This window comes from Miniopterus natalensis, chromosome 14 (assembly GCF_054644295.1).
Source record: "Miniopterus natalensis isolate mMinNat1 chromosome 14, mMinNat1.hap1, whole genome shotgun sequence".
Classification (NCBI taxonomy): Eukaryota; Metazoa; Chordata; class Mammalia; order Chiroptera; family Miniopteridae; genus Miniopterus; species Miniopterus natalensis.
This window is the reverse complement of record NC_142094.1, coordinates 15,192,342-15,317,134: the sequence shown is the minus strand read 5'-3', so window position 1 is coordinate 15,317,134 and position 124,793 is coordinate 15,192,342. Positions and strand designations below refer to the sequence as shown.

Here is a 124,793-nt window from a genome sequence, read left to right as displayed (position 1 = left end):
AATTTCTTGCCATTGGGCCTAGCTCTTTTTTTTCTAGAGTCTCAGAGTGACAGACAGCTCACTGCTTCCTGGGCCAGTCCTTCAGAGAGGGAGGGCCAAATCATAACCTTCTTGGGGCTCATCTTCTGCAGAGCATACTTCCAGCTCCTCCCTTTACTCCTCGCACCAAGCAGGTTCCCTCCCTTCACCTTCCTGACCATGCTACCAAAGGGCAGTGCCTAATACTGTCCACAGATGCTAAGCCCATCTCTACTTTCGCAGTAGGCACTAGGCATGCAGATGGTATCATTTTCTTAAACTCTCAATCTTTGGAATAGCACTAGAACCAAATATAGAAAACAATTGCAATAATATCTCCTTTCGTTTAAAATGTCAGGTCTTAATATCTCATGAAATATGTACTGAAAGCCCAGTACCACCTTAGTATTGCAATCACAGCATAGCTGGAGCTGTGCTCAAGCCAGGTGCTCACACCGGCCTGCTCCCCAAACCCTGGCCCAAGGACACAGGCTGCTTTATGGTCAGTTTTTCATTTGTTTGCACAAAATAGAAAACTTGGGGGCAATATAATGAATGTTCCACAAAGTTAAATTTATTAACCTGGAAGATTTTTCTTGATTTGGACAGTCTGTTTCTCTTTCTTGTTTTGATATTAAAGTAAAAATATTGATATTAAAATCTGTGCCCAGCCAGAGTGGCTCAGTTGGTTGAGTGGTGTTCTGTGCACAGAAAGGCTGCTGGTTTGATTTCTGGTCAGGTCACGTACCTGGCTTGTGGGTTCAACTCCAGGTCGGGGCACTTATGGGAGGCAACTGATTGATGTTTCTCTCTTGCATTGATATTTCTCTCTCCTCTCTCTCTCTCTCTTCCTCCCTCTCTTTCTCTCTCTAAGCATGTCCTTGAGTGAAGATTTTAAAAAAATAATAAAACAAGTAAAAGGAATGTTTCTAAAATATTTAATAAAAAATAAAATCTGTCATAAAATTATTTTATAAAATGATGATTTATTCCCATTTTCCCATTCAAAGGCTCTAGGAACTACATTTTGGGGGGAAAAGATGTGCAGATCAGATAATATTTCAACGGGCTTCTTGGTAAAACTTAAAAGTTGGGAACTTGAGGCCGGCTGGTGTGGCTCAGTGGTTGAGTGCCGACCCCTGATCCAGGAGATCGTGGTTGGGAACTAAATTTGGCCCTACAAATCGAGAGTTACTTACAAGCCCTTGAAATCCAACAGCCTGGGGACCACAGGGCTAAATGGATGGAGTGCAGAAATCCAGCTGGTCTCTGACTTTAGTCTAGGCCTGCACATCTAGAGGGGAGTTAGGGGAGAGTTAGGGTGTGGTATAGAAGCAGCAAAGTGCATGATGTTGCAGAGACCGTGGAGAGGACAGCTGGTTAGGCCCGATGGCAGTCAGGGTGACCTTCTCAAGGTGTGCTGCATGTGATGCAACTATGTATTAAACACGGGAAAAGGGGTTCTCTGTCAATTAATTTGGAAAATGCTACGTTTGGCAAAGTCATACAGGCTTCTTTATTACAGGGCTTTTAACATGGTGGTATGAACTACGACTCTCCAGGAATCAAATATGCCATGTTCCCCCAAATGACAGGTACTTTACCTGGGAACTGCTATGGAAAAGGGGGGAGAAAGGGGCGAACAGGTTTGACTGGCGAAGATCACGGAAAGCCTTGAACCCGAGCTTCTGTCTCTCCTGTGTATGAGAGGGACGTGGGCTGAGTTCTAAACATGCAGATCCCTGGGCTCCAGAGGTCTGGAGCAGGGCCCAGGAACCTACGTGTCTACAAATTTATTCCCATACAAGGGGTCCAGGGACCACAGTTTGAGAACCTAGATGCAGATGAGTCAGTATCAACGGACAGAAGGCCAGGAAACTACAGTTTATACCATATTCGTGGATTCAAGCCTCTGTGTGGATAGAGGGCTGAGAGTTGGGACCCTAGTCAGCCCCCCCCAAAGGCCCGGTGGGAAAGCCCAATGGGCCTCCTTTCCAGCTGAGCGTGGGGGGCCCGGCAAAGCCACTTGTCTTCCCCCTGGTGTCCAGATGCGATAGCGCAGGTCAGGGCTGGCAGACCCAGCAGGCTGGCCAGCAGCGGCCCTGCCGAAAGTGGGTGAGCCTAGCGCAGACCCCGCCTCTTCCCCAAAACCTCTCCTAACTCCCTCCTCCTCTCAAGCGCCGCAGCACTCGTCTCTGACCCACGCCACCCCACCTTGCCATGCCTCCTGCTGATGTCTCTAAAGGGGTCTTTTTAGAGCTCATGGAGACCCCGAGAGCTTTAGCTCAGAAAGCGTGGAGCCCACGCGATACCGCCTACAGCTAAAGGTCGCACATATTAACCAGAGTTACAGAGAAAGCGACCAGGGAACAAATACCGGTGATCTAGCTGGACAAAGAGAAAGCTGGAGGGGAGATAGAGTCATCTCCCATCTCATATGGACAGACCTCAACAAAGCAGATAAATCAAGAGACAACAGAGAGGCTACACGCCGTAAGGTTCATTTATATGACCTTGTGGAAAAGGCTTTTAAGATCATGGAGACCACAGTTACATCAGTTATTGTCAAGGAAGATTTGGGGATGAGCTGAAGAAGGTAACTGCTTTGCAGTCAGGCTTGGAGGCAAGAGGAAAGGGAAATACATTGGGGAAGGGGCGGGTAGAGAAAGTCCCAGAAAGCACCTGCCTCTGTAGACCACGTGACAGTTGTGGGAAAAGCAGCCTGCTTGCCCAGTGCATAGGACTCTCCCAGCTCTGCTCTGGCCGCTAATGTCTTAGGGATGTGAGAGGCCCGGGAAGGGATGTGGCCAAGGATTCCGGGAGAGGAGATCACAGGATCTTGGGTAGGAATGAAAACAACAACTTGGTTAGAGCTTTCCGTGTGTTACATGTAGTATCTCATTTAATCCTTACAACAATCCTATGGAATTATTATTGCCCCCAACTAACAGAGGTGGAGACTAGAGCCCAGAGATGTTAGGTAATTCACACAAAGTAACAGCTGATAATAGAACGGGATTCTTTTTTTAAAATATATCTTTATTGATTTCAGAGAGAGGAAGGGAGAGAGAGATAGAAACATCAATGATAAGAGAGTCATCATTGATCGGCTGCCTCCTGCCCGAAACCCCGGCATGTGCCCTGACCGGGAACTGAACCGTGATCTCCTGGATCCTAGGTTGATGCTCAACCGCTGAGCCACGCCGGCCGGGCTAGAACAGGACTTGAAGGCAGGCACCTCTGGCTCCACAGTCCTTGCCCTTTACCACCACAGCCCTTTACTGCCCCACAGGCCATCCCCCATCACTCCAGTGGCGGCGGAGTCTCTTCCACCACCTTCCTGCGATACACCCATCCTGCCTCGGCTTTCACACCTCTGTTGGCAGGTACTCACTATTTCCCTGGGAAGCTCATGCTTAAATGGACTTAGAGTCAACTTTGTAACGCATTTACCCATAGCCCCAGCTACCCCCTTAGGGCCCTGAGACAATTATTAGTACGGCCCATCAAACAATTCCTTCTGCTTCTGGCACTAGATAGGATAGAGTTTCATGACCGCCTGAAGTTCAATATTTCCAAGTGACTTCCTTCAGCCAAGCTTCAGCCAAATGCGAAGCTTCAAAAGCCAGTGCACAGTTCCACTCTTTCTTACACTGCAGTGCAGGGAACTCATGTATGGAGGAAACCCCACTTGGATTGGATCCCTGAGTGACTAGAACAAACAGAGCTTTCTCCTGACCTGTGCTGAACATGTGATATGAGCAAGAAATAAGCCTAAATTGTGTAAGCCACTAAGATTTGGGGATTGTACATTATTGCAGCAGAACTTAAACTAATAGAACGAATCCATCCCACAGAAACCAGCCTCCCCTAAATCTTCTTTAAGCTAGATACCAAGGTTTCTCAGCTGAGCCTCCTGTCACGTGATTAATTGACATCTCACCTGATCCTTCCTTCTGGGCAGAATGCAATGTGAGAACTGGATGTGATAGTCCAGGAGCAATTTCAAAGCCTGTTGGCCTTCCCTCCCTCTCAGGGCTCTACCTCAGTGATGCAGCCAGTGACTGCCCTAAGCCTCGGGCGGGCCAGCCCTGCCCTAGCCTCCATCTGACCGGCCTGGTTCTAATTCTTTGGGGCCAGATAAGGAGAGGGCTCAGGATTTTGAATTAGATTGACCTGGGTTTTTATCTTGACCCTGCTACTAACTTACTAGGTCACTGTGGGTAAACTACTTAATCTCTGAGCCTGTTTTCTCAAGTAAAGGATGGAAATAATAAGCCCAATCTTGAGATAGGTACAAGTATCAGGTAAAGCAGCCATCGCCTCCCCGGGATCCAGTGGCCCTTCCCTTCTTGTCCCATGCCCTTCAAGCTCACAAAATGGGGGAGGGGGAAGGCATTTCTGGAATGAGGCCCCAGGCGGTTCCTGTGCCATTGCTGTGTCCTAATCCCTGAGTCTTAGGCCATTTGGGGCCCCTCCTGCCCCCCTCCAGGTGGCAGCTGTCTGCGTGCCCTTCCCCCATCACAGGGGAGAGAGGGGAGTGGACTCCAGCTGCAGAGGTTCAGAGCTCAGAGAAGGTTGCGGAGCTAATCCCGGGCTGCTGGGGAGGCTGGGCCAGCGCCTCAGAAGCCGGCTTCCAGGAGGCCCTCTCCGCCTGTAGCAGCCCAGGGCTCGGCTCGAGTTTCCGAGGCCCCCAGCCCAGCAACAGCTGCGCGCCTTCCCCTCCCGGCCCCCGCTTTCTCTCCTCTCTTCCCCAGCGTGAGTCAGAGAGATGTGAAGCGGGGCCAGGGGGGCCTGGACAGAATCCAGGAGGCTCCCCGTCTCGCAGCCCAGGTCTCTGAAGCCGCAGGGAGCCACAGACACACGCGGTTTCTTGGGCCTTTCAACTCCGGAGACACATTTCCTGCTGCTCTTCTTTTGGCTGAAACCTCAGGCCCGGCTTTGATGTTTGGATTTTTGTCCATCCCTTTGCGCCCTGGCTGGCGAGGCTTCCCCAAGACACCTCTTCCCAGTGCGGGGGCGGGACCAGACTTGGGGTGGGGCCTCTTGGTTCGGCAGCACCCCACCTACAAGCCTTCCAGCCTCTCCCCGCCCAGGTCCCTAAATGTCTTTCCCAGCTGCCAGCCTCATAAAGGTTCTGTTAAGTGTGTCCTTGCAGGTGTCAGACCTCTGTCCTCACTTTCCACGTTCCCACCCACACCTGCCACCTCGCAGAGGGGGGTGCGTGTGTGTGTGCCCACGTACATGCGCAATGCTTGTTACATGAAAACCTTGTTTCATTTTATTCCCAACTATCTTGCTTTTTCCTCTCTGACAAAGAAGGAAATACAGAACCAGAGAGGACAAGAAACTTGATTTACTCACAGGAATAGGATATAGCTAAGCCAGGATTTGAACCCAGTTCCCACGGTCTGATGGCTTTTGAGCCTGGGCTCTTCCTCCCCTCAGCCACCTGGCCTGGTAAAGACCAGAGCGACCCTATGTGCCCAGGAGCGCGCGGGGCAGCTGTGTGATTGCCTCTGCCTGGGCGCGCCATGGACCTGAGCCCAGGGGACACGGCTGGCCAGGAATGAGTGACAAAGCCCATGCTGGAGACCCCGTGATCCCGGATACGCTGGGAGGAAGTGTGCAGTCGGAGGACTGCATCTGTCGCCCTCGGCTGAATCCCCAGTCTCTGCCACAGTAGTCGTTCCTTTTTGTGATGGGAGTGATTCTGGGGGAGCATAAAGGTGCTGTTATGTGTGACCTTGAAACACAGGTCAACTACTTTACCTGGCACGCACCAAAGCAGCAGTGGATGGGCAGGGCCGGGGGTTACCTGCCCTCATGGGTTTGCTGAGGGACTGCATGGACCGGTCTGCCAGGTGTCTCTTAAGATGTCTTTAAGGATAATTTTTGACTCTACACAGTCTCTGCCTGTGCTTACAAACTAACCTCAAACATTGAATAGTTGTCCCTTACCACCAGAGAAATCACCTTTAATGGTGGGATTCCAGGCCTGGGGGAAAGTCTGGGGAGACCCTGGGGACGTGGGGCCTCGTGGGACCTTAACCTGGTGCTGTGAGTTCCCAGAAACTCCCTGTTGTCCCTCCCCATTTAGGTCTTCAGTGTGGTGCAACGAAGGAGTGTTGGATGGGGAAAGAGATCTGGGTCCCAACGCAGCTGTGTAGTGGGACCCTGAACAAGTCACTTCTACCCCCTCTGGGCTGGTTTCCTCATTTGTCAGAGGTGGCTGTTGCACAAGTGTCCTGATGAGATGCTAGAGGCCCCTGGGCACCCCATCTGGGCCAGGGAAGGCTCAGGCCCAGGCCCAGGGGCCCATGCTGGCTCCAGTACCAGCTATAGCTTGTCCGGGGCCCCATGAAACCTCTGCCCACCACTAATGTTACTTTTGGTCCAGGGTTGGCTGCTAGACCTACTTGCTAGGACGGTATCATCACCTCATTTTCTAGGTGAGAAAAGCAACTGTGTTGCCTGTGGGACATGTGCAGCCTTCCCCTGGCCTTCCCAACAACCCCACCCTCCCGCGGTGCCCCTGGTCTGAAGCCCCCCTGTTCTGGCATCATCCTACCCAGGCTCAGGTCCTCCAACATCATGCACTTTGCCACTTCTATCCCACGCCCTAACTCTCCCCCAGACGCGCAGGCCCCCAGAAACTAAACCCAGAGACCACCTGGATTCCTACGCTTCTTCCATTTAGCCCTGAGGTCCCCAGACACATGAAAAAACAGAGCAGATCCCTGCCCTCAAGGAGCTTACATTCTGGGGAAGGGGGGACAAATTAAAACCAGTGAAGTAAATGACACAGAAAGATAGTGCTATTTAAAAAGGAGGAAAGGGGGCCACCAAGAGGGGGTCAGGAGTGCAGGGGGGAGGGCTCTGCAATGGAAAGAGGGCGGTCTCCCGGACAGGATGACAGCTGAGGCCACCACCGGACTTAAGTGCTTAGAAGGCTGGCGTCAGGCACTCACTCTGACTTTTTTGGGGGGTGGGGAGAACAAAGAGGTTTGACATGGCTCTTCTGGGTCAGGCTGGCGAACGGCTTCTCCTGGTCCCGGGCAGGGGGCTCCTTTGTGGGTGGAGGGCCTGCTGGAGCTGGGGGCAGCGGGCACGGCCCAGACAGAGCCTGCAGTCAGGGCCGGGGCCGGTGTGAAATCGAGTCTGTGCCAAAAATCTGGCTGCGTTTAAAACAAAGGAACACACACTGGACACATGGAAACGGGCCTCGGCTGGGTATGCGGACCTAGTCAGCAGTGACGCCAGGGCGGGTGCCTCGGGGGCCGCGAGCCATGACACGCGCTGCAAGAGGCGCGGGGGCCCTGTCCTGGCCCCTCAGTTCCAGTCCTGCCCCCCCACTCACACACACACTTTCACACACACACTGCACAGGCTCATCCATGTAGCAATCACATGCCTGTCTACACTCAAGAGAACATATCTAACACACACACACACACACACACTGCACAGACTCATTCATGTTACACATCACACACTTGTCCGCACTCACGAGAACATATCCACCACACACACACACACTCACACACACACCCTAATTTGAACCTGCCCACATCTCTGCCTGTAGCCTCTTTATTACAGCATCTTCATGGGACCAACTGGGGTGATTCTGTTTCCTGTAGAGCCTTAATGGACACAGCCCTCAAGGGAAAATGACATAATCTCTGCTTGTATACTTGCAGTGGTGGGAAGCTCAGTGCTTCTCGAAGCAGTTCCTCCTACTTCTAAACAGTCTGTTTTAATAAGAACCAAAGCCTGTCTCCCTCTATTTTCACCACAGGACACAGCTGTGACCTTCACGCAAGTCTGTTCCTTCTTCCATACAACAGCCCTTCGAAGGCTTTTCCCCAGGCATTGCACGTCTCGCCCAGCCTCCCTGGCTTCCGTCTCTCCCGCCTTCTTACCTTGATATGAATCATTTGCAGAATGTTTCCTGGGGAGATGGAAGGAGAATTACATCTCACCTCACACAGAAACTTGACATTTCCCCTCGCACATTTCTGATTTCCCCTCCAAAGTCTCTTTAGCCCACTGCTGCTTAATTTTCTCCCCTCCCCTCCAGAATGACCCTGTCACCTGCCTGCTCAAAATTCCTGTTTTTTTCCCCTCTCTCGCTCTCCTTTCCTCTCTCTGAGAGAGAGATGCATTTTTTATCTTATCCCAAATCAAGTGACATATGATTGGAATGAACAAACAATTTAAAAGATTAGAGAGAAAACTGCAGATCTGAAAGACAGATGAAGAACATCCAATATAGGGAAAATATGTCCCAAGACATATAAAAATTTAAAGAACCTAAAGAAATATTTATAGATGCAATTGAAAGCTTCCAGGGCATGGCAGGTTGAAAGAGCTTCACTGTGTATGAACGCAATGAACACAGACCATCCGCACAAAGCCCAACCCAGCTCTGAACCATCTCAGACCCTGACTGGAGCAAGGCGACCTGTGCATGTTCTCACTGCAGGACAGAAGGAAACTGTGTCATCTCTTGTGGGAGGTAGCACCATCCTTAGTCTCTACAGTTCATGCACCTGGTCTGCCAGGAAGCAGGGCCACAGGATGGAAAACCAAGAGAAAAAAAAATAGCAAGAGACTCACAGATGATCCCACTTTATATCAGAAGTTACCAGACACAAATTTAAACATAACCATGATCAATAGTCATAAAGAACAGATGAAAATATGGAGAATTTCACCAAATATTTGGAATTTATTTTTTAAAGGAATTAAATAAAACTTGCAACTAGAAAATGAGTAAGTCTGGAGATGTGATGCACGGCATGGTGATTATAGTCAACAACACTGTAGTAGAAGTTGCTGAGAGACCAGGTCTTAAATGTGCTCACCACAAAAAAGAAATGATAATTATGTGACACAATAGAGGTGTTAGCTAAGCTCCAGTGGTAATCGTATGACAATACATAAACGTATCAAAGCAACACATTGTGTACCTTAAACTTACACAATATTAAATGTCAATTACATGTCAATTTTAAAAAGGAAAAAAGTGAGGAAGGGAACACTGGAAAACCTGTAGCGACTGCAAACAAACAAATAGAAATTATAGGATTGAAAAGAACAATTGAGGTTAAGAATCCAATAGATGGGTTTAACAGCAAGTTAGACAAAACAGAAGAGATTAGGGAAGTGGAAGCTGAGTCAGTAGAAAACACTGACATTGAAACTCAGGGAGAAAAAAAAGAATGGCAAATACAGAGAAGGGAGTGAGAGACAGGGGACAGGTTGCAAAGGTCTAACGTGAGTATGTCACAAATTTAGCAGCTTAAAACTGCACCCATTTGTCTGTCCACAGGCCAGAAGCCTAAGCGGGCCGTGCTGGTCCTCTGCTCAGGGGCTCGCTGGCCGGACTGGGGTCTCCTCCGAGCCCCTGGCTCCTCTCCCCAGCTCGTGGGGCTGTGGCAGACTCAGCTCCTCCCGGTCCTCGTCTGAGGATGTGGCTAGGGTCACTAATCAACTGAGCAGGAGTTCATCAAGGCGGAGGTTGTCCGGATGGGCCTGACCAAGTGACACGACCCCTCACACCGGGTCTAGAGAACAGAAACAAAAAGTCAGAGAGTCAAAGCACGAGAGAGAGCCGACCTGCCGTTGCCGGCTTTGGAGATGGAGGGGCCTCTGTGGCGACACAGGTTGTCTCCGGAGACTGAGAATAGATCCTGACTGACAGCCAAAAACATAACATGATCGTGAATGACACCTGTCATATTCACGGGCCTTGTCTGCTCTCGGGGGATGGGAGGCGGGACAACGTACCAGGGTGGGGGTCATGGGAGTCATCTTAGAACTGTGTCTACCACAATTATATTATAATAATTCCCATTCTTCAAGAGACACATAACAAAACAGAGACAGACTCATAGATAGAGAGCGGGCAGACAGCTCGGGGGGTGGGGGAGGCTTTGGGGGGGGGAGGGATTGAGCACAAAAGAAAAAAAGAGAGAGAGAACTCATGGACATGGACAATGGGGTAGTGATTGTGGTGGGGGAATGGCGTAGAGTGGGTAAATGGTGATGGAAAAAATAAAATAAAGAGACACATAAGAAAGTGGAAAACTAAGCTACAGAATGGGATAAAAATTTTACAATATACATAAATGATAGAGTTGTATATAGAATATATTTTTAAACTCTTACATACTAATAAGAAAAAAGACAAAACAATAGAAAAATAGACTAAAGAAATAAACAGGCATTTCACAGAAGGAACTCAAAACATCAGCAAACATGGAAACATGCTTACTATGAATTAGGGAAAGTAAATGAAACCCATTTTACCCTACCGAAGGATTAAAGCTGTAAAGTATCTGCCAGTAAGTGCTTGCAGTGGACTGGGAGTCATAAGGACTCACAGACACACCTTCGCTGTGAGTTTAAGCTGGCGCGACCCCTGGGGATAATAAACTGTAACCGTCTGCCAGGCTGACCCGCGCCCGGCCAGCATGTGCAGAAGCCGCAGTGCCCCCGGGCGCGCGGACAGGGGCGCATCGCCTGGGTCCCAAGGCAGCCCCGCGCTGGAAACGGTGGGAGCCACTCCCGCATCCATTCGCAGGAGAATGTGTAAAGAAATTTAATATATTCACATAACAGGATGATTTTAAGGTAACAATACGGTTCTATTTCTTAACGTTGGTGGAGACTCTATAGGTGCTTATTTCGTCTTTCCCTCCCGAAGCCTTTCAATGCCTCCGTCCCTTCCCTTGGACAGATGTCGGAAGAGGGCCGTTCGTAGAGATCTGGAGTCCAACCCTCAGCCCCAGGAACAGAGACAGGGGAAGGGGCACACGTCGGGCCCCTCCTTTTCGGCTGCCTAGCCCACCTTCCTCCTTGCCTCCTCAGTGCCCGCCTGCGACAGCCTCCCTCCGGATCCCTGCACCTCACGCTGGTCTGTCCCCGGGTCTTCCTCCTGCCTTCGTCAAGTGTAAGCAGGAGCTTTGCAGAGCTGTTAAATTTTGAAAGTGCTGCGCAGAAAATCACCGGTGGGGGGCAGCATTCAGCTTTCCCAGCCCCTGACTTCCCCGCCGCAGACCTGAGGGGAGAAAAGTTGGTTTTTCTTTTCTGTTCTCCACACTCTGCTGTCCTTGTCTCGGGATGCCCATCGCTCCCATTTGCAGCACTCATCCTGCTCCTTTGCTGAGAAAATGTGCTGACCATCTGCAGACGCCCCAGTTTTAGACGTGGGGGCAGGGGATACGCAGCAAGAACATGACCCCTCTGCTCTCTTCAGAGCCGGTGGAAGGCTGATTCCCACAGCAGCCTTGGGGCACAGCGAGCAGGGAAGGCATCCGAAGATTCCCACTTTCAGTTGGGAAACTGAGGCTCCGAGAGGCCAGGTCATATGCTCAAGGTCACACAGCAAGGTCAGATTTTCTGACTCCTAACCCAGGGCACTTTCTGCTTTACCCTGAAAGATCTCAAAGACAAAATCTACCCTGAAGGCATTTTCAGGCTATGTGTCCAGACAGGAGGCCTGAAAGTTTAAAAATAATCCAAAATGCTATGTTGGGACTAGTAAAGGAACAGCATAGAAAAGAGTGCTGGGCTCAGAGGAGCAGACCACACCGCTTCAAGGTGTGTGTGTGTGAAAGACCGTTTGGTCAGGGGAGGAAGAGTTCTGGAAAGAGAGGTGCTTTCACCCTTGGAAATAGTCAAGATGTGCAAAGGAAAAGGAGCCAGGGGCTTCGGTGGAAAGTCTTGGTCGGGATGACAAACCTTCGGCCTGGGCCCACTATTTCCTTTCACCACCCACCCCCTCCAGACCCATGCCCATGAAGTCAGCAGGAGTCATCTGTGGGACTCTTCCCCCGCCCGCCTCCCAGCTCAGGGCCTGCCCAGAGTCCATGTCGGCACGTGCTCCAGGAGACCTACCACCCAACAGGAGACGGCGTGCCAGGCACAGCTATTAGCTCCCCCTCACCCTGCTTGATGGCCTCGTTTATTGTGCACGTACTATGTGCCAGCAGTTGTGCTGAGCCCTTTACACTTACCTTCCATTTAGTCTACTGGACCACAAATTCCCAATTTTACAAACAAAGAAAACTGAGGCACAAACATGTTACAAACCCCATGGTAGCAGAGCCAGGATTAAACCTTCGCCCATCTCTAAAGCCCATGCTCTGTAATTGCTAGATCAGCGATTTTCACCCTTTCGCATCTCACAGCACACATAAACTAATTACTAAAATTCTGCAGCACCCCAAAAAATATATTATGTTTTTTGCTGATCTAACAAGAAAAAAGTAGATATAATTTTGGTTCATTCACACTGAATGGCTATTGTTGTGTTGGCTGTTGTCATTTTTTTATTTGACAATCTAAGGGAAAGGAGGTCAGTACCCCTGACTAATGTCAACGTAAGAGACAGCCAAACCTGTGAAGAATTTTTGTGAGTTTATTTGAGCCAAACCGTCGACAGTTTCCAGGAAGCAGAATCTCAATTCATTGAGATAATGCTCCAGAAAACGGCAGTTTTGTACCTGATTTTATACATTACAATCAAAAGAGCAGAACAAGTGGGTTACATGAAGGCCACTGGTGATCGATTAGGGAGGCGGGAGAAAGCAAAGTGGGGACACCTGAGGGATTGGATAAGTAAAATGAGAGACATACACATCTTTTCCCTAGGTGGGTGCAGGATAGTTAACAGTCAACAATTAACTCAGTAACAGCGAAGGGAGTTGTGGTCTCGGCAGAGCGGTGTCTGTGCTTTGAGGGGTCCGGAAAAAGGAAAACTACTTTAACATCCCAAAGATATGTTATCCTAGATGCAAAAAGACAATAGATAGGCTCAGTTAAGATAAAGAGTGACATTTTTTTAGGGAACATTGTCTGCCTAGGACATGACTATCTACCATAAACTACTTTTAGCTTAAAAGTTTTAATTTCAGACCATCCTTTGTGTGGTTCTCTTAGGTCTCTGAGTTTGCCAGGCCGCCACGCAGGCCTCCCCTGAGCTAGTGAGGTTAGCATGTGGCCTCTTTTCGTCCACACTGCACACGTCCTTGAGGTGTCTGCTAATTATTAACTTATATTCCTCAGCCCCAAGTTCACGCACCTGTCCTGTGAGAATGGTCAGAATTCCCCTAGCTTCTTTCCTTTGCAGTGAGCATAATGCTAAGCTTTCTCGGGAGAGGGTGCTAGAACACTGCAGGAGGAGGGGGCTTCTCTCACTGGTTTTGGCAGGGGTAGGACATCCTGTGGTGCCCCGCTTACATGCCCAGAAGGTCCCTCAGAGGTCTTGCAGTCCTGCCAGGCCTTCCCATGACTCACCCAACCAAGACACTGTGCTCTCTATGACGCCAACTCCCTCTACCTACCCACCCCACCCCCGGGGAGATCTGCCTGCTGCTCATCCAGCGACTGCAGACCAGCTCTGGCCTGGGCACCATCAAATGTCCTTGCCATCCAGGGCGCTGCCAAGATACCTTCTCCAGTGAGGTCTGAAACCCAGCCTGGGAAGGAGGCTTCCTTGGGTACCCCTCCTCAGCAGTAGGGAGAGTAGCCAGCCAATGAGGTTTTCCTTACTGTAAGGATTGTAGTTATTCTTTGTCATACCCTAATAAGTCTTTACATTGAACTTGATTGCTTAAACCCCTCGATGGTTTCTTTCTCCTGATTAGACCCAAACTGATTCAGTACTTGTGGTCCCCAAAATATTAAGATTCACCATACCTAGTCCCAGATAAAACAAAAACATGAAAACACTCAGCACATCACCCAGGACATAGAAAACAGTAAATCTAAGCAGCTATGTTACCGCCGTCTGTCGAGATGGAGATCAGTTTCCCTTACCACTCCCGAGAACCTCCCTCGGGCATCCCTCTTGCCCTGTCAGCATGAGCAGCCAACAAGCAATCAGAGCTGTCATTTATGGGGCACACACTTCACAGCAGGCAGTGTGCCAAGAGTTTTGTATGTATTATGAGCTCCATTTTGCAGATGGAAAAAGCTGAGGAATAAATAAGTTCCAAACATGCCCAATTTTTCCCAGGTGGCCAGGGAAGAGCTAGAACTGGAACCTAGGTACATCCAACTCCAAGGCCCAAACTCCTAAGCACCAGAATGTGTTTCTCCACAGCAAACAGCTCTCTGGGTCCAGCTCCGCGCTAGGTGGTTCACGGTGGTTAGATCACGCGTCTCCTGTAACAGCTGAGGTCGGCGAGCAGGGCTTTTGCTCCTGTCTTACGGATGGAGGGACTGGATGTCCTCCCCAAGGCCACTCAGCCAGCGCATGTGGAGGCAGGATTGGAGACTGGCCCTCTCACTCCAGAGCCCACACTTTTAATGTCTACAGTGTACCGCTTCCCTGGATTACCTGACAGAGGCGAACTTTGGGGACAGTGATGGTGAAACAGCAGAAAGCACATAGAGTAGTGCTTAACTTCCCAGACGGTGCCCACCGGGTTCCCGCAGCTCTGTGGGTGTAGGACCAGATATGCCTGTCTCCCCATGTAATCGCCCTGCCATGGCTGAGCCTAACTCTCACTCTGAGGGAGAGGGGTGCTCTGCAGGCACCACTATAAGACTTCTTGGAGGGACCTGGGTCCATCTCCAGTCCTTGTCCAGGGAGGGGAGTCCCTGACACTCAGCATGGCAGGCATGGCCCCTAGAGCATCTTTCCAGCACTCCTTGCTCTGATTCCATACTCACCGGTGGTGCCATCCTGAGTGATTTAGTCCCCTTTGTAACGTCTCATGGTTTTTCGCCACCTTAGCTCTAAGACCCTAGCAGCTGATGGGATGGGGGAAATATGACCCATTATAAGATCCAGAGTATTTTCAGGTTGCCAAGAAAAAGCAACTAATTATTCCAGATTGTGAGACCAAGGAGCAGATTCACTTCTATGAGTGGCCCTCAAAGAGAGACCCCGTGGACATAAGAAATGTGTCCTCAACATCTCCACAACAGATAGGGGGTCAATGTTACATATTGACATATTTTGTATGATGTCCCTCGGTGTAGGTTGATGGCCACCAACCAAAGCACAAAGCACTAACAGTAATTCTTCAAAAAGCCATGGGGGGCAGTCAGGGACACAAAATTCCCCTGCTCTAGCTAAAGTGGTAACATTTATTTATTTATTTTATTTACTATTTATTTATTTTTAAGTTATTTACTTTTACTTATATATTTATTTTTAAATATATCTTTATTGACTTCAGAGAGAGGAAAGGAGAGGGAGAGAGAAAAAAAAATCAATGACGAGAGTGTCATTGATTGGCTGCCTCCCACATGCCCTCCACTGGGGACTGAGCCTGCAACCCGGGCATGTGCCCTGACCAGGAATCAAACCTCGATCTCCTGGGTTATAGGTCAATGCTCAACCACTGAGCCACACCGCCGGGCTACAGTGGCAACATTTAAAAACTCCTGTCTAGAGAGTGAATCCAGTGTGCACTTTGCAGGCACTCGTCCACAAACAGCATTTCTCTTGGCCAAGCTCTTGAAAAGAGCTTGTGTCTCTGACGTTGAGATTCTACTTGGAGTGTTGGTACCTTCCACTGCCAATTAAGAAATGAGCCACATGCCTTAGTAATAAACTGAGCTGGGACTTCAGTTAGATCCTCTTATGAGAAGTCAGGCGCCAGCAAGAATCCGTTCCTCAAGAGAAGGCCAGCCCACATGCCCCCTACAGCACGCAGGGCAGCCTCTGCTGGCAGAGCCGAGATCTGTACCGAGGGGAGCTCTGAGGGCTCTCTAACAAAGCGTGAATGGGTAACTGAGGCCCCACAGCTCCACGGCAGGGAGTGCTGTGCCAGTGAAAATGAGCCTGGAGAAACTGTAAAGCCGGGTGTAACCATATACCCTACTTGGCCTCACACGCAAAATCTGCATCACGTCTCATTTTGTGAACCGGGCCCTGCTAGTTAAATTTCTTGTGAAATGGACTTCCAAGATAACTAAATAAGGTAACTTGTTATTTATAGTTATTTTCTATAAATCTCTATACAGTTGAAGGATATATATTAAAATGGTTATTTACAATCCAGAATTGGTAGCTTTTATTTTGGAGGTAATGAGGTAGCAGTATCAATTGTCTATTAAGAAAGACCGTGCCAGCCCTGGCTGGGTGGCACAGTTGGTTGGAGTGTCGTCCCCTACACCAAAAGGTTGCGGGTTTGATTCCCTGTCAAGGCACATACCTAGGTTGCAGGTTCAATCCCCAGTTGGGGAGCATACAGGAGGCAACAGAGCGATGTTTCTCTCTGACATCGATGTTTCTCTCTCTCTCTCTCTCCCTTTCTCTCTCTAAAACCAGTAAAAAACATATCCTCAAGTGAAGATTAAAAAAAAGACTGTTCGTAGTCTATGATATCAAAATCAGGTCACTCGCATCCAAAAGAACGCTTAGCTTTCTGTTCTCCAGCGCAGGGCAGGATGGCCTGGTGATCACAGGTAGCAGCCGGCATGGCACACACACTGGCCCTTCAGAACCGACGCTGGCTGGTGGTTGGCACTGAGTCCGGCAGGAAAGCATTTCTGCAGCCCACCCAAAAGTGGCGTCAAGTGACCAAGTTAAAAATACAAGGAGCCAACTGGGAATTCCTAACAGTGTTGTCATATTTTTCTCTCCATACTGTGGCAAAGGCGGGAACAGGATCAGCAAAGGTCCCAAACCATTTCATACGAGTTTTGCAGATTTGGCCACTAGATCCTATGAATTATAGCAGATGACTGTGCCCACAGCCTACAAGCTCTGCACATGGGATGTCAGGCTTGCAAATTATTAAGCAAAAGCCAAGCTCATGGATCTTGCTCATACATGCTGGAGCAGAGTGACCAACGTGTCCTGGTTGCCAGAGACTTTGCCTGCTTTAGTTCTGAATGGCCCATATCCTGGGAAACCCCTCGGTCACTGGCAAACCAGAACGCCAGTCACCCTACCTGAAGGCCTTCCTCACAAACCGGTGACCCCTGGTTGGACGTGCGCATTTCGAGATGAAGCACAAACTACTGACTAGAATCTGTGTGGGAGTGGGGTTTGTGCATTGACGGGGTTCACTGCAGGGTGTTTGCGGATCAATCAGCTTTTGCATTGATGAAACCAGCGAATGTCAGTTATTGGGGGACCCTTGTCTGGGAAGCTCATTTTCTCTATGGATGAATCCTCCAGGATCCTGCTTGTGGATTGTAAGTCAGGTTGCTCACGCCCTGGGGATGGGGGTCTCATCATTCAATACGCAGATTTTTGCTTAAACCTTGTACTTTACCTCCCCCTCCTAAATGTATTGCCTCACACCTCTCATTCTGCAGTTCCCACAGCTCAATTTCTAAGACAGATTAATACTCTTTTTCTTCCCATGGCCAGAGCAGACCTTCGCTGAAGGGGAATAGAGAGATGACCTAGGGTTTCCAAACCTAAGTCCCTGTGCCGGGTTCAGCCTCCCCCTGTATCTCACATCCTTAAGGCCAGACCTTTCTGAGACTCTGGGGGTACAGTGGGGAGAATCAGTTGGCTTCTCCTTATTTCCTCCCTCTGGGGGCACCCAGTTACAGCACCCTCTGTTCCCCCAAGTCAGTTACCACTCCTCCATATGCTTTCTGTCCTCAGAAAACATGTTGGGAATTCTTGTCCACGGTTTTCTTCCCTCTGGTTCCTCTTGCCTGTGCAGGTTTTTACCTGTGCTCTCCCTCTATGGTCTTTTTATTGGGATTTGGGGATAGAGAGGAGAGAAACTAGCACTGCTGCCAATAAGCACATTGGACTGGACACCCATTACTCTAGCCTCTTTTTCTACCCCCGATGGATGGATGTGGCACTCCTGGAACTATCTTCCATGTTTGTTATTTTTTCTTTTCTACTTTCTATTGACTTAACCCTTTCTCTTGTTTACAGGGAAAACTGCTTGGTCCAGTTTTGTAGCTCACTAGCTCTTCAGCTGCAGACATCCTACCTCTTAGCTCATTCACTGAGGTGGGGGTTTTTTAAATTATAAATATATCTTTCATTTTTTAAAAAAAAATTTTCACTTCTAACATCTCTAATTGAGTCTTCCTTATCTTTTATTTGAGAATATTAATTATATTTACTTCAAAGCTCAGTACTGGTTGTCTTATTTGTTCTGGTTTAACCTTGAAATCTGGAGGCAGACAGCCCAGGGTTGAACTGCGGCTTCACGCACTAAGCTGTATGACTTTGTGTCAAGTCACTTAATCATTTACACCTGAGTTCCCTCATGTGTAAAATAGGGATGAAAATAGTCCCACCTTAAAAGATGCCTGTTAGAGATGAAGGTTTTTTACATATGTAATGTGTTTAGAATAGTGCCTGACATATAAATGCTTAAGAAATATCAGCAATTACTATTCTGTATCCTCGGTTATAAGTTTCACTTTCGTGGTGCTGGTGCTTCTCCAATGATATTTAATTTTTTGACAGTGAACTCATGTTTTCCCATGAGATTTCCGGCAAAAAATGTGATTGTGTAGCTCACTATGGTAGAGGGGTAAAACCATTTCATGGATGTGTGCTCCATGTTGCTTACAGGGAGAGTACAGAGTGGGAAGGATCCACTATTGCGTATCCAGAAGTTGGCTTTTGGGGCTTAGCTGCTGCCCATTACTCCCTGGCTTTGCCATCCACGAGGGCCCTGCCCTGTCCCTCACTCTAACACAGCTCATGCCTGGAGACAGGTGCTTCTGTCCTGGCCATCTTGACTGCAAGGGTGCGGTTTAGGTGATGATCAGGAGTCAACTCATCTAGCTACCTCCATGGAAGCGCTTGTCTAACCCACCCATCAGTAACTGAGTCGGCCCCTCTTACTCCAGGCCTCCCCTACCTCTGAGCTTGAGTACCCTTGTTTCTGCTCCCACTATTGTAATATATATTGTAGTATATACATTCAAAAATATACATACTGTATTCTTTTATTTTTCAAATTATAAGGGAGTGTATTTAGAAAGTTACAGAGGTAGTAGAAGTGAGCCAGCTGGGCTGCATGGGCTCAGGAAACAAGTTATAGAGGCAGAAGAAGGGCCCTCGGAGCTTAGGAGAGAGAAAGGCAAAAGTAAGGCACCTGGGGGGTGGGAGAGGAGGGGGTTGGGAAAGGTACGGGTGTGCTCCTGAGAGGGAGGGCACAGCCATGCTGTATTCTTTGTCATTGCTCATAAGCTGGCTGCAGTGTTAAATACCATCCTGCCTGCTTTGGGCTTCTTGGAAATGCCTCAGCACTTCTGCTTATCTGAACACTCTTTGTTATCATTTTTGAGGATGCCACTTTTCCCCTTTCCTGTCATTTCTGGGGGGTGGAGCTGACTAGAGTGTGTGTTCAGTCCACTATTGTGAAAACAGATGTCAGAGAGTTTCTGTTCCATAAAAAAAATGACAATTAAGCAGGATTGTGGCGAATGAGAAGGAGCTGTCGAAATGAAAGAGGGAGAGAAGGGCACTACAGACAAGGAGAGAGCATGAGCCAAGGCGTGGGGACCTGACGCGGTGTGGCAAGGGAGGAGGGGAGGAGAGGTTACAAGCAATTTGATCTTTCCAGAGTCCAGAGGAACATGGGCTGCAGATAGAGACACATGGTCCTAGGTGCCAGGTTAAGAGGCTTAACCTTATCCTGAGAGCGCCTGGGGGTCCTTGAGGAATGACACAGTCACATGTACACTCTAGAGGACAGAGTTCAGGGGAATGAAACTTGAGCCAGGAAGACTGGTTAGAAAGATCCTGCAGAAACCCAGGCTAGAAATCACAAAGGCCTGGAAACTAGGACAGTGGTACCTAAGGTATGGAGAGTGAGGGTCTGATGCAAGAAAGAGTTAGGAAGAAAAATCCGTATACAGGGAGAATTTTCTAATAGTATTTGTTTTCTTTAGATGGAAAAAAAGAAACTCCAGTTCCTCAAATATGGTCAGATGTTTTTGTAAAATTTGCAAAAGTAAGCTATTTTAGTTAACACCACTGGTAATATCACACACATGTTTATAACTATTGTCAAAGTGGAAATACTTCTATCATGTTTCATGTGTGAACTATGAGATTTCAGGGCATTTTAGGTTTTCTTGAGAGGCATCTAATCTTAAATACTTCTTGAACTGATATAAAGTATCTTCCAGTTTGTCATGGATATTCTTCTTCAAGTGATGAGTTGAGCTTTGTGCTGTACTTTAGACGCATTCCACATCAAGTCATCCTTAAATTTAATCTTTCCTTAGTGTGTGCATCCAGAAATTACAGACTTCATAAGAATCAAATATGTCAGATGAGCTAAGATGTCATCTGATATGGTAGATGCATAAAACATTTAATTTCACACAGAGGAATACTTCTATTTGTAGTACTCTTGCTTATGTGCCTTATTACACATGATTTCTAATAAAATATATTTCCTGAATTGTTAAAAAAAAGTATTTATATACGTGTGTATGTTATAATTGTATATGTTGCCTTATCAAGCACATTCCCTACAGAAGAGAACTTCCATTTTAAATAGGCATGGATGAGAATAGACTTACACGCTTAAAATTTTACACATACGATGACTAAAAGAATTTCCCATAGACTGGTTTCTGGCTGTGTCAAATCTGGTTTCTCCTCCACTGTCTACATATTTCCTAAAACACGTGGGGTGGGACATGTTTATAACTGAGCTGGTTGAATCAGAATGGCAATCCTAGAAACCATTCCTATACTGGGAAGGCCATCAGGAATGTAACTACACATAGAAGTACCACAAATAACATAAACATGCCCTACTAAACCCAAACTAAACGTATCTCCAGCTCACCTTTCCCTAGCCAGATCCCCAAAGTGCCTATGGCCACTCCGACATGAGGGGCTTGAGGAGAACTGGGATGGAGGAAAAATCGGAGTAGGACGAGCCCTACATCTTCACTGTTTGCACTTAAAATAGTTTACTTTTGCAAATTCTACAAAAACATATGACCACATAAGACATTCCCAAGACTTTCCCATGAGGACCCCTTGCAAGAGAGGGGCTCTGCAGCTTCACGGCGAATCCTTCTCAATCTGTAGGACTTGAAAAGCGGGAAATGAAGTAGCTATCAGAACCCCAGCCCGGATGCCTTGGCAGAAAGTGGTACCCTACCTGGGATACAGAAAAAGCAAGCTGATGGGGAAAGGTGGTAGGTTCATTTTTTGTATTGTTTTGTTTTGTTTTTTAAATCCTCACCCGAGGATATTTTTTCCATTGCTTTTTCAGAGAGAGTGGAAGGGAGAGAGAGAAACATTGATGTGAGGCATATTGATTGGTTGGGTTTGAGCTTGCAACCGAGGCATGTGCCCTTGGCCAGAATCAAACCTGGAACCCTTCAGTCCGAAGGCCGACACTCTAACCACTCAGCCAAGCCAGCCAGGGTGATAGGTTTCATTTTTTGACATGATAAATTTGTGTGTGTGTTTTTTGAGGAATATTCTGGTAAAGATATTTAGTAGGCAGTTACTTATTGATACACTTGTAATTCTAGTACCATCTCCCCACCTCTGTTTAAATAAAGAAAATTCAAACAATCCAAAGGAAGGTAGAAAAAGTGAAAAAAAAGAAACAAAGAGAAAGCATATTTCACATAATATTCAAAATACTTTTTAAAAAAGAGAGAAAGAAAATACTAAGCACCTCTGTGGCCTATTTGCTGACCAATCAGACTTGGAAAAGGTCAGGGAAGGCCTCCCTGGACAAGCACTGCCCCTCTTGTTGCTACACAAAGGGGAGGTCAGGGGTGCGGGCACTGTGAGGTCTCAAAACAACCATCAGGATGGAAGAATTTCAATTTATCACAATTCACAGGGCTACCCAACTTGCTCTAGGTGAATATCAGCCCTGAGGGTATGTGAGTATATATACAAATGGCAGAAATAAGTCCAAATATTTCTGTAAGCATTATCAATATAAACTGGTTACACTCACCAACTGACAGCAGATACGTAGATACATTTTTTAAATATTGTAAAAAAATTGTATGTCATTTCTAAGAGACAAGCCTAAAGAACTATACAGAAAGAGTGAAAAAAAGAGAGAGAGATAATATATATTAGACAAATACTATCTTGGGTAGAATATTAATAGCAGGCATAATAATTTTTTAAGGAGAACAGTATTAAAGGAGATAAGTCACCAAAAGATAAAACAATTTTGAACTTGTATGAACCTAATAATTTGTTCTTAAAATTATGAGGCAAAATCACACCAAATTATGGGAGGAATTAACAAACTATGTTAACTTAAAATTAAAAATCCTGCCTGGCTAAGTGGCTTAGTGGCTGAGTGTCGACCTATGAACCAGAAGGTCATGGTGCAATTCCCTGTCAGGGCACATGCCCGTGTTGTGGGCTCAATCCCCAGTAGGGGGCGGGCAGGAGGCAGCCAATCAATGACTCTCATCATTGATGTTTCTATCTCTCTCTCCCTCTCCTTTCCTCTCTCTGAAATAATATATATATATATATGTATATATATAATAATACATATATATGTATATATTAAAAACCAAAATAATAAAAGTCCTTTCAAATTGAGAAGCAAACAGGCATTTATTTAAGACCAATAAGAATAGCTATTTGGGAATCATTAATTCAGGCAGAGCCCAAATAACACTCTGGTTAGGAGACAAAGGCAATGGGTATTTATGAGAAGGGGTAGGGGAACAATTGCATCAACAGAAGAAAGGCATTTCCGTAGTAGGTAGGTAGATAGGAACGAGCCGAGTAGAAATAATAGGCCAGGTGCAGAGGGTTGCCAGGGCAGAGAGCCCTGGGTGCCCAGCAACGGCAAAACTACAAGCCCTTGTGTGACCACACCCTGAAGCATTAACCCTTGGAGAGGGCATCTAGGCCTCAGCTGTGTTTCAGCTCCAGGCCCAGAGAAGCAGCAAAATCAGATGGAGCAATGGCGATAGCTGACAACAGGACCAGCTGCACTAATGACCCCCAGCCCCTGAGACCACCACCCTGAGGGGGCACACCTGGAAAGCTGATGAATATTCCATTGAGATCTTCCCCTGAGACCTCCAGATAAAAGCCCTTAAGACAGGGACACTGAGTTTTCTCTCTTTCAATGCAGCTGGTCCTCAGGCAGCCACCACATCACTTGTCTGGTTTTGCTGCTTTTCTGGGCCTGGAGCTGAAATACAACTGAGGCCTAGATGTTATCTTTAGGGAGGAAAAGGTCAGGGTGTCAAAGCCACATGACCAGTGATATGCTAGGGGAGGAAAGGTTACCCTGGGGGTGAGGTAATTGTTTTCCCAGTTTTGCCCCTTGCTATGCATCAGGGGCTTTCTGCCCCTGGGGAGCTTCTGTATCTGGCCCATTGTCCTTATCTGCTCACCTCTATCTAACCGAAATCTTAACAGGAAAAAACACACACACCATAATAGGACTGAGAGATAATGGCATATTAAAATTTGTGATATGCAGCTAAAGCAGAATTTAGAAGGACAATTATAGTCTTATATACATCTGCTAGAAAACAACAAATTAATTTGAAAATAAATGACCCTAATGTTCAACTCTAAAAACTTGAAAAAGTGCACCAGAACAAACCCAAAGAAAGCAGAACGAACAGAAACTGAAGCAATAGATAATTTTTTCAAAAAAGAATGAACAGAATTTTGAACATTAAGTCTGTTCTTTGCAAAGTCTGGCAGGCCTTTCTGGATCAGATCCTCTCACCTGCCCCTCACTCACACCAGGAATCCTTTGCAAGCCTCTGTTAGGTGGGGTATTTACTATTTGTTTCTCAATTAGACAAAGACCTTTATTTAGAGCAAGGGAGTTTTCTTTTGTGCCTCTGTCAGCGGCACTAAGCATAGGGCCAGTCCCAATGGCTGTGCTCAACCATTGCCTGCTGAAGGAATCAATGCAGGGAAGATTATAATACTGTCCAACTCAGAGCCCAAAAGCACGTGACCTTTTTATAAGGCACCTACCTTTCCTTGTCGCATTTGAGGTGTCGGGCCCAGGGCAGGCTGCCCCAACGTATTCCACAATGGCATATTATTTCAAAGTAAAATCAGCTAAGAAGCAGCAAGAGCAGAAAGAGCTGACTTTCTTCTGTCCCCCATAAAGCTGGAAATAAATCATCATGATAGGTGTACTTGTTCCTGAAGGACTGAAAGACAACCTTATCACAAGAAATATAAAATCAAGCCTTGGCCGGGTAGCTCAGTTGGTTAGGGCACCGTCCCAATACGCCAAGGGTTCAAGTTTGATCCCCAGTCAGGCACATATAAAAGTCAACCACTGAATGCATAAATAAGTGGAACAACCTCCCCCCCTTTTCTCTTTCTCTCAAGTCAATAAATAAAAAATTAAGCCCTGTCCAGTGTGGCTCAGTCGGGTGGAATGTCACCAGAAGGCTGCAGGTTCGATTCCCAGTCAGGGCACATACCCGGGTTTCGGGTTCGATCCCTGGTCAGAGCACATTCAGGAGGCAATTGATTGATGTTTCTGTCTCACATAGATGTTCTTCCCTCTCTCTGTCTCTCTCTCTCTCCCTTCCTCTCTCTAAAATCAATTAAAAAAATTTTTTTTTAATCCAGAGTCAAAAAAGCATGTATAAACAAATTTTTACTCCTTTACTACCCAAGGTCAAACTTTGTTTATATTCCTCACTAACAAATATCCAAACCTTGCTTAGATTCCTTTCTAATGAGCACTTTCTTTGTTCTGTCAGGTTCTCATAAATTTGTTTGTTTAAAAAAAATAAAAAGGGATCCTGTCCAATCATTTCTTTGAATCTCATTTTATGATCTAAGCATCATATTGTGATTCTCCCATGTTTTTGTTTTTGGTTTTTTTTGTTAATCTAGTTTTGTTCCAATTTTATCATAACTACTTCATCCATAAATGAAATAGAGGGTCCTTATGGCTTTGATTAAAATTAGTTTTAAATCCTAGCTTTAAAAAGCTCTCTCACTCTCTTTTCATATACAGGGTGTCCCCTCAAAATGTATACATACTTTGAATAATTATAAAGGCAGTGCTTATTAAAACACATTTCATTTTCAAAATGTAACAGCTAGGACACCACATATGTATATATCCCTCAGAGACCTAGCCTTTCCACAGAATAATCAGCAGCCCCCAGGGAGCAGAAGAGCCGTCCAGGCCTGACTAATGGTCACAAGGCCGGGACTCTGGCAGGCTAAAGACAACATGAAATTATGTTTCAGTTCCTGAGCCCTAAGGTGAAATGACCCCCCGGGTACATTTCTCACGAAATTAGACAGAGGGACCTGGAAAAGACCTCAGAACTTGAAGCCCTGAAGAAATGACTTATTACCCTTACCTCACCTCTGACCAATCGGCTTCCAGCACGACAAATCTCCTAACCCACCGGTGTCTTGCGATTTCACCCTATATAATCTGTAACCTATATGCCATCAAGGAGTTGGGTCTTCAGAATATAAGCTCCCCATCTTCGTATTGGCCAATATTAAACTATTTTTTTCTTTCTATACTGCAAGCTCCTGCTCATTTCTTTGGGACATTGCTCACAGGAAGGCGGACTCAAAACAAACAAAAACCCATTGGGGTCTCGGTAACACAAGAACTAGAGAGCGGTGGGAAGGGCATTCTCCCCTCCGCAGTAATGTTTGTATCAGCCCCAGAAGCAACGAAGCAAGGGCTATTTTACGGATTTTTATAAATTGTCTTGATTTTATAGGCCAGAGAACTGACGCTGGAAGAGCGTATCACAGCTTCAGGGCAGTGAAACGTTGGTCCCTTCAATAGCTACCACTGTGCTCACCGCTATGATTTTCAAACATTTATTTTCAACAAACGTGTGTTAACCCCTGACTCGAAGAGAACACCATGTGGAGGAAAAGACCCTACACGTAGTGTTCAGACATCTGGGATCCAGTTCTGATTCTGACCCATGGAAGTTGATGGAAATTAAAATTCTGCCACCCTGAAGCTGCTTTTTGGGATATTAGTTTTAGCTGTTTATTAAGGAACAAAGACTCAGAGAGAAGCTCTGACCCTCCCCCATTCCCCATTTCCTGCCCAAGAGATTCAGAGAGAGAAGCCTGTTTCAGGAAGGAGATCTTAGGATGGATGAGGGCTTGGCCTAATTTGAATTAAGTATGGTAAACAAGCGGGCTTCAGGCAGGTGCCTGTTAGCTGGATACCCTGGTCGCGCTGTTTCTGAGTTGCTGAGCAAGAATTTGCCTGCCATATATATTCCCTTCTTCCTCAACTACCTTTAAATCGCCCAGTCTCACTTCTGAAATCTAAATACCCTGTACCCCTGCTTTCTACTTTGTCCAAAATGTCTTACATACCCAAGGTTTCCTCACTGTCTGGAATTTCCATGCCCATGTGAATGCTCTGTGAGCATGTTTTAAAACTTTTTCTCCTGTGAATGTCTCTGTTAATTTGACCAGCCCAGCCAGGACATACAAAGTGGGAGGAAAAGTATTACCTTTTTTAGCCCCCACACTACTAACCCTTCTGAGGCAGGAAAGTGTGCTACATACAGAAGGAACTCCACTCTAAATGATTTATTATTTTTTAATGTGGTAGTTAAATAACCATTCACTCAGCCATGTAAAAATGGAGTCATTCAGAGAAGCTCGATTTTGTGGTTGCAGGGGCTGGGGTGGGGGATGGGGCAGGGGGAGGGCCCAGGGTGCCTAGGTAGAGGGGCTGGGTGGGTGCCAGGTGACCTTCACAGACCCAGCCTCCCCTTCCCCTCTCCGAGAGTTCAAGGGATGACAAATGCTCCCTTGGAATGCTGCTAGTTAGATGGGGGCTTCACAGAGGCTCTGCAAGTCGGTCCAGCTCCTGCACCTACCTGGCGCCCCCCACCAGAGTAGTGACCACCGTTTCCTCTAAGTTGTCCTGGGCCTGGCGGGTGTGGGTCAGTGGTTGAGCGTCAACCCATGGACCTGGAGATCATGGTTCGATTCCCAGCAGGGCACATGCCCAGGTTGCGGGCTCAATTCCCAGTAGGGGTGTGCAGGAGGCAGCTGATAGATGATCCTCTCATCATTGATATTTTTCTCTCTCTCTTCCTCTCTCTGAAATCAATAAAAAACATATTAAAAAAAAAGTTGTTTGGCCTCACTCACCCACTCATCTACAAAAAATGCAGTCCAGGCCAGAAAAGGAGCCACGCCTTGGGGGTGGGGGAGGAGGGGCTGTGGAAGATGACTGGGTCCCCAGGGCTCATGGAGAGGCTTCGCCTAGGCTGCCCAGTACCTGCTCCCCTGCCAGGGCAAAGTGGAGACCAGAGCCTTCCCCTTTGGTCACTGCACCCAATCTTTCCTGTTTTGCCAGCTGTGTAAGGGCAAACGGGACCTGCAGCACTGCTTGTAACAGCCCCAAATAGGCACCAACCTGAATTCCCTTCCATAAGGAAAGGAGCTAGGTGATAAGGTAACATGCAGGGTGGCACATACTGTGGTCATTAGGAAGAACCAAGTTGATCCAGCTCCGCTTGCATGGAAAGACACTCCAAGATATGGTGTAAAAAAGCACATTGCAGAAAAATACTGCAAGACTGTTTTGCAAGTAATGTATCTACATGAATATGCACACTCACATATACACACACATAGAATGTGCTGCAGAGAGAAAGGTCTCGAAGGGCACACCTAAAAAGTGCGTTGACTGAATAGTGAATCTCAGTTTTAAAAAAATATTTTATTATAGGATAAAATGTCCTTTTACCAGGAGAACATACCAGATACCACATTACATTTCGTGTTCATATCTCCTTAGGCTTCTTTTGGCTGAGACAGAGTATGTCTCAGACTTTCTTATTTTTGATGACTTCCACGGTTTTAAGGACTACTGATTAGGTATTTTGTAGAATATTCCTCAACTGGGAATTGTCTCATGTTTTTCTGATGATTAGACGGGGCTTATGTATTTTTGTGGGGAAGACCACACTGGTACATACTAGTCACTCATGCCTAGGTTGCACATGCCTGGGTTGCAGGCTCGATCCACAGCAGGGGACGTACAGAAGGCAGCTAATGGATGTTTCTCTCCCTCTCCCTTCCTCTCTCTAAAATCAATAAAAACATATTTTAAAAGATGGTACTTGCCTGGCTGGCATGGCTCAGCAGTTGAGTATCAACCTATGATCCAGGAGATTGAGGCTCGATTCCCTGTCAGGCCACATGCTCGGGTTGTGCGCTCAATCCCCGGTGGGTGTCATGCAGGAGGCAGCTGATCAATGACGACTCTCCCATCACTGATGTTTCTACCTCTCCCTCTCCCTCTCTCTCTCTGAAATCCATAAAGATATCTATTTCTTTTTAAAAAGATGGTACTTAATGAGGAAACATTATACACAGCTACTTTAAAGAGGCATCTATGTTTATAAGATGGGTGTCTCTAAAACAGAGAAAAGTTAAATCTTGCTTTTCTGATGTCTGATACACTCAACAAATTACTCTAATAAAGAACAGCTCTATAATAATTAGAAACATTACCAGAGACACTTTATTTTTAAAAAATATGTTTTGATTTTCTTTTAGAGAGGGAGAGAGAAACATCACTGATGGGCTGCCTCCAGCAGGACCCTGGCAACCCAGGCACGTGCCCTGACTGGGAACTGACCCAGAGACCTCTTGGTGCAGCCACCTGAGCCACACCGGCCAGGGCCACCGAGACACTTTAGAACCAAACCTCAGTAATCTTCAGGGAAGACAGTAAAACTCATTCCTGGATCATTGTCATTTTCAAGTTATCATTTTCTTCAGTAACACATTTGCCACGTGTTTTTTCTCGTTTTTGTTTTTTTACTTACGAAAATAGGAATTATTTTTCTCGTTGGGATGTAAGTTTCTCTTTCCAAAGCATGTTGTGGGCAGTTGTAAAACCTTTCAATTCTCTTCTCGTTTCCCTCCATTTTTTTATTTGCTATCTGTAATAGGAAGTCGATATATTCGTCACCGTCCGTTTTCCCTTTTGGCTTACTGGAACTGCTAGGCCGCCGGTGCTCGGGCAGCCAGCGTGCCCTTTCCTCGTTGCCGCTGCTCCGCCAGTTTCTGGAGCCAGGGTCTCCCGCCCCTGGAGGCACAATCTGTGCGCCCTGCAACTGTAGATGCTGCACACCAAGAGCAAGGCGTTCACATTTCAAAGTGGCATCGCCGTTCGCTTTTTCCAGAGCTGCCATCGCATCTTTCACACAAGGTTTGTAACTGGTAGGCAGCGAGTTTTCTGAATCTCAAAGCCATCCACGCTCCCACCTGGGAGGAGGGTGGATGGAGCCAGCGCGGGCACTGGCGGTAAAACCAGCCGCCCGGCCGCTCCCGGGCCGCGCGAGCTCGGCCACCCCGAGGACGCGCTCAGGGGCGCTGCGCCCGCACCCTGCGCCTGCCCGCGCCCGCACCCCGCGCTCCGCTCCCAGCCGGGAGGGCCTCAGGGTGCGGGCTTGCGCGTCGGCCCTCGCCTCCCCCCGGGGGCAGCCATATTGAAGCCCCGTTGGCTCCAGGTGCTGACCTTGGTCACCTGGCTGAGGTAACTGGTCAGATTTCTCCGCTATCAAGCTATTCTCCCCACACCCTTCCCATTTCCGTACGATAGTAAGACCTTAAGGATGTAGAAAGTTTCCTTTACCTTGAAGAGAGTCCCTAACAACGGTTACCCTGGCCTGGAGGCGATTTGGGGATTTGGGGAATCCCCGCCCCGGGAGTGCGGCGCGGGGCCGGGCCGATCTCCCGAGGGGGCGGGGGTTGTTTCCACGCAGACCTCGCCGGGCGGAGTCCTCCCAGGCCCCTGGGAGCCCGAAGGCCGTGGTCTCCTCCCCCAGGCTCCGCTCGGCCGCTCGGGCGGGCCCGCCAAGATGGCACACCCTGGGGGCGGGGCCCCCAGACCACGCCCCCACGCCCCTGGACCAGCGGCTCCGCCCCTGGACCTAGCGGCTCCGCCCCGGGGGCAAACCCGCAGCGCCCGCGGAGTTTTCCGCCCGCCTGGCTCCTCCTCCCGCCCCGCCCTGACGGCTGCGGTGCCCGCAGGTCCGAGTTCCCCGAGGGAAGGCGCGGGACACAGCTCCAGTCCGGCCCTAGGCGCGCGCCCGGGACGCCCGCCGAGAGAACCGCTCCCGTCCGCGTCCCCCTTCGCCCCTCGCGGCTCCTCGCCCCTGTGGCCGGGGACCAGGTGAGTGAGGTTCCCCGCCCGCCCGGCGGCTTCCTGGTTCCTCAGCGAGGGGGTGGGGGCGGTGTCCGGCTGGCCGCGGACGGGCCGCCTCTGCGGGCATCGGCTCGGTCGGCTGCGGGGACCTTCTCCCCATGGGACCCCCGTGGCCAGGGCCTCGTGACGGCGCTGAGCTGCCGGGGTCAGGGGCTAAACGGCCTGGGCCGACTTGGGACCGCGTGATCCGGCGACCAGAGGCGAGCGGCTGGCGTGGGGGTGGCGGTGGCCGCGTCCCCTCTGACCCAGCCGAGCCTCCGAGCGCGCGCCCTTCCGGGAAAGGTTCGCGCGGGGAGCCGGCGGAGGAGGCTGCGCTCCGGCACTTTCCGCCGCAACCGGGAGGGCGCAGAGTCCCGCGGGCGACCGCTGGAGTTTGTGTGTCAGGCGCTTTACCTGAAAGAATGCGGGGCTCAGCCCGGGGCTGCCTCCTCTGCCTTTCCACCTTCGCCAGCCTTGGCGACAGTTTCAGGGAGGGGTTCTTGGACTTGGATCCCCCCCGAATGCTTAACAAGGTGGGAACTGCATCCGCGTCTTCAAGGAGAGTCGTGGGGCTCCTCGCCTCGGGACTGGAGGGCAGAGGTAGGCGCGTCAGTACCGGCTCAAGCAGGAAACAGTCTGCCTGGGACATTTCTGTCCCCGCCCTGCTACTCGGTGACTTTTTTGTAGAGACGACTGTTTTAGGACAGACGCTGGGTGTTGAGGCGGCTGCTCTCTCTCCGGGCCCGTCACTTTGTTCCCTGCGGCCATGGCCCGGGCATGGAGTGGCACGGTGAGCGGCGAGCCTCTGCCCTGTCCACACAGCAGGAACAAAAGCTTGCAGGGCAGGGCCAGGCTGAGTCCAAGGCAGGGTCTGTTACCTTGCTTACCCCTAACTGGCTCTCACTAAGTTCCTTCATTCTCTCCTTGATTCAGTTAACTGTTGGGAATTCCAGGAGGATTAACGGGTGCCCTTCCCTGAGGCACTTTCTGTGGTGTGAGGTGTTCCCTGATAAGAGTGGCTAGGTGAGGTGCCAGGATAGTTTGTTGCGCTGGCATTGGGTCCTCAGCTTGGGCTCCTGCATCCCTCCCTAATCCTGTCTCTTAACTAGTCCCCATGCCTTGGTTTCCTCCTCTGTAAAATGGCGGTGATAGCCCTAGCCAGTGTGGCTCAATGGTTAGAGCGTCGGTGGGCCTGCAGACCGAAGGAAGGGTCTCAGGTTCGATTCCAGCCTCACTTGCAGGCTCCATCCCCGGTCTCGGTCGGGGAGCGTGCAGGAGGCAACCAATCAATGTGTCTCTCTCACATCGATGTTTCTCTCTCTCTCTTCCTCCTTCCACTCTCTCTGAAAAGCAATGGGAAAAAATAACCTCAGATGAGGATTTTTTAAAAAAATGGGAGTGATAGCAATACCTAACTCACAGGGTGATTGTGAGGATTAAATGAATTAATATATTTAACAGCCATACAGCTCAGGCACTGACCTGAATAGGTGGTGACTGTTGTACCCTACCTGTGTGTCTCAGGTGGATGTCACCCAGATTAGACATAAAGCTAACAGCAAGGCTTTGTACATAAGTAATCATCTGTAAGGGTCCATGATAATATAGTGGTAATAGCTATCACTGCCTTCATGCAGCTGAAGGTCCCGCCGAGCTGAACTGCTCTTCTCACCTGCCCCTCTCTCTTACCTCGTGCTTTATACCCTTCTGGAATGCCTTTCCCTCATTTCTGCCCATTTTTGACCCTCCTGGGTGCCATCCAGGTGCCTGCTCCCTGCAAGAAGGGACAAGATATGCTGTGAACCCACAAAGCTCTCCTCCTCCACTCCTTTGGCACTGACCCACTTCTCAGTACTGGCCTTTCATAGCATTTATATGGCCATGTATCTTACCTCTGCCCTGACCTTTTTCTCTAGAGGGTGAGGGCTGTTTCTTACTCATCTCTTAGTTTCACAGCACCAGGATGGGCCTTGCCTAATGTGGATGCTCAGTAGATGTTAGTTGAGTAAGAGAGGCAGGCCAGGGAACCAAGGTTTCCCTGTTGTTAAAATATTAGACCTTGAGATGGAAATGAGTACAGACTGAGTGGTGGGGATAGAAGCTGGCTGAGAGGCCAAGTAGAAGCCCTTTAAATACTCAGAAACCTAAGCATATATGTTCTTTTTTACAGGCAAAAGGAAAGAAACCATTATTTGTACAGATGATCCTGGAAAATATATGGAGTTTGTATGATGCTGTCTTTTAAATGCCGTCTTTTAAAGGTTAACTCCTTTATGTAGCCTTTATGTAGCCAGGGCAAGGGTGACAGACAGGGCTTATCCTGGATTGCTGTTCCTAGAAGGCCAAGATTGATTAGTGATACCTTCGTCATGTGCTTTGGAGGAGGATGGGTAGTGTGGGATGAAGGAGGGAAAACTAAGCCAGAATAGGTTAGTGTGGGTTCTTCTTTAGAATTAACTGCAGAATGGAGAGAGAAAGCCGGTGTGGGCAGGAGGTGAATGTAGAAATGAAATCTGTGCTGCATGCTGGTTGTTCAGAGGCCCTTGGGCCTTTCTGGAGCTCTTCCTCCTTCCTTCCTCTCTCTTCTTAGCTGCCATCTTCTCCCTGTAAGCCTGAAGCAGTTCCTGGCACTTGGTTCCCTGGGGCACTTGGTGGAGAATCTGTATATGGGTGTTCATCACAGTTATAGCCAAGCAAGTGGACCTAGGTTTCTCTGAATTTTTCTCTGCAACACCCTCTGATTTCAGGAATTTGAGTGATACCTAGATAGGAAATCTCTTAAGGGAAAGGAAGAAACTGAAGTTTCCTTGGTGGGAATTTGCATTTTAAAAAGGAGTTGCTGAAATTCAGTGGCATATCTGAAACCGGACAACAGTGGGTCCAGGCTGCCTGTCACCACTTGAGCCAATTAAACAGAGACAGGATTGAATCATATATGAGCATTTATTCCAATATTGCTGGCAGTGTGGGAGAGCAGGGGGTCATCCACAAAAATCTGCTCTACTGCTCCCCCCTCAGCCAGCTGTTTATTTTGGGTAGGAGGACACAGATTACATGGGAAAGTAGGAATTACAGGCGTGGGGAAGTAGGCAAGGAATAATCCCAACAGGTTACACGCAGTGTGGCCTGGACGGCCAAAAGGATGGACTCCAGGGCGGGTGCCTCCGGGATTCCACCCTTTCAGGAGCAAGGCTATTAATCTTCCTGTGATGATAAAAGAAGTATGGACCGCATTCCAGCGTTAACTCCCATGTCCGAGGGTGACTCCCAGCCAGGTTAGAATATGCTTTCTCAAATCAGAACAGAGCGATCACTGTTAACAGAGTGTGATTAATATTTCTTATAACTATAGCTAAAAATCATGGTTAACAGAGCATGATTAATATTCCTGCCCCTCACATATCTAATAACCACTGAAGCCATACATTCAGTCTACTGAAAATAGACTGAATAACCCGGAAATAAAGGTCGTATGACACATGATGGGAGGATCCTAACAGTACAGCCTGACCATGCTACACTGCTGTGAGAACTTAATGGCTGAGGGCCACCAAGGAGTCAGGAGACTGAGCTCATTTGTGCTAGGTAACCTGGGACAAGCCATATAACCATACAGGCTCCCAGTGTTCTGAATGGTAAAATGCCTACCTCAAATGATTGTTTGCAGAACCCAGTGAGAAGATGTTTGCAAAAGGGGTTTGAGATCAGTTAGGGGGTGGACGATGATAGTGGTGATATCTTGTGTGTTTTACTGTAAGGAACCTTGAAGCTGGAAGTTGCATGTGCAGGTGGTTGATGCCTGGCTCTGATCACTAGTGTCTAGTCTTCCAGATGCTCCTGCTCCTGAACGTCCCACTGCCTTAACAGAACAGAAGAGAGGAATCACTTCTGAAATTGAGAGGGAAGTCAGGTGTCCCTAGCCCCTTACATCTGTCGTGTGAGGAGAGGCTGGCTTGGAGCACAGTGAGATGAGAGCAATCAAAGTGAGCTGAGAGAAATTCAGAGACTGTTAACAGGCAGGTGGAGGGAGTATGTGGCAGATTAAACCCAGGGAGTGGCATCTCTGGGGAAAAGGGTGTGTGTGGGGGAGTGGTGCTGGTGATAGCAGATGTGAGGTTGCTGTGTCCACCTAAAAGGTTACAGCTATTTTTAGGAAGTGGGTGACAAGGCATGTTTCTGTTGAACTCCTCATTAGTGAGTACCCACTGTTTGTCTAGTGCCACCCAGCCTGGGTTGTCCTCTGCATTCCCCGGAGACACAGGACACTGGATGGGAACTAGGTGTGGAGAATGGGGAAGATCATGAATTCAGTTTTGGACTTGTGTTGGAGGTGCCTTTGAGATACCAAATAGGCAGATGTGTCTGGCTCAGGAGGAGTCTGGGCTAGAGGGACGCTTTGTCTAGTTGTAACTGATGTCAAAGGCATGATGAAATTGAGGAACTCAACTGGAACAACTGAGTAAAGGAAGTCGAGCCTGTAAAGGAGCCAGAAAAAGAGCAGTTCAAGAGGGGGAATGACCCAGACAATGGCCCACACAGAAGCCTCGGGAGTCTGCTCCAGTGCCCCAGTGCCGCTGTGGGAAGCAATGTGGGGGAGATTGAGCACCTTAGCTGTGGCTGTTTTGTGGGGTGTTAGGAGCAGAAGCTGCATGGAATGAATGGGGGGAGTAGCAGGAGATGAGGTGATGATCTGGGGGTACTAACTATAGACAAGCTTTGAAGGTGCGGGCTTTGAAGGGGGGAGAAAGGGTGGTGCTGGAGGAGGACAGCTTTGAGGGGTATTTGTTTCTGTTTCCTCAACCCATCCTCCTCCCATTTCACCTGAGAAGGTAGCAGTGTGGATGGCCTGCAGCCAAGGATCCCTCCGAGGCTACCACTATCCATGTCACATAGACACAGGCATCTGTAAAACAGTGTGTTTCGCCAAACGGATTCATGTGTATATCACTCTGCAGCTTATGCTTTTGGTTAATTTCTCATGGACAGTAGCTCTGGGTTACTGCTCTTCCGTGTCAGTGGCAGATCTATATATAATGTTCAGATGTACCGTAATTTATTCAACTTTTCTCTTATTGATGGGTATTGAGACCGTTGACTATTTTTATAACTGGAACAGTATTGAAGTAAACAATTTATAGGATCCTAATTGGAATGTCATTGAATGTATTTAGTATTTATAAGGAAGAGTTGACCTTTTTATGATGTTAAGTTTTCCAAATCAGGGACAGATTACAGACCTTATATATTTACTAGATATTGTGAATGGGAGTCTAACTGGATGTGCTAGAATTTAAATATATATGTGTATATATATATATATAGAGAGAGAGAGAGAGAGAGAATTTTTTGTATCCTTTCTATTTTTCATGTATTTGTTGGTCATTAGTTTCAAACTTTATTCATTCCTTCTTTTGGCATATTTTGTTGCTCTACTTTTTTTTTTTAATTTAAAATATGTCTTTATTGATTTCAGAGAGAGGAAGGGAGAGGGAGAGAGACAAAGACATCAATAATGAGAGTCATTGACTGGCTGCCTCCTGTAATGGAGATTGAGCCCATAACCCAGGTATGTGGCCTGGCTGGGAATCAAACCGCCATCTCCTGGATCATAGGTCATGCTCAACCTCTAAGCCACGCAGGCCGGGCTGTTGCTCTATTTTTAATATATAAACTGGTTCATTTATTTTTAGTCTTAATTTATAAAGCTTATAAAGCTCCACATCTTCCTTTGAGTGCAGCTCTAGTGAATGGGCTTTTGTATGAAATGCTCACCTTCCCATGGCTTTCTAGTCATTATGTAGATAAGTTTTGATTCAAGGATTATTTATAATAGGGTCCTGAATTTCTGAGTAATTCTGTGGGGGGTGGGGTATGATCCTATTTTATTGTTGACTGCTACATTGGTTGGATTATGATTAGTGAATGTGATCAGCAAAGTCATCTTTTTATCAGGCTGTATTAAGATTTTCTTTGTGGCCAACTACATGATTAATGTTAAAAGGTTTCATGGACATGAAAGAAGACTGTGTATTCTCTGTGGGACACAACTTTAGATTTATTTATTAACTTGAGCTTGCCCTTCTCTATCTTTGCTTATGGATCTGTCAGATTCCATATAAGTCTCCCTATAATTTTTTTTAAGTTAAGCTCTGCTTATATTTGTTCTAGCTTTATGAATTTGGCCTTCATGTTTGATGTATGCAGGTTTATCAAGCTTATCTTTGTACATTGCACCCTCATTTGATGTTTATTTAATGCTTTTGGTCTTTGGCCATAAATTCCATATTATCCGTGTTTAGGAGACTATATCGCCAAGGATCTAGAAGAATCCCTCCTTCTATACAGTCCTAAAGTTAACAAATTTCTGAGAGGCTCAGAAATTTAGAGGCAGGTACCAGCTGTGGGGTGAAACAGGGTCATCCATGCCCCTTTAGTTTCAATTCAGGCTGTGGAGTAGGTAGTAATCGGGTCTCCCCCACCTTCTCAGCTCTCCATTACCATGAACTCCTCCTCCTTGACTGTCCCAGTGGTTCCCCTGAAAACCAGATTTTTGGAGGGATGGATAAAATGAGATTTGTGTGCAAGCCCCAGGGTCAGGCCTGTTGTCCTCTATTCTCTTGTGGTTTCTGCCTGCTTTCTTTAGGTTCAAGGAGATGATCCAATTGCTTCGATTGCAATTGTGTGTTTCCTTCCTCATTTGTGGCAGCAAGGTGGACTTTCTCTGTTCCCCAAAGGGTATGACAATAGTACACAGAAAGGACCCAGGGCCAAATGTCAAATGTAAAGACTTGGGTCCCCAAGTCTTAATGTTCTTTTCTGTGTTGTGTTTTAAGTCACGTAAACTGTTTAAACGGACCGGGAAGGCTAAGCCTTGTTGTACCATGAAATCCTAGTGAGTAGTTTTCCAAGGTCTGTTTTTCCAGATAAAGGCAAATGGCTGGAAAAACCCTCAGCCTGCTGAGTGAGGCAGGATTATTGGAAAGTCCTCAACATATTTTTAATGTTAATATTTTCACTTCTAGTTTTTCTCTGTGTTTATCTAATATGTTTTTGCCTAACACTTAATATTTTTTTTCTTATTCAAATTTTTTTAAAAATAGAACTCAGATTTCTTTTTTAATATATCTTTATTGATTTCAGAGAGAGGAAGGGAGAGGGGGAGAGAGAGACAGAAACATCAATGATGAGAGAGTTGTCATTGATCAGCTGCCTCCTGCACACCTCCAACTGGGTGTTGATTAAGCCTGCAACCCGGGCATGTGCCCTAACCAAGAATTGAACTGCAGTCTCCTGAATCCTTGGTCCTGCAATCTCCTGGATCCTTGGTCTATGCTCAACCACAGAGCCATGCCCAACCAGGCACATTTTTTTTTTAATCCTCACCTGAGGATATTTTTTCCATTGCTTTTCAGAGAGAGTAGAAGGGGGAGAGAGAGAAACATGGATGTGAGAGAGACACATCAATTGATTGCCTCTTGCACTCACTCGACCAAGACTGGGGATCGAGCCTGCAACGGAGGTACGTGCCCTTAGCCTCAATCGAACCCAGGATCCTTCAGTCCATAGGCCGATGCTCTAACCACTGGGCCAAACCAGCTAGGGCTCAAAATTACTTTTTTTTTAAAAAATATTTTTCAGTTACAGTTGACATACATTGTTATATTAGTTTCAGGTGTACACCCCAGTGATTAGACATTACATAACTTACTAAGTGATCATCCTGATAAGTCTCGCACCCATCTGACACCATACATAGTTATTAGAATGTTATCAACTATATGCTGTACTTTACATTCCCATGACTGTTCTGTAACAACCAATTTGCACTTCCTAATCCCTTCACCTTTGTCACCCATCCCCAACACCCCTCCAGTCTGGCATCCATCGAAATGTTCTTGGTGTCTATGAGTCTGTTTCTGTTCTGCTTGTTCATTTTGTTTTTTAGATTCAGTTGTTGATAGATATGCACTTTTTGCCATTTTGTTGTTCACATCTTTTATCTGTTTCTTCTTCTGTTGCCACGTCAGTGGGAGGGATTTAGCCCCAGACTGATCAGCTGCAAGGACTGGCTGTGACCACTGTTGAGGATCAGCTGTGCAGGGGCCACCCACAGAATAGAACTTCAGCGGGGCTCTGGTGCCTACTGAGTCCACCCCTTGAGTGTGTCGCTTTGGAGGTGGTTGGGTAGTGGTGCTTTGATGTGTTCCACTGGGGGCGCTGGTTCTGCCAACCATAATTTTTAACCTTTCTTTCTCACTTAACAAAGAAAATGTTTCTCTTGTAATCAGCACATGACTGGGGTGTGGGAGGGAGAAAGGATGACAGAATCTTTCTCACTTAAGAAAATGTTTCTCTTGTAATCAGCACATGACTGGGGCAGGGGCGGGAGAAAGGATGGCAGAAGACAATGAATGTGGTGGCTTGTGTCTTTGGTAGAGCATTCAGACTGTTCACATACCAGATATTCTTGATTTTATTCCTTGCATTTTGTTTCCTGTTCATTTTTTATTGTCCTTGGGTGTTACTTCTTTCCTGATTGCTGCTTTAAGTTTCTCGTCGTTCCTCTTCCCCACCAGCCGGCATTAGGGTTCAGGTTTGGTTATGAATTAAGAGAGGAGCTTATCTCTCTGTCTCGTCAGAAGTTAGTGTCTGTTCATGAGGTTGTCCAGGCACCACACTCCATATGTAAAGTTGCTCCCAGCATTCTCTAGGACTGTGGTTTTCAAACTTGAGCACATATGCAAACAAGCTGGAAGGTTTGTTAAAACGCAGATTCCTGGACCCCACCCCCAAAGGTTCTGCTATGGGAGGTCTGTGGAGGGGCCTGAGAATTTTCATTTCTAATAGGTGCCCAAATTGTGTAGATGCTGCCATTCTGGAGACCACACTTTGGGTCTTCCTCAGTTGCGGCACTTCCCTTACCTGCCTGGCCCAGGACAGCTGGCCTTCACATCTATACGGCAGGGCCTACCTGGCAGCCAGGGAGATTTCAAAACAGTCCTTATTTGGGGCTGCCATGTGCCAGAGTAGAAGCAAAGGGGGGACAAAGGGTTTAAGGGGGACAATCAGAAGTTTCTGGAACACCACCCACTGCTGTACTTAATTTGAAGCTATTACTGTGCTTGTGCAGTGTTGCCCTTGGCTAAGCCAGTGTTCCTCAGGTTAGGAAGTGGGAATGGTGGGTGCCTCATGGCAGTGGTGAGCCGGCAGGCAGTGGGATCCATGACAGCCTCTGATCCTGGGGGCTGGTGAAGAAACTGGCAAGTTGCTGCTGCTGCTTTGCTGAGGTGCTGATTCCCACTGGTCAGGTCTGGCAGCCACACGTTCTGCCACATGGAACCACCTCTCGCTTTTATAGGCCCCACGGCACGGGGGTGGGGGCTCCAAGACCCAATTCTGGGATGTAGAGTATCTTGCTGTGCTTCTCTTCCCAACTTGCCTCCCTCAACTTCAGGTATTATACACATAGGTGACTATTTCTGGGGGAGCTTGGGGGTAGAGGCCATTCGAACCCTGAAATGAGCTGGGCTAGTGGTCTGTGCAGTTCCTGGTACCCCAGTGAGACCAGAACAAGTGGCTGCCAACCCTGCCATCTGCTGCTGTTAACACAAAGGGAGGTGAACCTGGGGAGAAAGAATGTCACAGGCTTCCCTGGAGCAGGTGACACTTGCTGTGTGGCTCAGTTCTGTGGGGTTTTATTTGGAAGGCAGCAGAGTCACTTTCTCATTCTGTCCTTCCCAGGGTAGCCTTTACATTTCCCAAGTCCATTCTCCAGCTGATAGGTGGAGTGGAGCCCAGAAGTATGCTGAGTGGAGGGGAGCCAGTCTGGGCCGTAGTGCATCTGCCTGGAAGTGGAGAAACATGGTTCTGGAGTCTGTCCTGCCCCAGCCAGTCCTGAGACCTTGGGCAGGCCCCTTCTGCTCTCCGGACCTGGGCTCCCACCTCAGTAAAATGAACAGTTGAACCAAATGATTTTACAAAGCCCCTTGCAGCTCTGATGTTGCAGGACTCATATATGTGATTGATTTTTTATTCCTAAGAGGTGTCTTTTAGAACCTGCTTGTTCAAGTTCAGCCCCTTGGTCAAGCCTAGACACTGCCCCATTGCCACTTTCCCAGACTGCTTTGCCCACACTTCTCCCAGCTGGGCAGCGCCAGGTGCCAGCCCTTGGAGGGCAGCGTCTGAGGCACTGCTGGCTAATGATTGATGTAGGCTCCAGCTATTCTTAATTCAAGGCATGGGGGTGGGGGAGCTGAATGTTTAACAGCACCTTCTGTGAGCTTTTTGTTCAGTGTGTGGGAAATCCAGTCCGAGTTGGTGGAGTGCTGCCCTGGGGCTCTCCCTGGCTTGTTTCTGTGGCTTAATGGCACCTGTGACCCACACCTCAGAGGCGAGACAGAGCCCAAAGAGGGCAGGGCCCTGGGACTCTGCAGTGCCTCCAGAGAGTAGGGCCACCTACCCCCTTCTTAGCAGAGTTAGAGATGTTCATATACCCATGAGGTCCTGTCTTGGCATGGAGGGAGAGAGGAATGTCCTAGATGTGTCGTCTGCCCCCACAATTCCTGGAGCCTACGTACCAGAAACTGTGACCAAAGAGGCCCTCAGAACAGGTGCCACCCAGGGTGTGGAAGAGATGATGAATCAGGGTCCATTGGTGTCTCGTAGGTATGTGTTGGCCTGGCTGTGCCCAGCTCTGTGCCAGCCGGTGGCAGGAAGAGGAGACGCCTCTCCTACAGCCTGGACGTGATGTCACTGGGAGGCCTAGGAAAAAGTAATTCTAGCTCAGGTACTAGTTGGGTGTCTGACCCTTGCTTGTCAAGAATCACCTCTGAACCTTAATTCCCTTGAGGTGTTAATACCTATCTTGTAGGAACACTGTGAAGATCAATGAGGGAAGTATAATGAAGTAATATGTGTACCTGTCATAGGTACTGGAAAACAGGAATGTTATTAGCACACTATGGAGGACATATAAAACATTTTAGGCCAAGTGCTGGTAAGGATCATTGTGGGTGGGATATCAGGGTGGGCTTCCTGAAAGAGGTGGGCTTTCTCTGTCCTAAAGGAAGGCTGGGATTGACGTAGGCTTAAGGAAGGTGTAAAGGAAACCAGGAGGACAGAGCAGGTTGAAGGACTGTCTGAACGGAAATCCTAAAGATGCAAAGTGCGGAGGTATCAGCGTGATTGAGCCACAGACATGCATTCCTGTGACTTCTCATCACACATATACCTCCGGGAACCTTCCATTTTCTTGCCATGGCTCCGTGTCACTCAGCCCAGAATCCTTTGGCAGAGCTTAGGATCCCATCTACAAGGGTCAACCTGTAGCTGAGATCCAAAAGAGAATCTTCTCCAGTGTAATCTTTTGGCTCTGTTGGGAATTCCTTTTCTGCTTCTTGCTTGGCGAGGCTGGCTGGGGATCTTGTCGCCGTCAGAAGAGCAGCCCTCAGCAAGTGCTGTTTGAAGGAGAGTGTTCCTGCTGCTGCTTGGCAAGGCAGGGGTGCCTTAGCCACTGGGAGGTGGAGTAGGTTCTCTCAGGTCTAGGTGTGAAGGGACTGGGGTTTTCCAAAGCTGTTTGAACAGGCCCCAAGGATTGGGCGTATCAGGGCCTTCATGGTAGAGGCCAGGGGGTGCTCTGCTGCCTTCAGATCTTTAGTCTTACCCTTACCTGCTACCCCTCTCCCCCATTTCATTGTGAGTGAGGACCTATGACAGACTTTCATATGGAGGTGAGATGGCTCATGCATGTAACTGGCAGGGCCCCGGGTGACATCTGCTCCTTTGATTACAGATTCAGGTGCCTGCAGGCACAACCCAGGTGGGGATAGGAGGCAGCGAAGCAGGCATACTTGGCTGAAGGGGGCAGTTGCTACGGCCAAAGCATATTGCCAGGCTTCCTATTTTTCCATTAAAGTAAAATTAAGTCAGAGAGTTTCTTTTGCACCACCTCTCCCCACGGAGAAATAAATGTTTGTAAACTATGAAACCTTCATAGAGCTCCAGGTTCTGGGCAGCACAGGTTCACAACGTGGATTCCTCGCAGGCCCCCTCATTTAATAGGTGAGAGAGACGCCTTGGTTTGACTGTCAGAAGCAACACTCCGCCCACCCCCACCCCTTCCTTGCTCCCAAAGATAGAATTTCCTGATTCTTAGCCTTCTCTTCGTTCTTCCTTGGAATGGCTCTTAAACAGAGGTCCGTGTGGGTATTTCCTGTAGCTGCTCTATGGTGTTTCTCTCCCCAGCTGGAGGGAGAACCTGGAGCAGGCTGAGGCTTGGTTTACTGTGAAGCTAATGGAAGTTAAGCTTCAGCTTTAGACCCCACTTGAAGCACTTGCCTGTGGGCCCTTGAAGGCCCTGCCCTGGGAGGGGATTCACAGAGTCCTGTGCTTTTGTGAAATTTGCCAAAAAGGGTGGTTCTGTATTCATTTTCTTGAATAGGGCCCCTAAAATTGTACAGGCTCCAGGCCCCACATAACCTGGACCTTCCCTATAGATGCTGGCTTTTACCAGCAACTGGCTGGAGACCTGCCTTTCAGACAGTGAGCCCTTGGCTTGGGGGCAGGAGGTGCAGGTCCTGGGCCAGTGCTGTTAGGATCTTGCTGTGTCACCTTGGCAGGTCACTTCCTCCTCTCTGGTTGTCAGTTTCCCCATTTGTGAAATGTGAGCAGAGGTGGGTTGGGTAGGAATGAACCGAGTCACCTCTAGGGCTGAGTTACCTCTGGTGTCCCAGTTGCAGGGCCCTAGCCCACTGGGCGTGATCGCCCTGCTCCTTCAGATCACGCTGGGACCTGACCTTTTTCCTCCCAGAGCATTTGCATTGCCTGCTGGGTGTGCCTGGCCTGGCCACAGGGAACCCATTCAGAGTCTCACCATGGTGACTCATGTTGACAGATAATACAAGTGAGCAAAGCTTTTTCAAACTCTTATTCCCAGACCTGCAGGAGAGGTGAGCTCCTTGGCCCCTTCCTTTTCTGTTAGGGTAGTTTTTCTGTGGTCTTGGGGGTTATTACTTCCCTTATCAAGGAAAGCTTGCTGAGTGCATGGATCTCATACAAAGAGAGCAGAGGCAGAGGCCTTTTCAATAGGGCACTGGGTGGATCTGGAGAGGAGGAGGGAAGCAGTGGGCACAGGATGTATTCATTTTCTCGTGCTGCTGTTTAACGAATTACCACACACTTAGTGGCTTAAAATCACTACTTTTTTGTGGTTAAATATATATAACATAGAATTCACCATTTTAACCACTTCTAGGTATGCAGCTCCATGACATGACATAGAATACATTCACCTAGTTATGCAGCCATCACCACCATTCTTCTCCAGAACTTTTTCATCTTGTAAAACTGGAACTCTGTCCCTGTAACTCATCATTTCCCCTTCCCCAGCCCTGGCAACCACTCTTCTCCTTCCTGCCTCTGAATTTGACCACTCTGGGTTCCTCATGTAAGTGGAATCATTTATCTTTTTGTGACTGGTTGGCCGAGTAAATTTGATAATGCAATTCATGAATCAGGCAGCATCCCATCTAGCAACTAGAAGGGTGCTCTGAGAGGTTGTAAAAATGGAAGGTTTTCATAAGAAGAAGGGTAGGGCAAGGGAGCTATTAACAAAAGAAAAGAAAGGATTATTTGGGGGCCTGGACATCTTTTCTTTGGGGGAAGAGAGTGGAAACAGAAGGGTTTTATCCCCTCCGCCCCCCATTGATTCTAGGAGTGCAGGAACATCTCTTAGTTGCCAGGGCAAAACAGAGTGGTGGGTGGTTGTTTTTTAAAATATGTTTTTATTAATTTTAGAGAGAGAGGAAGAAGGGGAGAAACATTCATCAGCTGCCTCCTGCACGCCCCCTACTGAGGGCCGTGCCCACAACCCGGCCCTAACCAGGAATTGAACTCTGGCCAGGAATTGAACCAGACCTCTTGGTACATGGAATGATGCTCTACCAACTGAGCCACACAGGCCAGGCCTAAAGGGAAGGGTTTTTATGGTGTAGATTGCCTCTTTCTGTATGGGGGGCTGGAGATAGAGAGGGCCTACCTGGCACATTGCCTTACTGGTGCTTGATCAGGAAATTCCAGACTGGTAGATTAAGATTATGTTTCTGGGAAAGATTGAAACTGCAATTAGATCAGGTATTAAATCTAGATTTGGTATCATGGGCTTTTAGCAAGAGTGATGCCATTTTGGGCCTGTGTCTTTTTTTCTTTAACACTGGCTTATTTTACTTAGTGTAATGATGTTGTAGCACGTGTCAGAATTTCCTTCCTCTTTTTTTTGTTGTTTTGTTTATTGATTTCAGAGAGAGGAAGGGAGAGGGAGAGGGGGAGAGAGAGAGATAGAAACATCAATGATGAGAGAGAGTCATTGATGGGCTGCCTTCTGCACACCCCCTACTAGGGATCGAGCCCGAAACCTGGACATGTGCCCTGACTGGGAATTGAACTGTGATCTCTTGGATTCTAGGTTGATGCTCAACTGCTGAGCCACGCTGGCCGTGCAGAATTTCCTTCCTCTTAAGACCGAATAATATTCTATGTATAGGCCACATTTTGTTTATCTGTTCATCTGTTGATGGACATTTGGGTTGTTTACATATTTTGACTGTTGTGAATGTCAATACAAGAAACGTCCAAACCTGTAAAGAATATTTGAATTTATTTGAGCCAAACTGACAACAGTTGCCAGGAAGCAAATCTCAACGAATTGAGAAAATGCTCTGGAGAGTGGCAGGTTTTCAGCTTATTTTATACATTTATAATCAAAGGAGGGGACGTAAAGAGGGTTACAAGAAATCCGTTGGTGATTGATTAGGAAAGTGAGAGAGAGCAAAGCAGGGAAACCTCTGAGATTGAATGAAGAGTAAAACGGAGAGACACTTTTGTTTTTAGTCTTTTTTTCTTTTTCTTTTCTTTTTTTCTTCTACGCACATACTTCTTTGAATTGGTGGGTATAGGATAGTTATAATGAGTAGAGCACATAGAGATGGTATTTGGGGAACAACATACCAATGAGAGGTTCTGTGGTTTTGTACTGTGGGTCTGAGGGGTCCAGAAAAAGGGGATTACTCTGAAATTCCAAGGATATGTTATCTTAGATGCAAAAATGCAGGCTTATGTGGGTAAAGATTCTTGCCTTAGCCGGGTAACTCTGTTGATTAGAGCGTCCTCCCAATATGCCAAGGTTGTGAGTTTGATCCTTGGTCAGGGCACATACAAGAATCAACCAGTGAATGCATAAATAAGGGGAACAACAGGTCGATATTTCTCTCTCTCTCAAATCAATAAAAATTTAAAGGTAAATGTTAGCGATGACTGAAATGGGTACAACGCCAGGTATTGGACTGGTAGGGTCAGACTGAACCTCACTTCAGCAACCTCAGTACTTGAGTTCTGGCTAGGAAAGAATTCAGAGCCAAGACTCAAGCTATAAGAGAACATTTACAGTATTTGGACAATTACAGAGGTGGAAGAAATGAGTGGTAGAAGAAATGGGCTTAGGAAACAAGTTACAGAGGCAAAAGAAGGGTCCTTAGAGCTTGGAAGTAAGGGAAAGGTAGCACTCCTGGGGAGACTGCAGGTTAGGGGTGGGAGGAGGCACCGGTGTGCTCCCAGAGGGAGAGTGGGGTGGGGGAGTGTGCTGGGTCCTCTGTCCTAAGGGTCTTAAGGGTGGAGATTTTGAGAGAGGACTCAGGGGAGGATCTCAATGGGATATTCAGCAGCTTTCTAGGTGTAACCTTTCGGGGTGGAGTCTCCACTGATTGGTCGGCTCCAGGGCAGGAGGTCTTAATCCGTAGCAGCTCGTCCTGAGATCAGCTGGTGGGGTCCCTTGTCTGGTTTTGCTGCTTTTCTGGGCCTGGAGCTGAAACACAAGTGAGGCCTAGATGTAATCTCTAGGGAGGAAAGGTCACCCTGGGGATGAGGTCCCACGCTACAATTGTCTTTGCTAGGTTCCCAGGGCTTTCCACCCTGGTGACCTTCTGTACCTGGCCCATCATCCTTGCTTGGCTCACATCTGTCTAACTGCCTATCACAGTAAAGACTGACATTTGTCAAGGAAGCTACAGGCCTAGGATGTGACTACCCACCACTACTCCCTTTCAGTTAGGAATTTTTATGTTTAGACCATCCTATGCGGTTCCTTTCGGTCCCTGAGTTTGTAAGGCTGCCATGCAGGCCTCCCCTAAGCTTGTCAGTTTACTACATGGCCCCTTTTTTGTCCACATGAGCAATACTGCTATGAACATGGGTGCACAAATATGTTTGAGCCCTGCTTTCAGTTGTCTTGGGTTAATGCCCAGAAGTGGAATTGCTGGACCATGTTTAATTTTTTGAGGAACCGCCCTCATGTTCGCCATAGCAGTGGCACCATTTCGCCACGTGACCTCTGTGTCACAGTTTTGTCTATAGGCCTTACAGTTCTGGCGGGGGGGGGGGGGGGGGGGGGGCAGCTGTGTCTTTTCTGGAGGCCCTGGAGGAGACTCTACTTCCTTGTCTTTTCTAGCTTCTCGAGGCCATTCGTTGGCACGTGGCCCCTTCCTCCACAGAGGGCATCCCTCTCACGCTTATCTTTTCCTTTTCACCCTAAATTTCTCCTTTCTTTTCATCCTAACAGCCAGGGAAGGACTCGTGTAGTTAGACTGGGCCCACCTGGATAATCTCCCCATCTCAGGGTTGTTCACCTGATTCACATCTGCAAAGGAACTTCTGTCAGGTCAGGTAACAGCCACAGGTTCTGGGGGATCAGGGTGGGGACTGTCAGTTTGGGGTATTTTTGAAGGACATAATCAAGGAGCCTTATGGTGCCTCGATCTTGGGCTTTCAAAAGTCTTCCTCTCTTTCCCCTTTCCCTTCCCAACATTGTCGTGACTCCCCCCCACCTCCCCAATAACTCCCCACAGTGTGGGCTGGACACATGTGGACTGAGCATCAGACCCTGTCCCTCTTTAACCACTGGGAGGGAACAACACTAGTTCAGTGGATCACAGGGAGGACTGTTTGTACTTTACAGAGGTAAAGTCCTCTCTCTAACTCCAAGGTAGCAGATAGCAGGACCTTCAGAGAAGTTAAGTTGTCAGTGAAAGTCACTTAGCATGTGGTGGAGTTAGGACCCAGACCCCAGCTGCCAGGCTAATGATGGTTCTTAGGGATGTCAACCTAAGAAAAGTCCAAACCCATAGAGAATTTTAGTAAATATTTGTTTGAGCCTGGAGGCAAGATCTCAATAGACTGAGATAAATGCTTCTGAGGCTAATGTGACAGTTTGCTGTTTCTTCTGTGCATCTATGCATTTGAGATTAAGGAAGGTTACCTGAAGGTGGGAGGAAGCAACTGAGATTACAGGATAAATTAAGATTATGTGCTCTCTTGGGGTTTATTTCAAAGATGTGTTAACCTACATGCACAGAAACAATAGGCAAGCTTGCTTAAGGCAAAAATAAACCTTTTACTAAGAAGTTATATGCCTGGGGCATGACTACCCACCATGGCCTGCACCGCTAGGAATTTATGATCAGATCACCCTGTGAGGTTACTTTCCATAGAACCCCTTTTTCATCGATAGGGGGTAAGTTAAAATTAAACTGAGTATATACTAGATACTAATAAGCTACATGTTGGATGGCTTTCTATGTGTGTATTAGTGCATCAGAGCCTCACAGCCACATAGTAAGATGATATATTTTCCCCAGTTTTACAGGTGAGGAGAAAGGCTCAGACAGGTGAAGCGACATGCCTAAGGTCACACAGCCAGCAAGTTGTAGAGCTAGAATTGGAATCATTGTCATTGGCTCCAAACCCTTTGTGTTGCTCTGGTTCCCCAGCAGCAGTTAGAAGATGATATCAGATCTGTGGGCTGTAGTAGAAAATCATACAGCAGAGCTGAGAAGTCTCTTGTGACTGCCCTGTGATGTTGGTGGCTCTTGAGGGGGAGTGGGTTGTGTGAAGATGGGGGAGCTGGTTTAGCATATGGAAGAGAGTAATTGGGGGTGATAGAAGGACCTGCAGAGAATCTGGAGTTGGACACCCAGCGTTGGTGCTGCTTCGCTGTGTGACCTGGGATGAGCCTTTCAGCTTCCCCTTCCCCCACCCGGACAAGGGAGGGGTTCAGAGAAGGAGCTCCCCAAGTTTCCTTCTGGCTCAGCTGCGTTGTGCATTGTATAGACATAACTGCTGTGGGGTTTGGGGTGTGTGGCACCACCATGGGGCGAGGTGATCATAGAGAAATAGCACTTCGGTTGGACTTTACAGAAGATGCAGGGACTTGAGAGCTAAGTGGGCTCAGCAAGGGGGGCTCAGACACCTCTGGCACTTTGCTTGATTAACACCTGTGGGTCCCTCCTACCTTGTTTCTCAGGCTGGGCTTTCTGACCAGGTGGTATAATTGGGACCAGCCTCCCTGTGCAGAAGTGGTGAAACGAAGACCCCGGCCTGTTTTCCCCAGCCTGAGCTGCACTTAGAAACACAGCCCACAATTTCCTTTTTTTAATTTTTATTTGAGGGGGTGGTGTTTTCTTATGTCCTGACCATACCTTTAACTTAGACTTGGGTGGAGGGCTTTTATTTCTGCCACTGTCATAAGAACCTTGGCATCTATAAGGACCACAACCTGAGCCCTGTCACATTGTGGGCATGGGTTTCAGCCAGATATTACTGACACCATGTCTGGCTTCACCTTCCTCTGCTGCCTGCTTTCCACTCCTTCAAAATCCCGAATTGGGATGGCATTGACTACGTGATGGCTATTCTAGAAGCCCGTTTAGTGGGCAGGTGTCAGTGGGGACTCTCCCCAGGAACAGGAATGAGCTAGGTTTGGCAGAGAGCTGTGCTGCGGAGGGGTTGGTAGAGAGAGCTCATCTAAGAACCTTTGTGCATGTGAAAGTGGTCCTTCTTGTCTTGCTCCCTCCCCTTCTCAGTTCCAAGGACCTGGTCTGGAAAGGCAGCTGAGAAGAAAAAATATTGTCTGTCGGGGTGGGGGGCCCAGAGTGGGAGTACAGCCATCCCTTGGTATTTGCGGGGAATTGGACCACCAAATCCAAGGATGCTCAAGTCACTTATATAAAATGGATTAGTATTTGCATATAACCTATGCACATCCTCCTATATACCTTAAATCATCTCTAAATTACTTACAATGCCTAATATAGTGTAAATGCTATGTAAATAGTTGTTATACTGTATTGTTCAGGGATCAACTTTCTGGAAATTTTTTCAAGTATTTTTGGTCCATGGTTGGTTGAATCAGTGGATGCAGAATCCGCGGATATGGAGGGCCGGCTGTACTGACAACAGTCTCCTGGGTACCCGAGGAGCTGGACCTCTGTGCAGGCCAAGGCCCTGCTTCCCCAGTCCCTCTTCCCAGGCCAGTTTCTTCTCCAAAAGGCCTTTTCAAAGGTGCCTCCCCTTCCCCACCCCACCCCTCCACCCCCACCTTCCCAGTTTCTGCTTCCTGCTCTTCCCATTCCTGGAGCTTGGCCCGGGCCCCTGGGCACCCAGGCATGCAGAGGGGATGGAAAGAAAACACTGCCAGTTTCCTGTTGGTGATTTCTCCTTGGGGAGATTGGAAAATCCAACAAAGCCATTCATAGGACCTGCTGCTGCAGGGCTGGGCATGGTGGAGAAGGAATCTGCAGACTTCACTCCACTTTTTCCTTCCTCTGTCCTTCCTGCTGCCCTGACCCTCCCACCTCTCCTGTTGCTTCCCGACCCCATCCCCAGCCTGCCCCCACATTCCTCATCCTGAGTATTATCAAACGGCCCAGGGTCCCTCTAATCCTATCTGCTGTTTTATATTGGAGAAACTAATATAATGAAAGGTTAAGTGATATGAGAACATTTGTATTATTAAACTGTTACCATCAGCGTTTTACAGAACGCTGGAAAACGGAATCCCAGAAAGGTTAAGTATAAGCTCACACAGACCTGAGATTTGAACCTGGGCAGTCTAGCCTCAGAGTTCATGTTCTTACCACCACCCTTCTGCCTTCAATGAAATGCCTGGAGTACGGTGAAACCTGACATCCTGAGTCCTAATCCCTTGCTCAGTGTTTTTTAACATTTCAGTCTTTGAAATACTAATTTCTGGGCTAGTGAATTCTGTGAGGAAGTAGAGCATGGGGGGAAGTCCCTGGGCTTTGGAGCCTGACTGCCTCAGTTGAATTCTGCTCAGTCATTTACCAGCTGTAGCTTTATGCAAGATACATAATGTCTCTGTTTCCTTATCTCTAATATGGGGACCATAATCTTAGTATTTGTTTAATGGAGTGGTTGTAAAGCTGAATTCCATGTAATGCACTTAACACAGTGCCTAGTACATACTAAGTATTCAATAAATGTTAACTATTGCCTAATAAGTTTGGGAAATTTGGGGATAAAGATAAGGAAGCTCCTTTGTTACAGGCCTTTTCAGAGCCTTTGTTATGCTGTTATGAATCTGCACTTTTCCTGGAAGGGGATGTAGTAGGCAGCATTTTCCAAAGATTTTGGACAACTCATCTCTCTCTGTTTTTTTAACTGGGTACCTGGTAAATTCTCAACTTGCAAGATGTTAAATTGGTGTCAGAGAACCCGGTTCCAGAAGCACTGAGCAGCTATGTACATCATGCAGTCTGTTTCTGCTTGACAAGGCAGCTGGGGATGGAATACAAGTTAGACTTAAGACAGCAAAACTCAGCGGGGAGGGAAGTGATGTGAACTGAGGCTCCTGAGGGTTTCTGGAACCTCCTGACCATGAGAAATGGCCTTGATTGACCCAAGTCAAAGCACAGTTACTGCACTGTCTTCCTACTGCCCTTGGAGGAGGGGTTTTAAAGTGGGTCACCAACTATAGGACCAGCTGGGCCCACCAAACAAGGCAGTCCAGCTCAGGTTAAAATGGTCACTGGATTTGCACCATGCTTTTGCAGCATTGTTAGGGGAAGGAAGGCCGCTCTGCTCCCAGCAGGCCGAGTCCTAGCACGTTGGTGTATTTTAGCTATAAAACCAAGGTGGCTGGAAACTAGATAATCTTCAAGATCCCTTCCAGTGTGGACATTCTGGGATTGTATAAATCTAGGGCTAGGCTGAAAACCTAAAGAGGTGTCTACTTCAGGAGTCCAAAATCCAATGGGAGAGCCCTGAGAAGTGAGTCCCCTGTCACACCCATGGGATAGTGAGGTCCAAAGGTGAGGGCCTGGCTCCAGGTCACACTACTTGAGATCCTTGTCCATATGAGATTCTTGGAACTGAACCACCTTAGATGTTTCTGCCTTGCTTCGGGCCCCATTCACAGACTGTGCTGAGCCGTTGCCTCCCGCCAGCCGTTTAGCACAGTGACCTGGGGAGGAATGTCCAGTGCTCTGGGTGGTGTATGGAGGCCAGGAACTGCTCAGACCAGCTGAGGGCTGGCTGACTCTTCCTCTCCCCAGCAGCGCCCGGAGGTGCGCCAGGTAGGCCAGGTAGGAATGCGGATGACTAATTACACTGAGCCTAATTACACCAGCTTCCTACTGGAGAGAGGGGAGTCTGCAGATAAGCAAATAAATACCTTGTTTTAAAAACAAATTGTACATATATATGAATACAGTATACATAAATTAACATACCCACATATATGCATTTGCATTTCTGTGTGTATTTATTTATTTATTTATTGGTCTTGAATTCTACTTTAGAAACTGCTCAGTGGCGACCTTTGCGTAGGGGGTTAGAGGGGAGAGTGACCTTTGCTTTTCACTTTGTGTCTTTCTGTTCTGTTTGAATTTCCCTACAGTGTGCTTATATTCCTTTTATATTTTATTTTATTTTTTTAATCCTCACCCGAGGATATGTTTTTATTGATTTTTAGAGAGAGAGGAAGGAGGAGAAAGAGAGAAACATCGATGTGAGGGAAACATTTATCAGTTGCCTCCCTTAACGCGCCCCTACCCGGAATCAAACCTGCAACCTTTGGTGTATGTGATGCCACTCCAATCAACTGAGTGACCTGGCCAGGGCTATTCCTTTTATTTTCTAATTTTAAATGTAATTTATTTTTACACTAGTTTTAGGTTCACAGCAAAATTGAGGGGAAAGTGCAGATTTCCTATATGCCCCCTGCCCCCACACAGCCTTCCATCCCCCCTTCTCTTCCATGCCCCTGGAAGTCAGACAGGACATCGTAAGGCATTCGAAGTGCAGAGCCCCTCCAATGTCTCCATCTCAAGTTGGTGGGTGGGGGAAGTGAGCTTCTTTGTGTTCTGGGTGATTCTGCCTCTTCTCCCAGCACAGCATTTCTAGATTCCTGTGTTTGGGGACTCTGTTTAGTGCCTTTATGGGACCTTTGAAATCTAATAGTATACTTGTGTACGTATACACAGCTTTAGGGAACAGATTCTTTAACGGTCCCTGAGTCCCCTAGTGCTCTGAGGCTTGGTTCTGATGGGATCCAGGGACACCCAGGCTCTGGCGCTTTTCGTCAGAGACAACTGCTGAGAATAAAAGCTAGAAAGTGTCCAAGTACCTTAAAGAAGGAGTCTTTCCTGGAGTGTGGAGCACAGGATCTTGGGGGTGGTGCTGGGGATGGGGTGCTGGTTTAAGTTTCAGGTTCACAGGCCCATCCAGGTTGAAAGACCCAGAATGACTGGGGCCCAGCCAGCTGTAGTTTTTAGTGAGCTCTCCAGGTGAGCCTCATGCATGGTGACCAGTGCTGCCCAAAGTGTGGTCAAGCAGCATTTGGGGCCCTCCCCCAGCCCTACTGATTCAGACACTGGTGGGGGGACCCAGCAATCTGGTTGTAACAAGCCCAGCTGATGGTGGTTCTGCAGACTGAATTTGAGAAGTGGGAGGGCCACAGCTGGATGAAATCGGGTGTGCAGCTGCAGCTAGATGGGCCCAGTGAGGAAGGAAGGGTGGTGTTTGTGCTGCAGCAGCCCCAAGAGAGGCAGGAGCAGAGGCCCCAGTTCCCTGGAGGCTGCTTTCTAAGAATTGGAGCAGTATTAAAAGGCCAGCTGTGTGCCCTGAGTCCCTGTCAGAGGTCTGTGACTAGAGCCAGCATAGAGCAGCATGTGCCCTGTCAGAATTGCATTCCCACCCAGGCATTGTTGTCCTCTGTGAGAGGACAGAAATAGAAGCATTGGAGAGTGTAGAAGGTGGGATGCCGGTGGATGCCAGAGAGAAAGCAGGTCTGCTGGATTGTAACGCACTGTGTTCCCTTCTGTCCTGGACAGTGAGGTTGGACAGGCAGTGGGAAAGGCCGGGGAGGGGCCCCTGGAAGCCTGCCAGCTCCAGGATGTGGCAGCCCCAGGGTCCAGGGAAAGACTTTGCCAAGGACAGCAGGCCCTGGTGGTGGCTTCTTATGAGAAGCGAGGCCAAATTACCCAAAGACGAGGCTGAGCAGATCTCTTTTTCTTTTTCTTCACCCAAGGATATTTTTCCCATTGCTTTTCCAGAGAGAGTAGAAGAGAGAGAGAGAGAGAAAGATGGATGTGAGAGAGACACATCGATTGGCCGCTTCCTGCACACACCCCAACCGGGGCCGGGGATGGAGCCTGCAACTGAGGCACGCACCCTGACCGGAATCAAACCTGGGGCCCTTCGGTCCGTGGGCAGACGTTCTGACCACTGAGCCAGACTGGCCAGGGCTGAGCATATTTCTTACTTTTCAAAAAAATGGGGAAGAATGTGAATGTTGAGTGGGACCTGCATGAGGATTCCTGTACCCTCCTAGGACATGCTGTAGTTGGGAAGGGAAGAGGCAGGCACTGGGAGCCAGGATGGTGCACCCTGAGGTTAGGTTGCCCTGGACTCTCCGGCAGGCTTGATTTTCTTTTCTCCTGGGGGTTAAATTGGGAGGCTCTAGGCATGGGAGATATGTTAGGGCCCTCATCAGACAGAGGCCCTCTTTACCCTGTTGTGAACACCATGGGAAATGTGCACTGTTATGTGGGTTAGTTAGATGGCCAGATAGCTGGTGAGTAACTGTACCCGCTGTTTCTAGCTGGGAGTGGTCAGCGGCGACAGCTCGGGAGTGTCCGTCCTTGGCCCTTTCTGTATAGATGGATATAAAATACATCTGGGAAAGCACACTGAGGTGCTTGCTTTTGGTCAGAGTCCCAGGAGATCTCAGAGGGCTGGCACTCCAGGCAGAATATAAGGGAGGAATTTAACAGGAATCTGCCTCAGGTCTCCATCACCCAGAACACGCAAGTGTTACCAGTATGGGAGGTGGGAGGAGGAAGGGGATGGTCCCACCCTGAACTCTCCAGGCCACATATGGGGCCTCTAAGGGACTCACAGAAAAAGAAGGGAGTGAGTCACAGATTTGAAACTATTTCAGGCAGGAACTGGTGGGGAAAATGACTTTTCTTTCAGGAGGGGAAGACTGGAGGTTTCTTGGGGGAGAGAGGGAGACCCAGAGATGAAGGACTGCTCCTTGGATGTTGATTAGACCCAGCCTGTGGGGCACTCCTGGGCAGAGTTCACTGCCTGGGAACAGATCTGACTCTTGCTGGGAACTCTGAAGCCCTGGTGGGAACGAGCACTGGCAGGCGGAGGCTGACCTGTGGTCCTGCCCCAGGTGGGGACACCAGCGCTCCAGGCCAGAGTCCTGTGGTATATTTATATAATAATGCTAACCCCAGGCTCAGAGGGGGGCTGTCTTGGACTGAATGGACCCTGTGTGTGTTATACAAATCTTGGAAGAACATCCGCAGCCTACAGCAAGCTCAGAAATCCCCACCTGAATTGGGCCTTTTTAAAGTTGTCTTTTAATAGGCAATACTTATGTGGCAAAAAATGCAAATATAAGCAGTTAGCTTCATTTCTGTCCCCAAAGCTAACCAGTGTTACCCAGTTTCTTGTTTCTTGTTCCAGGGAACGTCTCTGTGCGTGTGTGTGTGTGTGGTATACACACACACACCACTAAGTTTGGATGTTTAAGTTTTCTTTTAAAAAATATTAACTTAGTATTATACCTTCATATATAATGGTAATCATTTCATATCCCCATATATAGAGCTAGCTAATTCTAAAAATAGCTATAGAGTATCCATTGTATGGCTCCTTTGTGATTTATTTAGGTGCATATTTAGGGGTTTGTTGTTGTAACAAATGACACTGCAGTCAGATCCATGTGTGGATGTCATCTCCCACAGGTGTATGTATGTCTGGGAAATAGACTTCCAAAGGTCAAGTTTCTGGGTCAAAGAATGTCATTTTGTTTGTTTGTGTGGTTTTTTTTTGGTAAATCTTCACCTGAGGAAACTTTTCCCATTGATTTTTCTTTTTAGAGAGCATGGAAGAGAGGGAGGGGGAGGGGAAGAGAGAGAGAGAGAGAGAGAGAGAGAGAGAGAGAAAAACATTGATGTGAGAGAGAGACATTGACTGGTTGCCTCCTGCACTCGCCCCAACCGGTGCCCAGGATCGAACCTGCAACCCAGGTACGTGTCCTTGACTGGGGATTTAACCCTTGACCCTTCGGTCTTTGGGCTGACGCTCTAACCACTGAGCCATATTGGCCAGGGCAAGTGTGTCGTTTTTAACAGTGACATCTGTGTGTTTTTAATTGGCAGTTCTCAGCGTGTTAGTGAGAGTGAACATCTTTACTCCTTAGTTCCTCTTCTATAATTGCCTGTCCCCATCATTTGAGTATTTCTAGAGGTTATTGATCTTTTTCTTATCGTAAAACATTTTTCAGAAACTTGTCATTTCTCTTTACGTTGTTTTCCTTATTTGTTTTTTATTACACAGAACATTAATTTTATGTCTTTGGGGCTTGGGGACACTTTTTTTTTTTTTTTTAATATATCTTTATTGATTTCAGAGAGAAGAAAGAGAGAGAGAGAGATAGAAACATCAATGATGAGAGTCATTGATTGGCTGCCTTCTGCACGCCCCTGACTGGGGATCGAGCCCGCAACCCGGGCCTGTGCCCTGACTGGGACTCGAACCCTGATCACCTGGATCCTAGGTTGACGCTCAACTGCTGAGCCACGCCCGGCCGGGCAGGGGCACTTCTTACATTTGAACCTTTGGTCTGGTTGAAATTTATTTTGGGGTATGGAACCAGAGTAGTATCCCCTTTTGTTTTTTTCTGCCACCTTGATGTTACTGGGGCCTTTTGGCCTCATTGCTCTGAGTGTAGACGAGAAGTAGACAGGAGTCTTTGGTGCCCGAAGCTTCTGTGGAGTGGTGGTCTCCAGAGGGAAGGGGTCAGGAACACAGCTGCAGCTCACCCTGTTCCCTCGCGGAGGGGCTCCCTCAGAAGGTTCCCGGCTTAGCCGTCATTCAGATCCCCAGGATCTCACCACAGCAGCGAGGTCTGAGGGTTCTGGCAGAAGGGTCAGGTCGAGGGCAGAACCCGGACGGCTTTGTGCTGATGGCTCACCAGCCACAGGGAGAGGAATCAGCCTGAGGGAAGCCCCATTGGGTCTTGACCATCACACCACAGTGTACAAGTAAAAGGGTCTTTGGTCATGCTGCAGGTAGCCAGTTCTAGCCCTCCCCAAGGTCACTTGGCCATCGTCTGGCCTCCCATTGCTTTATCTATGGTCACCTGGGCCCACTGACCAAAACAAATTACCTCACTCATAGGGCTAAGAACCAGGCCCACCCTGGAGGGAACTGGTGGCACCTTAAGGAAGGCCTGCAGCTTCCTTGAAAACTGTATGCCCAGTTCTCCAACATAGCTACAAACTAGAATTCTGTAGGTAGATAGCAGCTCTAGAGCAGTATTTCTCAAAGTGAGGTGCTGGACCAGCAGGCAGCATCACCTGGGAACTTGTGAGAAATGCAAATTCTGGTTCTACTAACTCAGACTCTAGGTGGAGTCCACTGTTGTGTTGAACAGCGTTCCAGGTGGTTCTGTGCTCTACAGTTTGAGAACCAGTGGTCTGTGCTGGTCAGGAGCCCAGCATGCAAGGAACGGCTCGCTGGGGCCAGCAGGTGTGATTGTCAAGGGGGCCTACAGGTTCTGCCACACTCCTCACCTGTCATTGGGTTCCTCTGCAAACCCTAGCAGCCACTGATTAGCAAGAGCAGACAGGTTGTATGACAGTCTGAGTGGCTGATGGCATGGCAGATCTGTGTCTTCCTGGGCAGTTTAATTGGCATGGGACACAGCATAGGGGTCTGTATACAAAGGGACTTTGTGAGAGCAGATATCCCATCCAGCACCAGCAGACAACAGCCCCAGCTTGCAGGCCTGTATCCCTCCCTTACTCCTGATCTGCAAGTTGCTTACCCTCGCTGAGCTCTGACTGCCTCATTTTAGGAACAGCATGGTGCTGCTTCACTCACCTGATTCCAGATCCTGGATCAGAACAGCTCTCCTGAGGTCCCTTCTGGTTTCTGGAACAGTGATTCCATGCCAGATTCCCTTGCAGGATGAACCAGAGGTTGGAGCGTGAAAGTGTAGCCTGGGGCCAATCCAGGCTGGGGGCTGCTATGAGAACTTGGGGTCTGTAGATTGGGCACAGGGAGATGGGCTGTGGTCCTCTGTTAGATGGATGGTGGTAAGAACACTGAAAAATAAAGACAAACAGACCTGAGGAGGAGGCAGTGTGCTCTCCTGAGGCCAGAGGACTTCTCCCGCACATACGCAGCCTCCCTGGTCGGGAGAGGTGGGAATGAAGCTTGGGTGAAGCGGGGTTTTCTTTTTTTAAAAATATAATCTTTATTGACTTCAGAGAGAGGGAGAGAGAAACATCAATGATGAGAGTCGTCATTGATCGGCCGCCTCCTACTTGCCCCCAACGGGGGGTCGAACCCGCAAACCAGGCATGTGCCCTGACCAGGAACCTAACTACAATCTCCTGGATCCTAGGTCAATGCTCAACCGCTGAGCCATGCCCGGCCGAGCTGAAGGGGGTTTTCGAGGAAGCCGCAGTTTATGATGGGTATGGGCCTGAGCCTGGCCCTGAACACGAGCTGCCCCGGGTGCTATTTCTAGCTGGAGGCCCTGACAGGTGGAGGGTAAACTGGTTGCCACAGTCCAGCCTGATGCAATTTCTCCTGCAGGGACCTGCCTTGTGGTGTTGATGTTCTTCCGAGAAGCTGCTGATAAGGCTGGTGGGAGCTCCCGGCAGAGCCTGAGCTGCTTTTTTCTTCCTTTCAGATCTGACCATGAGTTACCCAGGTTACCCCCCGCCCGCAGGTGGCTACCCACCAGTTGCACCAGGTAAGAGGGTGGGTGGGGGAGGGGATTCCCTCTCAGCTCCATGTCCAGGAGTGGAAGGGAGGAGTAAGGTTGCTCCCATTGTCCCCCGTAGTGTAGCCAGGTTGCTGGAGTGTGGGGGTGGTAGTAGTGGTGGCAGTGGAGAACATGGACCCTGAGGCCAGGAGAGCCTGGGTTTGAAGCTGCCTCTGGAAGGCCAGGATCAGCCAGGTCTCTTGACTTACTAGCTGATAGCAGTGGCCTTCTCTCTGGCTCAGCTTTCTCCTTTGCAAATGGCTTCACGGGTCTCTCCCTCACTAGGCTGTCCCAGATGCTAACAAGATAGTCAGGTAAAGCGTCTGGCAGTGTCCTCGAAGCATTGTTAGGTGACTTGTCACTTCTACCTTGTGCTCAGGGTTCATGGTCTTGCAGTGCAGGTTCCCCCTGCCAGGGGAGGGAGTGAAGGTGGTCTCTAAGGATCAGGTGCTGCTTTTGCGGCTGCACCAGCTGGTGAGGTGATGAGAACCAGGCCCCAGTCCCAGTGCTGCTCTGCACACCTAGAAGTCATCTCCTCTGGCCTGGGTTCCTCCTGGGTTCCTGAAATGAGATCTAGCCTCCAGGGTAGGAAGGAAACATGAGGGTTCCTGGGACAGGGGGAGAGAAGAGACCATTCCAGGCTGGTCATCCTGAGGTGGCCTTAGCTGCATTGTCCTTCACCTCATGAGACCCCTGGGCACATTCATTTCCCTAGAGCTGAGGTTCTTGAGTCTGAGCACTGAGAGGCTTTGCAGGCCATTTGGATCCACTCTCTCAATCACCTGGTGAAGGACAGGCCCAGAGCTGGGAGGCAGCTGAGCTACTGGCTTATCGGGTGGAGCTGGGCAATTTCACTCTGAACAAGCCCATATTCAGATTTGCCAGTACTGGGCTGAGTTCCTCTCCCTAACAAGAATCCTATCATCTCTGTCCTACCACTGCCACCTCTCTCAGCACCTGAGCAGCAAGAGAGAGCAGGCAGGTGATTCCGGGAAGGCTCTGTCCTGAGTGTCCTGGAGCCCTGGAACTGAAAAGTGAAACATGAGGCCCCAGGTCCTTTTTGCTGCTAAGAACAGAAATTCATCTAACGGGCCAGCAGCCAGCACGATGATGCTAGCTGAGCTGCCATGTTGTTTGTCTCAGTGACTGCTGTAACATAGGAGCTCACTGGGCACCCAGCTAAGCCCTGCATGGGCATTAACTCTCAGCCTCAGCACAGCAATTTGAAGCAAACACTACTTATCCCTCCTTTGTCAGCAGAGGAAACTGAACTTCGTGGGTGAGTGCCTAGCCCAGGGCACATTCCCTGGTTCTGCTGGTTTCAGAGCTGGGCTTTTCACTGATGTCCCCCAAAGTCCCCCTTACAAGGACAGTGTCTGTTTTTTCCATGACTCAGGCTCGTCTCCCTCTATCCTTCCAACCTGCTTCTCCCTGCCTCTTACAGACTTGTAATAGCAAACAGAGCAAACAGCCACAGTGGCTCCCCTCACCCCCATGCTTTTTCACCTCCCTGGATTCTCAGTGCTCCCTGAGCTCACTGCTATCATGGGCTCAGCACAGTGTCCTAAAATGACCTGTCTTTTTGTCTGCACTCCCGTTCCATGATAGTGAGCCCGGGGGTGGGGGTGGGCAGATTTGCCCTTGACCCTTCTGCATCCTCAGTATCCCACTGAAGGGCTTGGGAGTGTTTGCTGAACCACCCCCTTCCTCCCTGGAAGGAGAGGAAAGCTCCCTCTTCTCTTCCTTTGGCATTGGATTGTGTTAGACTTTTTTGCCTGGATGTTTTCTGTGTGGTCTGTAGTGCTGTCTCCTATACCCTGCTTGGCCTACCCCTGGGCCACCTGGGAGCTTGCTGTCTGCTTTTCCGTGTTGGGGGGCTGACCAGGGGCTAACGGGCTTGGTGTTGCTTTCAGGTGGTGGTGCCTGGGGAGGTGCTGGCTACCCCCAGCCCAACATGCCCCCTATTGGGCTGGATAACGTGGCCAACTACGCAGGGCAGTTCAACCAGGACTACCTCTCAGGAATGGTGAGTCCAGCCCTCCTGCTGGGCTGCCTTGGGCCCACTCCTGCATGGCCAGAGGCGTAAAGGCTACTGGCTTCTATGGCATCAGAGGTGTCTCTGTGTGTTACCTAAGGGTGCTAAGTGTATTGACGGGTATCTTAGGACATACGGGTTTTTATCAGGGCTCTCACCTGTTCACTGTTCCTCTCTGTGACTGCATTTGCCCAGCTGTCAAATTAGGGAAGGGTAATGCATTGGGTCCACAGTTTGGTAGGTCCTTCTTGGCTCTGCGGGGCTGGATAGGGTAGTGCCTTTTTGGAACGTGTATTGAGCGCCTTCTGTGTGAGCTCAGAATAGGGTCGGCAGGGAGGTGAGGGTGGGTACAGTGTATGTGCGTGCATGTGCCGTGTACAAGTGCCCATCTGCACATCTGTGTGTGTATGTATGTGTACATATGTTTGGATGGCTATTCTGGTTGGGCCTGGGAGTGGGTGCCTGGTAACATGGACAGACATGCTACTTTTAGTTGTTGATTTGCTTTTAAAATAGTATATTTTGTAATCTAAACAAATGTTTGCTCAATGTAAACAGTACAACCAATAGGCAGTCTAATTTATGCCTAGTGATATGTGGATAAAACAAACCACAGTCTGAGCCCTCAAGTACTTATTGGCCCCTGGGAAGAGACAGGCAATTGCCGTAAGTAATAGAGCAAGTGTGGGGCTTTGGGCACAAGAACAGGTTGGGGGTGAGCAGTGCAGGTGGGATGCATGTGGGACAGTGTCAGGTGCTCGGACTCTGCTGGAACTCCGAGTGCAGCTCCTGGACCCTGCTGCAGGGCTCAGGGCAGGGAAGGAAGGAGGGGAAGGCTCCCTCTTCTCTTCCCCTGGCAGTGAGATTGGGTTAGACTGTCTTGCCTGGGTGTTTTCTGTGTGGTCTGTAGAGCTGTCCCTGGGGCCCTGCTTGGCCTCATTTGTCTTAGGCTCTGCTTTGTGACTTTCAGGCAGCCAACATGCCCGGGACGTTTGGAGGAGCCAACATGCCAAATCTGTACCCTGGGGCTCCTGGGGGTGGTTACCCTCCAATCCCCCCTGGGGGTTTTGGGCAGCCCCCTTCCACCCAGCAGCCTGTTCCTCCGTATGGAATGTATCCGTCCCCTGGAGGAAACCCGCCACCTGGGATGCCTTCATACCCGCCATACCCAGGGGCCCCTGTGCCAGGCCAGCCCATGCCGCCTCCTGGACAGCAGCCCCCAGGGGCCTACCCTGGGCAGCCACCAATGACCTACCCTGGGCAGACACCAATGCCACCTCCTGGGCAGCAGCAACCGCAGCCAGTGCCAAGCTACCCAGCATACCAAGGGTCCGGGACCGTCACCCCTGCCGTGCCCCCATCGCAGGTGAGTGCCAGCCCTGTGCTACCCTCAGTCCTAGCATGGCTCCAAAGGCCCAAGACACATGGCCCTGTGTCCTCTGGCACAGGGCCGGCAGGATGTGGAGGGGAAGGCCAGGGCTTAGTCCTCCAGCTGTAACTTCTTGTTTTAACAGTGTCATTTTCTTAGACTCCCAGCCCCGGTTTGTATTCTTGAAGACCAGGGAGCTGCCCTGTCTCTCCCAGTTTGGTTAGGTGTTCTGTGTGCCTGTTGGGTATGAATATCCCAGGCTGCTCTTTCTTCCTCTGTGTTATTTACTGCCTGGGCTCTATGTATTGTAAGAACTGCTCAGGCCACTGGCTCAAGGCTTTATGCCCAACAGCTCTCTGTCTTCAACTGGTTGTGCCTCCTCCTCACCCCACCACCCAGCTTGCTTAAGAGGATTTGTAAAACCTCCTTGGGGCAGGGAAGATTGTTGGCAGTTCCTTCAGAGCTGCTCTCAGCTCATTTTGGAGAGCAGTTCATGTTTGCAGAGCCCAGAATTCATTGTCATGGTTACATGGCCAAGCCGGCAAAGTGCAAGGCTAGTGGTATGTGCTTGAAGACTATTTTTAGACAGAGGGTCCCCTGTCCTCCCTTCCCCTATACATTCCCCCACCACCATCCTGCTCTCCTCCCCCTTTCCTTCCTTCCACCTCATCTTTTCTCTGAGTTTACCTCCTTAACTCTGTTAAAATCAGTCTGTATTAGCCATAGGAGATAATCCACCAGGAGACTGTTTAGGCAGGGAAATTCAAGTTTGCTGGGAGCACAGCTGCCAGGATCAGGAAGACGTGAGGCCGGCAAGCAGGTTGTAGCATCTAGAAAACATGCCAGGAGCTCAGTGCTAGCCCAGGAGGTGGGCAGAGTGGACCACTGTGAAGGTGGGACACCTACTTCCCTCCAGAGGAGTTACCTTTTTCTAATTTGCACAGAGGTGCTCTGTGGACTAACTAGGCCCCATTAGGGGGACCCTGTGCTCATGGTGCTTTGGTGGAGCGGCATTGAGGAGAAGCCAGTGGCTCCTGCACTCAAGGCCTCCCCTTTAGCAGAAACCCAGGCAGCCCTGGAGGACCTGGGTGTGGGGCCAATTTTCAGCATCAGGACTTAGCTATAGATGGGCTCCTAGCTGTGAGAGCCAGGCAGAGCTTCCGCACCAGGACACAGGACAGATAATGGCCACAGTAAGGCCAATCAGTGTAGATTCCTCTGTTCATTGTGAACTCCTTCAGGCACCCCAACTCTTAGAAAAAAACCTTATTCGCAGTCTGAGGTGGAGCAGTCTCACATCTGGGCAGGCAGCAGCTCACCTAAGTCTGTTTGTCCGAGCAGTTTGGAAAGCGAGGCACCATCACAGATGCTCCTGGCTTTGACCCCTTGCGAGACGCCGAGGTCCTGCGAAAGGCTATGAAAGGCTTTGGTGAGAAATCCCGGTGGCTCAAATGCTCATTGCGCCCTCCCCCCCCCATTCCCCAGGCAGTTACCCAGTGGCTCTGTGGGCTGGGGTCGCTGGGTGGGGCAGCCTGGCCCTAGTGGTAGAGGAGAGAAGATGGATATGGGGGTGTATTGGGGTATCAAAAGAATGAGAGGACCCACACCTGGGGAGTCTCCAGCTGCAGAGCACCCCCACAACCCCCAACCCTGCCTACTCCCACCTTTCTTCAGGGACGGATGAGCAGGCCATCATCGACTGCCTGGGGAGTCGCTCCAACAAGCAGCGGCAGCAGATCCTCCTGTCTTTTAAGACCGCTTATGGGAAGGTGAGTGTGTGTAGGGGGAGTGTACAAGGAGGCCTGTCCTCCAGCACAGCGCTATTCACCCCTGCTTTTCCTTGGGGCTGAGTAGGCCTACATCTCCTGGATGGAGAGTAAGGCACATTAGGGTACTGCCTGCTGCCCACCCAGCCAGTGGCCTCTGGGCTGACGCCATCTTCTAGGGGTGAATGATGCTCTGAGGGAGAGACTCAGAGTCCATAGGGTACTGAGATTTCATGAGAGGCACCCAGAGATCTGGGCTCTCACCTTGGTTCTGCCATGATTCACTGAGACCTGGGGCAAGTTATCGCCCCTCTGCTCCCACCTGGCTTGTGTCCTCTCCTGGGAACCTTGGCTGCTGTCCCTGCCCTCTTCACAGCCACCCTGTGAGGTTCAGCTGATAGAAGGGCTTTGAAGGAAAGGCTTTCAGTACTGAACAAATGCAAAGGACGCATATTTTTAACTTTGGGGCTTTTGAATCTTAGGAGAGTAAAACCTGGGTAAAGATTGAACTAGTGTTAGTGTTCTAGGCTAGTGTTCTAGGCGATTTCTTCTCCAACGTTACTGTGCCCTGGATCCCCTAGGAACTGGGTTCAAATGCAGGCTCCGGTTCTGCAGGTCTGGGCTGGGGTGGAGATTTAGCTTTTTTGCCTATGCTCCCAGTCCTCAGATCTGTGATGTTGTCCCTGTTTGTCACCTATAGATTGTCTAAATAGGTTTTTTTGTTTGTTTGACTATCCAATCAGGATTTGATCAAAGATCTGAAATCTGAACTGTCAGGAAACTTCGAGAAGACCATCTTGGCTTTGATGAAGACCCCAATCCTCTTTGATGTTTATGAGATAAAGGAAGCCATCAAGGTGTGTAAGCGTGTGTAAGCGCGTGCGCGTGTGTGTGTGTGTGTGTGTTTTCATACGCGTGGACACAGCCCGGGGAGGGCCTGGACCACATGGTGTGTCTTAGCCCATTCATTAGCTACTGTTGTCCTGTTGTCATTTTGGCTCCTACACCCCCTTGGGGTGAATCCAAGTGCTGTAGGAAGGGGAACTTCCTTCCGGCGAAGTGTCAGTCATTGTCAGGGAACATCTAAGTCTCTCTCCATCTTGAAGACATGGTGGGAGCTGGGGTTATAGGAGGAGTATGAGGCATGGGTGGGGTCATCCTCATTCTTTAGGACCTGCTATTAGCACATAACAGAAGGACCCTTTAAGCAGAACAAAGTGCAGTCGGCTATGAGGACAGACAAACAGCCTGGCTTGGAGAGAGATGGGACCAGAGGATGTCACGAGCAGATGCCCATGCAGGAGTTCTCTCATCTCAGCATCCTGCGTCCACATTATGCTTCTGTCTGCTTCCCTGCTCCTTCCATGTCTGCTCGGCAGAAGGTCCCTGTCCCTTTGCCCGTCAGACATCTAGCCATATAAGAAACCACCTGCTCCGGAGTCCAGATTCCAAATAGGGGATAAGTCGTGAATAGCTCGTTTTGGTTTAACATCTGCCCCAGTCCCTCAGTTGTGACCAAGCAGAGAGTCCTCTGTGTGCCGTATGCGCCGGGGTTCCCCAGACCCACAGCAGGAACCCTGTGGACGGGGAGTCCTGCCCACAGAAGGATCCTTGTGAATGGAACAGGTGATTTGGAAGGAACTTAACATTTCCTCAGTGGCAGAGAGGCGCAGCGACCTTTCCTGCCCCAAGAGGAGAGGTAGGGACTCAGTGTGGAGCCCGGGAGGGAGAGAGGACTCTCCTGAGACACCCTGTGTGCTTTCTTCTGCAGAGGGGTCAGGAGGCAGTTGGGAAGGGCACCTGGGAATGGGCCCTCGACCTCTGCCCAGCCCCTGCCCCCAGCCGTTCATGAGGTGGAAACAGCACCTCAGGTGTGGGGTCAGCTGTCACTGACTGTGTGTCCCTGAGCACCTGTGAAATGGGAATGTGGCTGCTCTCTGTAACATGCGGCGAGCACTGAGCCAGGAGGTTGGCAGCAGCGCATCATAAACTCTGGGTCACCTACAGTAGCAGTGAACACAAAACAGCTAAGCCTCTGTCGTGCTTCCTGCGTGACAGGTGTTGCTCTGAGTGCATAACTTACGTAACTCATTTCATCCTCGTGACTCCTATGAGGTGGGTACCAGTATCACTCCCATTTTACAGACAAGTGAGCTGAGGCATGGCGAGGTTATGTGATGTGTACGGTTACACAGCTAGTCAGCAGCAGCGCTGAGACTCAGACCAACAGAAGCCAGGCTGGTGACCTTGCCTTCCACCTTCTCACTGTCCCTGATGGTCCCCCCTCATCTTCATTGTTGCTGCCCTTTCCTGGATGTCTGAAGATGCCCCCACAGTTCATTCTAAAGGCTCATTTTTCCACACGTCCACTCCAGCTTTAAACCCATTTCTCAGTTGTTTCTCATCTCATTCATGGGCTGAACTTGGCATAAAACAGTTCTGGGTCCACATCTCAATCCACTTGGCCTTGGACAAGTTACTATACCTCTGATTCAGTTTTCCAGCAGGTAGGATGGGGATGATCCTTCGTGTGATTGCTGCTCATCACCATATGGCTGTCATGTGGTACTTTCCTGGAGCTCTGGGGGACAGCTTGGCTGCTCTCAGATAGCAGCAGCAGCAGCAGCACGAGGGGCTCTTTATGGCTTCTGTTGCTGGGATTTGTACCCTGGGGAATAGGGCAGAGGCACTGTTTCCTGGGTGCTAGTGAGGGAGCTGTGACAAGCCCGTGGTTTGCTGTGTCCTCTGCAGGGGGCCGGCACTGATGAAGCCTGCCTGATTGAGATCCTTGCCTCCCGCAACAATGAGCACATCCAGGAACTGAGCAGAGCCTACAAAGCAGGTTTGGCTGCCCCAGGCCCTTTGCCCTCTGCCCTCTGCAGAGCCCTGGGTGTTCTGGGCCCTGTCCACACCCCCTCCCAGGGCCTCTGTTCCTTCCTGGCCTTATCACCTCATATCCTGTCACAACCAACATAGGGGGCTTTGATCCGAGACCCAACTCTGCCTGCTCTTTGCACACAGGATGGGTGACTAAAGGAAGGGAGGGCTAAGGGAAACCTCTTGGGTATGGTTTGGGCCAGGTCAGCCTGCAGTTCACAGCCCCTCCTGGATTTCCAAATGTGTGTCTCTGGAGAGCCATGTGGGCCACCTGTCTCCTGGAGCCCAGGACTCCCAGGCCCTTTTCTTGCCAGTGCCCACTGTTGACTGTGTCTGCAGTGGGCAGCTTTGTCCACTGGGCTATAAGGTGGGCCTTTCCTTTGTCTCCCAGAATTCAAAAAGACCCTGGAGGAGGCCATTCGAAGCGACACATCAGGACACTTCCAGCGGCTCCTCATCTCTCTCTCTCAGGTACCTTTCCCACAGCAGAGCTCAGAGCAGATAGGGGGCCTCCCTGAGCAAGGAGAAGGAATGGGGAGGGAGGGGTGCAACTCCAGGAAGTGGCCTTGACCACACAGCCTGTCTACTTTCAGGGAAACCGGGATGAAAGCACAAATGTGGATATGTCACTTGTCCAGAGAGATGTTCAGGTGAGTGTGGTGGCCAGATCAGGCACCCTATGTGGACTTCCTAAGCTGGTGGGGGCCCCACTTTCTTTCTTCATGAGGGAGGAGCTCTGGGATGGAAGGGGAACGAGTGGGAGTGGATTCCAGATGCTGTGGCTTCCAGACGGGCTCTGCTGCTTATCAGCCGTGTGGTCTGAGCATGTCTCCCAGCCTCTCTGGGCTTCAGTTTCCCTACCTGTAGAGGGAACACACGAGATGACTATCACAGCAGTAGGTAGATCACAGTTACGAACGTGGAACTTCCTGTGACTTGGTATTTCTCCTATTTGGTTGCATATGCCATTATGCTTGCAAATGGGTAGAATCCACACTTGCTTGTGAAGCTTTTGAGTTTCTAAGCCTAGAAAACCAGCTGTTGCATTAGTTGTGCAGCCTTAGAATTCTGCCCTTGTCACCAGTCTGGTGTGAACTGCAGACAGAAGGGGGAAAGTCACCATTTCCTCTCTTTGACCAGGCATCTCAATGCCCCTCTGGAGGAGTTTGGATTTCCCAGTAATGAATTCGGACCATAGAAGTTCTGGAGAAAGCCACAGCTTCCTGGTGGGACAGAGCTGGCCATACCTCTCTCCCTCTTCGTTGCTCCTGCCACTTCGAGCAGGGCTTCCCCAGGACCTTCCATGGTCTCTTTATCTCCCCTATCTGTGAGGTTGAAGAGGACTTCTGTGGAGTGCCCTCTTGTTAAGGTTGAAAGAGAGCCACTCTTATGATCTGGTCCATTTTGCTTTCCACATGGAGAAACTGAGGCTCAGAAAGGTTGAGCATTGTGCTCAGAGAAACTTGGAGGCAGAGCTGGGACAAGGGCCCAGACTCCTAGCTCTGTCTCTGCAGGGAGCACACAGACCCCCTGGTCCCAGGTGCCTTCCTTTAGGGTCTACCTTAATATCTCCCTGGCTTAAGACATGCATTCCCATTTCCAGGCTCAGTTGGACAGTTTCAAAGCTCCGGGACTCTGGCCCTGGCCTCAGTGGGAATATTTCTATTCCTATTTTCCTATATTGGCCATTTCCCAGCTGATTGGGAAGTCGCTTCAGTTTCAAGGTGTCGTGCCTGCTGCTCTGCCTTCATAGTTTTGGACTTGCTCCTGCCTCTCCTTGACCTGTGGGATCTCTGAGCCCCTGATGGCCACCCTCTCTCCCTGGGTATTGGTGCCTTTAGATCCAAGAGCTGTTTCCTGAGGCCGGAAGGCACTCTTAAGCCATCTGTTGCAGGGTTGCACATTGGCAAATATTCTGGGCTCACACTTTCGAAAGCTTAACAGACAAATGCAAATTCTGCCCATTTGCAAACATAATGGCATATGCATCCAAACACAGGGAAAGTGCCTAGCATATATGACATCCAAATCTGTGACTGACTTATCAGTTGTTATAATACATATTGTCTCCCATGTTCCTCTTATAGAGAGGGAAGCTGCTTTTAAAGACTGGGGGACTTTATATAGAAGTCAGATCTCTTGCCTCTCCTGTGAAATGGGCCTGGCAGCTGTGAGCCTGCATCTCTGTCATTGCTCAGCTGGTGCCCAGAAAACCAGCCCTGTGTGGTTAGCCTTGATCCCTCCACTCTCTGGCCCTATTCTCCTCAGGTTACCTAGCTGGCCCCTTTGGACTTTCAGGTTTGTGACCCCCAAATCTAATCCAACCTTCATGTTGTAGAGATGAGGAAGCGGGGCTCAGAGAGGGCCAGTGGCCTGCCGAGACTCGCGGCTGTAGAGCGAGGACTCGGGCCCAGGCCTCTTGTTCTTTTTTCCTTTGGGCTGCTTCTCCCTCGGTTGGGTTAAAGCTGTTCCGTGCCCATCCTGAGCTCCAGTTGGCCTCGGTTCTCCTGATTCTGAGTTCTCCCCACCTTCAAAACACTTTGTGTTGCCCAGCAAGGGGGATGTGTAGTTCTGCAAAGTGAATGGAGCACAGCTGGGGCACTGGCCCTATTTCCTTCCCCTCTGGGCTTGCATGGCCCGAGTAGGTGACCTGGACCTGGTGCCTGGGGTGAGGCCTGCATTGTATGCCCGTCTTCCCCCCCCCCCCCCCATCTAGGAACTGTACGCAGCTGGGGAGAACCGCCTGGGAACAGATGAGTCCAAGTTCAATGCAATCTTGTGCGCCCGGAGCCGGGCCCATCTGGTGGCAGGTAAGGCAGTCCCAGGCCTCCCTGGGCCAGGTAACCAGGTCAGACACGGTATGGTGGGGAAAGGGAGCTTGCAGGAATGCTTAGCAGTTCCTCCCTGCACGGGACTTTCACTTCCTAGTGGTAAAGGGGGCCAAATATATGGTGACAGAAGATGATTTGACTTTGGGTGGTGGGCACATAATGCAATATGAAGGTCATATGTCATAGAAATGTACACTTGGCCTGGCCGGGCGTAGCTCAGCGGTTGAGCGTCGACCGAGGATCCAGGTGATTGGGGTTCGATTCCCAGTCAGGGCACATGCCCGGGTTGCGGGCTCGATCAATGACTCTCTCATCATTGATGTTTCTATCTCTCTCTCTCCCTCGCCTTTCCTCTCTCTGAAATTAATAAAGATATATTAAAAAAAAAAAAAGAAAGAAATGTACACTTGAAACCTATATGATCTTATTAACCAATGTCATCCCAATACATTTAATAAAACAGAAAAAAAAAGATATTATCAGCCCAGAATGGCCCACACTGTGGAGCCACTGACAAAGAAGATCTTTAAAGGAGTTTCAATAACTTAATTTGTGGGCATTTTGGGAGCATGTATTTTGTTTAATAAGATGAACACAAGCTAAAGTTTTAGGCAAACAATGAGCAAGAAATTTCCCTTCATGGAAGTTTATTACAAACCCATTCAGACATCCTGTCTGGGTCTACATAACTGTGGCCAGGTGGTCTCGAACACAAAAAGTGGTTTGGCCCTGGCTGGGTGGCTCAGTTGGTTGGAGCATTGTTCCAACTCCAAGGTTGCAAGTTCAGCCCCCAGTCAGGGCACATGCAAGAATCAACCAATGGGTGCATGGATAGGTGGAACAACAAATCAGTGTTTCTCTCTCTCTCTCTCTCTCAAAATCAATAAATAAAATAGAAAAGAGAAAGATTTGTAAGACAATCTTGGGATTGTGAGTCGGTGATGTTACCTTAAGAGCAGAAAGAGAACAGAGCTATACATTTTCATGCTTAACAGGCTGTGTTCTTCTGTTACCTTAAGCAGAGTGTACCTTCTGAAACTTGCTTTACAGGCAGGTCTATGGGCCCTGGGACATGCCTACATCCCAGCGTGGCTGTGACTCCTAAGAAGGGCTAATTTATCCTAACCTGGCAGGGGAGATACCATGATTGAGAAGGTGGTTTTCCCAGGGTGAGGCTTATCCATTGCACACTGGGTGTGCTCACGCCCTCTCCCGGCATGGGAAACTCAACTGCATAATTTGTGGTAGTGGGGGACTGCGTTCGTGCTCCCCCGTTAAAAAAATAGTCCATTCAGTATTCTGGAATGTATGGAATCAGAGCAAGATCAGAAAGAATGGTGGCCAGCAAAAGTTATCCATGTGGCTACTGATCAAGGTTTCCCGTTTCCTTGTATCAGGCAAGGTTAAAATGCCAAAGTTGACATGGATGGATTTTGGAATATTTAAGGCAAAATATAAATTCTAATTAAGCCAGAGGTTTTACTCATTGGAGTAACTGAAGAAATTGATAGAAGGCCCTCACCAGGTGGCTCGTTTGGTTGGAGTATTGTCTGTGCATGAAAACGTTTGCAGGTTTGATTCTTGGGTGGTAAGGATTGAAAAAAAGAAGAGAAATTGATGGAAGGTATGCTTGTTATGTTATAAAATTTTGTTTGAACTACTTAAAATAACGTTTTCTATTTTAAAAAAAACCTCACTTGTAATTTTGAATATATAAACTTTTCAAAATAGATAAAATAGTAACATCTACTTTTAATATTAAATTTTAGTTCACACATTTAAAATCTCATTATCTAAAATTGTGTTAACTAGGAATACTGCTTCGATCCATTTCCTGAAGCAGCACTATCCACACTCATACCTTTGCCATCAATGTCCCTGGCACTATTCGAACCACTGTTTAAAAACAGCCGTACCAAGGAATAAAAATTTGCCATATATATGTATCAGCAAGGTTCCCGAGTTTCTGCCAGCGCCGGAGGAAATCACAGGAGGAGGTGAGGAAAAGGTCAGCCTCTCGGCTGGTACCTCTAGGATCTGGAATGTTAGACTTGAGAGAGTCTTCAGAAGCACCAAATCCAATGTTTTCCAAAATGTGGCATAAAAAAGTAAGGGTAACAACTAGTAACGCTAAGTAACATTTTAGTCATTCAAAGATCTATATATTGGGCTCCTGACACACGCAGGGTCATGGAGTCGTGTGGGAAGCGGTGGAGAACAGCACTACATAACCTCTGTTCTCATGGGGTTCACCTTGTTTGCAGAGACAAATTAAGTAAAACCTGTACCAGATGGCACGTCATTTAGGGAAAATAGCAAAGTGGAAGACAGAGATAGGGAGTGTTGAGGACTGGGGGGTGCTGGGGCAGTGCTCACAGAGGTGATATGCGGCATTTGAGTTAATGCGAAGGAGTTGCAGGTGCACAGGCCCTGAGTGGGGGGCTCCCTGGATGACCAAGAAACTGAAAGGGGCTGTGGGGCTGGAGCAGCTGGAGTGAGAGTGGTCAGATCAGAGATGGCGGGAGGCCCTGTGACAATTACATGGACTTAGGTCTTTATCCTGAGTTAAACAGGAAGCCGTCGAGGACTCTGAGCAGAAGAGAACATGACTTAGGTTTTGCAAGTTCACCGGCTGTTGTGTTGGGAAGGGTGAAGGGGTCGATGGCAGATCAGGACACCATTTAGGAGGCTGCTGCATATCCAGAGGAGAAATGACAGTGCCTTGGGCCAGGTGTCGGGCTGGTGGTGAGAAGGGGCCAGCTTCTGGCCTTGTTTGTCAATGAGTCGGACGTGGAGTGTGTGAAGGAAGCAGTCAGGGATGTGACATATCATTTCTTCTGACTGTGCCGGTGGAATAATGAGCTTAGATGGACCTCGGGAGGGGAGGGGAGGGGAGGGGAGGGGAGGGGAGGGGAGGGGAGGGGAGGGGAGGGGAGGGGAGGGGAGCCTTGGGCTGGAGATAAGTAGAAAACTGGACTTAGGAGTGTGGAGGTCAGGAGAGGTCTGGGCTGGAGATGGAGGTTTAGGAGCAATGAATGGATAGGCCAAAGGTGTTTGAGGCTGTGGAACTGCAAGAGGTCCACTCAGGAGGGAGCTGGAGAGAGACCAGCGGTCTGAGGACAGGGCCCTGGCCGTAGCAGGAGACTAAGAAGGAGCACCCAGAAAAGGGACGTGCTGGAGGCTAACACGTGAGGGCGGGCGAGGGCGAATGATGACCACACTTAGCAACATGGATGGCCCGGGTGAGAGCACAGGCCCTGCTCTATTCATGCACTAAGTCTTATGATGCGCACAAATAACTGCTCCTGTCCTCCCATCTTACAGATGGGAGGCCAGGCACAGGGCAGGCGGGCAAGTCAGGTCGTCACCCAGCAGGTAACGGGCGGAATTTGGATTCGAACTCAGCCTCTGGCTGCAGAGCATACTTTTTAATCTCTGCACTGGAGCATGAGTGAGCATAGTTTGATCTTAGTTATTTATTTTAATGAGCATAGAATATGTAAGTAGCATATCAGACCCTGGTTTCACAAACGTTATTACTTAGGAGGAAAGAGGAGCTGATCTAAAGACTATTAATAAGACAGCAGAAATCAACACACTGACATGCAGATGACAAGTTTGGAGAACTGGTGGGGACCCAGGCTGGGGAAGAGGGGTTTTATCCAAGGTCAAAGCTGAAGTTAGGACCCAGGGCTCCACGGTGCCACCTGGAGTCACTTCCCATGGTGCCCAGCTTGTCCTAGGGTAAGTTGGGGGGCTGGCAGGGCGTTAGCTCATAGTTTGAGAAAGACAAGACTGATGCATGGAATAAGGGAGATGGAATGGAGGGAATGGCGTGGGCTGGAAGTGCGAGGATTTCAGAAGAGGGGTCATTTACTGTGTTGGGCGTGTCCTGGATGGGGCCTAGGTGCGATGTGGGTAAGCAGTCTGGTGAGGGCAGCCCTGGGAGTAGGACTGCAGGAGCAGGCGTGGGGGTGGGGTCACACAATGCGTGGGGTGAAAAACCTGGCTGACGAGAGAGCTGGCCAGGTGTGGTCAGTGGGGCCTCCAGATGTCGGGAGCAGAGGGAGAGGTGGCTCGGGAAGGGACAGAGGCCTCCTCACTGTGTATCCTGTGTGAGTTACTCTGGCTACTGTAACCAAATACCATATACCGAGTGACTTAAACAGAAGTTTATTTTCTTATGGTTCTGGAAACTAGAAATCCAAGATCAAGGTGTCAGCACATTTAATTTCTTCTGAGTCCTCTCTCCTCGGCTTTGTATGGCCACCTTTTTGCTGTGTCCTCACATGGCCTTTCCTCTATGTACCTGTCCCTGGTGTTTCCTTGTGTCCAAATTTCTTCTAAGGACACCAGCCGGATTGGATTAGGGCCCATACTAAAGGGCCTTATTTTAACTTAATTACCTCCTTTTTTTTCTTTTTCTTTTTTAATCTCACCCAAGGACATGTTTATTGATTTTCGAGAGGGAGAGAGATCTGTGTGAGAGAGAAGCGTCAATAGGTTGCCTCCTGTGTGCATCCTGACGGATCAAACCCACAACCTTTTGGTGTACGAGACAATGCTTCAACCAATTGACCCACCTGGCCAGGGTTAACTTAATTATCTCTTTAAAGATGATTAGGTATCTCCAAGTATAGCCACATTCTGAGGTCCTGAGGGCTAGGACTCCAACACTTGAATTTAGGAAGGGTGACAGAATTCAGCCCGTGACGTTCTTTTTCTCTTCTCGCTAGTTTTCAACGAGTATCAGCGAATGACAGGTCGAGACATTGAGAAGAGCATCTGCCGGGAGATGTCGGGGGACCTGGAGCAGGGAATGCTGGCCGTGGGTAGGTGTTGCGGGCCGCCTGCCTGACGGGACTGGCACGGACTGGAAGCTTTCAGGGTGCCCACCGTCCTCCGGTGGGGGGGCAGGCAGTGCAGTGCAAGCACCGCAGGACCCACGATTGCTAAATCCAGCGTGCCTAAGCCTGTGGGAGTCACCCTGCTTCCCGATCACCGCGTGGTTGCGCCCCCCGCCGTCCTGGAGGTGTCTTGTTTCTATTTCAAGTGCAGCTCTGGGAAGGGCACGCAGTGTGGGTATTAGTGGGAGAGCAACCAACTGCCCTGCTGGAAGAGATGACTCACATCCTGCCAAGTTTCCTCTAAAAATATATCCCTGCAGGCAGTTGTCAGATGTTTGTGATGGAAACACATGGTTGCAACAGCAACACGCCTTGTTAAAGGAAAGCTGGCCTGGCCCCCGGACGATACTGTGCTCCTTGCAGCCCGCACCCTGCCCTCTGAGGGCTCCGGGTCCCGCCCCCACCAGGGGTTGGCCCCACTTGGGAGATGCACAGTGTGTCCATCTTTTGCTTTGCTTTCCTTGGAGCTTTCTGATGGGAGAGGTGCTGCATGCTCATTTTCTGCACGTCCCCCATAGTAGGTTCTGTGGCCTGAGGACACTAGGGAGACATCGTCCCACTCTGCTGTCCTTTCTCCTCGAGGTTCTCGGCATCTCCAGTCACCCCTCCCGCTTGAGCAGCAACACCGTGCCTGTCACCGTCCCCCATTACTCCCCCACACAGCTCCTCTCTGTGCTGTCACCAGGAAAGAGGCTGGGGTGTGGTCCAGGCTCTGCGTGTTTCTACCTAAAGCACTGGAGCCAAGACCATGGATAGTTGATGGAGCCCAGAGGAGCAGTGGGAGGGAAGGTGGCCTCCTAAGGGGACCCTGTACTCCCTGCCACCTGGGCTGAGCTGCTTGCAGATCAAGTTATGCTGTGTTTCTCTTCCAGTGAAGTGTCTCAAGAATACCCCTGCGTTCTTTGCTGAGAGGCTGAACAGGGCCATGAGGGTACGCAGCTTCCACAGGGAGGGGCTGGGGGTGTCAGCCCCGCCTGTGACTAGGACCAGGGGCTCGGGGTCGAGGGCATGGGGAGAGCCACACCTCAGCCAAGAGGACAGAGGGCCCACGGGCAGGAGGGCACCAGAGGGCCCTGGGAAGGTGGGACGGTGAAGAGGCCCACTGCTCACACCCTTGGTGGACTCTCTTTAGGGAGCAGGAACAAAGGATCGGACCCTGATTCGCATCATGGTGTCTCGCAGCGAGATCGACCTCCTGGACATCAGAATGGAGTACAAGCGGCTGTATGGCAAGTCGCTGTACCATGACATCACGGTAGGGGCCTCGGGGTAACTGGGCCGCCTGCTGGCAGCCCCCTGGCCTGGGGTCTCCCTGACCACCCCAGTCTCTTGACCTTCCTTTAAAGCCCCCACAGCCTGGCCTGCAGAGCATGGGTGTCTTATTGTGGACCTTGAACTTTCTCTCTTCAGCTTTTACTTTTTCATCCAGTTGCCCCCAAACAGATTGTAACTCCTGGTGTCAGGTCGGGGGGTCTTTACCTGCTGTCACCCCCTCCCTGTGGATGCTCTGGGTTCAGGTCACTCTGTTTGGGTCCAGCTCTGGCTCTTCTGCTTGTTCAAGATCTGTTATTGTGAGCAGCTGTCTTAAACCCCCCTAAACCCCAGTTCTAGCTTCCCTACAACAAGGGTGATGATACTCCCCCAGGAGTGCTGAGTCTTGAATAAGGCTGTCCGTGTGAAGCACATTGAGTGACACGTGCAGGTGTCTGACAGTGACTGTGTGCAGAGCCGGTGTGACAGAATGTACACCGGCCTGGGTGGTCTGACAGTTTAGTTCCAAACGCACATGAACCTTGCAACTGCAGTAATCGTGACCGAGTCCTAATTTCAAACTCACTAGCATTAGCTATTGGGCGTGCCACTGAGAAGCTAATTCCATTGCTCTCGCTATAAACCTGATGCTGTCAGTAGCGGGGAATCAGTAATTAGCACAAAGTACCACTTTCTGTGTGCCAGTGGGCTCTGGGCATCTGGAAGAAGCGGTAGGCCTTGCCCTCAAGGAAGGAAATGATTAGAAATTAGCTAAGCATGGCCTGCATTTGAAGTAAGTCCCGTGGGCTCAGGAGAAGGAGATAGCAGTGTGAGCTGGGATGCCCAGATAATAACAGCGCCTCCCACTGGAAGGTCGTGGCGGTCCCGTACACCTCCTGAGTGGGACATGCCACTGTGTTACGATGTTATCCCACCTGAGTGCAACAAAAAGCACTGGGAAGTGTCCCCATTAGTTAGCCCTGGCCGGTGGTGTTTGACTGCTTAAATTTTTTCGTGTTTATTTTTCTAATTCTAACTTTGATGTTGGGGTGATTGTAGCTTTCTGTTTTTCAAGGGGGGATGGGGAAGGCTAAACTGCATTGTCAAGGCCTGCACTGCCTAGTCTGAGTCTCGGCCGCTCCAGGCCTGCACGGTGGGGCATTTCCCTGGGATGGGCCTGCCGCTCTGTAAGGGCACTTGGGGCAGAAGAAAATGGGGAGCCAGGAGGCCTAAACTGGCCACACCTCCCTCAACTGATGCACTTGTTTCTGTGACCAGGGAGACACCTCGGGGGATTACCGGAAGATTTTGCTGAAGATCTGTGGTGGCAACGACTGAGCGGTGACCAGTGGCTCACTAACAGCAGCAGTGATGCCAGGAAGAGGCCAAAAGAATGTCTGCCTGTTTCTATCAAACCACAAAATATCCCCCGACCCTGCCCCAGTGTCCCAGTGCGACCACCCGTAGAGCCCTGGCCCTGTCCTCCACGCGCCCCCGATCCTGTATCGTGCCCCTGCCGAAGGGCTGGGTTGGTCTGGAGCGCTCTCAGGATGCCGTTTCCCCGCCCCCTCACAGCCTCTTGCTGCTAAAGTAGATGTTTTGTTTCCTGACTCACGCAGTCATTCCCTTTTGCTTGTAGCTGAGACACTCGGCTTCATTTTAGTCATGTGATTTTACTGTTTATTTTGGAGGCATTTTTTTATAGTCACTGCCAGGCAGGTGCCTAGACTCTGCTGCCACACCCATTTCGGAGGATAGCAGCCAGGCGGGGGAACGCCACATCCTCACTGAGGAGCAAAAGGGAAGACCTTTAAGGGCAATCTTTGAATCTGGTGAGAATGTGTCATAAGCTTTGTTATTGCCAAACTCACTGCTTTTTAGAGAAAACAGAAAAAACGCCAGAAAGTCATCTGTTCCTTCTTCCACATAAAACCATGAAAACAAAGCCAGCTCCCTGACAGTTACAGGGAGAATGTGCCTTAAACCTGGATGTTGATAGCCAAAAGCTGTTTCTAAATTAAAGTCTGCCAGCTCTGGAACATTCTGGAAATGTTTTCCTGGTGCCAGTGTGTTTTCTTCTGTTTCATGATTCTGCCCTGTAGCCCAGTGAAAATTTGTGTGGCTTTAAATAGAACCTCGAGCACAAGTAGTTCACACGGACCCAGGCTGTAAGGACATGAGCAAAGGATGCTCTTGAAATCCATGCAGGGCCCAGATGCTGAGAAGGTGCAGAGATTTTGGTCACATGTTATGTCTAGGCCTTAACAGGGGATCCCGAGAGGCATGAGATCAGCACCTTCCCTGAGGACCCTGCAGTCTGAAAGGGTGGTTTCCTGGCAGGCTCCTTGCCCCTTGGTTGACGGTGTTAGGATAGGGCAAGTCCAGAAGGGGCAGAGTTTCCAGAAATCACTCTTATGCCCAGAACCCAAAGCTTGCCTTGCTTGTCAGGGGTCTCTGTTGACTCCCTTTCTGACCTGCGTGCAAAGTGTAGAAAGGAGAGAATCCAGAGACTAGGCTGGGAGATCAGCCTCCTGGGCCCTGGCCAGCGGCCCCAGGGGTGGCTTGTTCAGAGTAGACATCTGCTCGGGGATACCTCCTGACTCCTCACTGCCCCTTGGACATGGTGAGAGGAGGGGATAACCTGAGGGCATGGAGCAGCCATGAGCTGGACATGAGTCTGGTCTACCTAGACCTGCCTTCCCCAGCCTGAAAAGACTGACATGGGCACTGGAATCGGTGGCAAGCCCTACACATTGCATCAGCTCTGCCTGTTTCTGTGTCTGGAGCCTCTTGACCAAGACCCAGTATACTTGGCTGAGGTGTTCCCTAGGGCTTGCCCCTTACCTTTGGGTGCCAGGTGTGCCCTGCCTGTTGGGATGGACTGCTTGGCATTTGCACAACTTGCCATGAACTCCGGCTGACCCCAGTGGCCTCCAGACTTGTGCCAGGGCCTAGATTCAGTCTGCTCTGATGTGACTGTAAACGTTCTATGACATTGCTTTCCCCTGATGTTTACACCAGAGGTTCAACCTGGTGCCCAGCAGGCATTCACTGTCTAACCTGCACATGCATTGACTTTGGTCTCCAAGGAGTTTTTAGACATTTGAGGTTGTTGCCAACATTTAGGCATTGAAAGACTTCATATTTAAACAAACAGGCTCCTGGCTTCTCTTTCTTTAAAAAAATAATGGAGAAAAGGGGATGCTATTTTCTTTTTTTAAAAATTGATTTTAGAGAAGGGGGAGGGAAAGAGAGAGAGAAACATCAATCAGCTGCCTTCCACACACACCCTGACCGGGGATTGAACCTGCAACCTGGGTATGTGCCCTGACTAGGAATCAGCCAGCGACCCTTTGTTGCACAGGACAGTGCTCCACCAACCGAGCCACACCGGCCAGGGCACTCCCGGCTTCTCTTGAAAAAGCAAAAATTCTGACAATATTGGCCCAGCATTCCTGCACAGTGGTTGCTGCTGTAGCCAAATTGCTGTTGCCCCCTTCAGGCATGTATTCATTTCACTACAGGCCCCACCACTCTAACGTGTTCCATCATCACATTACCTCTTTGGCCCCCGCAGGCCTTTGCGTTTGAGACCCTGGTCTCTGCACTTGGGGCCACCTCTGCTCATCCTGCTCCTGGTTCTCTCTGCCTTTCTGTCCCTCTGGCTGCCCTCTTGCTCATGTCTGTGGGGCCCAACCCACAGGAAGTATGGGCTGGGGGACTGAATGCACAGATCTCTCCAGGGGAAAGGTATGTTGGCTTTTAAGGTCAGTGGGAGGAGGTTGTTAACAGTATTGATTATGCTCAGAACAAAAAAAGATGGGGAGGGGAACATTGGACCTTTCAGATCATCATTTTGGGAGAGGACTACGCAGGGCCTTGCAGCCTTCTGGAGTTGTTAGTCAAGGCCAGTCCGCAGTTCACATCTAACATCACTCCGGAGCAGGGTGAGGCACCAGATGAATTCAGTCCTTAGTAAATCAGCAGCTGCGGGCTACTGGGAGGAACACTGTTCAGGGGAGAACTGAGACTAGGGTGAAGCGAGTAAGTCACTTGTCTCGGGTGCAAAATTTAGGAAAGGAAGCTTGGAGTGCTCACTGCATAGATGGGGAAATGGTCCTGAAGTGATGGCTCTTAAACCTTAGTGTGACATAAAATATCAAGGCAAGGGACTAGTAACATTAAAGAAAGAGGCAGCCCTATTGCAGAGTCAGGGATTCTGTGCTGTAACGGGATCCCATGGAGCTGAGGCTTGAGCTGGGTAGCCCAGAAGATAGGAGAGAGACAGAGACCCAAAAAACAGCAGGGAGCCACCACTGTGAAGAAACACCATGAACTCCCCTGGGAAATACTTTGGCTCTGAGAATCAAATTCTGCCTCCGCCACAGAAGCCCGTTCAGTATTTCCATCGAGCTGCAGTTGTCCGAGTGGTCCTGAGTGCTTTAGATTAGAAGATAGGACGGAAAATGAAGCACAGGGGAGGTAAAACTCCAGCTCTACATTCACCACCTTAACCATAATAATCTTGACAGTGCCTTCATTTATCACAATTCCGTCTCCATAAAAACGTGTGGGTGAGGGAGGTGGGGAATTATTTATCAGATGTTAGTCTTTTTAAACATGCTATTGATTTGTCTGAGACGTGTGTTTCTATGACACTGAATTGGATAAAGGTAAAAACAAAACCCACCCTCAGGATGTATCGGGACCATCTGAGGAGCTTATTGAAGATGCAGGTCCCTGGGCCCCGCCCTCAGATTCTGAGCAGGCCTGGGGCCAGGGCAGCTGCATCTGTGACCTGCTGGCCTCGTGATCCTGATGCTCATCTAAATACTGAGACAGAGCTGCTGAGCACAGAGGCGTTCACACAGAAGGTGGGCGTACAGGTGGCAGGGTGTTTGGAATTCAGGTAATGGGAGATGGGACGTGTCCACTCCCGGCTTTGGGAAGAGGGACCTGACAGGTGAACCTTTGCAGATACCCATGGTTCAGGAAGCAGCTGGATGCCATACCATGTCCATTATCTCGCTTTGGTAGGGAGTTGTCCTAGCCTAAGGTTTCACCCCATTTCTACTGTCAGCTTCTTCCTGCCCTGGCTGATAGGGAGTGGAGTCAGACCTAGAAACAGAAATCAACCTAAACCATTTCCCCAGGCCGATAACAGCTTAACTTTTCACCCCACCACACTTACCGACCTATGTTCCTCTAAGAGACGGGGCTCATCACTCAGTCCTCCACCTGAACTTATACAGGGTCCCCTCTCAGCAAAGGACTCAATCAAGCCCCCAGCTCCATGAGGGGCTTATACCCTTGGCCCTTGCTCCTCGGAAAGCTCTCCTTTGCCTAATACCGGGGTTCACTCTGAACCTGGTTCCTTCCCAACAATCAGCTGATCTAAACCTGAAGTAGAAAGAGCGCTGGTCTGGGAATCGAGCTTCCCTATTCTGATCTCAGCTGAGCCAGTGATTTGCTGTGTGATCCTGGAAAAGTCACTTCCCATCTTTGGGCAATTTGCCCCTTTGTAAAGTGAAGAGTGGACTAAATCAGAGCTTTCGAAACTTCAGTGTAGTCAGCAAAAATGGTGGGGTGGGGAACTTCAAAAGTCTGGCGCAAACAAGACAAACTGAAGAGCTTGGGGAGGAAAGACTGGAGGTGATTGCTTCAGGGAGTAATGGTTTTGAAGAGTTTCCACAAACTGGGAATCTAGAAAGCACATGCCCAGGGCCTGGCACGTGCTTAGAAATGACTTGAGAAGGCCCTAAGTAAGCTCTTTCCTCTGGCTGACCTTTTAAATTCTGCATAAGCAGGAAGTGAAGGTTAAGGCAGAGTCAGTTTTTGGCTGAGTGTCAAAAGATGTGCCCCAATATACACACATCTGCAAAGACTGGGAGATTATTTTCAGGTTTTTTTGGTTTCAGGAGTTTAAGTAAATTTGTTGAATCATTAGTGTGAACTAAGCTAACTGAACAGAAACTTCAATGGCCACACCTGACAAAGAATACAAATGTTTAAAAATCAGTTTTTAAAAAGTTATTAAACTACAGTAAATACAACAAGCAGGAACAAATCTGATTTGTAGAGTTGTGAAATTATAATTTTCAAAATGTCCAGTTTTCAACAAAAATCATGAGGCATGCGAAGAAAGTACAGACCCTGTGCAGGAAAAAAACTGTTGGTAGAAATATGAAAGCCCAGATACTGGACTTACCAAACAAAGACTTTAAATCAACTCCCTTTAAAAAAAGCTAACGGAAGCCACGAACAAAGAACTAGAGGAAACCAGAATGATGTCTCACCAAATAGTATCAATCAAGAGCAGGAGGAAAAGGAACCAAACAGAAATTCAAGAGTTGAAAAGTACAATAATAAATGAAAAATTCACTAGAGGGATTCAAGAGATTTGAGAAGGCAGAAAAAGAATTGGCGAACGTCATGGTTTGTGAGTTGCGATTTCCCAGCCTGAAGAGCACCATCAAGTGTACCAACATGCTCACCATGGGAATCAGGAGAGAAGAGAGAAGCAGAACTATTTGAAGAAACTAGCTGGAAACCAACTTTGGTTAAACAATCTACACATCCAAGCTTACACATGAAATATAAATGGAATAAATTCTCCAATTAAAAGGCAAAAATTAAGCCCACATAAGATATCAAATTATATCCTGATAGAAGGGTTACTCTATCAAAATATAACAGTTATAAACATACATGCATTGAACAATAGAGCCCCCAGACAGTTTGAAACAAAAACTGACAGAATTGAAAGGAGTAATAGTTCTACAATTATAGTTCGAGACTTCAACATCCCACTTTCTCTGCTCAACAGAATAATTAGACAAGATAAAAATGGAGACAAAACTTGAACAACACTGCAAACCACCTAGACCTAACAGACCTAGAGAACAGTCCGCCCAGCAACAGAATATCCATTCTTCTCAAGTGCACGTGGAAAATTATCCAGATCACAAAAACTAAATAAATTTTAGAAGATTAAAACCATAGAGAGTATCTCCTATGACCACATGGAATGAAATTAGAAATAAATACCAAGAGACCTGGAAATTATATAAATATGTAGAAACTAAACAACATACTCTTTAAAAAATAACCCAATGAGTTAAAAAGTCACTAGAGAATTTAGGAAATACTTTGAGATTAATGAAAATGCAAACACAATGTACCAAAATGTGGGATGGATGCCGTGCTCAGAGGGAAACAGACAGCTGTAGTGCCTACATTAAAAAAAAAAAAAAAAAAAAAATCTCAAACCAAAAACCTAATCTTTCATTTTAAGGAAATAGAAAAAGAAGAGCAATCTAAATCCAAACCAACCAAAAGGAGGGAAATAAAGATTAGAGTTCAGGTAAACAATAGGATCAATGAAACAAACAATAAAGGCTATTTGAAAAGATCAACAAAATCGACAAACCTTCAGCTAGATGGAGAAGAGAGAGACAATTCAATCAGAATCAGAAACAAAAGGGGATATTACTAACAAACTTACATAAATAAAGGATTACAAAAAAATATTAACAATTGTATGTCAATATATTAGATAACCTAGAGAAAATGGAAGAATTCCTAGGAACACACAAATTTTCTAATCTGACTCAAGAAGAAATAGAAAATCTGAATAGACCTATAATGAGATTAAATCAGTAATTAAAAAAAAACACCCTCCCAATAAAGATAAAGTCAAGACCAGACTTCACTGATGCATTCTATCAAATGTTTAAAGAAGTAACACCAGTCCTTCTCAAACTATTCCCAAAATATAGAAGGAAGAGTTCCTAATTAAGTCTACGAAACCAGTGTTACCCTGATACCAAAGGCAGACAAAGAGATCACAAGAAAAGTGCAAAAACCTTCAATGAAATACTGGCAAACTGAACCCGCCGGCACATTAAAAGAGTTATCTACCATCACCACGTGGGATATATCAAAGGAAAACAAAAAGTGTTCAATATACAAAAATCAATCAATGTAATACGCATTATTAATAGGAGATTAAAAACCACGTGATCATCTCCATGCAGAAAAAGCATTTGAGAAAACTCAACATTTTATGATTTAAGAAATAAGAACAGAAGGGGAATTTATCAACCTGAAATAAAGGGCATCTGTGAAAAATCACAGCTGACATATTTAATGAAGAAAGAGTGAAGTTCTAGCCAGGGCATTTAGGCAAGAAAAAGAAATAAAAGGCATCTAAATTGGAAAGTAGGAAATAAAACTCTATTCACAGATGACATGATTGTATATATAGAAAATCCTAAAATATCCGCACAAAAACTATTAAGAGTTAATAAACAAATTCAACAAAGTTGCAGGGTAAGATATATAGAATGAACATACAAAAATCATTTGTATTTCTAAACATTAGCAATGAACAATCTGAAAATGAAATTAAAACAATTCCGTTTACAATAATATCCAAAAGAACAAAATACTTAAGGATAAATTTAATGTGGTGTAAGACTTGTACACTGGAAAATGCAAAAACATAAAGCATCCTGTGCTTATTGATTGGAAGACAGCATTGTTGAGATGGCAATACTCTGCGAATTGATCTATAGATCCAATCCAAATCCCTATCAAAATTCCAACTGCCTTTTTGCAGGTCTGGACAAGCTGATCCTAAAATTCATATGGAATTGCAAGGGACTGGTCCCCGAACAGCCAAAACAGTCGTGGAAAAGAGCAACAAAGCCAGGCAACCCATACTTCTTAGTTTCAAAACTTAATGCAAATTTATAGTAATTTATATAGTGTGATACTGGCATAAAGATAGGCGCATAGACCAATGAGACAGAATTGAAAAATCAGCCTAAACGTCTCTGCAGTATTGATTTTGACAAGGGTCCCAGGAGCATTCAGTGGGGAAAGCATATTCTCTTCAGCAAATAGTGCTGGGACAACTGGATATCCCCAAGCAAAGGAATGAAGTGGAATCCCTACCTCACATCATATACAAAAATTAACTCAAAATAGATCAAAGAACTAAATGTAAGTGCTAGAGCTATAAAAATCTTAGAAGAAAACAACAAATATCCATGACCTTGGCTTTGGCAATGGATTCTTAGATAGGACACCGAAAGGCACAAGCCACAACAACAAAATTGGACTTTATCAAAATTAAAACTTTTGGGTTTCAAAGGACATTATCAAGAAGGTAAAAAGAGACCCACAGAATAGCAGAAAATATTTACAAGTTGTATATCTGATAAAAGCCTAGCATCCATAACACAAAGAACTCTAACAACAACAAGAGGCAACCCAATTTTTTAAATGGGCAAATACTTGAAGAGCCGTTTTTTTCAAAACCAAAAACATAAAAATAGCCGACAAATACATGAAAAGGTGCTCAGCACCACTAGTCATTAGGTAAACGCAGCCTAAAAGCACAGTGAGATACCACTGCCCACCTAATAGGATGGCTATAACCAAAAAGACGTGAGGCTGTGGAAGAGCTGAGACCCTCACATGGACATTGCTGGTGGGGATGTAAAATGGTACAGCTGCTGTGCAAAAACTTCCGCTGATTCTTCGAAAACCAGCAACTCCATCCCTAGTTAGAGACCCAAGAGAAACGAAAGCGGATGTCCACCCAGAAGGGAATGAAGCACTGCTACATGCTACAACATGGATGAACCTTGAAAACACGCTGAGTGAAAAAAACGTCAGATGCAAAAGGCCACATGTTGTATGATTCCATTTATATGAAATGTCCAGAATAGGCAAGTCCATAGAGACAGAAATGTCAGTGTTTTCCAGGGGAGGGGGGGAGGAGAAATGGGAAGTAATGCTTAATAGGCACAGGATTTTCTTTAGGGCTGTAGCCACTGAATTTGTTCAGTTTAAAATGGTTAAAATTTTGAATTTTATGTGAATTTTACCTCACTAGAAAAAATTTTTAAAACTTTAATGGGCACACAAATCCCCTGGCGGGGATGAGTGTCTCATTAAAATGGAGGTTTGGGTGGGGCCCCAAATTCTGCATTTCTGACAGACTCCCAGGTGTGGCCGTACTTGGAGTAGCAAGGCTCCCCAGAGGGCCCTGCTACTGTGTCATCTATGGTTCTGGCCTCAGCTCTGTGAACCGACCCTGCCTGTCGGCCCCTATAAAGGAGGAGGGCCGAAGCACAGCCAGCCAGGGGTGCCCAGGCCTGAGCCTTCAGGGGGGTGTGGAGTAGGTGGAGAAGGGGCTGTGGCTATAGGGGATCAAACACACGGGATCGAAGGAGTCGCTTTTACTTTGCACAAAGCTGAGGAAGGAGGGCCAGATGCAAGGCTCTGAGCTCAGAGGAGAGCTGTCCCACAGGTGTATCACTTCCAGCTGCTGGGCAACTCGGTCTCCGGTGCTCAAAAATGATCTGGAAGAAAGGGGCAGCTCCAAGTGAGGGGGCACCCTGCCCACCCCTCCAGTTCCCCGGAACTCCTGTGCCAGGGAACATGGGGTTCAAAGAGGTAGCAGGGTGGCTCCCTCCACTGCCTGGTCAGGGGGAAGCCAGTCTTTCCTGAAAGGGCTCATGGTGCCACAGGGGTGGTCCTTGGAAGGGAGATGAAAGGAACCGAGGAGCTGGGGGTATGAACACGGCCAGTGCGGGAGGCAGCTGCTCTGTGCCAGGCTGGCAGTGCTGAGTGAACAGGTGCTCTCCCAGGAGCCCTGGCCTGACACTGGGCTGCAGCCACCCGGGGTGCGGGGCGGGTGGGCTGGGGGCCGCAAACACTTGGGGTGAGCTGGGGGAAATGCCTTCCTACTTCTGTCCCAAGGAGGAGCTGGGGCCCCTGGCTTGTCCAGGCTACACCAGCGCACCCATCCCCATCCCGCGTGCCCGGCCCCAGGGGCTGTCATCTCTGCCAGGAGGTCGCTCACCATCGCCCAGGAGGTCAGGGGCTGGGCTGAAGGGCCCGGGGGGAAGGTTCCAGGCCAGCTCCTCCAGCTGGCTCAGCAGGCCTTTCACTTCTGCCTCCAGGTGCTCCACCGTCTTCTCCACCTTCTAGAGCAAGGAGAGATGGGAACCCGGGGGGGGGGGGCAGAGGGTAAGAGTGGTGCCAAGTCCGGCCTCATCAGGAGCACCTGGTGGTCCAGTGGGGCGAGCTGCGCGCCAGGGGACCTGGGTCCTTTTTGTTCAGTCTCTGCCCTGCCCGCCTCCCGTTCCCCAGATGACAAAATCTCAGGGGCTCCCTCTCTGTGGCTGCTCCTGGCTCTGGCACTGGTTTTCCTAGTCGCGGGTTTGGCGTGACTGGGATTCCCCTTCCCCTTCAGGACTTCCTCGCTGGGAACTCACAGTCCTTTCGTTTCCTCGCCCCCTGGTGGCAACTCTGCCAAACGACGGGTTTGGATTTTACATTTTCTTTATTGGGTGTTCTTTTCATGAATGAACTCTAGGAGCAACCCGGAGAAACCTACAGACCCCTGCTTAGAAAAATAATTTCCTTGAAAAAATAAAACGTACAGGATTTCCAAGGACACCAAGTGCATTAAAATATTATTCAAGTATCAGAAATTAAATTTTTGATGTAAAAATTTATGTTTTAAGTAACTCACTAAATAAGTTCTAACAACTACTGCAATTTTGACATACTGACAAAAATCACAGTACTGTTAATACTACTACAGTTTGTTGAGTTTATAATAAACGTGAATGGTAAGGTTTTTGAAAATAAAGTATATTTTTTCCCCACACAAGCTTATGAACCCCAGGTTACAAACTGACTGTATAACCAAATGCAGTGACTGAATTCCCACCTTTTTTGCCTGGCGATTATGCAGAGATTTCTGGCTGGGTGTAAGCAAGGCCCCAGGGGTGTAAGCAGGTTCCACTGGGGACAGGTCAGCCTGACAGCCCAGGCAGGGCAGGGAGGAGGACTGGCCTGGATTTCCCTAATTTTCCAAAGCAAGGTTGGCCTGAGCCCCATAAGGTCACCAGCCTGGCAGGTGGTTCCAAAGGTGCATGTCCTCCCAGGTCACCCTTATTACCTCCTCGATGACATCTAAACGGCCGAGGACAGCCATGTGTGCGTCACACCCTGTGCTCCGAGCTGGGTCTCCTCGGGAGGGGATGAGGGGGTCAGCAGCTGTGGGAAGGAAAGTCTGGTCACTGTGGGGCCCTCAGTTTCCCTGCAACACTTGAGACTCCTGTAAGCACTGGGTTCAAGTGAGGTGGGTCCTGGAAACAGTCACAGAGAGAAGCAAAGGCAGGTGCAGTGGGGGTCAGGGGGCAAGTGTGGGGCTGCCCCAATCACTCGTCTCTGATCTCTCTAGTTCACCTACAATCCAGGTGGGCTTCCTCAAGGAGGTGCTGCCTGAACTGGGTAAGTTAAGGAAGGGAGGAAAGGTCTCCCCCAGGGAGAACGGCGCGTGCAAAGACAGAGGAGCACACGTGAGCGTGGCTCTGTGTGCAAGCCCAGGAGTTTGGAGTGGCTGGGAAGAACAGGGTGGGTGGGAGACGAGAATGGAGAGGTGCACCCTAGAAACCAAGGAGAGGCCCTAATAAACCAATCACGATGCTTGGTTGGGGGTTTAACAGAAGGGTCGCCTAGTCACATATGAATACTTTAAATGCAGAGGAAGGATTGGAGAGATTTGTCTTTGAAGACAGAGCGTTACTGCAGTGATCAGGGTAAGAAGTGAGGAAAGGAGGCAACAGTAGGAATAAGAGGAAGAATGAGTGGAGATTTTTAAAAAACACATGTTTTTATTGATTTCAGAGAGAAGAAGGGAGAGGGAGAGAGAAACATCAATGATGAGAGTCACTGATCGGCTGCCCCCTGCACACCCCATGCTGGGGATCGAGCCCGCAACCCGGGCATGTGCCCTGACCTGGAATCGAACCTCGATCTCCTGGATCCTAAGTCAAAGCTCAACCGCTGGATCACGCCAGCCAGGCGAGTGGAGATATCTGAATAGCAGTGTTGACACTGGTGACCAGTTAGTAACAGCTGACATCTGTTACATGAGTGCTCACTATGTACCATGCAGTGTGCTAAACAAATGTATTAACTCAATCAAATCCTGCAACCACCTATTATTAGCCTCAATTTACACGTAAGGACACTGATGCTCAGAGGGGTGAAATGATACGTCCAATGTCACGCAGCCAGTAAGTGGCAGATTCAAGGTTCAACCTGTTCAACCCCTGATTCATCGCTTGTCTCCCCAACGTTGATGTCTCCTTAGTTCTTCTGGGCACCACCAACCCTCACACCGGAAGCCTCAGACCCCAGCTCTGAGCTCAGGTTTCAGAGCTGGTGGCTCTGAGGGGCCTGTGGGTCATTGGAGTTGAACACCCTCAGGAAGGAGGACACTGTCCCAGAGGCTGAGAGGGGCAAAGGGCTTTGCACAGGATGAAGCGGTGGGCGAGGCCTGGAGCAGCCCGGAGGTCCAGTAGGAAGAGGGTGGAAGACTGGAGCCACAGAAAGTCGCTGCTAAATCCCAGCCCAGCTCCTGGGGGGGGGGGGGGGGGGCAGTTTAGGCCGCAGGGGGCTGAGAAGGGGAGAGGCCAGAGGGCGCACACCTGGATCCTGGGAAATGTTTCCAGGGAGCTCGGCTGGGAAGGAAGGGGGAGATCACAAGGCGCCACTTCTGCTCTTCTGAGCCTTGAGGAAACACAAGCAGGCTTGTAGCCTGGGGAGCGGGAACAAAGGGGACTGAAGGACTGCAGGCGGGAGAGGCCATGCAGCCCGGGGGGCAGGGACAGCACGAGGGAAGGGCAGGAACACAGGCCAAATGGGTGAACTGGCTCTGCCTAGAGGCCGGGAAGCGGGGCGAGCTCCCACCTGCCGGCCTCTGCCCGCCCCGTAAGAGGCTGAAAATTCGCTGAAAATTCGCATGAGGTTGGGAAAGGGGAGAGCCAGCTGTTGAATTTTCAGGAATTCTCTGAGTGGTTGTTGAACACAGGCGCTGAAACAGAAGCCCTGGTTGGACATGTACAGCACGCCACTGGGTAGGGGGCTGGGGGAAAGGGGGGCTCCCGAGGGGGTGAGGCCGGCAGGAGGGCTCCACGCCAGCCAGGGACCCTGGAGGCGCCATCGGGCCCCAGCGCTCCACAGGCCAGGCCGGGACGAGCAGCAAGGACCGGGCTGCATGAGCTGAAGCCCGGGCGCCCGCAGGGTGAGTGCGGCCGAGGGAGGAGAGCAAAGGAACTGGGGGTTAGACCGGCAGAGGCTGAGGGAATGAGCCCTGGAGTCCTGCCTGAACCAGCAAGAAGAGGCCAAGAGGAAGAGCAACGGGAGAAATGGAGGCGCTGAAGGGGCTGGGGCCTTGATGTGATGAGGGAGAAGCAGGAATAGGCCGTAAGGGATACTGAAGTTTTTGCTTTTAAAGGCGGAGCTTTTGTCAGCTTCACAGTGACAATATCAGGGCTGTGGCTCTGGGTGTGGGCCTCGGAAGGAGAGGGGGTGGGGGTTACTGCTCTGGTCTCTGTAGATGCGAAACTCCTGGAACTGTAAGGCCTCGGTGTTGGTTGGGTTGTCCAAGGGGACGTTTAATTGCCCAGAAGGCTGGCAGGTCTTGAGGCAAGAATGGGGATGGTAAGCCATTTTGCTGGTGATGAATGTGTCACTCACATTCAAGAGGTTGAGTGACTTGCTCAGGGTCACACAGTCAGCAAACGGCTGGACCCCAAGCACCCTGGCTTTCTCCTGGCCCCTCCGCAGCAGGCTGGCCTTCAGGAGCTCTGCCGGAGCCCCCGCCCGGAGAGTCGGGTTCCAGCTCCGTCTGGATCCCAGCTCCACGCGGGCCGAGGACCACCAGCAGCGACAAAGCTTCCTTCCACTCCAGGCATCTTTGTGGAGAGCAATTTGGCTGACATTCCCCATTTCTTCATTTCCCCCATGGAACTTACAAAAGCCTCCTCAGAGGACAATGGTCTCCTTGTGGACTTTGGCGCTTCGGTTACATTTTTTAAAGGGAGTCCTTAGAGATCTACACTAAAATATTTACAGATGAAATGCTAGTATGTCTTGGATTTATTTCAAAATAATCCAGGCCTGGGAGTCGGGGAAGCCTGGGTAGGAGTACAGAGCAGACAAGATTGGCCAAGGTTGACACTGGGTAGTGGGGACGTAAGAGTTCACTGTATTCTTCTTTCTACTTGTGTATATATGTATATGGTTCGAAACTTTCCATAAGAAAAGCCATTTGTCTGATGGGTTGTTAGCAAAACACAGAAGCCATTGTGGGCTGCATGCATTGATGTAAATGCTCAGGATCAGGGAGGGGGTGACCTGAGAGTCCCCCTAAAGAGCTGCGCTCCACTCTGGGCCACATGTCCTAGGAAGGTCTAGAGGTGGCCAGGATGAAGGAATTCCACATTTTGACTTACTGAGCTCAGCTGGGGTGCTCAGCCTGGGAGGGAAGACTTCCAGGGAGCAGGAAGAGCTGCTCTCCCCACAGGGCGGGCTGTCAGGGGAGAGGCAGCTGACCTGGGTGGGTCTGTGTCCACACCCACCTTGTGCTCAGGGGTCTTGGGCCAAATTTTCCCCCTGAGCCTCACCTGCCCTCTCCCAGGCCCTAACCTACCCCATTCCCCTCCCCCTCTCCCCAGCTTAGGCCAAGAGGGAGCACTATGACCTTGTGGGCCAAGTGGGGATCTGCCAGCTTGAACATGCAGTCACGAACAGCATGAATATGCTCCTCCCATTGGCCTAAAACATACTGTTCTTTACGTGTCTGTGATGAGATCGAACTTGGCTCCAAAACCCGTCGAGGGAGAAGGCTGGACTGAGGCTGCTCGCCACATCACACAGCACTAATCTCTCACATCTGGACAGAGCTTCGCCCTGGGCTCCCCCGCCCAACTGTCCATGAGCTCATCCAGGCTCCTGAAGAAAGCTGGGGTGGAACCAGGGCCAGGGCCCTCACAACCACCCTGCCCCACCACTCCCTCACCCACGTGGGTCCCCACGGCATTGAGCTCAACCCAGGACAGCAGAAAACACACTGGACCCTGAGCTCTCGGCCCAGCTCAGCCATGAACCGCTGTGGGCCTGTGGGAACCTTTCCTCTTCGCCCTGAGCCTCTGCAGCCTCCTGTGAAACACGGATGGGGTAGGCTCGAGGCCCTGCCACCCAGATACAGCTCACCCATGGCACTGCTGGGTCTTCCAGAGTCTGCCAAGAGGCCTCAAAATTAGCCTCAGGGACAGAACTGGGATGAGGCAAGGACAAGTTGCTTCCTGGACCAGAACCTCCAGCAAGGCAAGATCTGGGTGGCTTCTATTTTTTTCTTTCTTTTTTTGAGCTTGTACACATACACACACACACACACACACACACACACACACACACATCTTGGAGCCTTGGCCACCTCATCAGTAGAAGGCGCTTATGATAACACCCAGCTTTTAGGAGGGGTGGCAGAGGCTGAAGGACTACCGTGATCCACCTTGAGGAGCCAAGGCTGGTTCCCAGTCTTCCCTTCCTTCCTCTGCCCCGCCCTCCCTGCCCTGGCCAGTTGGGAAATGGACCTTCTTGGATGCCGGGTTGTTTTCCCTGGCCTGGATCCTGCTCAGGGCCTTTGTGCACCCTGGAGGGTGGCCAGGGGTGGAATGTCGCGCTGGTGAGAACAGGCTGCCAGTAGAGGCCAGAAGCCCCGGGGAGGAGCTGGGCTGGCTTCTCCAGTGGACTGGACACAGGCACTGCTCCCCCGGGCGGAGGCAGGAAGTACAGCCCCCCTTACGGCAGAGGAGACCTTTGTTATCCGGGAGCCAAACACTAAGAAAGCGCCCACAACTCAAAAGATTCCCGCCATGCCGGGTGGTGACAAACACCTCAGTGGTGAGGCTGACAGGTGCCTCATGAGCCACCAAAGATACTCCTGTCACTGGGGGTTAATTATATTTGACCACATTCAATATAATAGAATAACAAATTTTACCACATTTGATATTTGTATTAAAATTTGTGATTCATTCAAAACCATCAGTGGTTTTTGATTTTTTAAAGCAGAAGAACATTATTTTCAAACAATTATGTGAGGAACTCCAATCTATGGAACTGCTCTGGCTGAAGCAGGAGAGGGACCCTCAGTCCCCTAGAGAGAGAGTTTAGATTCTGAGAAATATTTTTGTTTAGTTTGGTTTGGTTTTGTTTTGGGAGAGACATGTCCTGCTCCCTTGGTCTCGGGTCATTTTCCAGATGTGGTTGGAGCCTTGCCGATCACTCTGAGAGCACAGCACGGTCATTCCAGTACCTTCAGTATCTGGCTAAATTCATTTGTTGCTTAGGATACAAGCCAGGCTGCTGTAACAAAGAGGCCCCTCGGTTAGACACGGGTGTGTTTCTTTCTCATGTATCAGTTCAGCGGTAGACTGGCTGGTGGTCAAGGCGGTCAGGCAGCTCTGCTCCCTGACTGCACAGAAACCAAGATTCCTTCTGTCCTGGAATACTGTGTTTGTTAATCCACTGGATTATAATGTATTAGAACATTCCAAAACTCCCGTAATGTGGAGAAGGTCTAGGAAGCCATCTAAGATAACTAACCTCTCTCCACATGCTGTGAAAAGAACACAAGGCTGGGAATCGGAGGGGCAGTGCCACCTCCCCTACTTACTGACTGTGCTCTGCCTCTCGCTGGCTTCCCTGTCTGACAGGGATGTGCCCTGCTCCGTCTACCCCGCGGGATTGCTGTGTCCATCACAGGGGATCCTACGCTTGAAGATGCCCTGGAACTGCCAAGTGATGTACAAATGCCACATAGGGCACTGAAGAGGTGAGCTGAAGACTGAGCCGGTGGGTGAAAGCCCCCACGGCTCCCCTTCTACATGGAGTCAGTGCTCTTGGCTAGATCACTCCAACCAGCTCTCCTCAAGCTGGGGAGGCATCTGCCCTAGAACTAAACCCATCCAGGAGTCCAAGAGGCGCTTGGGAGGGCTTCTCCTTCGAGCACAAAAGGGCTCAGTGCTGACCCAGCTCTCTGGGCTCTTTTAAGCCAAGCCCACTTGTTGGATCCTGGGTATCTTCACTTTGGAATGGGCATAACTGTACCCTATATTCAAAGCTACTCTTTTTTATTTTTATTTTTACTGTTGACACTATTACAGATGTCCCCCACGTCTCCCCTTTGCCCTCCTCAAAGCTACTCTTGATTTGTGATCACTTACTATGTGCCAAGCTTTTAGTTGAGTGCTTAAATGCATTACCTCATTTAATTCTACCCGTGAGCTCAATACTCTTATATCCATTTTTTATACATTAGAAAACCAAGATCAAAGATGTTGATGCCCCAGATTATACAGCTGGCAGGTGGTAGGGGCAGGATTTGAATCCAACCTGCCTGACACTGTCTCTACTGTGACCTGGCAGTGGTGTGACCTTGTGTAAGTCAAGGGCCTCCTACTTGGGGCCTCAGCTGCCTCGTCTATAAAATGAGGGGCTGGACATGTGTGGGGCAAAAGGGACCTATACACCTGACACCCTTGCAGCAGTCTTGAGGCCCCACAAGAGCCCAAATGTGTGCCTTGGGCTCAACTGTCCTTGAGTGGCTCCCGACAACATCTATTTTATAAGAAGAAATGCCGTGATCCTCACCACAGCCCTTCAGCATCTTCCTCTTCCACCCACAGCAAAAAGCAGAATCCCAAGGGAAGACAGGGGTCCACAGGGACTGGGAGAGTCAGTGGTGGACAGTGAGAGCTTCCGCAGTGGGCCCCGAGGCATGGGTGAGAATGGTCATACAGGCTAAAAGGACCAGGCTCTAGGATTTCAGATCCCTCTGAGAGCAAAGTAGGAAAGGAACTCGGCCAAAGCCTGAACCTAAAAAAAATTCTCTACAAGGGACACAAAACGGTTTGCCTCACCCAATACATCAAGAGCATTTACAGATCAATGTGAACAATCCCAATACCACAACTGAAAGGTCAAAAACGATTTATTAGCAAGGACCAACATGCATTTGAAGAAAAAGTCCAATCTTGGTAGTAATCAGAGAAATGTAAATTAAAGCAGTAAAAACCATCTTAAAGTATTCTTGCAAAACAAATTCTAACTGGAATTAGATCAAGCTTCTAGACCTAACTACTAGTTTATAGACAATGCAGGGGTGAAAAGAATATTTAAATGACACCTGGGGGGTGCAGGCAGCTAAGTGGGAAGCTGTAGGACAAGCATCCCAGTTCCTTCAACAAATAAAACTTAAGAAAAAAAAAGACAGAAGAGAACTTATGTATTTAAAGAAACTTAACAGACACATCAACCTAAAGCAGTGTATGCATGTTATTTGGATCAAACAAACCAAATGTAAAACATGACAAAATCAGACATTTGAACCCTGATTGGATCTTTGATGGTATTAAGGGAGCTTGTCCATTTTTAGGTTATGATAGTGATATCGTAGCTATGGTTATTAAAAGATTACTTATCTTTTAGAGATACATCAGGAAATTTTTAGAGATGAAAATATGTGATGCCTGGAATTGTCTTCAAAATAGATTGAGGGAGGAGAGAAAGGGCGGGCTTATAGGTGATAGAAGATTGGCTATGAATTGAAGCTTGTTGAAGGGGGTGGACAGGTACAAGGGATTCATTATACAATTCTGTTTTTACAGGCATTCCTTGATTTATTTTGCTTCGCAGATACTGCGTTTTTCACAAACTGAAGGCCAGCTCCTCCACCAGCAAAAAGTTATGACTTGCAGAAGGCTCAGATAATGGTAAACACTTTTTAGCAATTAAACATTTTAAAATTATTGTTTTTTAGACATAATGCTATTGCACGCTTAATAGACTAAGGCATAGTGTAAACATATCTTTTATATATATTGGGGGACGAAAAAAATCATGTGACTCACTTTCCTGCAATAGTCGTTGTACCGTGGTGGTCGGGACCCAAGCCCACAGTATCTCCAAGGCCTGCCTTCACATCCGAAAGATTCCACAGTTAAAAGTTAAGAAAACAGTGGTACACTGTCTGAAGGTTGAAAGGTTATAAGCAAAAATGTGTGAACTCGGTGTGAAATTACACTAATACATTTATACTTTCCTTCTTTCTCTTTTTTTCTTTTTAATATATTTTTTCTTTGTTTTATTTAAATTTTTTCTATCACTATCTGTAGCAATGAGCATGCATGATCCCAAAGAAAATAATGTTTTAAAAATGGTTTTAAATGAAAGGGTATACGCCAGTTGTGGCTAAAGGGGCCACAGAAAGTCAGCCGCTTGTGGGCAGGCGGCCACCCCGCCCGCCCTCTGGGGAACAGACCAGCTTTGTCTCCTCTGCTCTGGGAGGTGGGGGCTGCAGGGGAGGGACCCCGAGGGGGAGAAAAAGAAGGACCTGCGCTGTGCTGAGCCACCCCTCACACAGCCTGCGAGGTCCTCTTAACAGGGGGAAACTGAGGCTCAGAGGGATCAGCCGGGCTGTCGGGGAGGAGAGAAGGAGCCGATGTGTTGACCCATCTGGCTCCCTCTTTGGTCCCCGCCCGCAGGCAGCTCTGTGGGGTGGGTATCATCCTGTCCAAGGTACAGAGGAGGAACAGCCTCAGAGAGGCCAAGTGACTTCCCCAGGGCTGCTCAGCCAGGGCTGCCAGGGTCAGGACTGGCCTCCTCCTTTCCCTGGTGCTCACTCCCACAGCTCACTGGGCCCCGAGGGGGCTAGGGCTGGGGCTAGGGCTTCCACCCCAGTGCGGGGCACTGTGCCTGGGTGACTCACCGTCCCCTGGCTCCAGGTGGACCCGGAGCAGCCTGGCCTGGGGGCAGGAGGCCTGGATGCTTGGCGTGGGCTCTGCTTGGGCCCGGCCCGAGACGGAGCCTTCCCCTCACCTGGACAGCTGCGGGGAGCACCAGCTGCTCTGGCTGAGGCCTTTCGGAGGCGCTGGGGAAACGGGGACCTGCCCTGTAATCCGCAGCACACTTACAGCAGGCAGGGTCTTGGGGAAAGGCAGGCGCACGTGTGTGTGCAGTAAATAAACACACCTGCCGCCGCCTGGCCTCGGCCTCCCGGCGAAGGGGCAGCACTGAGGCTGCTGTCAGCGGAGGGCGCGGGGACAGTGCAAGACAAAGCGCCCAGCCGGCGGAGCACCCAGTGGGCGGCTCCCCCCGCACCCCTCCCCCAAGGCAGCTCAGGCTCCGGGGGACCTCGCTGGCTGCGTGGAGACTGGCCTGGGGACCTCGCTGGCTGCTTGGAGACTGGCCTGGGGACCTCGCTGGCTGCCCGGAGACTGGCCTGGGGACCTCGCTGGCTGCCCGGAGACTGGCCTGGGGACCTCGCTGGCTGCCCGGAGACTGGCCTGGGGACCTCGCTGGCAGCCCGGAGACTGGCCTGGGGACCTCGCTGGCTGCCCGGAGACTGGCCTGGGGACCTCGCTGGCTGCCCGGAGACTGGCCTGGGGACCTCGCTGGCTGCCCGGAGACTGGCCTGGGGACCTCGCTGGCAGCCCGGAGACTGGCCTGGGGACCTCGCTGGCAGCCCGGAGACTGGCCTGGGGACCTCGCTGGCTGCTTGGAGACTGGCCTGGGGACCTCGCTGGCAGCCCGGAGACTGGCCTCGGCACCCTCAGGCCGCCGGACAGGTGACGCAGGGGCCTTTCTCCGGGGCCCCTGCCCGGCCCTGCCTGGCTGAGCCCCTGGGGCGCCGCCTGTTGGTGCTCAGTTTCCAAGGCCCAGCAGAGCCAGGCCTGGGGGCCTCTGGGGGCCCTCGGGCAGGAGCGGGGGGGGGGGGGCTCACGCCGACCTGACCTCCCACCCGCCGCCCTGTCTCCTCTCCTTCACACCTGGGGCTTCTCCACAATCTCAAGTCCTTCCCTTTTCCTCTACAGCCCCCCTTCTCTTGCCATGTTAGGTCCTCTGTTTCTCGCCCCCCTGTTTCTTTGCCTCGCGAACGCCGTTTTCTTTCCACCCCGGCGCGCAGCTCCCGGCTCGCGCCCGTCGGCTCCCCTCCGGGTCTCTGCCCCGTCCCCGCGCGCTCCGCTCTCCCCTCGCTCGCTCCCGCCTCGCCCCCGCCTCCGCCGCTCTGCCCTCTCCCCCGCCTCTCGCCTTCTCTCCCCATCGTCCCCTCTCTCCATCTCTCCATCTGGCTCCATGCCCCTCCCGCCTCCTGCTCCCCGGCTCTTCCCCGCCCGGCCGCGCGTGTCCGTGCCGCCGCGCCCCACTCACCCGCGTCGGCGCCCGCGGCGCGCAGCAGGGCGAGCGCGGCCAGCGCGCAGAGCAGGGGCCGCATGGTGCCGCCCGCCCGCCGGCCGCGCGGGAGGAAATGCTCGCGGCCCAGCCAAAATTCCTGGGCGGCTCCGGGTTTCTGGCTCGAGCGAACCCGCCCCCTCCAGAGGCCCCTCCGCACCCCGCGGGCCGCGCGGAGCCCAGAGACCCCTCGGGCGGCGGGCGGACGTGCCAGCCTGGGCGCCTGCCCGGCGAGGGGCCGCCCTCGCGCCCCTGCGCCGCCTGGGGGCCGGGCGCAGAGGAGAGGGAGATGGGCGAGGGGCGAAGGGTGAGGGCGTGGGCTCCCGCGACCCCTCCCCGGGCCCGGCATCTGCCGTGAGCCCATTTCACAGACCGGCCGGCCAACTGAGGCGTGCAGAGCAGTGCCTTCCTCCGTGCCACCCCAGCTATGGCACGGGCCCTGCGCCGAGTGTGGGAGCTCGTCTCTGTCCCCACGCGGACAAGTTATTCCTTCTAATGACATGGCACAGTGTCTGGCACTGAGAAGTGTATCTGCCGTCTACAGAAACGTCCTGTTCTGCTAAAAGGAGTCATAGTAACGTTAGAAGATACTTTTCAAACAAAGGTGGAATGATGACAGATGAAAAACGAGCGTGTGCGGAAGGTTTTATTTAACTCATCATTAATGAGGGAGGCAGTAACAGGTGACAGCCAGACCAGAGGACAGACGCAGACCTGAACACCAACCCGAAGACGCAGGTAGAGATGAAACTGGCCTCTGCCACACCCCGAGGGAGAATTAACTGAGCCTCTAACAGGGATAATGTACATACCTATAGACAAGCTGTAGTCTGCATTCCTGTCTATGACTTAGAGGCTCGTCAAACAGCTTAAAGGCAAGGAAAGGCCCAGAACCCTAACAGAATCAGAATCAGCTCTGGGCTGGACAGTTAGGTCCACTCTGATGCAGGGAGGAAATGAAAGATTCTCCTTCACGTATGTCTGCCCTCCAGTTCACAGTCTAGTAACTACCATAATGTTACCAGACAACAATGGTCCCGGCACCACTAAGCCAATAAGCAGAGACAAGGTTGAATTTTTTTTAAAATATGTTTTTATTGATTTCAGAGAGAGGAAAGGAGAGGAAGAGAGAGAGAGAAACATCAATGATGAGAGTCATTGATTGGCTGCCTCTTGGACGCCCCCTACTGGGGATTGAACCCACAAACCTGGCAAGTGCCCTGAAGGGGAATGGAGCCTTAACCTCCTGGTTCATGGGTGGATCACTGAGCCATGCAGGTCAGGCAAGGTTGAATTTTTTATGAGCATTTATTAATCAGATAGCTGGCAATCTGAGAGAGCAGCAGGTATTAGTACCTTGAAAAACTGCTCCGACATTTCATTTTAACCAAACTCTTATATAGGGTTAGTAGGTGGGAAAAAATCTAAAGTTAGTGAGTTCCCAGGGTCTGCCTTTTTTTCATTGTCCTTGCGAAGATCAGTCCCAGACACTGCGAAGATTAGCCTGGAACGCTGTCTCCCCTCAGATAGGTCCTGTCCTTGGTCTGGGCTCTGGGCTGCCCTATCTCCAGCACCTGCTCTCCTTCTTATAACACATCCTTCAGTTTCCCAGGGCCTGTAAGAAAATCTCTCCATGATGTCAAAACAGCTTAGCCCATTCCAAACAGCTTAACCCGTTCCTGGAACAGGAGAAAAGTCAGCATTTACCGAAACAATGTCAAATGAATGGTGGGATGGGTTACAATCCCCGCTGTTAAAATATTAATGAACAGTAGCTAAGCTGCTCTTCTCTCTGTTCTTCACTGCAGCTTGGTGAGGGGCACATCATTACATCCATTCTGCAAATCAAGAAACTGAGACCCAGAAATGTTAAGAGCCTCGCTGACAGCCACCCAGCTGGTTGCAATGTGGGGTCAGTATTTGAATCCAGCCCTGCTTCCTCTGCAGGTCAGCCGTTAAACCAGTGATTTTCAACCTTTCTCATCTCAGGATACACGTAAACTAATTACTAAAATTCTTCTCACACCTAAAGTTATATTTTTTGCCAATCTGACAAAAAAAAAAGGTATAATTTTGATTCATTGACATTGGACAGCTATTGTGTTGGCTGTTATCGTTATTTTTTATTTGACAATCTAAGAGAAAAGAGGTCAGTGCCTCTGACTAAATAGCCAGGTATTGTATGTTTGAAAAATTCTTGTGGCACACCAGTGTGACTCATTAAAATTTTTTTTTTATTTACAGTATTTATTTATTGTTATTGATTTTTAGAGCGCGCGCGAGAGAGAAACATTGATGTGAGAGGGAAACATAGATCGGTTGCTCCCATACACATCCAACCAGGAATCGAACCCCAAACCTAGGTGTGTGTCCTGACTGGGAATCGAGCCTGCAACCTTTTGGTGTACAGGACAATGCGCCAACCAACTGAGCCACCCGGCCAGGACCAGTGCACCTTTTGTGGCACACCGGTTGAAAATCGCTGCCTTAGGTAATAATCCTCATCATGTCCCTGGGGGCCGGGTTGTCTTCGTTCTAAGCAAGCCCAGAGTAAGAGGTGGATGAGTTTTTCAGTGAACTTCAAATCCACCTTCCTCCAGTTTAGAATACAATAGTCCAACCCTCATCCGTGGGATACACACACCCAACAAGTGCAAAAAAAGTTAAGTTTTAGTGAAAACAAAAGCCAAAGCTGCAGCAGCCCTAACATCTGCACTGCAGAGCCTTGAGCGCGTAGCCTGGCTCCGGCGCAGCGCCTTCATCGCCAGGCGCAAGGGGATGCGTTTACCCAGCGAGGGCCCCCTCAGGGTTACCGGGAGTCCTTGCAGATCAAGGCTGCCCTTCTGCCTTCTCATTCCCAATGGGGCTGTGCAGTTCTCCCATTCAGTCACCATGCTAATCAGTAGTCCTCACTTCTCCCTTCCTCCTTCGGATAAGAGCCTCAGGCACAGAAATTCCGGTTCTGAAGCAGCAGATCTTGGACAGAGACGTGGATCTAATATTTAAGATGCTCTCATGGGGGTTAAGATGCCCAGATGAGCTGGCTCAGAAGAAGGGTTTATTTCAGAAAATGCCAAGAATTTCTCACACTTGTTAGTAGGACATTCCTGGGTAGGTGAGTCAGGTGGGAAGTTGTCAAAGAATAGCCAAACCCACAGGGATTCACGCAGCTCAGAACCAGTGGACTAGCTAGTAATTCAAATTTGCAATGAAAACAACACACATACAGTACTTTCTTGTGGTAGAGTCATGAAGTATGAAAGCAGACAGAGGAAAATGTGAAACGCCTCCCTGTCACTAACCCCCTACCCAGTGATTCTAGTCCAGTCCCCTGAGCTTGGTGGACTCTTCCAGTTCCTTGTCTATGCATTCCCACCTATCTAATATATATTCGGATACACACAAACATAGACCTGGGATTGAAAATCAGATATTTTTGGAACTTGCTTTCACATTCATGTTTATCTCACTCAGAGCATCAAATCTTGAAGATCATTCATTCTATGTTAGTACCCCTAAATCTACTTAATTCCTTTGAAGAGTTGCAGAATATCTTATGAATGGATGCACCATTATTTTCCCAGACAATCCCCTACTGGTGGACACGTAGTTTGTTTCCTTTTCCCCATGCTTCAACGAACATCCTTTTGCATGTATCTCTATGTACATGTTACATACTCATGTATTTCTGAAAGGCTAGATTCCTGGAAGAGGAATCATTGAGTTAAAGGACCTTTTATATTTTTCTGGATATGTAAAAAATGCTCACTAAGCCCATCGGAGGGGCCTGGCACTGAGAGCAGCTCCAGGGGCCTGATTCCTGCTTTTGCCACTCACTAGCTCTGATTGTTAAGCTACTTAATTTCATGAGGCCTGTTCTATGTTGGAGTTGTGCTGCAGGGGGCGCTATTTACACAAAATAACTTCTGTAGTGGACAAACCTGAAGTCAATCTAGTAGCCTTGTACGTTCTCCAACACTGGGAGGATATCTTTTAAAATATAGACAATTTGATGATGAAAAATGTTACCTTGTTGTTGTTTTTATTTATATGCTATTTATTATGAGTCAAATTGAGCTTTATTTGCCAATTTCAATACTTTTTTTCCTCCCACTTTTTTCTTTCCGTATTCTGATTATCAATTCAATGTCTGTTATGTACGTTGGCAATTTTTTCCCCCATTGTCCCATTGTCTTTAACTTTCTTTGTGGTGTCTTTCATCATACAGAAGATTTAGATATTTAGGTAGTCAAATGTCTCAATATTTTCTTTTATGGCTTCTAGGTTTTGCAACTTGTTTATGATTCCTCATACCAGACTATAAAAATATTTTCCAATATTTTCTTCAAGTAGTTTAAAAGCTTTCTTTAAAAGGCATAATCTTTAATCCATTTAGAGTTTGTATGTGGTTGTAGGGAAAGATTCAAACTTAATTTTTTTTCCTAAATGGACATTTAATATCCTAATGCTCTTTATTGCATAGTTCATCCTTTAGTTACTAATTTGAACATAAAATAAATGGTTGGTTAGCTGTTCATTCCAAATGGAGTTCCAGAAAATCTCTAGCCATCACGTCTATCATAAGGTTAAGGAAACTAAAGTAAAAGCTTATCATTTTAATAAATACTGAAACTATTATTTGATTAAATTAAACAGCCATTCCAGACTTAAAAACAATAACAAACGCTAAAAGGCAGAAATAAAGGAAACAAAGGAACATTTCCTTATCAAGATAACTATCTTAAATAGGTTACATATACGTACTGGAGGAAGGAGCGAGGCATTCCTATTAACCCAGGCATGAGGTAAAAATGCCACCAATACTATTGATTATCGACGGTCTGAAGCACAAATGAAAAGGAGAGGTATTATGAAGGAGACAAAATATTGCTAACAGTGGAAGATTTGATTGCTTTCTCAGGAAATTCATTAGAACTAGGAGAGCTAAGGTAAGTGTTGGAAAATCAATTTATTTCCTCACATCAACAGAAATCAGCCTAAACACACGAAGGAAAAATTCTGGGCAAGATGACAGTAAGGACTCAGTTTGTTGATGTCCTGCTTCCAACATTCTCTAGAAATGACCAATGGAACTAAAAACAGGGGAAACTGGTATCAGGGCCAGGAACTTGAGAAATATGCCACCCATATGCCAGGCCTCAAAGCGAGCTGATGGCCAGCTGGGATTAAGGGCAATAAGTATCATTAGGTGGCATTAATTTGTTATTTGCTAAAGTTCTTTGAGCCTGGTGTTGTGCTACGCCTGTACACGTGTTACTCATGTAACCCCTGAGCCAATCAGCCTATAAGGTAGGTTTCCTTACCTCCATTTGTCAAAAATGACGTATTTGCTCAAGGTCAGAGGGTGGCAGGTCTAAGGTTGGGAGCAGGCAGATCTGATTCTAAAACCCATGCTCTAGAGCATTATCAGGTCTCTTTACTCTCAGGCCCCAGGGGAGTAGCCAGGTAGTGAGGGGATCTGGAGAGAGGTGTACATGAGAAGAGGGCCAGTGGGGTATTTGTGGGCTCAGAGGAGCAAGGTCTTCGCAGTGAGGTGCAGCCCACCCATAACTGCCCCTCATAAATGAAATGCCATGATGTTCCTGCCACCTGGCAGCGTCCAGATCCACAGTGAGCAGTGTGAGGCTCGGAGAAGCTGGGAGGTGCCCGTGTAGAAATGTAGGGCATGTTCCCAGGGTGCCCGTGCCTCCAGGGGCAATGCCACAGGATGCCCACGGGCCTCCCAGCCTGGCTGTGCTGAGGGGACCCTTGGGGGGAGCCTGGCCGGGGGCCAGGGAAACAGGAAACAGGGGCTGGCCACCTCTCGGGGGTGGAGTGAAAGGGTGGCCGGGAGGGTGGGAGCTGCACAAAGCCCCCTTGTCTTCTCATCTGGGCACAGGCAGGGTGGGGTCCAGGAGAGCCCTCAGCACTGCGGGCCAGGCCTCCTCTCTGCAGAGATGCAGGGGCGGGCCCAGGGCACACAGTTTATGCTCAGAGAAGTGGAACCGTGGAGTGTGGGTCTGAATGTCTCTGCTGGGGGAACAAAAAAAGGGGGACTTGACAAGTTGAGGTTTAAGAAGTTTTTTGTTTTTTTTTTTAATCTACCCCCTTGTGTGCAGTCCTGAATCCTCCCAGATAGGGAAGGTGGGAAACCTGCTGGGTACAGGAAGAAGTGAGGTGTGGGAGGAGGGTAGATGTGTATTATTAACCATTAGAATATCAATAACTAGTCCTAACAGTTGATGTTCATTGATTCTTTGTGTCAAGCACTGTTTAGAGCACCGTGTGCTTCATTTCTCAGCTAGTCTGGGCTACTTACTGCAGGAGCTGGGTTCTGTGGTTATCCCAGAGCTTGGCCATAGCAGCTTCCCAAACGGTGTTTTGAATCCACATTTAAAGGTGGCGTAATGGGGTCCTGCCTGCTTGGCTTTGAGATATTTTTGCACAGATTCACATCACTCTTAGGTAATTCTGTTAATCTGTGCAGGATCCTCTGTGTGCTTGGGGTTTAGGGAGTGAGTTGGTGTTTTCCCCAGCCCTCTGAGAACCTTGTTTGCAGGGCTCTCTAGGGACATCTCATTTCGCTCCTTGAGGTTGGAGTTGGGGTAAAATGTCAACTGTCTGAGGACCCAGTTTGCCGACTATTCAAAGCATTTCAGTTAGAATCCCTCTGTAAGGGGAGGCTTCAAACCCTGACTCTGTCCTTACTGGCTGGGTAGCCTTAGGCAGGTCACCTCCCTTCTCTGAGCTTCAATTTCCTCACCAGCAGAGAGGGCTAACAGTGACACCTGCCTCACAGTGGAAAATGTGAATTCCCTTGCTTGCCTCTGACCTGCTTGTCCAGCTTTCCTGGGCGTCACTGTTTCCTTGCCTTATTTACTTGCAGGTTGGGCATTTCCTGAGAGTGGAAAGGGTGTGAGCAGTGCCTGACAGGCCTGCAGAGGCCCTTGGAAGGAGTTCAAGTTTTCCAGAGCGTCAGGAAAGTCAACTGCCGACCAAGTTGAGAGCCAGCAGTTGACTCTGCTTTCTGAAGTAGGAGCAGCAGGATCGCAGCCTTTGTTTCTTAATCTCGTTTGGAGCAATCTCATTTTAGAATTTGCTAAAAGCAAGGGCCCTGTGCCCTGAATATACACCTACACGCACACACACGCACATGCAACTTTGCATGTAATTTTAAAGGCCTAATCGACTCTCTCAGTGTACGAGACGTCATGTGGAAAGCTCAAACTAACTTCCCGGAGGGTGAGATACCCTGTAGAAGCCCGCCGTGCTAGTCTTCCCAGACAGGTTCATAAGTGAGCCCATCTGAAATCGGCAAAGATCAGCAGAACAACCACCTGGCTGAGCCCAGCCCAAATTGATACTGTGCAGAATCATGAACTAAATAATGGCTATTGTTTAAAAACTATTACATTTGGGGATGTTTTACTATACAGCAAGAGCTAACTGATACAATCTCCATGCTGAAAACTTGGAAATGCTATTGACAGACACAAAAGAAGACTTAAACAAATGGACAGATGTGCCGTGTTCTTGGACAGGAAGAATCAACATCATGGAGATACCTTTTTGGGTGCCCAGCCCCCACTAGTCTCAGTGGCATCTTAATCTCTACCTTGAATCTGCTTGAAGCTGCCTCGTCTCTGACTCAGAGGTCCTGAAGGCCAATGTCCATTTACCTACCCCCTCCACCTAGTCTGGATGTAGCAATTACAGATGACCTGCTTGGGGTTATCCTTCCCACAGTGACCATGGAAGAAAAGCTTGGTCAGAGATGGGGCCTGGCCACGCTTACCCCAGCAGGCCTCAGTGCCACTGACATGACCTTGGATCATGCCTCTTAGCCACATCAACCCTCCCTCCCAACCAGGAGGCATGTCTGGCTCTGTGCTCCTGAGTGGCCCCTCCTCCTTCCCTTGAATTAACTCCTATGGTGAGAAATCAGGAAGCGTCGCTGCCATCTTTCACAAGGCCCCAGCCTCTGCGGGGCCATTTCCCAGTGGCTTCAGAGCAGGCTGCTCTAGCCAGTCCTTGCTCAGAGTCATGGAACTGTCTTTTCCTGCTAGAGACCATTTCAAATGGAATAATTTCTACATAAGGAATTAAGTCCATTTTAAATATTTATTTCACAGAGCCATGCGTTTCACTGTGAAAATATTGATGCCAGGGATTGACTTTAGATGCTACGGTTGGTTATATTGGTAATTTACAACCAATAGACCATGAGCACACACACATTACAAACATAGGCTGTGGAGTCACAGGGGTCTAGATTGGATTCCTGCTTTTGCCACTCACTAGCTCTGATTGTTAAGCTACTTAATTTCATGAGGGCTCAGTTTTCTAACTGGAAAATGGCATAGCAGCACCTGCCTCCTGGTGGTTAAAGTGCGGAGTAAGTGAAAGAATGCAAGCAAGGCTCCAAGCATCATCCTGGCACACAGTGAGTGCTTCATCACTGATGGTTCTGATTACTATTAAGAAAGAGGCCATTCTGTGGGATTCCTGCAGATACAATGAGATTGCATAAGGAATTCCTGCTTCTGGTCAACAGTGTGTTTTGCAACAGGCATGACAGGCTGCCAGGACAATATTAGTGACACACTGAAAATTGAAAATGTATAATATATTTATTTTCAGTTTCCTAGGAAATACTCTGTAATACTCTGAAAAGCCAGCAAGCTCTCTAGCTGTGCAGATATTACAGCTTCATAAATGCTATGAATACCTCCATTCTGTGTACATGTGCAACTTATTATTACTGCACCTTTAACCAATGGCAGGAAAACCCCTGGGTCTGCAGAGTGTTTACGGTATTTGTCCGTTGCTGTGGATACGGAATCAGAGGCGGGCGCCAGGAACATGAACAGGATGCAGGGGTTTAGGGCCACTAACAATGATGGAAAGTTTTCTCACTCTTAATGGGTCATTCTTGGATATTTGTAAAATATTTGGGAGGTGAGGCATGCTGTTGAGAACATTTCTTTGGATGTTTCATCCAAAGCTGCTGACAAGCAGCTTGGTGAAATATTGAGGAGTCAGGGACAGAGGTCTGCCACCAAATTGGCTGTGTGACATTGGCAGTTACTTTGCTTCGTAGGCCCTGGGTTTCTCCCAGTGTTGAGTGAGGGTTTTTTTCTGCAGTCCCTTCCAGCATTCTGGTTACAAGTGGACACAAACATGATATTATCTCATATCCTGTGTAGTTTAATGCAATTCTGGTGCAGCTGAGCAAAATTAAGATAGATTTCTGGAGGCATCCAAGATGAGCTATGCTAGCTGGCCAGCCCGGAATTTCTTTTTCTGTTATTACCCGTCTTGTTCACGAATCTCATGGGTTCCAGTTGGCACTCACACCGTCTTGGAGACAGATTTTTTCCCCTCTCCAAGGGAGCAAGATGGAATGTGGGCAACTCAGCTCTTGTTGGCAAACTGTCAAGAATCAGATGGAAATCAGATTAGGTAACCAAACTCACACTGTCCTCAGGGGTCTTCTCAAGAGAACTGAGAGGACATACTGTGTTGTAACACGATGGGGGTCTTATCACAACACTGTTTGTTTAAGTTAAAAATACACTCTCACAAAACAACAATATGCATTTTGCAAGAATACATGCACAGCAAACCCACTGGAATCGTTGCCTGGGGGTGGGGGCAGGAGGAAAACTGGGATAAAAGGAAATAAATCAAGAGGGAGGTAGACACTGAGATTCAACGAGAGGATGGCATTTACCCAGGGCAAGTGGCTAGAGAACAGCGGGTAACGACTGAGCAGAGCTGTCACTCAAAAGCCAAGGGCCCTGCTCTATTGCATTCTTCTGCCTTTTGCTCTTTGTGTATGTGTGTATGTGTGTGTGTGCTGCTAGGACTCCCCCCCCCCCAATTGATTTAGAGAGAGAGGGAGAGAGAGAGAGACAGAAACATAGATCAGTTGTCTCCCATACACACCCAACTGGGTTTTGAACCCGCAACCTAGATATGTGCCCTGATCGGAAATCGAACCTGCAGCCTTTTGGTGTATGGGACAATGCTCCAGGGACAACGCTCCAGGGACAACGCTCCAATCAATGGAGCCACCTGGCCAGGACTGCCTTTTGCTCTTAGTGGAAACAGGAAAATAGCAACAAATGATCAAAATGTGACCTATTATTTATCAATTCTCTCAGAGGGTTGTTATGTTTTTACTTTTTCCTTGGAAGTAAAGTACCTGCAAGATTCCCTCTTAGGGAGCTTTCTCTCTTCTTGTATTTTTGGGGTGATTTCATTTCCCAGTAGCAGGAAAGGTACAGTAATTAATTAGAATCAGGTTTTCTGAGATTGTTTCAGGATAAATAATTCCAGCTCATTGAGATTTTTAGAGGACTCTTGAGGGTTAGAAAGTGGAAAGTTTTTCAAAATGTATTTCTTAATCTGGCATACCACTCTCCCAGAAATGGGCACCTGAAACACCATGTCAGGTGTTTTGTGAAAGGGCCTCTTTCTATCTTTGTCTGGGGAATCTACACTATGATGGCATCTGTTACAGGAATTGACACTTAGGGAAAAGCCAAAATAAGAATATTTATATGTGTTTGCTTTCATTTGCAAAATTACACACAGGAAGGATAAACCAGAAATGAATGATATTTTTTATGTTAGGTAAATGAAAATAAGATTGAATTTTCCCTGTTGCCAAAGGGAGAGATCTTTACTCCCTCCTCTTTCCTTAGAGCATTTCTTTGAGAAATTGTATTTATGAGTCTCTAATTAATATAATATAATAATTATATTATGTATAAAATACATTAATAACATTATATTATAATGTATAATTAATATAACATATACAATATATAACCTATTATTAATACAGATGGATACAATTACCAGGTGAATTTAGGAGGAACTATGAAAGAGTGTACAGCAAATGGTGCTGTCAGGTCCTCTACATGAGGACTAGCTGCCATTTATCTTTTTTATTTTAAATCCTCACCTGAGGATATTTTTTTGCATTGCTTTTCAGAGAGAGTGGAAGGGAGAGAGAGAGAAACAGCGATGTGAGAGACATCGATTGGTTGCCTCCTGCACATGCCCCAACCAGGGCGGGGGACCAGGCCCACAAGCAGGGCATGTGCCCTGAAGCGGCGACCTCTTGGTTCACGGGACACGCTGACCAACTGAGCCACACTGTCCAGGGCTCTACCATTTATGCTGAGCACATATATGTAATGGGTGGTATCTCACCCTACAGAAGGGTGAGATTTCTTTCGGCCTTTGCAGTCTCATCAGCAGACTGCTTGCCTGTGACACACCCCGCAGTCTGGTTTAATGCTTGTTCAATAATAAAACCGTTTTTTCTTTTCTGCATTTGTGGGGAGGATTTTCTAGGTTGGCAGGAGATTTTAAAATACAGTTACCTGCAGGGGGCGGTGTGAATGAGCTGAAAGGACAGAGAATAAGGAATAGACTTCTCCAATGTCTTTTTGTAGTTTTGCCTTTTGAACCCTGCTGATGTTCTACATATTAAAGGACATAAGAGAAAATTAACAAGGATGGGGGGGGGGGGGGAGAAAACTCTAAAACTGAATACAAATTAGCAAAGGAACCTAAAGCCTAATACCAACTAATAGCATATTCACAGGAAGAAAACAATTATAACTCCTATGACATATATTGTAAAAATTAAAGAACTGCAAAGAAAGTTTGCTGTTCATAGTAATATTGGCTGACAAGCTGAGATATTTGGAAATTATTCTGTGTTTGTTGTAGGACTGATTAAGTAAATACACTGACTTTGTTCCACCTACAGTTCTCTCTGTGGGAGGAGGCACAGGAGAGGAAGAACCCCCTCCTGTGGGAAGAATTGGAACTTCAAGGTATCAATATCAATTAATGATTTTAAAAAGTACACCCTTAGCTCTGTCCACTGAACAGTTCTAAAGCAATGACACCGCTGACAGCAAGGGACACACCAGATGTTGTTTTAAAAATACTTTTCTCCAATAAAAGGAAGTCAGGCTGCTTGGAAAAATGGCTGGGTCTAGGACTAGGGTAGGAAAGTTACAGCTGGTTGAAAATACTCAAAAACTAATGAGGGCATCTCAAAAGGGCACTGGAACCACCTTGAAGGGGCTCCCACTGGCCAAACTTGAGCATCTAGATCAGGGATGGGGAGACTTTTTTCTGTCAAGGGCCATTTGGATATTTATAACACCATTTGCAGGCCATACAAAATTATGAACTTAAAAATGAGCTATGAAAAAAGCTCCTAGATTTATTGAATTTCAAGTCCCGCCTGTGGGTGCCTTGGCAGGGCCAGAACAAATGATTTTGAGGGCATCATATGGCCCTTGGGCTGGATGTTCCCCACCCTTGATCTAGAAAAATAACTGGCAAGGCTCCAGGAAGGGCTGGGGCAAAGATAAAAATATGATTGCACTCTGTACTCTAACCTCAATGTCATGTTACCTAATTTGTGTTTTCAGACTCTCCATGTAAATACGTACAGGCTCTCAGATGGCAAGTTGTTTTGCTAAAGATCTCATTAGTAAAATGTATAACCTATTCAATAGGAATATAACCTCTTAAACCCAAGACATGTTTTAAACCATGGTTTATAAAACACATTTAGACTTGGATTGCATATGTGTTGAATGTAGGAAATAGTGTTAGTTTCAAACCTGGCCTGATATTATTTAAGTTGTGAGGTCATTAGTGTTTTTATTTTCCTGTTGGTCCTTTTTTGTTGTTCTAAACTAAGCATGCTCTTGACATTCTTGGGGTGCAGGGAGGAGGTGGGTAAGAAAACAGTTTAGTTTGGCCTCCATGGCTGCTTCAGTTTCTGGATAGGGTCTGGGCCCACCGGTACTGGGTAGGTTCTTGATTTTGTGTAGGAAAGATCTTACAATACTAGTCCAGGTGATTCTGAGTATGTTTATTAAAGCTGGGGACAGTGAAACATAGAAAGGGCTTAAGATAGAAGCAACAGGAGAGAGGAAGTCAGAGAAAAAGGGGGCCTTGGAGAGAGGTTCAGGGGGTAAGCCCAGGACAGGCTGCCACTGCCTGCTGCTCCCCTGGTTACAAGTCTCATGGGGACCCATAGAGTTTAGGAGAAAGAGCAGAGATACAAGACATGGGTGTGCTCTAGCAAGAGCTTGCCATGGCTCAATCCTTTGTCTTGATACTTTTTATCTTTCTTGTTTTAAAATATGATTTTATTGTTTAGAGAGACAGGGAGGGGGAAAGAGAGAAACATTGATGAGAAACATCGATCAGCTGCCTCCTACATGCCTGCTACTGGGGGTTGAGCCTGCAACCTGGGCATGTGCCCTGACCTGGAACTGAACTGGCGACCTCTTGGTGCACCTGATGTCGCTCAACCAACTGAGCCACACGGGCTGGGCAAGGCTACTTATCTTTCTTTGGTCAGTGGAATCCTAGGGGATGTCTCAGGGGGAGGGTCTTAGCAGGATACTCATTAGCTTTCCAGGTGTGTCCTTCAATACGTTGATTCATCAAAATGTGTACATAGAGAAGCCAGGGGTTATTTTCTGGTTGGATTTATTTATTTATCTTCACCCGAGGATATTTTCCCACTGACTTTAAAGAGAGTGGAGGGGGGAGAAACATCAATGTGAGAAACATTGATTGGTTGCCTCCCACACATGCCTCCACCAGGGCCAGGGATTGAACCTGCAACCCAGGTCCGTGCCCTTGACTGGGAATCAAACCTGCGACCCTTCAGTGTGTGGGACAATGCTCTAACCACTGAGAAACACCAGCCAGGGTTGGTTACTGTTATTTTTTACTTTTTTAAAATATATCTTTATTGATTTCATAGAGAGGAAGGGAGAGGGAGAGAGAAACATCAATGACGAGAGTCATTGATCGGCTGCCCCCTGCACGCCCCCGACTGGGGACCGAGCGCGCAACCTGGGCATGTGCCCTGACCGGGAATCGAACCCCGATCGCCAGGATCCCAGGTGGACGCTCAACCGCTGACCCACGCCCGGCCAGGCGGTTAGTGTTATTTTTAAAGAATGCTATTGAAGAGGGACTGGGACCAAGAGAGTCTGGAATGTGTAAACCATTTGCTCCTAAGTGTCCTTGGTGAGGGAAAATAAAACCATGAGATTCACTACCTGGCTGTAATTTGCTCAAATTGGCCTTAATTATTTTGTCTGTTTCCCTTATGACAGTCAAGGAATTTCCCTGGCTTCTTACTATCCTGCCACACTTCCACCAAAATGCCTCTGGCCTTTTCTCACCCGAACTCAACATAAAGATGCTTCTCCTATATCGCCACTCTGACCGCCATTCAAAGCCAAGATGTCTGCATATTTCTGCTTATTTTTGGCTTCACAGACTTACTGCTAAGCTCCTGTGCCATGGGGGAGGGGAGGAGCGCAAGACCCGGCGAGAGTCTGGCCTCTGTGCGATGGTGTTCTCTCGCCTGGATGGGATGCAGTTTATGGATCCATAAAATGAATGACCGGCACCATTTGTCCACTAAGATCCTTTTGTGTAAGTCATGATAATACCCCAAATAAGATTACAGGATTTTATACTTCTGGCATTTTAAAAAGTCAGAGTACTCCTCTCACTTGCTGCGTAGATTGTACCATAAGCTAAATGAAGTGTTAATGGAAACTAGAGGACAATTCCGCAATAGGAGACACTCATGTCAACCTGTGGCTCAGTGTGCGTGGAGGAGTTTCGTGGGCTGTGGGCAGCTCCAGAAGCACAGTGAGGAGCATACAAACCGCAACCAGGGCATTCTGCACTTCTCTATCAGTGGAAAAAATCCCTGCTATCTGAACTGGACAAACTGTTCTATAAGAGTCTATCTGAGAAAAGGCAGAATCAAATGTGTGACAACATACCAAAATTGACATACAAAAGTAGCATTTGATTGGAGAGACAATTCACAGCATTTTATTCATTAATCAATTTCATTCCATAAAGTGCCATATTGTTCCTGGCACCTTTAATACCACTGTCATTATTTCCCTTGGAGAGGGCCATGCTTTTAAAAAACCTGAGTTGGATTGCCATTGTTTAACTCTAAAATATTTTACCTTACCAAAAAAGCAACCCCTAATCAGAAGAGAAACAGAGGAAAAGACTGAGATTTGTAGAAATTGATTTGCACCAGAAATAATTCACTGTCCATAATCTTTCAGGCTGTGCTTTTACATGGAGACTTTTTTTGGGGGAAGGGGCTGTTTCTCATATATGTCTGCTTAAAACATATAATAGCATGCCCTACTGCAGCGAATTTCAACCACTGTGCCGCAAGAATTTTTAAAATGTGCAATACATTAGATTGTTAAAGAGAGAAAAAGACAACAGCCAACTCAACAATAGCTGTTTGGTTTGAATGAATCAAAATTATACCTATTTTTTTTGTGAGATCGGCAAAAAAATCTATTTCTTGGTGTGCCACAGAATTTTAGCAATTAGTTTATGTGTGTCACGAGATGAGAAAGGTTGAAAATTGCTGCCCTACTGTATCACGCAAGGAAAGTAAGGCCTCTTCCCTAAAGAACAAGCAGGTGGGCCTAAAGGTGACAAAGTCATTCTACCGGGTTTCGGGGACAGAGTCCATGACCCTCCTGCCTCAATCAGTCAGTAGTAATAAGGTATAATGAGGTGAGTGGGAGGGAAAGGCAGTAACCAGCTGGATCACCCATGAACTAGAATCTCTAGAACAGGACTATCGGTGCTGGAATAAGCCAGAGCTGCAGGCAGACATCTACAGAACCTGGAGAAAGGCACTGAGAATAGGAAAGTGCGAAAAAGATACAGGCTGCCCACCGGGGGACCCACAGAAAAGTAGTGCTACCAGCCAGAGACAGTCCTGTGCTTTCCTTTGAGACAAGCATACACTATATGGGTTCTCCAGTTTTCACATAAAAATTGGAATGATACCAGAGAGTGAAATTAAAGTTTCCCTCCTTTGTTCAATAAATACTGATAGAACACCTGTGTGCAAGGCAACGAGGCAGGTGCAGAAGGAAAACTAAAGCTAAGATGTGGTCTAAGGAGTAATCTAGTGGTAGCCGTCAGACCCCTGCGCCCTGCAGAGCACCATGTCCAAGCGGCCATGTGGAGGCAAGGCCCACTCTGGCTGGCAGGATAGGGAGGGCATTCTCCAGTGCCCTCCTCTGGGGTCAGCACGGCCTCCGTACCCTTATGGAGCTGCCCTGTTTCAGGCACTTGCTATCTTCCTATCTTTCCTGGTAGTGTGAGAAACAGAAGTCTGAGAGGATAAGATCTTGCCTCACTGGTGCTAATAAACGTGTGTAGAATTGATGTGTTGTGGACATGTCATTCCATCTTGGTCCAGAAAGGTGGGAAACAGCCTGGGAAAGGAGAGCTAAGATGGAGGTGGTATGGGTAAGGTGTTTTAGTCAGAAGGTGGGAGCAGAATATGCCAACAAGCAAATTTAGCACATGGCTTAAACCAGATGGTAGGGAGAGGCCACCAGCACAGCCAAGGACTTCAAGAAGGTAGCTGGAAGTCCTCTTCCAAATAGGTTAGTCTGCAGCACTGGAAAGCTGATACCTTTTCCTGTTAGCTACTCAAGCCCAACCAGAGAGTATGAAATAATGAATAACTAGAGGGTCTTAACTTTACAGAAAAGAGAAAGATGGAATAAACACCCCGTCTACCCCCAAATAAAAGTGAGGTGGATGTCAAAGTGTAGAGAAAGCTTTTAGATATCTTCTTTAAGTGTGCTTTTGGCGTTTCGGTCTGTAAGCAATCAAGATGGAGAGGGAGGCTATCCCAAAGAGGAAAGTCTGCAGGAACCACAGTAGTTGAGCCCGACCATTTGTGATGCCTTTAGACCTAAAAAAAGAAGAAACAATTTAGCCACCAGAATTTTAATGTTATGGTTTTATAGAAATTATTGTCTTCTATTTTTTTTAAAAAATGTACTACTTCTATCTACTTTCTTTTTAAAAAAAATATTTTAAAATACATTTTTATTGATTTTAGAGAGAGAGGATGGGAGAGGGGAGAGAGAGAAACATCGATAGAGAGAAACATCAGCATCTATCAGCTTCCTCTTGCATGCCCCCTACTGGGATCAAGCCTGCAACCCAGACATGTGCCCTGACCGAGAATTGAACTGGCGACCTCTTGGTGCATGGGTCAGTGCTCAACAGCTGAGCAATACCAGCTGGGCTTATCTATTCTCATTGGGTTTATTTTGCCATTTCCTCCAGCTTCTTAACTCAAATGGTTAGTTCATTTATTTTCATTTTTCTTGTGCGTTTAGGATGGTACATTCTTCTCTGAGAAGCAGTCTGGCTACGGCCCAGAGCACTGTATTATAAAACTGCTTCTCACATGATTCTGATGAGTGGATGGGATTAAACAGCACTGGCGTGGCTTCAGAGCCAGTGTTTTGAAGGCAGGCCAGAAGTGAGCCTCAGCTTGGCCAACTAACAGCTGTGGCCCTGGGCAAGCTGCTCATTCTCGCTCAGAATCAGGCTCCTTGCCTAAAAGATAGAAAAGAGGCTATTTATCTCGAGTTTGAGATGATTCACGAGATAACAGACACAAAGTGTTTGGTAAAGGGCTTGGAATATAGTAATAATAAACACCTGTAACTAAACTGCTTAAAACAAAGCTCAAAAAAATGACCCAACTAAAGTGAATGCTTGCTGTAGTCTTGTCTGTATATAAAAAAATCTCACGTGGATGACTTTTAATTTAAAACAAAATTCAAATACAATATATGTAAAAATGATAGACGGTTGAGCCTTGAACAATGCAGGGGCTAAGGGCATTGACCCCTCCAGGTAGTTGAAAATCTGTATATAACTTTTGACTCTCCCAAAATTTAACTACAGTTGGCCCTTAGTATTTGCAGGGAATTGCTTCCCGGACCCCCTGGAGATACAGAAATCAGAGGACGCTCAAGTCCCTTATATAAGATGGCGTAGAACAATGCAGTCAGCCCTCCACATCTGCAGATTCCCAACTGTGGACTGAAGATACTATTTTCAGTCAGCAGTTGGTTGAATCCACAAATGCAGAACCCACGGAAAAAACCCTGTGTTCTTCAAGTGTCAAGTGTAATTTTCCACACTAACAAATTAAAGGAGAAAAATCATATGATAATCTTAATAAATGCAGAAGCAGCATCTGATAAATTTCAACATCCATTCTGAATTTAAGTTCTCAGCAAATGTAAAAATACAATGGAACTTCCTTATTCCAATAGAGGAGATCTACACAAGTCTAGAAAAACATGATACAAAATGCTGAGAGCTTTTCCTTTGATCAGGAACAAGGCAAGGATGCCTACTATCACCATTTTTAGTCAACACTGTATTGGAGGTACTAGCCAGTGCACTAAGGAAAGAATCATATAGAAAAGATATACAGAAGTGAAAGGAAGAAACAAAACTGCCTATAATTCTAGACGCAATTGTGTAACTAGAAAATTAATGGAATCTACAGATGAACTGTTAGAATTAATAAATGAATTCAGCAAGGTCCCTGGCCAATAGATACAAATCAACTATATTCATACATTCTACCAGCAAACAATAAAAAAAGGGCCAGGATGTATGAGAAATTCATGTTCATGCAGTGTTACTTATAATAGTAAATACTAGAATTAAAACTCCATCAGAAGAGGAATTTGTTAAATATATAAATACTAAGGCACATCCATATAACAGAATACTGTGCACAAATAAAATGAATGAGACAAACTTATAGGTATAGACATGGAAAATTAGACACAAGAAAAAAAGTGACAGAAGAGTTTAAATCTATATGAATATATATTATGGTGGCTATAAAGTCAAACATATAGCCCAAGCTTATCTCTGGTTAAAAGGAATTCACCAATACCTTTTCATTGCTGGATGGTACGATTGGGAGACTACAAATGTATTACATGTCTTCGTGTACTGACTCATTCACTTAAATTCATTCATTCATTCATAATTCAAAAGGAATGTTTATTCTGTTTTATAGTGACCACTGATACATTTCAACATGTCAGACCATAAAGAAATGATTTCAAGAACAAAATTATAGTGCCCTAACCTCTCCACGCCTGTTCTCCCTCCGCCCTTCAAAGAACTGGATAGGAGGGTGCCCATGAGACTTTTGGTTTTCACTAGATGCTCCAAACTGAGAACAAAATAAGTGTCAAGTACTCCAACAATGTGAGTCGAGGGGCTGGACCACACACCTCCAAGCTAAGATTTCACTGAGAGGCTGAAGAGGCCACTGGAAAGAGGTCCTAGTGCTGCAGCATTTCCTATCACAGGTCAAGCCCAAATAACAGCTTCAATAGAACCACTTGGAGAACATGACACAGTCCGCTGCAATTTGGGGGAAGGAATTAACAACTGACTCAAAGTTGAAAGATTGGCCGGCTTGCATGGTGGGTACATGGCTGCAGTGGGAACAGCACACACTTGCAGATTTAGCCCACTGATGGGACAAAGAAACTGGTACTGTGAGCCATACGGATCTTGGGATGGGCACTGGGCGCGGGTGGGCTTAAAAGACCCTGGCCCAGAGTCTTAACTGAATGGCAGAAGAGATCTCAATAAAAGGAATTTCCCCAATCACAGATCCTGAGGGGAAATGGCAAGTGTCATGCTGGAGGACGTGTCTGAAGGAACCATCAGGGGAACTGCGGAAGGGAGATCCCCAGTGATGGGCAGTTTCCCAAAATCCACCAGGGCCCCTCTGGAGAGAAGAGCCAACGCTGGGTACACAACAGCCATAGCACCCAGCTGCCTGCTCACAAGACAGACTGTGCCCTGTTGCTCCAAATTACTCCCACCACCTCAAGGGGCCACAAGCAGCTGTTAGTGAATAGGGGAGAAAGGTGGAAGATAAGACATTAAATGTCTTTTCCCCACAGCAGGCTCCTGAGCCCCAGCTGGATGAGAGCAGACATTGTGAAATAGAGAAAAGTTTAATAAAGAGATTGGACTAGACTGGATAATATCACAAGGAAAACCTATGAAACTGCTTCAGATTTCATCCAGGGCAAGGGTGGAAGCTAGACAACAATCTATACGGTGAGTTTATTTGGAGAGATGTGAGAAAGAAGAAAGCTGCTTTCTGCTTCTCTCCTGGAAAGTCCAGTTTGTTTAACCAACCAGAAGACAGAGTAGCATAATCTACTTAAAGCACTTAGCAGTGTCTGCCATAGTGTGTACCCAACAAATATTATTTTTGAAAATATGTTTTGATTGATTTTAGAGAGAAGAAGGTAGAGGGAGAGAGAAATAGAAACATTAATGATGAGAGAGTCATTGATTGGCTGCCTCATTTACACACCCTACTGGGAATCGAGCCCAAGACCTGGGCATGTGCCCTGACCGGGAATCAAATCATGACCTCCTGGTTCATAGGTCGATGCTCAGAGAAGAGCCAACACTAGGTACACAATGCTGAACCATGCCAGCTGGACAACAGCAATTATTTTTATTATTAAAATACAGTAGTTAACTGCATTTTCCACTTTTATACAGCAATAATACAGCAACAATAGGGGTGAGAGTTAATCTTAACCAGAAAAAAATCAATTGCAAAGCAATTTGGCATCACTATAACCATCTCTTTCATTACACCATACTTTCTGTATATGCTACATGAAATACAAATGTAAAGAGAATCTTTTCTAGTACTCTCACACAGTATTAACCTGCACTGGCATCTGCTAAGTGGCATTTAATCAAGGGGCTTTTAGCTTGCACTGCATCCCACAATGATCTATTAAGCTTGTAAAAATACATATTCCCATGTCTGAAACAAGGCCAACCAGATCAGGATCTCGTGGGTGTAGAAACCAGGCTTGTATATTTTGGAAAAGCTCCTCAGGTGACACAGTTGTAAAACTAGGATTGAGAATCATCAGCCCTGGTCAGTAACTAAACTCGGGGATAATACAGAGAATTAAAAAAGAAAAAGAAAAAAAAAAAAAAAGAAAAATCATCTAAATTAAGTAACTGATTAGCTAACACAAATGAAATAAATTCATTCATTAAATATTTATTGAGTACTCCCTTCTGGGTAGGCTCAGTATTAGGTGTGGGGATTCAACTCTACCCTGAGAATGCTCTAAATAAGTACATGAATTATTTAAATGTGGCTACTCAAATTAGATACCAAGAGAAAAGTGACAAATACCTATTAAAAGCACTTACTTGCACAATACCATGGCATACAAAGACTCTCCCACGTGAATCAGCCAGGCAAACCAATACCTGAAACAAAAGCCAGCCAGGTTTAAGGTGAGGGTTATCTGCTCATGAAATCTAACACAGAAAGATCGAAGAGACAGGTGCTTGAATGTGAACCAGCACCACTCTTAGATATCTACAGGTAACTGCGGGCCTCCCAGGTCTACAGTGAGACTGGAACTGCAGGGTCCACATCCCATTTCTGCACCCCTCCTTACCCATTGTGTAGAAGGCTGTGATGATGGTCCACCAAGTACCGGGTGAAGGGGCCCAGAGGCCCTAGGCTCTGATAAGGAATGCTCTGAGGCCAGAAGACAACCCACTGGAAGAGAACCAGAGGCACACAATACCTGTTAGGTCACTTAACCTTTAAAAGACGGCATTTAAAAGACAGCATCATACAAGCTCCATATATTTTCCAGGATCAACTGTACAAATGGTTTCTTTCCTTTTGCCTGTAAAAAAGAATGTATATGCTTAGGTTTCTGAGTATTTAACCTTTAAAAGACGGCATTTAAATTCCATCAGCATTTAAATTCGGCCAGCGGGACCCACTCCTTGCCGGGAACTAAAGTTCCCTTTCATCGGATAAAGGTTAAATCAGCAAACGTTTATTTTTGAGAGAGGCTATGAAATAATCCTGATTCTACAAGTACAAGAACAGACCAAAGAAACTCTGAACAAAGTCATCTGGGGTTCCACTCTTGACTTCTATTTTCTAGAAACTATTCTAGTGGGAGATTTATGCTGAGGAAGCTATGTGATTATCAGACTCAATGCCCAGGTTGGATGACTTCTCTTCTTAACGAAGTCTACCAAAACATTATTTTATACAGTTTATTAACAAATTTTAAGAGTTTATGTGCCTTGCCTAGCTTATTTACTGCAGGAACTATGGCTTGGGCCAAAGCCCCATTTGTTACAATCCCTTTCTCTTCTTTCACTTTTTCTACCTCTAAAACTGGGACTGACCCACTGCACAGAATTGGAAAATAAGTAAGATCCGGTTTGGGAAGTGCTAATAGCAACCACTTAATCACATAAGGCTTTTGTAATCTTACTAACTTTCCCTCAGTCTCTGTGTTGTAACCTCTGTCACTCTAGGCTTCTGAGAATAATTAAGTCCCAACAGCCCTAAAATTTATTGTCCCCTTCTGATTTCAACCCAGAGCAGTAGTACTACCTCTCCCCTATGTTATTACACACCTAAAACTTAAATAAAGCATAAAACATCACTCCATCACTCCAAACCAAGGAGAACACGATGGGCAGCATCTACCAGCTACACGGTATCCCGACTTGAAGCCACCAAAGCTTTCCTCCGCCTATGTCCTAACTAATCAGAGATGCAGAATCACACGACAGAAAGGCGCCTTCGAGGTTCCCCAGTCCCACGCGGCCATGTCCCAGACGGGGAACCGGGGCACAGGCAGGCAGTCGGCTCTCACAGCACGCGCGGCGGACACGACCAGCACGTGTCTAATCCTCGGTCTCCAGGGTCTACCGGGCAATATCCAAATGGTTTTGCCTTCATTCAAAATGACACCAACTCGGCCCACAACCTTCCTTTCCAGTTTTCCCTGATATCTCTTAAACGAAGTCTGTCGGGCAGAGAGAAGGGCTTCGCCTCTCAGAGAGACCCGGCCTTCTCGGCTCCGCGTCCAGGCCGCAACCCCGGATCCCCACTGCTCCTTCCTGCCCGTTCAGTCCTGCCTTAGACCATCCTTCAGGTTTATCTCGTTTTCCGAGCACTTTTAACTGCCTCGGACATTCAGCTTCGGAGGCCCTAAGCCTGGCTTCCCGCGTGAGCTCTCGGACTCGGGTGAATCGGGTAAGTCGCAGCAACCGCGGAGCCCAGAGAAGGCAGCGGCGGGAACGCGTTCCCGTAGAAACCCGCCTGGGAGCCGCCGCACTTCCGCTTACTCCGGTAACCTCGGCAACCGCCCGGCGCGCACGCGCAGGCCCCCGCTCCCACAGAGCCCCTCGCCCTCCGAGGGCGGCGCGGGCCGCGACCAGGTGCCCTGCCGGGTCCGTCGCCTCACCGCGAAGTAGCCCAGCGCCAGGGCCGTGACCAGCGAGGGCAAGGGTCTGGCTGTGCGGAAGTAGGCGGTGGCAGCCCCGCCGGCCTCCGTCTTCGCCGCCACCATTTTGAAAGGTGGTGTGAAGAGCCGCGCCCGCCCCCGCGTAGGGAAAGCCGGAGTAGCCGGTCTCCCGGCGCCGGGAGCACCTGCGGCGGCGCGGGCGGGCGAGTGCGCCTGCGTCTTTTTCCAGGCTCCAGCCGGCTCTCCCGCGGCTCCGAGAGCGCCGGGGCCGCCTGCGCCTGCGCGACCGGCCGGCTCCGCCCGCGGGCGCGCGGACCGCGCGGAGTGGGCGCTCCCCGCTCCCCCCGCAGCCTTTACCGTGTAGTAGCCAAAGGAGAGGGTGATGATCGTGAACCAGATCAGGCTGCCCCTCTGGAAGTAAGCCTCGTCGCCGGCCGCCTTCCCCATGGCTGCCGCACGTCCCCGGGAATGCGCGACAGGGCGCCGCCTCGCGGGGACCGAGGCCGGGTCGGAGCGGGGCGGGCGAGCGCGCCTCCCGCCTCCCGCCCCCCTTCTCCCCCGCCTCCTCCGCCCGCCGCCCGCCTCCCCCTCCCGGGCGGGAGAAGATGTGGCTTCGGGCTGGGGAATCCCGACGGCGACGGTCGCGGGCTCCTGGCCTGGAGGGCCGGGCACCGTCTGCAGGGTGGACCCCGCCCTCAGAGCCCCTGTCCCGCTCTGACGATGAAGGTGCGGGAACGTGAGGTGCTTCAGGCACAAGTCCAAGACCCGCGGCTCTAGTTTGTGAGCTCAGCTCGGCTGTGCCCTGCGGGAAGCCACGCGCTCCCTTTTCGTCAGACGCGAGCTCAGGGCAGCTGCCCACCCGCCTGCCCGCAGCCTGCCTGCCAGCGCCCTCCCCACGCGGGACCGGGTCGCTGCCGCCCTTACCTCTGGGCGGTCTGTAGCTGTCCCCTCTGGTCTGTAGCTGTCCCCTCTGGTCTGTAGCTGTCCCCTCTGGTCTGTAGCTGTCCCCTCTGGTCTGTGGCGCTGTCCCCTCTGGTCTGTAGCTGTCCCCTCTGGTCTGTGGCTGACCCCTCTGGTCTGTGGCGCTGTCCCCTCTGGTCTGTAGCTGTCCCCTCTGGTCTGTAGCTGTCCCCTCTGGTCTGTGGCGCTGTCCCCTCTGGTCTGTAGCTGTCCCCTCTGGTCTGTGGCGCTGTCCCCTCTGGTCTGTGGCGCTGTCCCCTCTGGTCTGTGGCGCTGTCCCCTCTGGTCTGTAGCTGTCCCCTCTGGTCTGTGGCGCTGTCCCCTCTGGTCTGTAGCTGTCCCCTCTGGTCTGTAGCTGTCCCCTCTGGTCTGTAGCTGTCCCCTCTGGTCTGTGGCGCTGTCCCCTCTGGTCTGTAGCTGTCCCCTCTGTAGCTGTCCCCTCTGGTCTGTGGCGCTGTCCCCTCTGGTCTGTAGCTGTCCCCTCTGGTCTGTAGCTGTCCCCTCTGGTCTGTGGCGCTGTCCCCTCTGGTCTGTGGTGCTGTCCCCTCTGGTCTGTAGCTGTCCCCTCTGGTCTGTAGCTGTCCCCTCTGGTCTGTGGCGCTGTCCCCTCTGGTCTGTGGTGCTGTCCCCTCTGGTCTGTAGCTGTCCCCTCTGGTCTGTAGCTGTCCCCTCTGTAGCTGTCCCCTCTGGTCTGTGGCGCTGTCCCCTCTGGTCTGTAGCTGTCCCCTCTGGTCTGTAGCTGTCCCCTCTGGTCTGTGGCGCTGTCCCCTCTGGTCTGTAGCTGTCCCCTCTGGTCTGTGGCGCTGTCCCCTCTGGTCTGTAGCTGTCCCCTCTGGTCTGTGGCGCTGTCCCCTCTGGTCTGTGGCGCTGTCCCCTCTGGTCTGTAGCTGTCCCCTCTGGTCTGTGGCACTGTCCCCTCTGGTCTGTACGCTGTCCCTCTGGGACGGCAGGGAAACCCCTCACCCCGCTGTACTTCAGCTCTCCCTCCTCCGGGTGGGTTGATGGCCTAAGCATTGAAAATAATGAAGGAACATGGAGAAGAGTTTTACAACTTTCAAGAAAGGGGAAAGAGACATCTTAGCAAGTTTTAAAATTAAAAGCCGTAGAGGGAAAGATTGAAAATGTAACGGCACCTCAGTTTAAAACTTCATCCTTAGGAAAGGCACCTAAGGCCGAAGGAGCTGGAAGAAGGAATTCTTCAGTATGCGCGAGAGGACTGACGGGTGTGAACTGGACATCCTCAGGAGAGAAGACACGCATGGGCAAGAAACGTGGAAAGACGCTCAATCTTTTAAAAAAAGTTTGTTTGTTTGTTTAGGGTTAGTGTCATTGGGTTTCAGTTGGGGGTAGTTTTAGGGGTAGGGTTAGGGTTTGAGTTACAGGGTTAGGGTTAGGGTTGGTGTTACAGTTAGGATTAGGGCTAAGTTTGTTGGGCTACATTTAGAGTTAATTTTAGGGGTAGAATTGGGGATAGGGCTTGTGTTCGGTGGTTAGGGTTAGGCTTAAGGTTAGGAATAGGGTTTGTCTAAGGGTTACAGGTTTAGGGTTAGGCTTAGGGTTAAGGTTAGGGTTCCAGGATTAGGGTTGTTTGGTTAGAGTTAGGAAGATGTTCAGTCTTAAGGCAATTTGGGATGTGCAAAATAAACCAAAAATAATATACTGTTTTTACTTCCCCCTGAGATTGGCCTGCAAGGTATCAAGACACACTGTAAAGAACTATAATTAAAAGCATTTGGTATTTGACACAAATCAAATAAGTCAATGGAAAATGATACCCCATAGATAGATCTGACGTATACCCACGCCTTTATTTTATGATATGGCTAACATTTCAAATTAAGGCGGAAAGAACGATTATTCATGAAATTATTTTTTGGATGATCGGTTATCTATTTGCGAAAAACACACAAAACTCTACCCTCATCCCAACACAAAAACGTAAATAATGCCACACAACATGAGGCACAAAGATAACAGTCCGCCTAAGGAAGCTCTGAGGATGTAGAGTGTGATGGGCATGTGCTGATCCAGCAAAACCCCCACACTTTCCCAGGAGCATGGAAGGGGGGAGCAATCTAAACAAATTTATGGAAATGCATAGCATTGTGTGTCCAGAGAATTAGCAATCTATTGTTGCAAGAAGGGGCAATGTGAAATTGAGTGAAGGAAGGTGAGGCTGGGTCCCGGTCATCTTAGTTGTCAAACTGAGTTTTGATTTGATCCCTTAGCTAAGGTGAGTCAGTGACGTGTTTTTTGTTGTTGTTTGGTGGTGGTTTTTTTACATGAGTGGAGTGAAAATGTCTGGTATACATTGGGTTCAGGTAAAATTGGAAGCAGGGAAGACGAAGGGTTGATAAAGTAAAAGAATGGGAATGGAGAAAAGGGTATATCGTTCATCAAATATTCAAAAAATATTTCCCGAGGACCCATTTAGCGTCAGGCTCACTGGTAGGCTCTGGAGATACAACTGTGAACAAGACAGATGCAGTCCAGGCTTCAGTTGGGCGCAGTGTAGTTCTGATGACAACCAAATCCATAGGGGTTTACTAAAGGCGGCATAACTTAATGTTTTAATACATTGACCATTTTCACCTTCAAAGTATGAGATCCTGCATTCAGAGGTTACAAAGAGAAATGCCCTCAGGGCATTGAATTAACAAATGAATGAAGGGGGCGGTGATTATCTGGTAGCGTGTGGTGAGACCAGTGTGTGCTTGTCTCGCCTAAAAATGTTCAAATTCAAATAATGATGATTGATGATGGCGATGATTTTTTTAAAATACATCCTTTCGAAGTGGTTAGTTTAGAGGTGGCATAAAGTACAATTTCAATAAATGTTAGCTATTCTTTTTACTACTGTTACACTTGAGTAAAATAAGTGCTGTAATATGGGAGATGAGGCAAGCAAATGGCTAAAATTAACTTTGAGAGAATACAGTTCATTGAATGGGCAATTTACAAAAATCATCTCAACCAAACTCAATGTGCTCAAAACCAATTTGCTGAATCATCAGTTTGCCAAATTCATCAAATTTATGGAGTGTGGCCGAATGTTGAATAGATTTGTCAGACATGTTCACTCTTGGTCATGGAGTGACTTTTCTGTTTATACAAATGTCTTGTGAACCCTTTAACATGTCATTTCTTGTTTTGTTGA

General features: G+C 48.5%; 3 protein-coding genes, 1 non-coding gene and 1 pseudogene across 6 annotated transcripts; 2 read left to right on the top strand and 3 right to left on the bottom strand.

The window, feature by feature from the left end:
• Nucleotides 1-28,575: 28,575 nt before the first annotated feature.
• Nucleotides 28,576-30,786, bottom strand: LOC148091504 (tRNA wybutosine-synthesizing protein 3 homolog pseudogene; annotated as a pseudogene).
• ANXA11 (annexin A11) lies at nt 30,004-77,361 on the top strand. Its single transcript, XM_016195528.2, has 15 exons — nt 30,004-30,125; nt 58,201-58,263; nt 60,189-60,301; nt 61,281-61,676; nt 63,021-63,108; nt 63,354-63,448; nt 64,189-64,302; nt 66,197-66,287; nt 66,714-66,793; nt 66,916-66,972; nt 69,039-69,132; nt 73,890-73,985; nt 74,933-74,991; nt 75,193-75,315; nt 76,590-77,361. Exons 2-15 carry the CDS (start codon nt 58,209-58,211, stop codon nt 76,647-76,649), a joined length of 1,521 nt encoding a protein of 506 aa, XP_016051014.1. The 5' UTR covers nt 30,004-30,125; nt 58,201-58,208; the 3' UTR covers nt 76,650-77,361.
• Nucleotides 70,272-70,429, top strand: LOC148091503 (U1 spliceosomal RNA). The gene has a single exon (XR_015715646.1). It is a non-coding gene; the product is annotated as a U1 spliceosomal RNA (small nuclear RNA).
• Nucleotides 77,362-85,285: 7,924 nt separating the features above from the next.
• On the bottom strand, nt 85,286-97,617 carry PLAC9 (placenta associated 9). The gene is made up of 4 exons (XM_087824287.1): nt 97,404-97,617; nt 87,295-87,392; nt 86,188-86,311; nt 85,286-85,684 (listed from the first exon to the last, which is right to left on the bottom strand). The coding sequence occupies exons 1-4, from the start codon at nt 97,465-97,467 to the stop codon at nt 85,674-85,676; spliced, it is 297 nt and encodes a 98-aa protein (XP_087680413.1). The 5' UTR covers nt 97,468-97,617; the 3' UTR covers nt 85,286-85,673.
• A 14,656-nt stretch (nt 97,618-112,273) lies between these two features.
• Nucleotides 112,274-121,133, bottom strand: TMEM254 (transmembrane protein 254). 3 transcript variants are annotated; one of them, XM_087824128.1, is made up of 4 exons: nt 120,677-120,781; nt 118,853-118,956; nt 118,599-118,709; nt 112,274-114,255 (listed from the first exon to the last, which is right to left on the bottom strand). In XM_087824128.1, the coding sequence occupies exons 1-4, from the start codon at nt 120,779-120,781 to the stop codon at nt 114,135-114,137; spliced, it is 441 nt and encodes a 146-aa protein (XP_087680254.1). In that variant the 3' UTR covers nt 112,274-114,134. The 3 variants fall into 3 exon arrangements, with proteins under 3 accessions (XP_087680254.1, XP_087680255.1, XP_016051015.2); XM_087824129.1 differs by lacking the exon at nt 120,677-120,781 and adding an exon at nt 121,034-121,133 and having other exon boundaries at nt 112,275-114,255; nt 118,599-118,658; XM_016195529.2 differs by having other exon boundaries at nt 112,275-114,255; nt 118,599-118,658.
• Nucleotides 121,134-124,793: the final 3,660 nt, after the last annotated feature.

Coding starts and splice junctions, on each gene's coding strand:
- ANXA11 (XM_016195528.2), top strand. CDS start 58,209: ATGAGTTACCCAGGTTACCCCCCGCCCGCAGGTGGCTACCCACCAGTT. Junction 63,449..64,188: donor TTAAGACCGCTTATGGGAAG/GTGAGTGTGTGT, acceptor CTATCCAATCAG/GATTTGATCAAAGATCTGAA. Junction 66,288..66,713: donor GAGCAGAGCCTACAAAGCAG/GTTTGGCTGCCC, acceptor TTTGTCTCCCAG/AATTCAAAAAGACCCTGGAG.
- PLAC9 (XM_087824287.1), bottom strand. CDS start 97,467: ATGCGGCCCCTGCTCTGCGCGCTGGCCGCGCTCGCCCTGCTGCGCGCC. Junction 87,393..97,403: donor CGCCGCGGGCGCCGACGCGG/GTGAGTGGGGCG, acceptor TCCTTCCCACAG/CTGCTGACCCCCTCATCCCC. Junction 86,312..87,294: donor GTTTAGATGTCATCGAGGAG/GTAATAAGGGTG, acceptor TCCTTGCTCTAG/AAGGTGGAGAAGACGGTGGA.
- TMEM254 (XM_087824128.1), bottom strand. CDS start 120,781: ATGGTGGCGGCGAAGACGGAGGCCGGCGGGGCTGCCACCGCCTACTTC. Junction 118,957..120,676: donor TGGCGCTGGGCTACTTCGCG/GTGAGGCGACGG, acceptor GTTCTCTTCCAG/TGGGTTGTCTTCTGGCCTCA. Junction 118,710..118,852: donor CACAGCCTTCTACACAATGG/GTAAGGAGGGGT, acceptor TTTCTGTGTTAG/ATTTCATGAGCAGATAACCC.